The 120,688-nt window shown below is 43.2% G+C and overlaps 1 protein-coding gene across 5 annotated transcripts; it reads right to left on the reverse strand.

Moving 5' to 3' along the window:
- Positions 1 to 17,170: 17,170 nt before the first annotated feature.
- MUSK (muscle associated receptor tyrosine kinase) lies at positions 17,171 to 72,738 on the reverse strand. 5 transcript variants are annotated; one of them, XM_005441406.3, is made up of 17 exons: positions 72,660 to 72,738; positions 68,322 to 68,448; positions 65,039 to 65,190; positions 63,525 to 63,652; positions 62,845 to 62,986; positions 45,690 to 45,814; positions 41,604 to 41,763; positions 40,121 to 40,127; positions 37,076 to 37,342; positions 32,275 to 32,450; positions 31,840 to 31,863; positions 29,354 to 29,442; positions 28,857 to 29,016; positions 27,418 to 27,607; positions 26,888 to 27,079; positions 21,351 to 21,499; positions 17,171 to 19,274 (listed from the first exon to the last, which is right to left on the reverse strand). In XM_005441406.3, the coding sequence occupies exons 1-17, from the start codon at positions 72,736 to 72,738 to the stop codon at positions 18,598 to 18,600; spliced, it is 2,844 nt and encodes a 947-aa protein (XP_005441463.3). In that variant the 3' UTR covers positions 17,171 to 18,597. The 5 variants fall into 5 exon arrangements, with proteins under 5 accessions (XP_005441463.3, XP_027664288.2, XP_055555223.1 ...); XM_027808487.2 differs by lacking the exons at positions 28,857 to 29,016; positions 29,354 to 29,442; XM_055699248.1 differs by lacking the exons at positions 28,857 to 29,016; positions 29,354 to 29,442; positions 31,840 to 31,863 and adding an exon at positions 54,837 to 54,841 and having other exon boundaries at positions 45,690 to 45,835; positions 62,841 to 62,986.
- Positions 72,739 to 120,688: the final 47,950 nt, after the last annotated feature.

The following is a 120,688-nucleotide window of genomic DNA, read 5'->3' on the forward strand; positions in this document are numbered from 1 at the left end:
TCTCCTCCCCTGTGGGGCATGCCCATAGCTTGCAGCAGTGTGTGGTCCGGAACACTGTGAGAGGTGAAGAGGTGTCTGTGACTTTTGAAGAGTCTTTTTTGACCTCTGGTTTCTGAGAAAATGCTTTCTTCAAGACCTGGACACCAAAGCAGTAACAATACAGAAGTGGATAAACTGAGAGGAAACCCTTGTTTAACATGGAGGCTGCTGACTTGTTGTTACTCCTTGGGATTTGTTTTGGCTCAGCTGAGGTTCAATCCTCCTCCAATGTCCTGAACATCTCCTGCCAGGGATCGGGCCTTGTTTTGTTTTCAGCTGACCACAATCTTTTACAGAACTCCTGGAAAAATTCCCCCTGACAATATTGTTTAATTGTTTATTTGCAAGCCTCCCTTGGCCAGCGGGTAGGGAGCTGAGGAATGGAGGGTGTCCAGGACTGCAAACACAAGCAACTCAGCAGCCAAAGCTTTGTAACAGCTTCCATCTTCTGTTGCATGAAACACAATACATGTTCCCCTCCGGGAGATGTACTTCCTCTGCACAAAAGACATTGTCCCCATTGTTTGAGGCATGTCATGTCTCAAGGCTGTGACCCTCCTCTTACATCACGGCCACCACTTGGCCATATGTGGGACCTGCCAAGCAAGGACTGCAAGGCCTTGTGCTTCTCGGAGCAGTGCATGCAGAAGCTCCAGTGTTTTACACGCTGGGCAGGGAGAGGCACTTCTTTTTTGCACTGAATAATGCAGGAAGATCTTGTCTTTGGTTTTAGGAAAGAGTTTCCCTTCCACCTGTAGCAGGAGCTGAGCTGGAAATTTTTATGGCATCTTTAATGAAAAAAAGGAGTTGGAACTTGACCAGGTACATGTGAACGAAAGGGTAGGCTGGGGGTGTATGACTTCCCAAGGTTTTGCTGGGTAAGTTACATACACACAGATGATGATGACCTGTAATGGAAATGTGTTTCAGAAACACGGGGCAGACCTGAGGACACTATGTTTCTTAAACAAATCGTACAGTGCCTCTATGCCCTACAGATATAATCTAACTCGGGGAAGAGCATTGACTGAAGACCAGTTATTTTCTGGTTTTCATTCTGGTTTGGGAAGTCAGTGATGCAGAAAGAAGGAGTAAGGCTTGAGTTATACCAGGTTGTCCTCTAAGAACTCCTACCTCTACCCTGTCTTTCTTAAGTCCTTTAATAAAACTAACCTGGTACAAATACGGCCTTAAATAGAACATATATTGACATTCCTGACACTTGCTGTGTCCTGTGAAAGGTTTAAGTTCACCCTACAGCAGGCATTCCACCTCCAGAGAGCAGGCACAGAAGCATTTGGTAAGTCTAAGGACATAATATTGCCAACAGGTTCACAGTCCTACTGCTCCACTGTAGAAAACAGAGGACATCTGGTCAAAGGCTGCACAAAAGCTCCCTGGGAGTGCTAGGGAGCCAAATGGGCAGAGTGCCACATTTCAGCTCCCATTTTCTGTTAAAGAGAAGAGCTTGATCCTTCACACACTGAGCAATTCCCATGGGGTGCTGGAGCAAATTCCTGGCTTTGCAAAAGCCCATGAGGAAAGCCCTGCTGGCTTCCCTGGTGCCAGGGTGTCACAGCAGTCTCTGTGAAGGTCAGCTTCAACAAGCAGTTAAGGCTCTGCACTGCTCCAACAGAGCATTGAAGCACATGGCTGAAATTAAAGATGCGTTTCTGTGTTTTGCTGGGTAGGGAATGGCAGTAAAATTGGGGCCAAGAATTGATAAGGAAAAGGTGGTATTTTGAAGTATAATATAAAGGTCAGTTTAAGTCATTGAGTTACACAGCTTTTTCTTCCTTTCAGAAAAGCACTTGTATTTACATGTGATAGAGACAAACATGAGCATGCATTTGAAAAGCCTCTAGCCCCAGAGCCCTTCAATAAATGCAGTTTTGCCCTGCTCATTTTGTTGTAGTTCCTGACACAGTAGTGAAATTAATCTGTGTCTCTTCAAGAAAGTGCATATCTTGCTTACAGATATGTCTTAGTTTTGCAAAATATCTGTTGTGTTCACCATGGCTCTTCAGAATTTTTGTCAGACATCTAGTTTTATCATTCATACATACCATTTTATCTTTCTCTGCCTCTGCAAGAACACTGGAAAAGAAGAATACACTGGAAAGAGACCTGTTCTTCTACACTTCAAAAGACTGAGTCCCCACCAAAAACAGTGGTATTTTTTCCTCTGTCCCTCAGCGAAGAAAAAGTAACATTGTAGTGAGTCCTTGCATATTGTGGCATTGATTTTTGTAAAACATCTTCAGCATTTTAAATATAACTTAATTATTTTCCATTATTTTTTCCACTTTAACATTTGTCTCCAAAATCAGTTATGAAATTAGTAGTTCATTAGCCCCACAGCATTCGCATTTTATAGTATAAGGCAAATCAAGAGCTTCGAAAGGAACATGTTGGAGTCTGCCTCAACATTCAGCATTCTCTCCTTCCCTCCTGGAGACTCCTGACCTCCCACAGAAGAGTCATCAGCAGTCTCTATAATTTACTGCCAGATCAGAGCAAGCAGAGTGGGCACACAGATTTTGACAGGAAGATACGGGTGGAGAAGTGAGGGGCTGACACACCCTCAGGACTCATGTCCAGGATGAAGGAATTGATGCCATGCGAGACAGGGAAGTGTGAGCGGTCACTCCATCTGTATAGATTTGGCCGTACAGGTGCTCACCTCTGCAGCATGCGGTAGGACGGCACAGCTGCTGGTGCCAGGCTTTTTATGCATCGCCTCAGGTGTGGAGAGCATGAGCAGGATCAGGTACATTATTGGCATGTGAAAAAATCTCATGTACCTGCTGCCTCCATTCTTGTTGCATCAGACATCGTAGAGACACTGGGCATCACTCATCTCATCTTGCTGGACATCAGAGTCTCATGTGATCCCTAGTGCAACGAGTGTGTGCATCGCTCTTCGCTCACAACAGGCTGGGGAGAGAAAGCGTAGTGAAGCTTCACAAATTCCCCAGGGTGGATGTGGCAGTATAAATTAAGCAGAACTCAGGATTTTCAGTGTCTGATGGCAGGGTCCCTTTGTTCCTAAACACGTTAAAAGGTCTCCAACACCTTGAGTTTCTGTTCCTTGCAAGAGTCACAAGGAAACTTAACAAAGCTGCTTCTATTCCCATATTATTTTTTTTTTTTTAATGTAGCTGAGAGCTGAGAGCCAAAACAACCAGCTAAAAAAGTAGGACTAAAGAGTCTTTCCACATAGACCTGAAAATGTGCAGAAGCAGCACTGACCAAAATACTTCCTGAACATGAGCCATGGCTTAAGACACGTAGTTACTCCGCAAAGAGTGCCTAGTGGATAACGCACAGCAAGAGGCTGCTGCTCTCGTGCCGTGGCTGTGTGACTCCCAAGCCCAGGCTTGACTGGGATCACAGCTCCATTAAGCTGAGTGCTGGAAAAACACAGAGTAAGAGTCAGCCTCTCTCCAAGAAATCTTGTCTTCAAGACCTGATCCCACAATTAAATCTGTGTGGATAGAGGCTTGTGTGCCCCCAGATTATAGCTGGAGCATTGCATAAGGGAAGGTGACCCAAAATAGGTCAGTCAGAACAAGACCTAAGCCAATGCCACACGCTGGGCCAAAAGGCATGTTAAGGAAGTAGCAAGAGAAGAGCAACAACTGGAAAGGGAGCAACAGATCTTAGCTCCTGCATTATCCACAGGCATCAGGTTTTTCCAAGTCTGACAAAGCTGTGGACATCTGACCAAACCAGGAACTCTATGCCCCTCTTGATCCCTGCCACTGAGCTTCCTGCAGACCAGTGCAGACCATAGGCTCAGACTTTCGGGCTCTGCTGGTGTCTCATGTGGATTGGATCAGGGAAAATGAGGTGATCTGTATCAAGCTTCTAACTTCCTCATGTGCTGGAGTCTTTCACCTAGTCACTGTAGCTCATCTTTTCCTTTCTATCCCTTGGATTACTGGTGTGGAGTACCCATGTTCAAAACCAGTGTGCCAAGCCTTGAGTTCTTTTACCACTTGGTCATTAAAAAAAATAAAAAACAACTTCCTAATTTTTAAGACTAAACTTGTACTAAAAAATCCATGACCTCTTAGAAAAAACCCATCCATTTAAATTTTGAGGAAGGCGTTACTTTTTCCAAGGACCTGTCCTCCAGGTATGCAAAGTTGGCTCTTTCAGACAAGGACGGCATCCAGCTTGCAGCAGCAAATTTCTGGTTCTGCAAAGGCCAGCGTAGCCTCCAGAGGCTTGATTTAGTGCCTGCAGATGTGACCCAGACACAGATTGCTCCAAGGGAGATAAGGAGCAAGCCCTTCCCAGAGACAGTAAGCACCTTGCTGTTAAGTCCCTGGACTGCCCTACCAAGAGGGGGAGAGCAGCATTTGTCCCTGCAGGAGATGTTAGACGTGGCTACGTCTCCTCGTGAGGAAGCATGGAAGGTAGTCGAAACACTGGAGTGACCTTTGGGCCTCTACCATTGGCACAGGTCTCATTGAGGCTGGGGCTGTGTGACCTGGGGCTCTGGGTGTATTCAGGCTTGATTTCCTACAACACGTAAGGGTGTGGGAAGAAGTTCTTTAGCCCCTCTGAAACAGAGGTGTGCTTAAATATAGATCAAAAAATGCAGTCTCAAGGGTCATGTTTTGAGCAGTGCTGGATTTTGCAGCTCTCCTCCAAAGTACGCTGTTGCTTTATTTGTGAAGCAGAGAGCAGGACACTGCTTTCCTTGGGCTCATAAATGATTTTGCTGGGCAATTGCTAGACTATAATTAGTCAGGCATGCTGAAGCCCCACCTCCCATATTTTGATCAGAACTGTCTTGCTAACGGCTCTGCATCCCAGTAACTGACAGTCTTGTAAATATTTATAAGCTAATTCGTTGCCCCGAAAAGCAACGGCTGTTACTTCTAAGAGCCCCACAGATGCTGCATGTGGCCTGAGCCTGCTTGAGTTGGCAGACGTTGCTTCCAACTTGCGAGCACACACACAGACACATGAAATGTGCTGGCAAAGCAAACTGTGGTGCAGAAACAAAGCATGAAATGAAAGCTGTAAACCTTTACAGATCCCCTCCTGGAAGCAGTGTTGGCTAGCCAAGAGTGAGTTTTGTCTCCCTTACAAGATGTACAAGTAGAACTGAACTGTAGGAGCTGGTAAATGACCTTCAGTCAGCTTCTACCTCACGACTTTTGCTTTTCTGGCTCCTCTGATTTCATTCTTCTCCCAGAAAAATATGCTGTGCTGTCTTTTCCCTTGTGGCAGCATAGTCAGTGGCTGTGATTTGAGTGTGCAGCATATTTTGGCAGACCATCATCCCCTAAAGGATAGACACACACCCCTGCCAAGAAATCCGACCTCCACAAACCTGTTGTTGCTTTCCCAGCCCTGCACTCTTTACACCTGCGCAGCTTGCTCTTGTGTGAAACTGCTCACTCCGTTGCAAAAGCCATGGACCTCAGCAGTTACAGCTCCTCTTGTTTGGATTTTTTTGGGGGGGTTTGATGGAGAAACTTATTTCTTCCTGGCATTTCTTAATCCCATATGGAGGGCCACAGATGATTTCTGTTTATATTATTTTTTTTCCCTTTGTGAGTTTCTAACTTTCTGTGCTTCCAGCTGATAAAGATGCAGCTTGTAGCTTTATATGCAACCAAGAGCTAGTGACTACTTGCGTGTCAGCCTCAACAAACCTTGATGCTACCGAGTGCAATGCTTAACCTTATCTTGTCCTCAAGCTGCTGTTGCAATAAGAGGAGGGAGGAGAGCAAAGCAGCCTGACCCAAAGAGGTATTGAGTCATGAGAGTTATTGTTTTGTTTTCTCAGGATCTGAAGGGAGGAGAGGCGAGAAGGTCTCTGTTAGTAAGGACTGAAAATTTTGGGCAAGCAGTGTGAGAGCTGATGAGTTGATTCCCCCCACCCCTGTTCTCTTTCCTTCAAACAAATAACTCTAAATGAGAGATAGCACAGAAGTGCCCAGCCAGAAGCACTGTCTGTTAGTGAGGATGCAACCTGTGTGGTCCAAGGCCCTTCCAAGTCTGCAGCACTATTAATTTTGACCACTATTCATCAAACAGCAATGCTTTGTGCCCCAGGACACCTGCAGAAATTTGTCACTGCTTTGTCAGAGAAAGCCAGGGAACAGTCAGTCCCAACAGCCTGTAAAGTGATATACCTAAGAATGAAAGAAAGCAACAGAGATCCTAACCCTCTGCCTCCAAGACAGTTTCCCAAATACTATTTTATCACAGGTTCAGTCTAACCGATTTAGTATAGTACCTCTGTGGAATAAGTTGGTTCATTCCTAGATGAAGGAGCCCATGAAAGGGCCTGTTTCTTTGTGAAATAACTTCTCCCAGAAAGGTTCAGGCACACCTATCACCTTGCATCCCCAAGGATTCTAACACCAGGGGAAAACATCTATCATGGCACTTCTCATTGCTTTCTCAGTGGTTGGGTTTGTGTTTAACTTAACTACAGTTCACTGTGTACTGTAGCTGTCTCCCAAGTAAGTGTAATGGGACTTTTCAACTGACAAATGAAAGCTGGATCAGACCCCATTACGCTACATATAATAGATTGAAATGTACCCTATTTTTTTTTTTTTTGGCATTTTACCCAGGATTGTGAGAAGACAAAAAAAAAAAAAAACACAACAAAAAAAACCCCAAAACAAACAAAACCAGGAGCAGGGTGGAGAACATGGCTGAGCATGTTTCAGAAAGCTATCCTGTTTGTTTGGTAATAGGTTTTTGATTCCTTGTCAGATATTTATGGGCAAGTCTCTGTGTCAAAACACCGAACTTTTGTGCTCAGAAAGGTATAAACTGCACACACCCCTATGGCAAGCTCTGTTAAGTATTCTCACCTACTGGCTCCACAGGAGTACTCTCAGCAGCTTATACAAAATACACTAGCTTGATCCAGACCCATTCATGATAGCAGTAGAGAGTTTCACTTTGCTCACCCACAGACAGGCTATCCCATTTTGTATGAGCCTCATTTTATAATGAGTTGGCTCTGGTGGGTCTTGCAAAATTTCCATTATGCTACTGTGGGTGTAGGTTTGAAGCCTCTGTTTAGACAGAAATAGGAAAATGTTTTTTAAACAAGTCCATGCTTCACTGAACATTGCTGGGCAACTCACCATGGCCCTAAGGCCACCCATTTGCTTGTTCAGGCTAGAGCTATGCTAGGTAAAACTAAGAGTAATGTATCTTAGTGTCCCACACACCCTTCATCCACTGGGTCTCCCATGGGGCCAGCACTATACTCCAGCTGTCCTGGGACTGGCCTTCAGTTAATCTTGGGGCTGATGTTTTGCCTGATCAGAGCTGTGGGTTACAGCTCCGCCTTCCCACCACAGGTTTAGGTGACAACTACCAGACCTAGCAAGGTAGTTCTTGTCTCCTTGTTTTTCACACTTGCTCTCCTGCTGCAGTGATGAGCGCTGTGTCACAAGCACTAAAGAGGCAGCAGACATCCAGTACCCTCCTGTCATTTTGACTTGGGAGCCTCACAGCACGGATTTGCTCTGGTGTAGGTGGCAGGCGGCAGTGTTTTGACTGTATCAAGACATACATTTGATTTTAAAGAAGACAAACCTTATAGAAAAGGCACTTCACCGGAGCTCGATGTAACCTATTAATTCAGCCAGGCAGCAGGCACCAGGAGGCTATTCCTTATGAAAGTACCTCCAAGGCAAGGGGAAAGGGGAAAGAGGAAAGAGGGAGAGAGGAAATTTTCTTTGTCCATCTGCTACCAAAAGTGTGTGTCCCTGGGAAGATGCTCCAGGGGCAGCATTGGGCTATTTGGATTCCCAGCTTGCCAGAAATTTCTGTATCTGGAATTTGCCAAACTGTTTGGATCCAAGCATAAATTTGTCACCAAGAGATCTCTAATTACATGCAGGAAGCTGCCAGGGGAGGTCAGGTGCGGGTCACTTGTATTATATAACTCCAGCATGAATATGCAGCAACTCAAAAAGCTGCATTACGTGGTCAAAACTGTTTGGATTCACATCAGCATAGATGTTATAAATCTTTGCCTTGCATAACCATTGGCACTATGAAAACCCTGCTGTCAACAGTGAGTGTGGCATTTTCAAGCATGCTCTGAGCAAGCCAAATTCTCCTGCTGGCACCAGAATTAAAAGAAGTTTGACTTCAAGGGCCAGTAAGCAGCACTAACTATGCTAGGGAAGGGTGAAGGACGAGTCTCATACTTCTGCCTCACTTTTCCTTCCCCAGGAAATTGAGCGGATAAGGAAATGATCCCTGCTGTACACCACCATGCCTGTTACTTGGTAATAGCATCAACACACTTGCTGCTGCTTTGCCAGGACAAATTGCATTCCTCAGGATGACAGAAAAGCCATCTCAGACCATCTCAGAAGCAGTCACATCCATCCTGGGGTGCCTTGCAGGTGTCATCCTGCAGTATCACAGTGTTGCTGGAAGGCATATTTGCAGCAGGATGGTGTGCCTGCAAGCCATTTTCTTTCCTACCGTTCAGCCAAGTGTTGAGCCCAAAAGAAATGGGAAGAAGCTTCTGGAAATGCAGGTACACCTGTGCCAGCAGCGGGGCTCACATCCTTGCTGGGGCAGCTAGCGCTGGGATTGCCCGTTTTCTTGGCTGTGGGTGGAGCTGCCTGCCGAACCAGGGAGCCATCTGCAGATGAATCACGGATTCCCTTGGAAAAAGGCCTGCCCAGGGGAGAAGAGGCAGCCAGCTGCTTAGATCAACAGTTCCAGTGTTTGGAACTGAAAGAATCACATTTGGCCGCCATCATTTGAAGCCAGAGGACTGATAGCTGGTAGTGACTGAATGGAAAGAGCACCTGCTAAGAAATGCCGCTGATGATGCTGTGTCAATGTTTACAAGTAATGGCGTTGCCAAGTCTGCAGGAAGAAAATTACTTGGCCCTGAAATGTTGGTGCACCAAATGAGTGCAGTGCAGGGGTAGCCTTAGAGACATGACCAGACTCTGGAAACCAGTGGTGTGTGCATTCAGCTTTCAGCAAGTTTCCCTATGGCTGGCTCAGAGACAGAGGTTCCTAACGCATGTTTTCTTGATTTTAACTTGGAAAGCGACTGTGTGCAATCCCAGTCAGCACAGTGGGACCACAGGGCTGGACTCCCTTTGCAGTGCAGGTACTAGCATGGGCAGCTGTACAGCTTCAGTGCTGGCCTCTAGCAGCTGACTGTGCAGATGAGCTTGGCTCCTTGCTCTGTATCCTCTGGTCAGTTTTTCATTATACCTCCCAGTTATTTCCCTTCAATTTTTAATACTGGTGCATCTTTGTCAGCTGGAAACATGGTGAAGGCTTCAAAAGCTGTTGACACAAGTCAGTGGGTAGCAAGACTTTGAGTTACACCAAGAAGAGTTTTTCTGATCCCCTTGACCCTGCAGAAGCACACAAGGCATTGACCCATTGAAGGGTGCACAGATATTTGTTCAGCAAGTATTATAACATTATCCAAGAGACAATAAAGCACTACAAAGGGAAACAGAAAGTTAATTTCTTTTTGTCCAGTTACATGCTTTATGTCAAGCTCAGACCAACCAAATGTCCTTCAGGTAGTAGAGATCCGTGATCTGAGCCCAGATTTTACAATCCGGGCCCTTTAGCAAATGAGTCTCACAATAGAAGTAGTAAATCAGGCATCAGAAGGTCAGACATTTGGTATCCTGGCTCCAACCGTCATCAGCAGATATTTTAAGAAAAGTACCAGATCAGGTCACACCTACATCCATAAAGTAAGTCTTTTGTCCAGTGTTCCTCTAAAAGCTTTGAGAAAACAGAACTGTAAGGCACTGAAACCATAAAATGTAATGAAAGTAGGTGGGCCTCCCCTGTGTGAATTTGTGGGATCCTTTTTTCTTTTTCTTTAAATTTTTTCGTGCTTTTGACATCTGTAGCCTCCTGCACATGTAGTGGTGCCTTGTGTAAGATTTTTTGCTTCCTTGTTGTTAAGTTCATTGGGGGCCCCTTCATTCCTGTGTTGGCAGAAGCAGTGAATAATTATCAGCCCCACTAAACTCTGAGTAAAGTTAGAAGGGTTGCCAGTGAAGCCAAAGAGGATCTCACAGTCCCAAAAGTATGAACTATGCATATTTTTTATCATAGAGAGAGATACTTTTATCTCATGTGTAAGATTCTAATCTAACATTTTATCTCAAGTTATTTTAAAAATCTTCTTGCTAACAGATAATCCTTTGTCTGGAGTGGCACAAAAGGGCAAAAGTGTAGTAGCAGCTACTTGACTGTATGGTAGCTGTCCAAGGAAAATATTTGTGCAAGTCTTGCTGAGTCAGGATATGTTTCCAAATAGGCAGTGTGTCCCTTTCATTGACAGGATTTATCTCATGCAAGCCAAATCCAGTACTCTGCTGCCCTGAACACCCAGGGAAATAATGCACCTTGTTTGCAAAAGAGACAACAGTGCTGTTCAGCACAGCGTACAAGTGTCAGTGCCATGTCTGCATGCAGTGTGTTACACATAAAATAGATTGGCCAAAAACTTTATTGTTTTGTCTAGACAGGTGCCACCTGGTTCCCAGACAGTATTTCAAAATTTTTCACATCCCAGATTAATGAGAGGACAGATCATTAGCATGCTTTGCTGTTGACTTGAAGATCTCACATGCAAGACATACAGATACCAAGTCATCTTGTCCGTTCCCCTGCCAGTCCACGACTGTCGGACTGCAATGTGCTACCGACACCAGGCAATAAATCAGGCCAGTTTCTCTTGAAATGGAGCCGAGCAGCAGCCTAGCAGCTTGCGGATCCTCTTAGCAAACCTCATCAGGACAAGTAATGACACCCAGAAGCAAGTGGCTTTGCATTGCTGGAGGTTTTGATCTGAACATTTTGTACAGTCCTCGCCAGGAGCTCTTTCTAAACAAGGCAGAGCCTCCCAGCCCCATGGAGACTTGCAGCCGTATCACACGTCTAGCTCCCACCTGGGGCAGAGTAGCGCTGGTCTGAGCAGAGGCAGCCAACATCCCACCAAAGGAGTAGTGGAGACATGCACCTTGTTTGTCAGTGCTGCCCACCCCATGGACATGCACCTGCCTGGACCCTGCAGTCCGATGAAAGCAGTGCAGCATGGGGAGGTGTGAGGTTCAGGCTGTTGGTTGGAAAAAACAACAAAGAAGTGTGCTGAAGAAGGGAAACTGCCATTGAAGCTGTAAGAAAAGAGCAGGACCAGGCACAGGGCGAGTAGTTTCTACTTTCTGAGGCCCTTGATCCCTACTGTGGGTGTGTGATGCCTCGCTCACACTATCCAACTCAAACGGAACAAAACCCAAAAGACAAAACCACCTATCAACTAAGGAGGAGCACATATCCAGTGTTGTAACACCTTCGTGTTGTGCATAAACTGATAAAAAAGGCTTGCTTATCTAAGTTCTCCATACAAAAAACCTATGTGACTTCTAGGGTATAAAATCTTGGCTTCAGAGACCACTCGATGAAGCTGCCTCTCAGCCAGCCTGAGATTCCCTACCACTGTCACGCTGTGCTTTCCCTCTGAGCAGGTCATATGTGTATTTACTTTCTTTCGCTTGTAGCTTACTATAATGTTTTGGTCAAAGCTGTAGTCTATTTCTTTACCTTCCTGTGTGTTGTTTATTTTAATACTATCCAGGGTGATCAACATATGATCACTGCCTCCATTATATTACTAGGGATAGTGATTTGCCTGTGGGCATTTATTTATAGCATTCAAGAAAGCAATCATATTAATCACACTGTGAGTCCTAGTGTTTGTTTGCACTGCCCAGACCCATAACCAGTGAAGCGGATTCCCTGCTCTGAGCAGCAGGTGGGGAGTCTGCCAGGTCACGACAGGAGGAAGGGAGTGGAGAGGGGAGCAGGGCTGTCCTGCTGCTTCCATTGAAAGGAGCTCAAGGTGTGGGGAGTTCAGGGTCTTGGACCACCAAGACAGCTCACTGTGCTCCAGAACAAGAGGAACGATAGCAACGGCACTGGGAGCAAATCCCAACCAAATTTAAGTGAATTCAGCACAGAAATGAGCATGCCTGGGGTATCGCATCTCTCAGGAAAATGGCATGTTCCTCCGGTGAGGAACACGCCGTTCCCTGCTGCCCTTTACATGCACAGGTCCTATGTCATCCTGCCTGCTCCCAGCCACCCACGGGAAGTTCCCCATTTTCACCATAACCAAAGCCCTCCTGTTCTCCAGTGTCACCGCTGTGAAGTTAGCACCGCTTTAAATAAGTAGTTAAATATAGCACAGCATGAGCTCACCATTCAGAGGGTGAATTACCCCCATTCATTCATATGGCACTTCTCATTTCTGCACAGGTCCCCTCTTCCATTAAGTTGTTTGTTTACATAAAATTTTGCTAGCCTATATAAACTCCCAAGCTGTAATATCTCTTTTACATAACAGCCATGGGGGAGGGCAGGTAAACATACAAGTGCCTCAACGTGTTCACTCATGCCCAGTATAGCGTGGTTATCTCAAAGTAAACACATTGGCCTATAAATGGCATGAGATTTAAAGCATCACAGCAAACAGAAAAAAAAAATATCTTTAATAATCAATTATTTAATTGATGCGTGTTAGTCCAAATTCATCATAAAACATCCTGTCGATCAGCTGCTAATGAAACCCTTACTTAATCTTAAATTTGCAGGACACTAGAAGATGCTGTGCTAGCACAGAAATATGTCAGTGGTATAGAGCGCAACCTTCACTCCAGGCTACCACCTCCTGCACTGAGAAAATTGTAGGTACTGGCTTTAAGGGCAGCTTTGAGCTCCTCAGATACTACCCATTTTAAGTTTACAGCTGGCCACTGTGCCACCAGTATGGAGCGCTACCTCTAGGGAAGGTTCTTGGCTAAATACAGCAAGACTATATAAAAAAGTGATTTTCTAAATATTTTCCAGTGAATGAGTGCATATTTTCTCTCCTAAGGTTGAGAAACTTGAAAAACATCCATTATGTTATTATAGCAGGTTCTATGTCTTTGTTGGAGGTGGTAAATTGGCAGGACTTCTCTTTTTTCCCCTTTTTTTCCCTTCTTGCTGATACGTAAAAGATCCTAATTCTGCATTTGACAACCAGTGTTGGACTCTGATTTCTTTATGAAATACGAAAGGCAGTTTCATATTTACTTCAGAGCTCCACACTGGCAGCAGAGGGGGTAGCAGCTCCCACATCGCTGTAATGTCGGGGACTTGGCAAAGGCCTGTTAAGACCTCAAGATTCCTTTGATGACAGCAAGATGTCATTACATCCAGCTGAAGATTAGAAGTTTTAAACAGAGTGGAAATGGGTGAAGTGAATGTTTTGAAAGACACAATGAGAAATTTGCACGGAAGGCTGACTGAAACCTCTTTCTCCCTCCATACAAAGCGTGCTTCCTCACCCTGTCCGTTCCTATACACACACAAACACAAGCATATGCATTCATGAGAACACAAATAAAAGCCAAGGAAAATTAAATAATCCATTACATTCCCAACCACATGTTACTCTCATTGCTTCATTCAGGAGGGCCAACGTTACTGCTGTACTATCCAAAATACTCAGGGTGACTCATGACATTGGGGACATCTGCTTGTGCTGACCAGTTCAGGTGATCTCAGAGAGATTTGGAGGGAGGAGAGCCTGGAAGTGATCACACTGCTGGAGATGACAGATTCTGTCATAAGGTTAACCTTTTAGCCCAGGCTACAAAAATGTGTTTCTAAAGATTCAAAGACCACTTGGTTTTGTGATGGGAAATGAAGATCCCGCTTCTCCTCACACCTTGAAAAAAGTTGGTGTGTAAGAGCCAACTTTTTCATTAGGATTCACCCCAACGGAAAGGACTAAATAGTAGCTTTTCCTAGTTCATTATTGACTTTCTCAGTGAGGACTGCATTTACAAAACACTTTTTTTTTTCCCTAAGATTTCAAGCTAGACTATTAGCAGAAAACATTTCACATCATATTTGGACCAAAAAAAAACAGAGAGAGAAAGAATATACTATATACTTCATGCTTTGCCTAGCTAATAGTAGTCAGGAAGTTCAGTTTTACTTTCCAGTTCTGATTGTCAAATATTTGCAATTAATTTTAAAATAGTTAAAATTCTCATAGACTTACTGAATGAGTTCATGTTCAAGAATCATGTGCAGAAAAAGGAGTTCTGACTTTTTAGGTAAACCCATCAGTGACAAACTTTTCCGTGTGGGGTTCTACAGACACCAGACTCAATTCCCTTTTGACTTTATACTGCACTTCATTCACAGGCACAATCCAGGCACAAACACCAGCAGAAATCAGGAGTGAGACAGATGTCATTCCAATCTTGAGTTGTCTCATTCAGTCTATAGTCTCTCAGTGTGTTCCTATAGCACACAGTTTAACCCATCAAAACCACATGCCTTTGAGCACACATAATAGGCTACCTTACAAGGGCAATTGCATATGGTATAACCACTGTGATATTAAAGCTGTAATAAAGCTGTTTCAATATAATGAAATGCATCCGTTTTCAGAAACAAATCCAGTGCTGGAGCAAGAAGAGAACAGAGAGATAAGACTTAGTATTACCCCTTTCTGATATCCCTTTATTTTATAAAATATTGCATGCATGAATTACACAGTTTGGGATAATAAGAAATGTACATCTCTGGGTTGTCTTTCAAAGCCATCATTCATGAAATGCATAACAAAAAATCACAGAATAATAATTATGAGATACCCTTGGAGAAATGAGACCAGACAGTTAAATTTTTTCCACAGTGTGTTTGAGAGGCAATCCCTCTAAACCAAATCTGATCACATTGCAGGCAATGTCTAATCGAATACGAATCGAATTTAACACGTATGTTAAATGCAACTGTTAAATAGTCATGGGAAACTGAGAGGATTTCTGCACTGTTTAGTTGATCAAATTTCACATTATGTCATCCAGGACAAAGCTGTATACATGCTGCAAATGATCTAGTCAGGGCACTTGCAGAGGGAATGGGTACATCAAATGTGCTACAAATCTCTTCTTCTCCTCAGGGTTCTCATGCAGTGCCACTGACTGCAAGGCTTCCTCTGCCATCTGTGGGAATGGGAACCGAAGCACCAAAAATATTCATTTCTGGTTCATGGTCTTTCTCTATATGAATTTTAAAGCCAAATTAGAGACTGCAAAATAGTTTTTGTTTCCAAACAAATTTGTGAGTAACAAATTTTCCTTTCTCTTCTACTGTCTCACAATCCCTGGCTTTATTCCAATCCAAAATTTGAATTATGCTGTAGTTAAACAGAAAGTGTGTAAGTTTCTGGAGTAGCACACCATATAACATACACTGAAGAAAGCAGAAGTCTCAAACAAAAGGATGAGAAAAGAAAGCTGTGAAAGAAGGCAAATTATGAAAGCAATTCAACCTCCAGCTTTTAACAGGCTGAGAAGTGTGTAACAGGAAGAAACTGAGGCTAAAATCCAGCTAATACACCAAGGCAGCAGCAGGTCTGTCTACCATTCAATACTCAAAGAACATCATGATTTAGGGACCTGGATTATGATGCAGGAGCGATTATCATCCTTGGAGAACATGCTGCAGAGAGCTTCTCCGTGAGTTGATCTTGAAATTATGTCTTTCCTCTTACAATGCAGGAAGCATTTTCCAACCCAACCTGCAGTCACTTACTACCACACATTGCGGTGCATGTTTATAGTGCAAAGGCTGCAATACTGGACAAGAAAAACTGAATTTTCCACTCGTAACTGCAGGCCCGCGTTGACCTGAACATGGGGTCACTGAGATAAGAATTTGGGCTAGGAAAGTGCAATGAAAAGGGCTACCCTTCTGAGTTAGTGGAAGTCCTTCTTCCACAAAGTGAGGGAAACTTCACAGCATGTGACATTACAGGCACATAACTTCATCCCACATGAAAACAAGAAGAAAACCATGATTGTGGTTTCAAAGCAGTCTAGCTGGGGGAAATGGAGAGCAAGCAACTGAGGAAAGCACTGGGATCCTAGAAGGAAGAAAAGCAGACTGTTCTTCAGACTGTAAATGAGTATGTTCACATTAGCATATGCTGCAGGTTTTGCCACCTGTTCTTGCGCCCTTTTCTTGGTTTAAGAGACCTGGCTGATTCAGAGGAGGTGCCGAGTACCTGGACTCACACCACTACCCACATACAAGGTCTGGCCATGCCCTCTCTAAAAGAGTGGCAAAACCCCTGCTTCCACAAGCACTGCAAGGCTCTTGAATTTACACCTTCCATTACGGAGATGGAGCAGCTGCTGGACTGTGCAGTGGGGCTCAGCTTGGCAGAGGCTGCAGGCACCTCTGCTCAGCTGGGGATACAGCTCACCCCGCATCCATTCAGACTTGCCTCCTCAACCCTGCTGCTGCAGCACAGGGAGGACAGCCAGGTAACTGACAAAACCTAACAGAATTCAACACTGAGGACTGTGAGGCGGTCATAATGTGGTAACAGGAGCTATGTAAGGATCTCCGGTCACTATTTTATTTAAACAGAGGGCTTTGGGGTTCTCAGGGGGATATTTTTTTAGTATCTAAACCTCAGTAAGCTCTTCTGTCATAGTGGCATGATGGTAGAACTGCTAAATGAGAAAGATAGCACAGGTCATTTTGTGCTCACTGTGCAGATATCCAAGCATTTTTAGCGTTTCAACATTTTGCAGGCCAAACAGAGCTTCCTCTTTCTTCCCACAGTCTTGGGTAGTTGTGAGTTCTTTGCTTCAAGTGAAATTGACACCAGTGGTTTGAAAACACTGAACTATGCTCTTGTGGCCACAACCAGAATGAACTATGCTTATTTAAAAAGAAAAAAGAAGAAAATAACCTTATGATGTAGCAGACAACTAGCTCACATTACAGTAAAACAGCAGAGGAAGGTGCATGCTTTCCAGTTTTGTTCTTCACGTTTGGCAGAGCTTTTCAAGCCTACCTTCCAGAAAACAAGGATACTCCTTGTATCCTACAGAAGCCCTACAGAAGGCTGCTCTTAACTGCTGTTTCTTGAATAGACTTAACCAGTGTGTCCCAGTTATGGAAGCCACACTCACCGCTCACTCACTAGCACTCCTGTTCTGCCAGGATAATGCACATCCCTGCCTCTGGCTATATTTCGTATCAGTGATGAGGCTCTGGGACAACTGCTTCTCACAGCCAAAGGAACTAACCAGCACAACCTGTCCTCAGAGGAATATAATTTTCTCTGGTACTGAAGCATCCATCATATTAGGAGAACTTTTAGCAGAGAAACAACATTTGGTGTTTGGGGATGGGCTGCGGACCATGTGTAATGAAGGCAGTCTCATCTTTGCCCCACAGATGAACAGTCTACAACATTTCTCGTGTAGAGTGTGAACACACCCTTTTCCACCTTCTCCTAACTGGCAGGTTGTCTCTGAAGGCAGCTGATGGCAGGCTTCCACCTTCTTTACTTCTGCACCTGTAAACTGCAGCACAAGGAAAGGTGGCCAGCAAACGTTGTAGTAGGAGCTCACAGGGGTTAGGAGCTACTGTCAGGAAAGGAAAACCAGAAACAGGAGGCAAAGACTGGAAAGGAAAAGGAAAGAAGTAAGTAGCATAACCTGCCACATTTCTGCAAGAGGGGCTGCATTTCTTCCTGCTTTGGATGCAGTGAGGACCATACTGCAGGCAGGCAAAGGCAAACAGATACAACTCAGAGATCTACCAGGTGCGGGACCAGGCCTTTGGCCTGAATTTCTCCCTTAACACCAATTGGCTTTGTTGCAGGGGAAGGCAGTGAATTGTAGCCTCGTGGCTGCAATTCACTGAGGCAAGTTTTTGGATGAGATCTTAACAAACATTAAATGAACCTCGCTGCGGATTTTCCACTTTTGAAAACGTTAAGGCTCCATGCTTGACAGGAGTTTGCCTGTCCATGTAACATGAGATGCAGGCAGCTGCCAGTGGTCCTGCAGGCTCCTCTTTTTACTCTGTCAATGTTATGTTCATGAGTGTCAAAGAGGAAATGGAAGTTAAAAGGAAAAAGAAAGTGCCCTATGGCTTCAGAAACATCCTTTTTCTACAAAAGGAAGTAAGTACGAAAAATAAAATAATAACAATATCCCCAAAAAGACTGATTTCTGCAATCATTTGTTTGGTTTTTTTTCAAATAATACTTGAAAACATTTAAGGAAGGGAGGGAAAAGGTGAACGCCAGGACCATAAATGCAGAAGGATATGGAGGGACCTGTGAGGAAGGGAAGTGACACCAGCAAAATGTTGGTTTGCTTTCCCTGGGGAACTCTGCTCCTGGAAATGCCTAACGTAGGTAATGAGTTGGCACAGCCACCACCCTCACCAAACCCAGCTGTCTGGGTTTGGTGGCCAGGGGACAGCACTGTCATTTTGGAGGTACAGTTCCACTCAGGGAGGTATAGCCCACTGTAGTGGGGTGCAGTCCACACTTCTTGCTTGGCAAAGAAGAAGTTGTTTCTCCTCCCCCTAAAGCAGGGCTTTGCGTAGAGCTGCTGCTCAGGACCCCACAGGCTGGTCCGAGTCAGCCTGGATGGGTGAACCCAGGGACGTCCCCAGGTGCACCCCTCAGACTGACGGGGTGGCCACAGCCCTCTCGTACATGCGCTCCAAGATGCGGTGGATGCTGGCAAAGCCTGGCCGGTCAGCAGGCAGCTTGCTCCAGCAGAGGCGCATCAGGTTGTAGAGCTCCAGAGGACAATTGTCTGGGCAGGAGAGTACGTTCCCATCCCTCACGTAGTAGATGACCTCTTCATGAGCCATCCCATAGTAGGGCTGCATGCCATAGGAGAAGATCTCCCACAGCACCACCCCATAGGCCCATACATCAGACTCTGTGGTGTAGCGGTTGTAGAAAATGGACTCAGGGGGCATCCAGCGGATGGGGATGGCATCGTTCTCATTTGCTTTGTAATAGTCAGCCGAATACATGTTCCTTGAGAGACCAAAGTCGGCTATTTTGACTACCATGTTCTCCCCCACCAGGCAGTTCCTGGTAGCCAAATCCCGGTGGACAAACTTGCGCTCAGAGAGGTACGCCATGCCTGCAGCCACCTGCTTGGCAATGCAGAGCTGGCTGGTGCAGCACAGCGCCAGGGGGTTGGAGAGGCTGATCCGTGCATCCAGGCTACCATGCACCAGGCTGCAGAGGTTGCGGGGTGAGCGGTCACGCAAGTACTCATTTAGATCCCCATATGCCATGTATTCAAAGAGCAGGCACATTGGTTTCCCAACAGCACACACACCTGGAAGAAGATAGACACAACACACCGGTCATTTGGGTAGCAAAGTGGGCTCTGCTGTGCAAAACCAAAAAAAATCCAAAAACACTTACACAAAGGGGAGACTTTCAACAATGCATGATGGGACGGAAAGAAAGGTGAAGCATGCAAGTGCCACCAAGTTTGCATGCATCCCTTTGTGTCTTTGAAGCTCCTTCACCAGGGATCTAATGCTGAGCTCTGTGGGAGATGCCAATAAATCATGCAGTTGCCTGATTTGTCTGGACATCCCAGGAAAAAGATATACATTTGGACCTAGGATTAGTTAAGACCCCAATCCTGCTTAAGCTGGCATTAATGTAAGTATTACCTCTCCCCGGGTGCAACTGGAAGGACAAACTTTAAGAAAGTAACCTTTATCATTCTGATCCCTGCACTTCTTAATTCTTTTGTTTGTTGCAATTATACTTATAATGATATGGATGTAGGGACTACACATATGCAGGAAGACTTCAGGAGTAATCACAAGGGGCATGTTCAAGGCTTCAGTGGGTTATCTGAAACGCAAAGACATTCCCACTACAACTTCTTCTGGATTTTTCTTTTTTTTTTTAACATATCATGCAAAAAAATGTTTGTTGCAGAAATTACTTTTGGCATGACAGATACTAAAAAATTAAAGAAAGACAAATTAAAAACAGACATCAGGAAGGAGACATTTACCACATCTAATAGATGCAGAACCTAGTCCCAGTGAAGGACACATGCCTGACCCTACATCAGCTTTACCTGGGGCCAGAATCAGTACAGGACCCCGCTCCCATCAGTTTTACAGAGCATACAGTGATATGGCAAAAAATATTTGTCTGCTTATTATTAAATTGCCAACGATCAAAAGCCAGCATTTAAAATGTATGTGTTTTGCTTTCTTAGGGCCATCATTTAGCAATGGTTCATCCAACTTATTGTGAAATCTGAAATTCTTGTCAATGACCTAATACTTGAATCTTTGAGGAAAAACAGATAACTGTTCCCAGTGTGATAAAATCAGGATCTGACAAGCATGAGGAGTGTATGTGAAAGTTTTATCATCTAAGCTGTCTTCAACAACATGGCTGTTTTCTCCACACTCCCACAATATGAAACCAGTTTGTTCCTGTACCTTTGCCCTTTCCGGACCTAAAATGTGTTGACAATAAACACAATGTTTATTTGAGTTTGGGGCATTTCCTGCTTTTCTTTTCTGTAGCCAAAGTACTTGTAGCAACCCAGCTTTCCCAAAAATGGGATTTATCTATTTCCAAATTTTGTGGAACCTCCTATTGCAATGAATGATGATCTCAGCTGCCTGTTCACAGGGTTCCAATCTGCACACAACAACTTAAATCAGAATTGCTATGTGAAGGTGGCTAGCAACATCCACTTCAGTCAAAAACTGAAAACTGACTGAATTAAAATTTGGTTAGCAGCTTTCTTCACAGAAGAACACCCTATTAGCCAAGCTACATCATTAAGACTTTCTGAAATACCCAATAAACTGGGGTTTCCTTTCCCTGGGAAAGGAAGGAAGGGATAATTTTTGCAGTTGCCTTTTTCTGTTTGTTTCATTTTGGTTTTTTAATGCTAGTGCGTGTTCAGACATCACAGTTTTAAGTGGGGACCCATAAAAGTAACAAGACTTGTTCCTCGTCTTTTTTTAAGTATCTGAAAAATAAATCACAGCTCCAGGAAGCTCGTGCCTTCCCTGAAGATATCTGTGCCAATGTTATTAAACTGGAAGCAGAGCTAGGCAGCAAGATGGTCAACAACGTACTCAGTGCAGGACAAGGAGACTCCATTACAATGCAAGATCCTTTTCATTCACACAACAGTATCAGACCTACATTTTGACACTTGTGACAGACATTTCAGCAGAGCATGCACTAGCACATCGAAAAGCTCACCTCTTTTGCAAGAGGCATCTTCTCTCACAAAAGAGACCAGCACTGCCATTTGCATTAAGCGCCAAGCCAGTCAAGCATGTGCGTTTGCACCTGCACCCCCAACAACCCCACAGCGGATTTGCAGAAGGTGGTACCCTGTACGTGGGCATTCAGATACCTAAAAGTTTGACGATATTCGGATTGTCAAACTCTGCCATGAGGGCTGCCTCCCTCTGAAAGTCAGCCTGCATGTCTGCAGATGCTTCTTCCTTCAGCATTTTCACTGCCACCATTGTAAAAGGCTCATATGGCAGCAGCCCTGGGGCCCTGCAGGAAGAGAGGAGAAAGGGAAGCATCAGTGATGGATGCATATGCACACTAAATGTAGGCTCTGTTTCTGGTGCAAATGGACAGGCTGACAGAAAAAAAAGAAAACAAAAATGAAAAAGTGGAAGGCCCCAGCATCGAATGAAGGAACATGAAAGACCATCTTCACCTCTTGGGCATGTCTGCATTGCAAAGTACAGAGACATTTAATTTAATTGAAGGAGGCTAAACCCAATATAGCTTTTTTTTTGGCCACTGCTCTTTCTGCATACAGACTGTTCACCATGATTGGTAAAGAGATAAACAAATAACAGGGTGGTGAGCAATAGCATCTACCTGGGTTGGTGTCACATCAGAAACTTCATGGAGGTCAGGATGGACTCTTCAGTCCAAACAAATTGCTTTTGAGGTGTCATGGCTGAGCTTACCAGACTTAAAAACAAACCTATTATATATTAGAATGTTGAAAGAACCTCTTTTCACTGTGTTTTGTCCCATGCCTGGCACAATGATGGTATTGGTACATGTGGCTACTATTAGAGTGAAAGTAACCATTATAGTAAGCATGTTTCCATGGTTTTGTAAGGAAAATACCCTTTTGCCACTGTTGGCATATGTGTGTGCCTGTAATTCAACAAGTTATTATAAACCCGTGAGCTAATTCCAGCTGAATTTAATGTGCTGGAGCTGAGGTCTAGGAAACAGCTATGCTCCTGCAAGTGGAAGCAGATGACAGGACAGAGGGGACAAAGTATACGTGTGTCCTGTCTGAAGAGCAATGTAACGTGTGAATACACCCATGTTAAGACACTGGTGAATCTTCATCTGGAGCTTAGGGACACAAATCTATCAGAAACAAAGCCTCCTGACTTAAAGCGATTACAGGCTCACTTTGTTCTCTTATCCACAGGTCACTGTGCCCTCAACAAGTTTAATTACATGGGCTTGCCAAAGATTTAGAGGTAGCTATTGCCAAAGAAGAGTAACTTTCCACTCTTCAAAGATGTGTCAAACCTCAGATGTCCATTTTGTTGCCCACGCAAATTCTTCCCAGGGGTCCTGCAGTTAAAACGCACTCCTTACAGGTAGCCAGCCAGAGCCCATGGAGAGTGACGTGCATTTACGTGTCATGTTACTACGCTAGCCCAACTGCCCACCATTGCTCAAATACCAGGTTATTTTACTGCTCTGTAGCTCCAAGAGGAGGTTCCGATTTCCAAAGCAAACTTCCAGTTTCCTTGTCATCTACTCCAGACATATGGCTGTCACAACAGTTGCACTTGGATGCTGTAAATGTCAAATGTCAGAAGATGGCAGGGTGCCCATCAAGAAAGGAATCTCACAGGTGGCCAGATCACAGCTGAGACACTTGGGTGAGGCGGTCTGGCAAGCCAGAACAGAGAAGCAGACTCCACACTTGTCTACTACTGCCTTCATTTACAGCAAAATGTCTTCCTTTTTTTCCCCCTGTGCTGGCAATGAGGTTCCAATCTAGTAGGAGGGGAGAAATAGTGGCATCTACCAGCTTCTGCCTAATCTCAGTCCATGAGCAAGTCAGCAGCAACTGTCTGCAGAAACCGGTAGAGCATTTAAAAGTAAAATGAGGAGAGTCTTTATCTCTTCCAAACAGCCTCATCGTAGATTACCACTCATCACTGGCTAGCAAACCTAGTGCAGACCTAGTGCAGTGCCAAAGCAGGGGCAGGCACAGCCCTGTTTCACATTCTTGGAAGAAAGAAACTCACCCCAGGCTAACGCCTGAAGTACATCCATCCCTCTACTCACCATCCATCTAGTCGTCACTGAAATTCTGTAATGTAAATTAACCTAAATGTAATTTAGGTGAGATTAAGATGCACAAAGCCTTATAATGGGCCTTCAGGCAACAGCAAATAATTTCATCCTTGGTAACTCATATGTTAATTCAGCCCAGTTCTTAGCAGACCTGGGAAAACCACACTGACCCACAACAGAGGCAGACTCTGCAGTCTTGGCAGAGAGCTGTTGAAGTTGAACCCTTTGGTGTCTAGAAGACAGTCTTTGCACAAAGGGCTAGGGGGCACATCTACGCAGGAGCAGTGGGAAGCTGCTGCTTTTGAAATTAACCAGGAAAATTCAGGCAGCAGATCAGCACGTGGCGTCCTTTCTAGAAAACAGGTAAATGTCTTCTAGAACTGGGATGCATCAACAGAAATTACCTTGGGTATTCTCTCTCATTATTATCTAAATGCTTACGAGAAATGTCCACGGTGCACAGGATGGACAGCAGCTGTCCTTGCCTTCTTCACCACCAATGGATTTGTACAACACTGGCAGCATTTGGCTTTTAGGTACCTGCCGTTCAGAGAACTAACCAGCGGTGCAGTTAGGGATTTCACCCCAAGCCTACCAACAGAGAGTCTGTGTCCTGTCCCACATTTTCCTTAGCATCACATAGCTTCCATATTAGACATTAAATGATGCAATTAATACCTACTGAGGCTGGTGGAGACCAACCTTTACCCTGTCCTTCGAAAAAAAATCGTATGTGGGCAGGAGAGTGCTCTGAATTGCTAGCGGCTTGTTGTGTTGTGGTTTGGAGAAACATGCTTTGCATTTGGAAACAATATGAGACTTCTGTCTGAGAAATTCTGACCTTAGGAACAGCTTGTCACACGCAGAGATGATGAGGTGTGCCTTTGCAGTGGGGACCTAGCAGACTGCTAAAAAAGACCCCCATACCCAGGATTTTAGGCAGTCCGGGGCCTCGGGCTTAGCCTGGACCATACAGCTCCAGCTCTGAGAAAAAACTTGCATGCTGGTCTGTGTTGAACTGTACAGGGCTGGTGCTCCACTGGTGGCACGTGGGGCCAGCATGGTCTTCCCACAGGCAGAAGACCCTAAGTCAGCTGGCACAACCCAGTTGGGACAGACCCGAACAAGGTCTTGAGTCTTGCTTTAAGAACATCTTAGGATAACTGGTTACTTCCTCATCCTTTCCACTGTGAAGCTGCCCCCAGTGAAGATGGCAGCCTCTCAGGAGAAGCTAGTAAATGATAGCCAGACACTTCCTGTCCTAACATGTTGCTTGACCCAGGAGTGAGTAAACACTGAATCAGGACTCACAGCAAGCCAATTGGCAAAGGCATCACTGGCACCATGTGCATAGCTGTGTTTACAGGAGAGGGAGAAACATGAGACCAGTAGAAGTAAGAAGGTTGCTAAACTTAGCTTGAGATGTCCATTTAACACATGTAGACAAGTACATATTATCCATCTGAGATGGGAAGGCAACAATAGTTGTGATTGTTGCAAACTGGAGGGATACACAGCTGGCACTACTGGATCAGCAGTCTGCGCTGATCTGCCAGCGGTGCACAGAAATGCCGTGCCTTAAATGTTTCCTGGAAATATAAGGCCTTGAAGGGACTTTGACAGAGATATTAATAAAAATAAGGAAGCCCTTTAGAAGCAATATTTCTGGGGCTCCTTCCCTGAGCCACAGACAGCGGACATTTCTCAGGGTATGGTACTCTTCACTTTGCAAATGCTGGCTAAGAAGATGTGTTGCTTCTCCCCCCTGTCCTTTTTCTCCTGGTTTCCACTAAAAATAGCAAAAAGGTTTAATTAAAAGAAATTGCAGCACTGGGAGGGATGAAATCCACATGAAAGGTCTTTACACCACTTTAGCACTTGCTTAACCCAGTGCTTTTAGTAACACTTGAATGCCCTTTGAGAGTTCCTGCTTGATGTGGGTGAGAGTCATTTCCAGCCCAGAAGGGTCTGTGCAGCACTTAAATTATAATGAAGATCGCAGTACAGAGTCAAAGACTGCCTGCCCTGCTTGTGCACCCACGGTGTGGTGAAGACGCCTGCTGTGCAAGCAGGAAGGTGACACTCTGCAGGGTGGCATCCCAAGAGTTGTGCTGAGGTTGGGATGAGGGCTGCACTGTGTTCCTGCATTGGTTAGTGTGCAGCGCCCCGAGCGCAGCTGCGGCACAGTTCCTGCAGCTTTGTTCTCGTTTCAAGCTCGGATGCATTCGACTTTGCCATCCAGGCTAACAATCAATCACAGGCTAAGTGTCTGCAATTTTCCCACTGCGTGCCCTTCAAACTTTGTTATTTTTAGCCCTCTCTGTATTAATGAAAAGTATGCCTTCATTTCTTCCATTAGAAAAAATGCATCCCTTCATTAGAAAAAAAATCCATCAGAGCTATTGAAACTGTTTCCCTGCTCTAACACATTTAACCTGTGCATAACTCATTTCTTAGCAGATACATCAACAGCATAACTATAAACATTAAAAGTATCTGAAATTATGACTGCATTTTGCAGGACAGTCCTTAGGGTCCTTTGTCTTTGAAGTCCATGGGACTGGTTCCACCAGGCAGGTCTTGGCCCAGTGGGACTTTGATACTCCCCTGGGTTTTCTGAGGTCATCATACACTACTCCAGATAGAGCTACAAAATCACCCACATCCAAGACTTGTTAACTGTAAAGGACAAAGAAAACTATCTTGAGTAAACATGAAACTGGACAGTCTGTCCACTTTCCTTCAAGAACTTGGGGGTGAGACTTTCTGAGGAGTAAAGTACTGGCCAAAGACTGTCCTGAAGAAATTACATGCTCTGTCAAGGCTAACTAGACACTCTCCATCCACTTCAGTCTAGGCAGCACTGGGTTCATCTCTGGGATTTTCAACGAAACATTTTTCACATATGAAGAAGTGTATGGTCTCACATCCCATGAGATTTAACAGAACTGGGATCTCATCTAATATCTTAAATTTAAAACAGGCAACGATGGCTGCAAACTCTAAGAATAAAAAATGAGTAACTAAAGGGGGGACACACAAAAAAATAATGTTGGCCTAAGTAGGTTGGGTATTTAGGAGATTTTTGGTTTGGTTTGGTTTTGCCACTGAATCAAATGGAAACCGGGTCAGAACCTAACTGTAGCATGACATTTATAACGTAACATTGCCCTCTGTGGTAATTACTGACCAGTGTTGTCATTATAATGGAGGATACCACACACAGACAATTTGCAAGTACTGGGAAATGCAGGAATTTCACAATAGGTCACATGTCACAGGCAATACTCTTGGCAAAACCAGTGATGATAAATTTAGGTAAGCTTTTACACCAGACTTCGGTATGTCAGTAAGACATTACATATACTAGAGAGAAGAACAGGAAGGCCATTTGTGACAAAAGTTTAATATCAACAGGAAGCAGTGGACAACAGGAACAATTATTCAAGCTTGAGTGTACTGTTTGGTACACATGCATTTGATCTTGATCTGAGTAAATGAATAAATGATTTCCAGTGCCCAGATAAGTTGTTGTCCAACTGCCAATTTTTCCCAGGTACCTCCAGTTAAAAAGGACTCATACAGGCTGCTTACCTTGCTTGGAAGACTCTCCCAAATGCTCCTTCCCCAATATCTCTCACATATTCAATGTTGTTCCTGGGATACTCCAAGCTGAGCAATTTTGGATTGAGGAGAAGGGGCATCCGCTGGTACATCGGGTTGGGATGCAGCCGGTCCAGCAGGAGTTCGGAGGGCAGAGTGGTGAGCGTTGGTGTCTCTGAATCTCTGAAATGACAGAGCAGTTTTCAGTCAGTGTGTGCACAGCCTTTAACTGGGAGATAACGATCTGCATTTCCTCCAAGGCTAGTTTCTTCAAGGATGGAAAAGGGAGGTGCAGCCGAGCTGTTGAAAGAGCCTTGCAACAAGGTGTCATGCCATGTCCCCAAAACAGTCACCAGACCAGCATCTAGTCTGCCACAAGGACTTGCCAGAGCTTGCACTGAGCTGCCACAGGCAAAGGGAGGGCTGCTCACACCCTACCAGGCATTTGCAGGACTGTGCTCTCAGAAACAGGCAAGTCCTCTTTCAAAGCAGAATTTGCTGCCTTAAGGCCCAAGCCTTACCTTTTTTTGGTTTTCCACTGCTTTCTCCGACGGCAGCAAACCAGGGTGACAATGCCGAAAATCACAACCAGGGCAAAGCTGGAGATGATTGAGATGACAACAGTCATGGAGTATGTAGGGGAAAAGGTAGGAAGAGGGGGAAGATTTGGAGTCTTTCCATTTGGTTTTCTTGTTCCTAGTGATAATGAAGCTGTAATGCAAAACAAATCAGAATGTTATGCCTCTGCTAGTTTATAGGGCTTTCTCTAACAAGTATTTACAGAGTCAGACTGATGTCCTGGAAATTACTGACATTACAGATACAGCCGTATGACTGCATGAGAGGACTATAGTAGGGAAGCCTGGTTTGTAGGAAGCAAAACCCATTCTGGTGCCAAATGCAAAAACCCAGGATCTGGTGAAGACCAAGACAGAGTCCCCAATGTGCTGCAAACACAGTTCTGGTAAGGAATGTTTGCAAGAGTTACAGATGAGAGTTCACATCTGATGATCTCAACAGTATTCAAATATAGTAATGTCTGCAGAGAGAAAGATCAATGGTCTACAATATAGAGCACAGTGTGTTATCATGTGTCCTAAAAGGAATCTGCAGGAAGGAGAGTAAGACCAAGTAAGTACACAGTGATACTTTCCTGAAATATCCCCTTGCCTCAACAATTTGCATCTGTGTCTTTATGGGGCAAATATGGTAAACTAGTGTAAAATACATTTGGCTGTATCATTAGAAAAAAATATAATATTCAGGTACCTACCTGCTGAGTACTTTCTGTGACATTCTAGAAAATACTAATCTGTACATGCAATGATCAAGAACAAAAAGAAATTTAAACTGTTCTTTTTAAGGCCAGCTAAACTAGTACTGACTTGTGTTCCCTTAAGTTCACGGTACCCCTGTGTTCTGTGCAAGCATTCTTATTTCCAAACACTGAGATTCAGAAACTGTTCATCTTGAATGAAAAATGTTTCAAAAATTGTTCTGTTTTTTGAACAAGAAATAACAGAAAGACTTAGTTTCAGCATCACAGAGCAAAGATGTTTCCATCTTTTTCAGATTTGTTTTTAGTTAGAATAGTTTTTTATTATTGAAAAAAACCTGCCAGAAGCAAAACAGCTTTGGAAAATAGCCCAAAACCCTACTTTCCCCTCAAAACGCAGTGTGGCAAATCCATTATTCATAATAAAACAGGAAATTTTATTTCATCCTTTGGCCTTATAATCTGGGGCAAGGTGCTCAATTTGCCTGTCTTCATTTTTCCATCTTTAAGGCACATGTTATACCTTCTGATAAAAGATGCTGAGTGAACCCGTGAGAAGAACCAGGACTGGCTGAATCCAGAAGACAGAACAGATTGGTGAGGCCTTGAGCACTCAGGATGCAAACACCTTGCACGGCCCCAGAACAACCACTGTGTCAGTAACCATAAATTGCAATTGCCTACCATCTCCACAAGGAGACACGCTGCAGTATTCCCAGATCACAGATGGGTCTCTTGTGTAGCACCAGGGACGTTCGTTCTCACCTCCTGGGTTGCGGCAGTAGTTCTCAGCATCAGACAGCTCAGGGAAAACCTGAGGAGTCCTCCTGTGCAAGTGGGGAGCCTTGGGAGAGGAAGCAAACTGGATTAGCGTTTTGGTGTAATTTTTTCCTGCGGGTGTCAATAAAACAAAACAAAACCAAGCAGCAAAGAAAGGCAGAGGTAAAACAGCCTTTCAGTAGTCTGTCAGAATGACAGAGAACATGTCTTGCTACAGGAAGGGAAACTTGCAGATTGAAACAGGAACAGAGTGTGAAACACCAGTGAACTCAAGAATGATGGTAACCTGTCCCCTGCTTAGCCCTTCCACTGGGAGTGGGCTGCTCAGCTCTGGGAAACTCTTTGGAAAAGCAGACCTCAAGCATGGCTCTCCATTTGGCGGGACTCACACTGATTCGTACCTGATCACTCCACTTCTGGCAGGGAATACCAGAGGCTGTGACGTTGGCCCAGCCCTGGTAAAACTGGCCATTGCCTCTGTAGCAAGTTCCTGGAGGAAAAAAAACACCAGCATGGGGGTCAAGGCATCTACAGACCATGCCCTGCAGCAAGAACTCACAATAAACTTCATGTCATTACATGAGATCATGAGGCAATTAGCAACAGATCTGAAATGCATAGAAGAACCAGACAACGGCAGGCAAGGAACTGCTTAGCCTCCTGCACATACTTAATGGATTTTGACCTCAATACATAAGATCAAATCCGGTAAAATGATCACATCCGTTCCAAAGAGGGAACTAGAGCTCTTTCAGACTGAGAAAACAGGCCGTGCACCTGCAATGGTTGTGTTGCACTTACCCAGTCCACAACACTTCCACACAGAAAGTGCAGAATAGAACCACAGTGAAGCCACCCATGCCAAACCAAGGCAGAAAGCAAACTGCAGCACTGGTTCCATGATTCTCAGCCTGCACTGTTACAGAGGTGCTAACAGGAAGACACCCACATTCCTGGGGTAGGTAGCAGAGGGCTGGGATTCATAAAGTCCTATGGTGGTATCTCTCCTCCCTGCCTCTGTGCAGTGCTTGTCCTCTTAGACTGAATGTTTGGAACCAGCTTATGTTTTCCAGCATGCATGCATGCTACGTGTTTTAACTTATGTTCACAGATTGTCCTGTTTCTCCGGTAGGAGGAACATAGTAAATGCATCGTGATGGCTATCTGCTCTTATTTTCTTGCATCACCCTCTGTGCTCAGGATGGCAGTTATGAGTCTTTAAAAGAGCTTAGCTTTCTGAACTTTCACCAGGCACCAGGAAGTACACATGGGTGACTAGAAACCCATAACAACATTTGCTCCAGGTGAGTGAACTCAAACATAAGAACAAGTTCTTGTAGTCCAAGGTACCCAAACACCTCAGTATAGGAATGGCCATGGATGTCACAAGCCATTTAATCCACCACAAATGCAAAGTAAAATGCTCTAACTTGTACTTCTTTGATTGATATGTAAAGCTACCATGTTATGTCTCACATCCACAACAAGCTAGCAGCCCCCACATGACAAGAACTTGTAGTTCTGTAGAGGTGAAAACTTGTTAAGCTGCCCTGGAACTTAGTTGTGTGTCTGAGCTCAGCATTTTAAATGTCTCACAATCAGAGGCAAGGAAAGCAATGATTGAGTACTAACCAACATGAACAAAATTTTGCACACATCTGAAATAAACATTAGTGTGAAATCTTAGAGGAACCATGTTGAGAACTTTAGGGGCAACAGCAACACTGAGGAAGCAACCTGATTCCATAGTGGCCTGGGAAATGTAGATGCTCTCATACATGATCTTACTACAATGAGGACAGAGGGAATAAAAAAGGTGGCCAAGTGGTCTTTAATGACTAATTTTGATGGGCAAGCTAGAAAACATTTTGGTTCGTGCTTCCCAAACCTTTGTGCACATAACAGTGGGAAAAAAGAGGGGCAACACTGCTAAAATGTTACGGTTATGTCTCCCTGATTCATGACTGAATAGTGCACATCTGTGCAACGCCACCCTGGGAAAATACTATGAAAGCTGAACAAAAAGGTCACACATTTACACAGCAGATACGGGCCATGTCCTGAACTTGCAAACACCCAAGAGGTGGCTGAAACCATTCTGTGAATACACCACTCATTTGCTGGCATTCCTCTCTTGTGCTTCTTTCCCTAGGGAGAAGATAGCTGCAGCTGTGGTCTGTAAGCATTGGGCAGCAATGCTGGAGTGCCCATGGATTGCTGAAGTGCCTGTCTTCCAGGTGTGTAGCACCAAGCACCTGGGGCTTGGGTGGCCTGGAGGAGCCAAGGCCTTCCCATAAAAGAAAATTCCCCAAAATTCTTGTTTACACTTTCTTCGCTTTCTCTCTCCGTGCAGCACTGCCAGATCTGGAGACTTAACCTGCTCAGAAGCATGGCAGGAGGGAGGTTCTGCCTTTTTCCAATGGGCCAAGTTCAGTGGCTGAGCTTTAAACTTTTTGTATGTCAGCTGGAAGACCTGCGTGTGTATGTTTCAGCCATGACCAGCAGCAGGGCACGAGGCTGACACACATCAAAGCAGCACTGTGAGGGACAGCTAGGTCTCACCATTTGTCATGGTGGGGACATGTGAGAAACAGCCAGGCTTCAGAGATGATTGGGAGAAGAGTGTTGTGGCATTTTGGGTATTAAGGTCTTTCAAGACCAACCTGACATAGGTAAGCACATCATTAACAGCATATAGGGCTGGAATTACCTTGATAGCAGTTTCCCCATGCCTTGGATGTGAAAGGTCAGGCATTCCCTGGTAATATAACATTAATCCAGCCAGCCAGGACCAGAGCAAACCACAAAAATACTGTGCAAGATGCATTCTCAAAAAAGAATATCATGCCCACCTCTAGAAACACAGAGTCTGGAGCAGTCTACTTACTGGTTATATTCTCCTTCTTAAAATCTGTAAAAAGACAAGACACAATGTAAGGAGGGGTTTTCCAGGATGTAATATATCTGGATGCTTGTTTATGAGTGTGCTATGGGAAAAAGTTCCCTCCCAGTGGTGCTTAAGCAGCTTGTTCCTTTGCAATGGCACCTGAATGGCAATTTTGACATCATTAAGACTGATTTTGGCAATGAGATTGTTATGACCCTCTCAATAAGGAGTCAGGCCTTATTTACATAGGGGATTTTTCCTGCAGCTCAGCTGAACAAGACAGGCTGATGCGGCTGTCATAGTTCTGTGCACAGGCACTGACAGGATGGTACCCACCACCAGACTTTAGTTGTAAATTATGGATTACATCCTTCCTCCCACTTCCCTTACTAAGAACACAGCTCTCCAGACAACAGGCATCGTGTGCCACCTTACCAAAGAAAGGGATGTGGGTGCAGGTGCTGGGGTCCTGGTGCAGGCTGGGCAGCCTATTGCATTCAGGAAGATTGAGAAGCATCAGTCCTGGCTTGTAAATCCCCTTCTGAGAGTTTTCCTCCATTGAGAGCCATTCCTTAAAGCAGTAGAGATCCTTTACAGCAAGGCAATTCTCTCTACATTATTTCGCAAAAAACAGTGAAATACAGCAGTCAATGGCTTGTTAACAATGGCTGCACTTCGCAATGGTGTGCAGGGGTTACGCAGGCTGACAGAAATCCATTACCAGGCTACACTTCTTTGAGTCAGACTGTCTGGCTCATGTACCATAAAGGAAACTCTGTATAAAATGTAACAGGTTCCTTTAGGAAACCCACAAAGCTGCACTTTTAATGAAGCAGGGTTATGCTCAAAACATAACACACACCACAGTCTGTGAGGAGTTCATTCGTATCTTTTCCTACAGATTTATTGCCATCTTCTATTAATAAACATTATGTCTTGGAGTTATCTTAGCTTTTTTCCAGTACATTCTAAAAATCTCACCCGTCTTCTGCAAATTGCACATTAACATGTCATCTACAAAAGACAGGAGGTGAGCTGCAATTCTTAACCTTTTAAAACTAAATATTTGCCTGTATTTTTAACCTCACAGAATCACCCATCCAATTCTATTCTTTTATCCACAAAAAGTATTCAGTTCCTTTTTATCTCTCAGCTGTGTGCAGCAAAATTCTTACAGTGCCTGGTAAAACAAGATACCTAACTATCTCCTACCTAGTGTATTACCTCCATTTACCTCCATAACAATGTGAAACATTCACTGACAAGAAGTGCTTCGGATGTTTGAATGTTACTTAGGTCAGAAACTGTTCATGAAGAAGGACAGAGCAGAAATACCTGCTCTGGGGGAGGAAGACACTGTACCATACCGGAAAGTTTGAGAAAAGTTTGAGAATGAAGATTTGTTGCATGAGTGAGTCAATTTATCAGTGATTTGCTTATTTATGTACTCGTTCGTGAGAGGATGAGTCGCAAAACCATCTTTGAGGTCATGTGCAGAGATTACTTTTGCTGAGCTCAGCTGAAGTCCTTTGCAGATCCACATCCTTCCCAAGTGTCAGTGATGCAGAAAGGTACTGCTGGGGTCTATGGTGAAGGTTTCAGCCAAATTCAACACCTCCTGTGTTGATGAAGTCTCTACTTATACAACAGCTTTGGCAAGAGCATATGGCCATGAGTTTTGGTAATGACTACCAACACCGCAAACCCTCCAGCGTGCCTGAAGGATGGAAGCCATTGGGAATTCTACCAAGGCAGCAGCTTTTCTGCAACTGCAATGGATGCCCTTCAAGTCTGCAGGCTGAAGCCATTAAAGCCCAGCTGCCCCATGCTTGGTTTTAGCCACTGCTGCTTTATTCCTTCCTCACTTCCATAAAAGCCAGGATGCAGCCAGATGGTGTAATTTATCTTTTTTATGTTAAACAACATGTGGAATAGGAATGACCTTCTGAAGTAAAGAAATGTTTAGCTAGAAAAATGAGAAAATCTTGCATTTGAAACACTGATTGACACTTGGGAGATCTGGATTACATTAGCTGCCTTCAGTCCTGAAGCCTGAGCACCCTTAAACAAGCTCCTTATTCAGTGTGCAATTGCAAAATGGAGATTGTTCCTCTGCAATCCTGTCCGCTCCAGCATTAAAGGCAGGTTATCTTCACCTACGAACCCATCCCAGGAGTGTGGCAAGGCAGCCAGAGGGAGGGATGATTAGTCTCCTTGAGCTGGGTTCATACCATCATTATAACACTTAATCCTGACCAGCAAGAGCTTGATGAGATCATATGCAAAGATTGCTTCAGATTATTATTAGAAATCTTATGTCATGTAAATGACAGATGGACAAAGAATAGTAGTAGCAAAAGAGAACAAGTGGGCCAGTAGCATTTTAGGCACCACAAAGAATTGTTTAAGAGGAAATGGAGACACACAGACCTGACCAAAGTGAGAAATTTCCCAACACGAGTGCCCACTGCAGCCTGGTCACTTCATATCAGCAGTGGTTGAAACAGAAATTGAGGGGATTTCTTTTGCCATCACAGAAGCAGCCAGTGGTAAAAGGCAGATGTCATCAAGAATTCTGGGATGAGATATCACTTTCCCATTAAAATCAGAAAAACTCTAATTTTAATCAAATTGCATCCTAATTCACTTTAAGTGGATTTTTTCCCCATGTTGCTTTCTTCTGTTTCACTTCATCTTGTTTAACCTCCTAATTATTTTTATAAAAGCTTTATTCAGTCTGCTTGTCAGTTGTTATTCTTGCTAGCTAGCTTCCAATCCAAAATTAACATAAAAAATGACATGGGGAGAGAAAAAGTGGTGCAGAGAATAAATAACAAGACAAAACCACATGGAAATATGTCAAGGGAAATACGTCCCTCAAAAACTGGGAGAATTCTCTGGCCTCTGAGATAGATTAAGTATTTCAGCTGAAAACTGGCGTAGTCTAGCCAGTTTCTGCAGAGAGGTATGAAGTTGTCAGTTAAAAACAGATAAGATAAATAGAAAGTAACCAAGGCCATGTGAAATGTGTTCAAGAACCCCAAAAGGTCTCAGCTGTTCAGAAGTACATATTAAATGTCTGACTTATCACAAGGAGTATTGGGTTAGGGCTTTGCAAGAACTCTTGTCCAGCTGAAGTCTTCTGGGAACAGGAAACGGGAAGGATGCCATGCCAGGGCTCTTGTCATGAAGAAAGCTGAATTTAAATCTGCATTAAAACTACAGGGGAAAATCATTACAGGGAAAAAAACATAATGCTGGCTTGTGGATTTGAAGAAAGATGATGCCAGGCAAGTCCATTAAGATTTAGACATATTTGCAAATGATATGCCTGTTAGCTCCAGATCAAGTGCAGATTTATGCTGATTTATGTCACTCTGACTTCAGAAGTGCCCATGAAGTGCAGGCCTTCAGACAAATCACCATGAGCTCTGGTCCTGCAGAGTCACTCATGAGCAGAGGTAAATGAAGCAAGACCCAGATCCCCCTAAAATGCCTCATGGAGTGCTGTGCAAAATCCTTAGCTGACAAATGTGCTGTGCATGTGTGGCTCAGATATAAATACTGTCACACATCTTGAGAAAAGGCAGAGAGATCATGTACTGAAGGGTGCAATGACAAAGAGCAGAACAACAAGGCAGCAGGGAGGAGTTTGCCAGCAAAAAGCAAGTTTCAGTACTTGGCCGCACAATTATCTGTGGATACTTGCACATAATACTTCTTTCATACGATATATGCAGCTACTATGCTAGCATAGACACCAAACAGAGAACATAATGTATTGTCAAGCTTCATACTGGGATTTTCCTCTGTCCCTTCATTTTAGAGATACTGAAGGAGGACCAATGAGAAAGGTCCAGATTGTGAAGACAACATGTTTCTGATTGTCCTAAAAAAGTCCCTACATAACTGGAAAAATAATTGCCAGTAAACTACATCTGGCCCAAGTCCAGCTGGAAGCATGCTTGCCATGTCTGCAGAGAAGACTTGTATTTTAGTTGAGACACTAGACTTGGGACTGCTCTCCTGATAAACACAAATCTGAATAATCTGTTTTAAGATGTGGTTCAAGGAGGACAAGAGCAAAGTCCTGCACTTAGGCAGGGATGTCAGCTGCCTAAACGTGAGATGGGTAGTGACCAGACAACAGTCCCTCCAGGGCTGAAAAGGGATATGAATCAGTTGTGGCCAGCAGTTGTGTTAGGAAAAAAGAAAGCTTCACCCTGAGACATCTATGTGGGGCTGTCTTCTGCAAGGCACACCAAGCAATCATCATTCCATTATAGTTAACATTAACAGAACATGGGCTGGAGGCTGTACATACATACTTAGTGCTTAAGGAAAGATGAAGAGCAGAGGCTTCAGAGGCCAGAAAAGCAAGAGCTATGATCAGAGCTCAGAAAAAAACGTCTTTATTCTAGTCTGGGAAGTTGGGGAAGATGTAAAATCTCACTGCAAAAAGGAAGGGAAGAAATACATCTCCATGGCCACAGTGGAAGGACAGAGAGCAATGAGGGAAGGGCTGCTCAGAAGATTGCACAGGGAGGGAACAGTGTCCCTGTCACTGGGATGTGTTGCACAGACACCTGTCAGCAGTGGATTAGCTGTAGTGGGAGATGCTTTGGACTTCTCAGGGTCCCTGCCAGCCCTGTTTCTATGCACATTTCTCTTCATACAGGAGGACACAAGAGCCAGATGGGAGGGAGGTTTGTTTTGCTAGGTATAATTACACTGGCAGTGTCTTTGGTGTCACCTTTTTTTGTTTCATCTCTGTCATGACAGGAAGAGCTGAATGTTTAGTGTATTGCCTTGGTCAGATCTTTTGCACACACTGTAACCATATTTAGTCAAAATTCCAAAGAAGCAATTACATTTGACAGTAATAAGGAGTACATACTGACCTAGTAAGATTTAACTGATAACAATATGTTAATTATTTAAATCTATTATGTCATTCAAATGGATATTTCTTTTCAACACTGACTGCTAAAAGTCCAACATAACACAGATGCCTGGGTCTGAAAGTCAGTCTATGCAATGAGCACAGAGGGAGCTGGATCATGTCATCTTTGTGCATACAGAGGAGAGAGCAAAGAGAAAACCCATGCAAACCCAGAGGGCCCATTTTCGCTCTGCGTTACTGCAAGTCTGGGCAGACCCTCACCACTTCCCTGCTGCCTACACATTCCCATTAAATTAAAGTGAAAGATGAGCATTTTTTTTTTTTTTCATTTACCTGCACACTGGTTTTGGAGCTGGCCCAGCTCCTGAGGGATTGCACTCCTGGAAGATGTAGTTACACAGCAGAGACTCAGCAGCCGGTTGGCAGAATGAACTCACCATTTTCAGTTCAGTCCAGACAGTGTGCACAAGCAGCTCTTGGGTCTCCTCTGGGTCAGCATAGGAGGAGTTGAAGAAAACAAGAGCATTCTTCGCCAAGATAGCATTACAGACCTCACCTCTGTACGTGCTGCAGTAGCCTGCATCACCCTTGTACAGCTTGCTGTCAAGGACAATAGCATATACACACGGTAAGTTCCCAACCCTAAACAGTTGCAGGAGCAGGATGTCTAGGCTCTGTTTCTGAATAAAATGGCATCTGTAAAGCTAACAGAGGGCAGAGGAGAGGGTAGATAGTTATGACTACTAAAAATACCTAATACCATCCATGAATGAAACTTCTGCAAGGAACCCCAGTGTGATCTCAGCACCCTTCTGGAAAGCTCCAGAGCTAAGGCTCTGGCCAAGAGTTGCTAGCATTATAAGTGGGCAAAAAGACTGAATGATCATGCACAACTGTGACCTAGCATGGCCGCTCACCCTGCCCCTAGGTCCTAATGGGAAAACGTTTTGTTTTCATGCTTCCCTGCAGTAGAGATCAGTGGTGCTGCCTGCTGCAGACCTGTGATAACTCAGGATATTTTGCTGTGCTAACTAGCAACAGTTTGATTTTGGATGGATTCAATAAGCAGGAGCCAGGAGAGTTCCACCCGACATGTGCCAGGAAATTCTTCCCAAGATCAGACCAGCCAAGATCCTACCTGCCCCTCCTCAGCTCCTACACCCCTCCCAACCCTGCTTCTCTTCTACATGCATTTGGGTGGGAGAACAGAGAGGTAGAGGCACAAGACTGCAGTTTTCCTTTTGATGCTTCCCTGCAAGGTCCAGCTTCTCCTCTGTTTGCCATATCTCCCACTTCGAAAACTCCTGCCGCAAAGCATGGGGCCAGAGCTATGCTGGAGCAATAAAAAGCACAGCAGGGTCAGCTCCTTTCTGGGCTGTTTATTTATCTTGCCTGCATTTTTTGCCTCTAGCAGGAGACAGATGTCATCCCTCCCTCGCCTTCTTCCCCACAGCCATCAGAAGAGAGCAGTAGGGCGAGGGCATGCACAGGTCAGCTCCCATGGCCACCCCACGGCAGCAAGGTCTGCGGGTGAGGATGCGTCCTCTGCTCAGGCAGCCTGTGGGATGCAGTGCCCTCAGTGCAGGGGGAAACTTGGGAAAACCTCCTCCCCTGTGTGCAGGAGACAGCTGAATCGAGGAAGGAGGAGGGCTGGGTGCAGCTGTCCCCACTGCTCATTCGGTCAGTGTAGCTGGGGTCAGGGAGTTCAATTCACAACACGCCAACCATTTGGAGCAGCCAGCAGAGTTATTTGTATCTTTGACTTTTGTTTTTTTCCCTTGTCCAAATAGTCACCCATTGTCAACCCTGGGGGTGCTTGCTGTTTTTCTATAGAAAGCTGGAGGTACATGGACAAAAGATTATATAGGATGCTCAAATGTCTGCTTCTCAGATCCTGCTCACTCCAGATGACATTCTGTGGTCCTGGTTTATCTGCACTACTTTGGGCTCCGTGTCAAATTTTTTTCAATTATTTTTTCATATATGTCACATTGGCTAAAATATACAGGAAGGCACCAATTCCTTGAGGTAGTACCAAAACAGCAGCGATGCTGTGACACCCTGCATCACCCAAGGCTTCATGGACACCCCTTCATGTGACACAGGCACCCTCCAGCATCCTGCACCAGTCCTACAGCCCACAGCCCGTGGCATCTCCCTGGCACAGAGCAGGTTTCCCCACAGCACTGAGCTGCTCCCAGCACACTGCTAGAGCTGTCCTTGGCATGGCAGAGGTCACATTATTCACATTTTCCTGATGATGCTCGTTGTGCTTAATCTGAAAAGTATGTCCTTCCTGAGCCCCAAGGGGCAAAAGAGGGCACAAGTGTGCGTGGGGCACCTGTGCTGCTGACTTCAATGGGCTGCAGAAGCAGTCTGATGAGCCATCAGTGCTAATATTTGTTTCCTTGCTTTTTTAAAACCTGCAGGGAAACATGGACCAGGCTGCAATGGAGTAGCAGACATGATTCTCACAACACCTTGTCACAGAAAGGGAATTCCGTGCAGCAGATGTTGAGAACAACTGTAGGACAAAAGGGCTGAGCATTTGATCACTGTTCCCACGCCTGTCACACCTACAAGTGCAGGTGTAAGGCATAAGTCTACCATTGTTATCGGCTAGTCACTAAATCACTTACAGACTTCCTGAATCAATCTTGCAATCCCCTGTGAGGGAGGCAAGGGCCTTTGCAGGGAACCTGTGTCAGCAGAGTGGCAAAGTCATTTGCTCAGACTTTCTCAGGCTCTGCTCTTTGAAGGCCAGTAGCTCGCAGCCCTCCTTCCAGGTTAATCCTCTCATTTTCCTTCCAGACTCAGCTGCTAGTGCAGCATGTAGAAATACGCTAGAACTCTAAAAGAAAAAGCCAACCAAACTGTTCAGTATTCCAAAAAATACCAAGCAAGACTGCATGTATGATTACATCACATCACAACTGCATGTGTGGCTTTAGCCATCCATAACTCTGCTTGGAACCGATATCTAAACTTCTCTTGCCCAAACCTGGTGATCACCTAACCAAAATATATTTATTATTATTTAACTTGCAGTTAAACTTTTACCTGTAAATTTATAAGGTCAGTGCAGTTGCAGATGTGTAACTGTGAACAGAATTTATTCCAGAACATTCTGCTGACTACCATGTTTTAAACACCCTTACTCCTGTGCAATCCACTGCTTGCTTTATACAGAGGCATCCTTATCTATCTGGGCCCAGTCTCCAATCACACCTGTATAAAGTTGAACGTCATCTGCATGCCTAGCACCCAGAAACCCACTCCCTTCATATAAGCCCAGTTAACCAAATCTCCTTTGTTCATCATTCTTCTTCTCCCTGGCCCAGAGAAAACTCTAAGGCAGCCACAGAAAGTCATTCTTACCTCCACTCTGCTGACAGGCACCAGAAACAGGAATTGTGATGAACCAGGAGAAAAAAGAAATGAAAAAGACATTAGTAACACTTCACTGCCCCCTCTGAGATATGGGGTGTTAAGATTGTCATGCTAGGAAATCTGTGTGAGACCTGTAAGCTGTCTGAAAAGGATGCAGCTAAATTCTGTCCTTAATTTTGCACCTTCTTGTGGGGAAGAAGAGTTGAGCAGCACAGGATGATGTATGGGGAAATGAAATGAGGAGGAGGAAGTGGACTGTTGGATGCAGTTCTTGCTGAGGTGGACCATTGCACCCCAAACACTTTTACCCATATCCTTTGGATCCTACATAACTAGCAAATAGCATCCTCTATTTAAGTTACCCATGCACCAATTACTGCAGGCAGCAGATGGGAGAAACCAGGGGTGGAGGATCAGCACAGGCAGATGGCCATGCCCCCCACTTGCAGTGCTGTGGGGAGTTGGGCTGTGCTGGCATGGGGAGGAAGTGCTGAACATTAGCCAGGGACGAGGACACCTCTGCCCTGGGACCCTTGGGAGCTGGGATGAGGCCAAGGCAGGCTCCTGCTCAGGTCTGGGGAGCTGCTGCCCTCTTGCTGAGCACACACAGCCTAGAAGGGAGCAATGCACCTTTTCCCACCAGCCTAAAGCATCTGCCCTCCCTACTGCACCTGTACCTCTGTTTCATGGGGCAGAGCCTTGCCTGGGCTAAAAGCAGAAGTGAGGATGTAAAATACAGTACCAGGTGCTGAGTCTTTTAGAGGGCAGAGCTTGCTGCTAGGTTTCAATGCCCAGTGTAAGAAAGGGCATGGTTATTTTCCCAACAGAAGCTGAGGCACAGAGAGAGGGGCAGGTGGGTGCCTGCTTAATAGCAGTATCACCTTATGTCTGGAGTCCCAGATGATTCCTCTTTCCTCTAACTAAGCACCCACACCTTTCTCTTGGTGTGACAAATGCTGTCAGCTAGCTTAGGCCATTGGTATTTCTCCTCTTTTGGACCATCCTTTCCCCATTTGGAGATGTCCCTGGGAGCAGAGGTTACCCCAGGCACGGCGGGCTACTGCTCTTACAACAACCTCTCTGCTTTCTGGATGAACACCCTGAGAAGCCAAACTGCTCACAAAAGCTATTTTCACCTTGCTGTTAGGTGATACCAGCACTGGGTCATGGCCACAACTTCCTCTGTATGGATGAACTTACCAAGTGTGCTTCTGGGACACAAAGTACAAGATGGCATCAAACATTCAGGAAGTGACAGTTGTGCCAGTCTCCGAATTGCAAGAATATATGAGGAAATAGCCTGGTGGAGGGTACACTTCTACTCAAATTTAGCCCCCTGCACAATGTCAGGTCTCCAAGGTTTTCCCTCCTCCTGTAGAGTACTTAATACCCCTTCCCTCTCCCACCACAGGGAAGCTAGAACTGCAATTGCAAGGGTAAAAAATTAATGACCCCTTCTTTCCCAGCATACCTGAAATGCTGATGGTTGCTGCGGCTTTTGCAGCTCCAAAAGTTTTGCTGTGTTTGTTCATGGCAAGACAAGTGAATAGGCCAGGTCGGGTGACATACACCTGCAGTCTGGAGTCAACCACTCTGTCCTTGACACTTTCGACTATAGACCCTGCAGAAACCTAAGACAGCAAAAAGTCCAATGGAGTGCTATTTCCAAAAAAGGCAAACAAACCGACAAACAAAAGGAAAAATCTAAAAGCATCAGCCTCAAACATTTAAACTGGCAGAGGAAGATGTAGCAAGTAGGTAGAAGTGGCAGAGAACTAAAGGTGCTGGTGTTATTTTGGTGCTTTCATAGCAGCTGACTTTGCAGACAAAAACAAATGTTAAAGACCTCTCGTATTTCACATTTCAGCAATACTTTTGCAATTAATTTTCTGTTCCAGAGGGCTTCAGTCTCAGCTTTGCTCATGTCATTGAGTTGGCTAATTACTCCAGGACCTCTACTAGTAGACTTTTTGCCTGTTCATGCCTTAGCAAGGAAACGCATCAGGTGGCTTTGTAGATCCTGGAGTTACAGACGGAGAAAATAAATAGTTGGGAAGTTGTTGATTCTGGATTAATATAACCACTGCCACACTTCCAAAGCAGTCATGAGCAAAGCAAGTGCTGTGACTCCAACACTTTGGCAGAAATCTCATAGATTTTCTTATCTCACACCTGGAAATACGGAAAGGGCTGTAGCTGTGGTGATTTTGGCCAGCTCTTTTCCCAGATCAGAAATTTCCAGGTAAATGAGCTTGGAGCCTGCTAATTTTGGCCAATTGGTCTTGATTTTATCCTCAAATCTTTCCTGCTTATATGGAATTCATTAAAGTAAGAGGTCCAGCAAGAATCTACCTTGGCAAAGGCAGTGGGAAGGAGCAGCATTGTCTGCTCTATGCTTCATACTAGTAGGAATCATCAAGTGTAATCCAAGCAAGATGTGGTTGCCAGTGGGTCCCACCAGTGTGGCCCTAAGGACAGTGAGAGTTGTCTCCCTGGATCAGTCCCAGCAAAACATTTTACCTATGCATCTATCTGAGAGGTTGGAGGGATCTATCTGACTTCCCTGGAGATTAGTAGAAACGTTATTTCAATGGGTTCTGTGTCTGTTCCCAAAGTATTAACAGTAATCATTGAATCAAGAAGGGAAGCATCAGTGCTGTATCATGACTTTATTAAGCAGATTGGTTTTTCTCTGAAAAGAAAATGCTGAAAATAATATACTTGTTTTGCCTCACTCAAGCTCAACTTAGAGTTGTGGTGAGGGAACATGCATGGGACGAAATCACTGAATAACTAGACCAACACAGTTTGTAAATATTGTATCAGGGATGGGTGGTATGCCAGTCACTTTGCAAATGCAGGGACCAGAGATATTTTTTGGCCTTATGCTGTGAAGTCAGTTCAGGTGGATGGGAGCTCAGGAGGCTTTTTTCACAACTTTCTCTTTTAATACAGTGTTGGTCAGATTGATTTTTAGAATGTTTTTCTCCTCAGAAACTAAGCTCCTCAGCACAAAGACATTTCTGGGATCTTCCTAGTGGAAAGGAGGAATTTCTTTACAGGCTGCCCCTGCCTCTCAGTAACCACCCAGGAGAAGTGGCTGCTGACCTCAAGCCACTTGCACTGATCCAATCTTCTCTCACTCCCTAGTCTCAGGCCTGGGGCATATCCCATCCTCCTAGCTCCACTCCCAGCAGAACTAGACTTGTGTCTGACGAGCACAGAGAGCTAGGATTGCTCATCCTGGCCTTTGCCATGGGAGGAAAAGGGTGCTCAGGTAACTGCAAGCAGTACAAGCAGTATGTGTGCTCACATGCACTGTGGGCAATCTCAGGTGAGTGTCACGTAGTTGTGCCTCGAAGTTCCACACTGGCCAGCTGTTGTTTTCTCTATTAGGAACCTCAGGCTGTTTTCGTCTGTTAATTGATTCCCTTCCCTTTTCAAATATGTTCCCTGAGATTTTGTTTCCAACCGGTCTTTTTTTTTAGCCTTTAAAACATTGCCTCAGCCATCACTGAAGCAGAGATCTTTTCATATCTTCACACCTGGATCAATTACTCTTTGTGGTGTGGAAAACTACAGTTTAAGGTCCATGATACCCAGTGGTGCATAGCAGGAGGAAAAGGAATTGTGTTTCTGTTTAGGTAGGCAAGGCAGCTGCTGAGCAGAGGAGTTTCCATCCTCCTCTTCAAAGGCAGCTCAACAACCTTCAGTAGGTTCCTACTCTTTAGACCTCAGGACAACTACAAGCTGGTGTTCAGAGACTGTATGGCCACAGTCATATTGCATCTTCTAATGACTCACCATTGCTTGCTTGTGAGCCAGCCCTCAAATGCACGTGCTCCAGTCCACCCACTTCTTGGCCTGACTTTCCCAGAGACAGGCTTTCTTTAAGATCTCCTTGCCATATTTAAAATGAGGCAGTCTAAAGCACCTCTCCTGGGACTGGGCTTTGCCTTGCAGACAAGAGTGGGCAGAGCAGATGGCCCTGAGGGGGCTAAGCATTGTCTCACAGACAGCTCTGTGTGGGAGTGACACACCAGAGTGTCTTGGCAGAGTAGAGGTCTGTGCTCCAGAAATACTCTGCCATTGCCAGGGATCCCAGACCAGAACATTCCTCAATGGGGAAGAAGTCTTCAATAAGCACCTGCAATTGTCTCAGAATAATTATCACCAGAAACTACCAAGGACTCACAGGGCTCTGCAGAGGCAGATCTGATCCATTTGCTGTTCTGCCTGGCAACCTTGAGGGAATATAGAAAATCAGCCCTAATGAGACTGGAGGACACAATCAGATTTAGAGGAGATAAGGAAGGCAAGACAGCCTGCAGAGTAGTCCAGGCTCCTTAATAACGTATCTTAATACATGGGAAGAGGGGATACAGACCAGGACAGAGGTAGCCTCCTGAAGCTTGAGCAAGAGCATTTGTTGGTCCTGTTGGACAAGCAAGTCCACAGGAATGGCTATGGTCAGCCAGTAACCAGAAGGATTTGACGGTGACAGGTTCAGCGAGAAAGAGCAGAGGCAGATTGCTGGCCTGCAAACAGCAGCTGCTCCACCTGTCTCCACAGCATCACTCCCTGGGGCTCATATCCTTAAAAAAGCTTTTGAAAGACCACAGAGACTATATATATGTCCATATATATGCCCCATATATGAGGTATATATATGGAGTATATAGATGCCCATATATATCCATGCAGAGAGTATATATGTCCACCATAACTGAATGAATGCTAGAGGAAACCCTTGCAGAGCTGCTATGACTGTGGTGCACAGCTTGCTCCCAGGGAGGCAATATCAGATGTCAAGCTCAGTTCAGCTGAAAATAAGGTATTGCTATTGCCTATACTGAGACATGAAAACCAGATGAATTTAAAGCAGGCACCTATTTTAAATGGTGGAGATAATTAGACCATGGAACAATTTCCTGTGAGAAGCAGTTTACTTGCATCTCTTGGTGCCTGCCACTGGAGAGGGTATGCCTTTCCTGAGGACATGCTTCTAGCCAGAAATAAATTGGTGACATACTTCAGTGCATCACTTAGGTCAGTCTAGAAAAATTCAGATCTATTCATCTGCAAATATACTGTGTATATATGCTGTCCCACAGGTATTTTGCCTCAAGACAGTATGCTCTACCTAACTACCTCAGTTTGGTTTATTTTGTCAAATAAGCAATTTTGCCATGTTATTGCTAACACATTAGGAAAAGGTAGAGGAAAAGTGGTTGCAGAAATACCTAAACCTGTGATGAAGCCCTAGAAATCCTGGCTCAGAGGAAAGTTGTAAACATCTAAAGCACCCTTCATCTCAGGCTTTCCAGACCCTAACAAATGAACCCATGCAACACCTGGGAGAAGGGGGAGAGTGTTTTGCAGAGGACAATACTGCAGCAGGGAGGTGGGGCAGAAGGAACCTGATCACACAGCAGAGCACTAAGACAGGAATAGAAACCATGGGTACTGGTTGGCAGCCCATATTTTAATCCCTGGGCTGAGCTTCCAGATGCTAACAGCCCTCTGGGGCCAAAAGAATGAAAAAAGAGGTACTTACAGCTTTCCCGTTTTCCAGCCAGGTGATGGTGGGAACTGGAAGACCGGTCGCTGTGCACCGCAATGTCACCACAGACCCAAAGGTGATATTTTGGGATTCGGGAGCATTCAGGATTCTGGCAAAAACTGCAGGAGAAGACAAAGGTGCTAGCTGAACATCAATGTAATGCTGAGGCTGGGGAGGCATGGGGATGCTCCCTCCCTAACAGGTCTTGAAATAAGCCATAGCCCTATGAATAAGAACAGAGTGTAGCACAGGCTTCCCAGGGAGCAACAGTCTTGGGAGAGGGACAAGGAAAAGAAAGGTGATCAGTGTGATTATGTTCCGCACCTTACAGACCAAAATTTTACCTCTGGAAATTTCTACATCACCTGAGTTTGATGTCTCAGAGGAGGTAATGTGCAAAGAACCAAGGGCAAATTCGTTGGTAGTGTGCAAATGGGATAGCTTACAGCAAATACACAGCAAGTTACCATGCTGCCCTGCCAAAGGTGTCTTCATGCAAAGCTTGTTCAAAACCATCAAGAAGGACCATCAGCACAGTCACATACCATGAAGGTTAAGGGTCAGATCACATCCTCTAGTGTGATCACAGTGATTAGAACTTACCATGGAGCGTCTCAAACCCCAGTATTTTCCATATCATGACAGCCTGCCCTAAGAGGTGAGAGTCTAACATATGGGGGAATGCCTGGCAAAGATTTCAGGAAGATGAGGTTGTGGGGGAAAGCAGGTTTTAAAGGGACTTTTCATCTCTACTGCACTTGCTTCTTTTGTGGTAATACAGTTACTGGGCAGTTTGAAGATAAGCAAGTGCCTCCCTGCCCCAAGACTTTTTTTTATTTATTTTGTGTGTGTGTGTGAAAAGAAGAACTGAAATTTTTTTCTGAAAACTTATTTCTATCCAGAAACACAACTCTGATGGCCTTCACAAGCTGTATTTCATCTGCTGTACTTGGACCACATAGGGGAAAGCAGAGAAGAAAGACATTTCCCATATGGAACATTGTAGTTTGGACCAAAAATTTTTAATTGAGATGCCTGAATCTCTGTGCAGAAGCAGGCTGAATAGTTCTGTGCCATTTCTTATTCCAGTTTCTTATGCTTAGTGAGTAAGGCTTGCCCTCTCCTTCTGGGCTGCGCAACAATGATGAAAAGTCTCCATCAGAAATTTTAGTAAGCAGGGGAGTTTCTCTTGGAGTTCTCAGACAAGCCTGATGCCTTGTTTGCCACTTTTCCTATCTGTATGGCTACTCTTACCAACATATCTGACCATGTCACAGTCTTCTGTGTCTCTGCCCAATGCACCTCTTGGCACTGGCCACTGGTTGCTTCCAGATGGAGACCTCCAACGCAAAACAATTAGAAGATCAACACAGTGACCCTTCAGAAACTGAACATCTGTCCCTGCCATTTGGATGGGAAGGCTTCATCTGCAACAGTTCAGTTGGAATAAAAAAATAAAAAAGTACATGCTTTCCACATAGTCCTTCCACCCAGTCCTGGCCTGAGAAGGTGTTGAGCCTAAATCCAGCTTCTGCTCATGGACAGGTGACACTAAGACTACATTTCAGTGTAAAAACGTTTTTCTCTTAGAAGCACAGCTATTCAATAGACTTTTGGGCAGGGGTTTTTAGGAAGATTAAATTTCATGATAGCTAAGTGAAAAGGGCAGGAGCATATATATTACATTCAGCTTCTTAGTTCCTCTACAGTCTCCAAGCAGTCCCTCATTGTCAATGTTTGGTGCCACTTGCTTAAAGTCAAAGCAGAGCAGTGTCAGGGCTGCTGCATCCCCCCTACCCCTCAGCAAGGCAGCAGGTATGAAGATACACCACTAATGAGGAAAGTTGCAGTTGCTAGCCAGGGACTTTTCTGATGAATAATAACCAAAATGAAACTTCAGGCCACTAACACCAGATGGTTATGAATTCAGCCCCGAATGCCTCGGGCCAAGCTCATAATTACTTTTATACTTAATTCAGGGAAATCCCAAACCTCTGGGCCAGTCCTGTGGCAGCAGTTACATGCCCATGTCTCCTGCTGAAGGCAGCACGTTAGCTCCCAGAACTGGAATTCAGCTCTTAGTGCTTTTCTCATGCTGCTGTTGGTTTCTCAGTGTGCTGTGAGGGCACTGCCCACCTGATGATTCTGCTGCTGAGATCCTGCCCAACTTAATTAATATAAAAGTGATGAATTAACAGCACCCCGTTAGCCAGTGCTAGACTCAGGCATGTATGTCTTCCTCTGTACTGCCTGCTCTCCCAAAATCTGCAACAATCATTCAGCTAGGAGGGAAAAAAGGACACTTTGAAAATTATGGCAGTTGCCCAAGCAGGGAGCAAAGCCACATTGAGAGCAGCAGCTGGTCCAGCTCATGTGCAGTGCCTGTGGGAAGGCCAGAAAAATACATCCCACTCCCCAAGCTCCTCCTACCATTGTTGATCACTTGCTTTGGTACCCCAGCACACTGGTGGTGTGAGTGCTTGCCTGCCAGCATAGGGAAGGCAAAGGGTCAGGCCATTCAAGCATAAAACACCAAATACAAGGATAAAAAAATCTATTGATGGCTGCTAAGCATTCACATGTTTCTTGTGGAAAGTATTGCAGGTGTATTATCTAGCACAAGGAGGGACAGCTAAATAAAAGCGGGCCTACAAAGAAATAAGCTGATTTCCTAAGTGTGGAAGAATGGAAGATCCTACCACCCCCAGTGCCACGACATACATTTCCAGGAGTTTCAAAACTGAAGTTACAGATTTAATACTTGTTAATAAATGTTAATTTCAAGTACTCACATTTGCATGCTTTTTAAAAGTGTTTTACTGAAAGTTTAGCTATTTAACTTAAGTACTTAGCTTAGATGCTGTGAATTGAATAACCTGGGGGGGCGGGGGTGGTGGTGTTACATTCTTTTATTTTTGAGTAAGAAATTCCCTGGGACTTCTCAGATCCCAACAGGCTTTGTAGTGCCACTTAATGGCACACCCAGGGACACATTTTCCAAAGGGCTTTTCATCACTTTGGGAAACAGCATCAAATAAAATAACGTAAGCTATTTCTCATCCCCATCATCTACATCATCTATAAGTGGATGATCAACACACTGCCGTTGCCAGCAAACTTGGGTGCTGTAGGAAAGCCAAGACAGGTTGTGTGAGAGTAGCCAGTGTCATCTTCCACCTGTGCAAAGTGGGGCAAGACCAGCAGGATGAGCTCAAGTTCCATTTTGGCAACTGGATCAGCAAGGAAGTCAGTCCTGTAGCTAAATGGAGGAACCCAACGCACAAAACTGTGACATTTCCCCACCCCCCCACCCCACCCCACCCGTATCTGGTAGCTTTCTAGGATGGGGTTGCATCTTTGGCAGATGAGGGAAGAGCAACTGATGCCATCTACCTTGAATCATGCAAAGCTTTTGACACAGTCCTGCATGACATTCTTGTCTTTAAACCAGAGAGACATGGATTTGAGGGATGAACCACTCAGTGGATAAGGAATTGGCTGGATGGTCACACTCAGGGAGTTGCAGTCAACAGCTCAATGTTCAAGTGGAGACAGGTGGTGAGTGGTGTTCCTAAGGGGTCCGAACTGGGACTGGTGCTGTTCAATTTCTTTGTCGGCAACATGGACAGTGGGATTGAATGCCTCCTCAGCCAAGTTTGCCAGTGACACCAAGCTGAGTGGTACAGTGAACACACGGGAAAGAAGGGATGCTATCCAGAAGGACTTTGACAGGCTTGACAAGTGGACCCATGATAACCTCCTGAAGTTTAACAATGCCAAGTGCAAAGTCCTCCACCTGGGTTGGGGCAACCCTCAGTATCAATACAGGCTGGGCAGAGAATGGATTGAGAGCAGCCCTGAGGAGAAGGACCTGGCGGTGCTGACGGACAAGCTCAACATGACCTGACAATGTGTGCTTGCAGCCCAGAAAGCCAACCAAATCCTGGGCTGCATCACAAGCAGCATGGCCAGCAGGTCAAGGGAGGTGATTCTCCCCTTCTACTCTGCTCTCGTGAGACCCCATCTAGAGTTCTGTGTCCAGCTCTGGGGACGCCAGCATAAGAAGGGCATGGACCTGTTGGAGGGAGTCCAGAGGAGGGCCATGAAGATGATCAGGGAGCTGGACCTCTCCTACGAACACAGGCTGAGAGTTGGGGTTTTTCGACATGAAGAAGAGAAGGCTCCAAGAAAATCCTATAGCAGCCTTCCAGCGCGTAAAGGGGGCCTACAAGAAAGCTGGAGAGGGACCTTTTACAAGGTCTTGTAGTGATAGGAGAGAGCGGGATGGTTTTAAGATGAAAGAGGGTAGATTTGGATTAGGTGTTAGGAAAACATTCTTTCCTGTGAGTGGTGAGGCACTGGCACAGGCTGCCCAGAGCAGCTGTGGATGCCCCATCCCTGGCAGTGTTCAAGGCCAGACTGGATGGGGCTCTGAGCAACCTGGTCTAGTGGAACGTGTCCCTGCCCATGGCAAGGGGTTGGAACTAGGTGATCTTTCAGGTCCCTTCCAACTCAAACCGTTCTGTGATTCTGTGATAATTCTATGAAAATACACAAAGGAAGAAGAGAGGCAAAGGTGAGGAAGAAATGGCAACCCTGATTGCACCGACCTAAGCAACTGGCAGGGAGAAGCAGGTGAGAATGCAGGGAAAGGCAGGAAGAAGGAAATGGCAATAAATACTTGCAAAATCCACATTGTTTGGTGGGCTCAGGACATCATTTTGTTTTCATTTTGCCTCAGAGTGAAAATTCCCAATAATCAGGTGATTTTTTGCACCTATCTTACTTGCCCTCCTTTTCCAGAGCCTCCTGAAAGTGGATTTTGCCAGGACCTTTGCCTGTTTACCTATATAGCCACAAGATTAACAACATTTACATCAGGACCCCCAGGCTGCCAGCACAGAATTTACCCAAATGCATGCCAAAAAGCATTTAAGAAGGGTGGGCAAAGAGGGCTTCATTTATCTTAAGTGGAAAACAGAGGAGCTGGAAATGAAATTCAGCCAGCTGAAAGCCAAGCCAGCACGTTGTTTCACTCCTAAGCCCCATAATAAATGTCATTTCTTTTACAGCCCTGCTAAATGATGTGATGTGCACTGCAGGGCTTGCTAGGAGGTATCTGCACTGTGGCCAGCTGCTCTCGTTTCTGAGAATTAGGTAATATCATCCAGTCCAAACAGTAGGGCTTTAATACAGTCACAAAATTTTTATACTATAAAAAGATTAAAGCATCCCTCACCCCCCCTCCCCCTAGCTTTGAATGGTTAACTCTTTCCAGATGACTATTTTTCCTGTCGCCTTTGACTGAGCTATGTTTCATTTCCAGGGCTTGGGGCCTGATCCTGCAGTTCTGGTAGATGCCTGCCCTTTGACTGGGTAAGGCCTGGTTTTTTTGTTAAAGCAAGCTGAACTGGGCCTGTCACATCCAGGCAGCAGCTTGGGTGGCCTGGGACAAAGTGGAAAGCAAAAAGTGATACCCAGACATCACAGGAAACCATCATGCAGCCCCAGTGCAGGAAGATGCCCCTTTTAGCCAGGGTTTCATGAGCCCTAACACTAGCTTTGACACGCTGGGCCCAGTCAAGCACTGGTTTTCGGGTGTGGGGTGGGTTTTTTTTATCCAGAGCCTCCACTACCTTTGGTGAACCCTGACTTTCGAGCACATGAGCAACACTTGCCAATGTACTTGAATTAAACCAGCCTGTCAACATCTGTGTGTATGCACATCCCAGACTTTCTTGCTAGCCCTGGCATACCATAAAGCATACCTAAGAGTCCGGACTGAGAAAAGGCTAATCTTGTGTTAGCAACCGCCCGGCAAGGATGAGTTCACACTCTCTTCCCACAGCAGTCTGAGCCTGGCCTAACACATGAACTAGACCTGGCCTGTCCACACTGCCAGATCTGATACCCCAGCCTGCTCCACTTTCCTAAATTGTTTTGATTTTATTATGAAAAATGGCCTTTTGGGTGATTACAGCCAGGTCTTACACCAAAAGTTTTTCCAGTTAAGCTACAAAACACGGTTGGTAAAGACAAAACCTTTCTGCAAAAGACGTTTTCCTCTGGTACAGCTGGTGACATGTGGAGAACCAATGTGTCTACATTGCTGGGGGAATTGATAAGTTACATGTTGCCTTTTTTTTGTTTATGTTCACCAGTGTTCCCGTAGCTCTTTCATATCTGAAGCACAACAGATTGAAATGACTCCTTCTCTAGAGAGGAGTTCTCTGGACTTGGACTTTGCTAACTAATCCGTAAAAAATCACTTACACTTGCCACCTATATGCTCTGAAGAACCACAAACTTCTGCCAACGTGTTCGCAGTCCTTTGCCAGTGAGAAGTCCAGTCGTTTAAATCCCCATTCAGATTCATTCATCTCATATCCATTCACTCTTCCTTGCCAGTCTAAACCAGGCAGACAGGAGAGGTAAGAAGCAGAGGGGCTATATTTCCTTCCCACTGGTGAGAGATAAGGGGAGGTCTGACAAATACATTTATGAACACACAGAAAGCCACAGCATTTGTGTTTTCTGACATTTCAAATTAATCCGTGTAAAATCCCAACAATTTTTGAAATACCAGAGCTAAGACCAGGCCACACATCTTGCTCTTGGATCAGCAGTCACAGAGACAGCCACGCCAAGCTGTGTGCAGCAGCTAATTGCATGCCAAGAGCCAGGGCTGAGCAAAGGAGGAATAGTCTCCACAGCTGACACAACGGGACTGAATCCCAGCTCAGAGAACAAACGAATTATTCCATAAGCATGGACAGTAACTCCTCTCACAGTGACAGCAACCAGCACTGTGCATGGCTCACCTCACGCCTCCACATGGGAATGGCTCACATTGTACCTTTGCCACTGCTCAAGGCATGCTGCCACCCTCCCACACACTTCCAAAACCACTGGGTTAATAATTAAATCCCATGATAACTGCAAGGTCAGTTTCACTTTGATCTTTAAGTATTTCTTACCAAAACTGCAATATTTATCTTTTTGCAAGCCTGCCAAGTAATCACAAAGAAGAGCAAAATGCCACAGGAAAAGCTGATACGAGACACTTCCACTTATCTCTATGAAATTGCTTATCCGTTTTTATTTAATCGCTATGCAAAGATGCTTATTGCCAGAGAACCATGTGTATATAGATTATCAAAAGAAAAAATGGTAAAAATGCAGTAGGAAATGCATACAACCACTGTATTATTAAGGAACAGCACTGTTAGGTGTGGGCCCTGGAAAAGCAAGCTGCAGGGGCACTGTAAGTAAGCAGTACTTCATCATCCCCTTGCCCCTCACCTGGTTATCATGGTAATCCTCAGGGACAACCTCCCCAGTGCATTTGAAACATGAGTATTTTGTACAAAATCTCAAAAATCTCAAAGCTCTTCTGTCTCCTGATATGCGATTTGTGAGATCTGGGGCTTCAGTAGTCCTAACACCTCATCCAGCACAGGCCAGACAGCATAGCAATACATTGACACTCAACCTAGAGCCTGAGGCTGTGAGATAGATGGCAGGAACAACTAAAGATGTGTGTGGAAGGGTGCTGGAGGAAACCACATCATCTCCATCCTGAACCATATGCCTTCAGATTCTATGCTCTGGTATCAATATCAAAGCCAGTTTTTCTTAGCAAGGCAATAGCTTTTCAAGGTAACCTTATTCTAGGGTGAGCTCCAAGGTTTATGGATGGTAGGACAATTTGCATCAGCAGAAGGACTTATATAATGTTAAATGCACCAGCCAGCACAGTAACTTCTCAGCTGTGAAAGAATTTGCATCACATATACATGTCTCTGGAATCCTAAAAGCAGACCTTGCAAATATGCAAAGCTATAATAACCAGGACTAAAATGTAAATAGATAGCTTATATCCTGTGTAACTATATAAAACCTGTTCTGTACAAGTGTTCATTTCTATATACAGAGCAAACACCAGATTCAAGGACAAGTGAGGATAACATGTTCAAATTACTTCCCAAGGAAATTCTTTTCATGTCAGTACTGGTCTTACATATGTGTTTGGTTTCTTTGAAGGAAAGACCCTTCTAAACCTCCCCATGCTATGGCTTTTCTGCAGTATGGAGACACATCGCTTAACTCTGCCATTACCCGTTATCACATGTGAAACTGAATAAGAACTTCCATCTCCTGAGTCAAAAAGCAACTCTTTCTTGTTCCAGTTATGATCACTACCCATTATGACCACTGCCGAGGCTACCAGTGTGCCTGCATGTACTGAAACCTCCACAGCTGCACCAAGTCTTGCCCTCCCACTCTCAGGAATGGAGCAGGCAAGTACATGAGGCACTGGGATACCCAAAACTGAGATAAGCCCTGCAGCATCCTGACATCTGGTCTCCACCAATGGGTAACAGCAGTGCCATAAATTTAATTACATGCCATGTGAAAAGTACTTCCTTTCATCTCTTTTAAAGCGGTGCTAGCAGTAGCTGCTAGGATGTTTCTTGTTCTGGGGTGATAACAAGTAGCCTGTTCCTTGCTCACCTCACCATGTGTCCTTGGTCTTCAGCACTGAAAACTCTGCTAGTCCCTCCTAACAAAGAGATTCACCCTCATTCCCTGTTCTCAACTCACAGTTTGAGGTTCCCTTTTTGTGACAGTCTGCCTGGGGCTACATTCAATTTCAGAGGTGTGAGGGGACCATTCCTCCACACAGCAGCACAACAACAGTAGACACTTTCTGTTCCATAGTATAGGCACACACACCCTAGAAATATTGTGTGACACTAAAACGGGCATTAGTGCTAGAAGTAAAATCTTGAGATGTACAGTTTGGAAGAGTCAGTTACAGTGGAAAGAGAGGGCTTTCACCTCCACTGAGGCTAACCTGACTGAGAAAGTTGGAAGAGGTCCATGGAAGACAGAAGGCATCAGCCTTAGAAAAATGGTATTGATCCACAACTTACCAAAACTGGACTGATAAAGAGACTCTATTAGATTTCCAGGTTGCCTTCAAAATCGTGTCTTTCTGTGTCTTCAGCCCCAGCTCCATATTGGTTTTTCGATGTGAAAAGGCCGTTATTTCAGGATGGTTGTCTCAGTTTGCTCTGCCCCCCTGTATCCGATAGCTATGGATATTATCTATCCTCTACTCTGCTGTTGACAGGAAACACCTGCTTCCTAGCTACCCAACACAGTTTACAAGCCAGAGGGATTTTTGTCTGCAATATCTGTTTTTTTCCTTAAAACCACAATTCATGCAATGATGTAAGAAATTCATATATAAGTGTCTTTCCAAACTCTTTGTTAGGGGAAAGAGGTTTTTGCAAGAGAAAATAGAAGGACTCAAATTCTCATTAAAGAACAATTTCAGGTACATGTCTTGTCAGAAGCCTCATGCTCCAAGGAGACATGCTTTGCAGCTCTTCGGTGCAAGAGGCCACCCTATGCAAATTACTCAAAGGCAGCACACACTTCATGCCTATGTCACAGCAGAGCAAGCCTCAGGAATAAATTTATAGTTCACACTTTTTTTGTTCATTTGCTGAAGGTCTGGGACTGTTTTCTTTCTCCTGCAGCTTGCCCTCTTATGCTGTAATTAGAGCTATGGTCATATCTGCAGCATCTAAGAACCTCAGGGTGATGATGGTAGATGTTAACATTGGGTAGGAGGAGATTTAATGAGTTATTCTGGGCTTTCAGTTATGCCCATGCCACCCTGCTGAGTCCAGTAAACTACTTTGGTGTAATTACAGACAAGCTCAGTACTATTTTCTTTCCCTGTAATGCTCCCTCCCCACAAAGCCTTTGCAATTTTTAACAGCAAATTGCAGTAATCACCATTTACTGCCATAGGACACTATCTGCAGGTACATACACCACCATCACTGTGTGTAGGGAAGGCAATCCTTTCCCAAGGTTTCTGCCTCTGCTCATGGCAAAGCCAAAAACTCAGAATTAATATCAGAATTTCCCTGAGCAACTTTCACCCAGCTCTTAAATGCAAAACTGCAGACTTCTTTGTCAGTCTGCTGTTTATCGATCCATCTCACCCAAAACATCCTACCTCTGAGGATGGCACAGATTAAAATTCAGATTTCATATCCATAGCTGATCTATGGGAAAGGCAGCAAGAATCAGCATAACAGTGCTGACTGACTGCTTTGGTGGTCTCTTGGTATGTCCCTTTCCTCTTTTGTCTACACTAAGTACAGATGTGTTGACAAAAAAATGTAGAAAAATTTTTGGATGGCAATCTGGAGTCAGTTTTCATTTGAAATAGGACCCATCTCTGGAATACGGTCCATCTAAATTGATAGATCAGCTGGACTAAATACATACTTTCATTCTTGTTATGTGAATTGTGGTGTGGCTGTCTTGTCTTTTGATTTATCTGTGATGCAGATTTGTCCCAAGGTTACTTAAGAGGTTAGTCCACAAAACAGCTGAAAGAAGCTAGTGCTTTACACTTTGTGGGCTTTCTATTATCATCTAGTCTAGTGTCCCTCACTGCCTCTAAGAGTTAGACAGAATGATTAAAAAATTAAAAAAAAAAAAAAAAATTAAAAATCCAGACCAAATCTACCCATGTCGTGGCAGATCCTTCCCTCTGAAGGGATGATACTCCAAGGAAAACCTTCCTATTTTTAAGGCTAAGATAGTTCTCACAAGAGACTTATAGGGAAGTATTTTTGTGGCCTGTGGCAGGGTATTATTTTAGTAGCTAGTAATAAGCAATAAACTGTGGGCAGGAAAAGACTTCTATCTACCCGGGCTGCAAAAGCAAACAATGTCTAAGTCAGGGGAGCCTGAGGAGCATTGCTCCTACCCTTGTTTTGCTTTGTTTGCTTTGTGTGCTCTCACACAGTAGCACAGGAGAAAGTGGAGCAGCAACACTTTGACAAATGAAACTGCCTGGATAAAGAAAGGATTAGTAGCCCTCAACAATTACCCCATTCAGCCAACTGGAAACTACAGAGATTTGATCCAAAAAGTTTATTAAACCCATGGAGAATCCCACTAGTTTCTTGATGAGCACACTGGATCTTTCGACACTTGTCCTAGCTAATTTGTTTGTATGTTTGTTTACTGATAGATATATGATTTCTGATTTCTAGACCTGCATTTGTACATCAATGACTTCAAAACTAACTCTTATCTCACAGTATACGCCAAAACTCCTGAATTCCTGAATTCCACAACCCTCTGGTGCCACAGGCTGGAGACTGAGCTCTGCTTCATGTAAATCACAAGATGGAGGTGCATCTAACTCAGTACACAACAAACAGTACTGTCTGAATACTCTTTTCTTTCATATTAGAGTCCATGTATTTAGTTGCCTTTTTCTTTCTTCTTCAACATTAAAAATGTATGATTGGGGAACATCAGAGATTTCACTGGCTGGGTGCAACACCTAGAAAGACACAACACGAAGGTTGTTCTTCATCCTCATGGGAAGAAAAATCTTTTTTTCAGGACAAAGTCCTGCACACAAAGTCTCAGTATGCAAGGGTAAAAAGCACAACAGACAATTCAGACTGTCTTTCTGCAGCAGATGACTTCCATGCATGTGCTGCTATTGGAATGGAAGGATACCTCTCAGAAGAACAGTCTACCTCCAGTTGTGTCAGTGCCTAATCCACCACAACCCTTTGTACATTTTAATAACTCTTTTCATTTCTAGAAAACATTCTTTCCATAGTTGAAGCTAAAAATTAAGTTGATAAAGAAACATACAGTTTATAGCTTTATGTCTCATGTATAAACAGCTGTTACTTCTAACCTGTAAGCAATTCACAGTCAGCTTTTCAATTTCTTTTGTAACCTTTTTGTTTTGAAGAATGAAGAACATAAGAGAACAGGAGCCCATTCTATCAGTTTACCAAGTGGCACTTTCCTTCCCCCAGGGAGAGAAAGAAACATTCTCCAAAACAGAGAAAAGGAGTCTGCCAGAATACAGAGCCCAAGTCAGGCAATTAAGTCTGAAAGTCATCACAAAACATACTTTTACTGCTGTTTTGCAACAGACACTTCTTATTTGGTGCAGGAATTGTATATACTTTGACTATTGGTTATTAGCACCACATCTGAAAAAGACAGTGAGAGTTTAAGCAAACCCATCCAGCAGAATTTATTGCACACATCAAAAAAACCTACCAAGCAGCTTCCCTCTGTGTCTGAGTGACAAGCACTCATAACAGGAATATTCCCATGCCTCTTACCAGGCAAGAGCTTGGGGCTATAAAATTATTCTTTGAATGTTATACAATGTATACATAATGGGTATGGAGAAGATCATTGTTACACATACCAAGCCATGGAGACCACAGGGGATATACAGTTTTAGGCAGCAGGCCAAGAAGTTGAACCTGATGAGCTCTTGCATAGCTTTTGCTAAACTGGTCCTACTAATGGACTAGATCAATGTCACTGCAAATAGTAATGAAAACCAAAATTCCTCCTGTTCTACAGCCTACATTACATAAACAGCTGTCCAGTGCATGAAGGAAGAACCAGGTTAATGTCTCACTAATGCTATTTATCATGCCCTACAGATTTCAAATGCTTAGAAGGGCCAAGAAATACAATCTTGACACAGCCTAAAATTCTATACCCTGCCCTCAATTTTCACTGACATCAATGGGAATTTCTGGACTTGAGGACAACTCTCAACATTGCTGAAGGCAATAGATGCTCTATTTATTTCCAAAGGAATGATCTTCAGGTAAAATTAGAGGGAACATCTTAGCCATCTCAGCCAACATCTTGTCAACAATCTTCAGCCTTCAGACATCTGTGTGAACTATAGAGACCAGGTAAAGCAAACAAATTCTTCTATTCTAACGTAGTCCCGAATCTTGCAACCTTTCAGCCCCAGATTCACTTTGGGTATCAGTACAGCAATTAACAGGAAAATTGTATAAATCCTTTGGCAAGGTATTGCTTCACTGAGTGTATAAATGTTCTTCTAGGACTAGCAGAAGTGTTCATTATCAAAACTGATCATGTAGCAATTAAACAGCTAGTTAGCAATACTTTTAAGATCATAGAAAAAGAATACAAAACTGTAGGTCAGAAATGTTGCCTCCAGGAAATTAAAAACACGTTTCTTGGCAAACAGCCAAGATTATAGTATTGTTCCTTTATCTCAATGCAATTATTAATTCCTGTAGCCATCTCTGGACATACATGAGCAACAGGAAGTCATTCCCACATGCTAAATTTAACAGAACCAACAAGCTGATTATTGCTGATCATTTGTTTTGCTTTGCAGAGCAGCGTGATGAAGACTTGTTTCTGCTTATTGCAATCTGTCTCACACCAGTAGTTCTACTAGTCCTTTTTTCCATAAGTTGTGTGGGCTGTAACCGATTTTACAAAGGAGCTGAACAGGGGAAAGCTGACTCAATACACCCCTGCAGCTTCCACACAGCTGGAAACCAGAGCACTGGTGGAGGACCACTTCACAGTGACCCCAGCACATGTTGGAAAGAACCAATCCTGCTCCTCCAATGTGTCCCTGTGTGTCATTTTATTGCTACAGGATACCCTAAGATCGTAAAAATAGTGTACAACCCTCCTCCATCAGGAAGCCTGCCCTACCTTGCATGGTTGCTCGCTTGGCTTTCTTAGCCAATGCTTGCCTCTTGTGTCCCTTCCCCGTCCCTTGCCTCTGGTGCTCAATCCCTGGTCATGCTTCTGCCATGCTCTGCTTCTCCTTCTAATGCCCTCCAGGCACACCAAGCAGGCCTTCAGTGATGTCAATGCTGTCTGTGAGCTCAGCACAGCTCCCAGTGAAGATCCTGGCTCTTCCCACAGACCCAGCAGTCAGGTCTGTTATGATTATGTTTCCACCCTTCCTGCCTTTTAAGGAAAGGAAAGTGATGGTTTCACCAATCACTTGTTGAAATTCATGTGGGTTCACCCCAAACTTGGAGAAAAACACAGTCCAAAAGGACAGGGTTTTTTCAGCCCTTTTAATTAAATTCCTGATCCAGCTCATGAACAGATTAGAGTTCATCATCCAAACTCTGGTGCCTGAAACAAGCCCTGGGAGAAGAAGAAGGCTTCTCTGCCTAGGGACTGGTTTGTGCAGGGGACAGCACGCAGATGATCCTTATCTCCTTGCCTCCATTCACTGACAAAAATCAGGAACAACTGAAAAACCCGTTCCACTAAGAGAACTGATCAGTTCCTCCATTGTTTTCTTTTTCCTGACAAGAACGGCACCTGAATTTTCATCTAAAATCTTTTCTCAAATTATTTTCACTTGGCTTTAAAAATAATAAACTTTTAAAATACTAACGCTGTGCTTTAAAAGTAATAAATAGAAACCAGTATTATAAAGGTTCAGTAAAGCCAACAAGGAATGTAGAAAAAATATTTGGAAAAACAAAATAGCAGCATTTTTTAAACTTATTTACCCTGAACTTCTGAAACCAGACAAGATGTAGGACTATAAGGCACCTCAGTGGTGCAAATTCTTGAGTCAAGATTATCATCAGTTTAAACAAGTGGAACCAACATACATAACTTTATGTATTTGAGATGCTGTAGTTTCTAGGCCCAGGTTCAACAAGTCATTTAACCATGTGCCTGACCATACATGCATTAAGGAGCCTGACTGCATGCATGAGTCAGAGGTTCAATCTTTCAAGAAGTTAGACACCTCTGCACTTTGAGCAATGCCTGAAACTAATGGCAACACTAGCACTGAACTTGTCAAAATGGAAGCTCACAACAGAAAATTAGAAACCTCTTTCAGAAACCAGGACCTGCACGGTCTAGATTTAGCTAGGCATAAATATTTGCACTGCTCTTTGAATGGGCATTTGCTTCAGGGTTAAATATTCATAGTTAACCAGCCACGGTTACTCATTTTATTTTAATATTAAGCCACACTATGTAGGGTGGTAACTCCAGTGAATGGTAGCACCAAGGTTTAAGGAAAAACATTGTAGTGTTATTACAGGGAAGCAATAAAGAGTATATTTTCATAAGTTTTCTGAACATAGTGAATGCTCAAAGAAGGCTGACTGAAGTGTGATTTTTCCTTCATTGAGTAATTTTAGATTATTATTTACTTGGAGTTACTTTAAAAAGCTGCTGCTAAGGGTGTAGGAGAGGTAAGAGAGGAAGGATACTAAAAATAACAGTAAAAGAAGTGCATGGCGGGGATGCATGTGTGTGTGCATACCTGCATGCATACCTGCATGAATATGCAGGTATGTGCGTATGTATGTATGCTAAATATCCATGAGAACTAATCTAAAATACTGGAGGAAAAGGAACCTGTATACACAGCAAGCTGTAGTCAGGATTGTTACCTTTGGATTTTGGAAGCCAAAAAAGTAAAACAAACATGCACCAGTTTAGTTTGGGTGGCAGCATGAAATGAGGTATATTATATGGGTGTCCTACCAGAGAAACCAATGCAAGCCTGGAGAACAGCATTGCTTTGTTCACCCAGCACATGAATGGAACATGAGGGGACAGTTTGTGTGGGAGCACTGAGCTCCCATTGATTAATTAAGACCTAATCTCCCTCATTTCAACATGCGCACACACAAGCTTTCCTTTGCAAGTAGGATATTTGTGGATTATTTTGCCATTCCTTGAATTAACAGGCAACAGCATAATTCTGGAGACAGGGACAAAACCTGTTATGAATGTTAGCAGCCCAGATTTTGGTGCAGTTCCAGCCTGCTTTTAGATTCCCTAAATGGCTCTGGTAGATCTGGAGCAGTAAAATCCCAGTGTCTGAGGCCCTTCAGCATGGAGTAGGGGTTTGTATGCATGGCACCAGGTGTTTGTCATTCATAGTTAATTCTGGATGAGTCTTTGTCCACTGTCTCAATGAAGGGGCCAAGCCAAAACCCAGGACCCAAGCTGCCCACAATCAGATGCAAGTGTCTTCAGTCTGCCCCACTGCTTTTAGCTCAGGAGGAGTACGGCTCTGGATCTACATTAGGAATAGCTGTGTTCCTGTGTTAAAGGTATTTGAGGAATTTCTAACATACTTGAAGTCTGTACATGTAAATATTAAAAAAAAAACCAAAAAAACAAAAAACAAAAAACAAAAAAAACCCCACAGAAACACCACCAAACACCTAAAAAATTAATGCATTTTTTAGGGAAACAGCAGACCTACAGTAATTGGTAGTTGGATCTAATATACCTGATTTTGCTCCCATGAGAAAGTCAATGGTCCTCTTAGAAATAGGATTGCACCTTAAGTAACTTCTGATAGTCCCGAGCCAAATGTAACCTACAACAATCTTGTGAAGCTTACTAGGCAAATGGAGACTGTTCTCCACTTTCTATAGCACAGTCATTTTGAATAAGAAATAAAAATTTATCTACCGAGTCAGTCATCCCTCCTACCACTCCGCAAAACCTTGCATAACCTTATTTCTCTTATAGGTTTCAGGAACATTGAATGTCTCATTGCCTACATTTAGTTTCCCCTGCAGTCCACTGGTCTCAGCACTCTGAAACTGGTTATGATTTATACCCCAAAGCAAACACCTCTGCAAACAGGAGGAAAACACTGAGCATATAAGGAGCAGAGACTGAAAAATCAATCCAGTGTTCGGTTTAGTGGGCAGAAAATGTTTAAGTCCTCAAAGAGAAAAGCTCTATTTACCAATCTGAATCAACCAATTCAGTTGGAAAATCAGAGGAAATGGGGAGGGACATACACATAATGCTGCAAAATGCTTCACTGTTTGCAGCTGCAGCTCTCTCTGAGCTGGCTCTTTACAGCAAGTTTACAGGGCCATCAGCTTTCTAGTCCATCTCCACAAGCCATAATGAAATCCACTGGTCTGGTGGAACTTTTCAAACAAGAAACAAGCTGGCATCTTGGAAAACATCATTCAGAAGGAAAAACATATTTGGGAGTCCTTACTCAGACAATATCCCACCAAAGCCATAGCAGCCATGAACAAGGACCCTCCACAGATAGTCCCCTTCACCATCAGCCAGCAATGGGAGCACCTGTGGACAAACTTTCTGTTTATCGTTCTGCTTTCCTTTCCTTTACCTTATTGTGCCTTTTGGGTCACCCTCTAGGATGTTTTTGTTGACATCAAAGTGATACTTCCATTTAATTCAAGTTAACCAGGTATGCACAAGAAGCTGGCACATGAAGCTGAAGCCCAGTGCAAGGGTTACTCACCTTCCACTACCACCGTTGCAGGTTTTGAATAGGCTGTGCCCAAGCTGTTCTTGGCTACACATCGATACTGTCCTGCATCCTCTCTCTGAACGTTGTGGATCCTTAAATTCCCTGAATCAAGGATAGCAATGCGAGCATTCTCCTGCCGGAGGAAGGAGCAACAAAGATGAGGGTTTTACATGCAGGGGGCACACAAGGAGCATCAAATATCCACTTGAAAAGACTGGGCTTACATGCATCAACATTATTTGTGTTGTCCTACAGCTGAAGGATTTGGGGCCAACTATTCCTGCTCAGCATCGTTATGACACACTCACCCATCCCTCCTTTTGTAGATCAGTGAATATAAGTTCAAAAGAGCTCTGGATCTTAGTTCAGAAGCTCTTATTTATAAGAATACTCACACATGCATTCAGCAGCATTTGACCATGCTTCATAATTATATATATGTGTGTATATATATATATATATATATATAAAATGTAACATCTAGATACACAGAGAATGTCTGGTTTATAGGCAGAATTATTGCAGATGCAGACATTTATGAGATGAGCCCTGGATTTTCCAGATGCTTACTTCCTAGAAATTAGAACTTGCAAATGCTGTAATTATTGCTAGCATTTTAACATATTACCTTTAGCGAAGTTAGAATTACTTAGATTTCGTTCTCAGCTCACCTTTAAGACTGTTTCTCCTTTGATCCATGAAACAGAAGGTTTTGGATTCCCCATTGTAGTGCATGGAAGAACAGCCTTTAACCCTTCTATTATTTCCACATTTATAGGCGGTCGGGTTATTTTGGGTCCTAAAATTTTAGAAGTCAAAAATTAAAGTTGAACTGAAGATAAGAACAAGTTCAGAAATGACAACAAAATCTTTGCTGCTTTTTCTGTATATTGCTGAAAGATAGAAGGGTCTTAGTAGCTCATGGGCTGCCTTGGAAAGAAAAAAAAATTAAGCACAGCATTCAGAGTTTCAGTTTATGAACACAAAATCAGCTAGCTTGCATGGGTTATTTGTTTTCAAGAGTGGAGTTTGACAGTCATTTGAATTAGGGCCTGGGCTAAAATCCAAATCCAGATAAGAGTATTTCCAATATTGAAGAATGTTTGCATTCCAGGTTTTGACATTCCTCACTGCATAAACAGTGTCTTGTGTGAAAGCTCAGAGCAGGAGTGAATCAGTTTTGAAATAGTTTTAACACAGGCCTGACTCTAGCTCATTAAAAAGGGCATGTAAATTCAATTAATGTCCCTAATTGAAGGATTTATCACTGTTACAAAAAGGAGAAAGGGTCCTTAAAGAAAAAACAAGCAAAATCCTGCAAAGTTAATATGTGACAAATTTAAGTTAATTTTAAGCAAAGAAAAATATGGCTTAGCTTACTGTGAGCTGGGAGTAAAAATACCTTCATCTCAGTGTTGTGAGAGATAGGGAGCTTTGCCTCCCTTGTACAATGCCAAAGCAGCAAAAAATCGATATTCAGAAAGCAGGCCCCCACCTGCAGGCAACTGGAGGGCTGGAGAGCCCTAGAATTACCAGACCTGGAAGGTCATGCTCATTAGTGCAAACAAAGCCTTTCCTACAAACAGATGCTTTAGCCAGGATATATCTCAGCTGCCCTTTAAGTGTTTGTGAAGTAACTGCAGCCATGTGAGCTCGTCTTCACAGAGCTCAGCACGCATATAGCCCTTTGCAAGAACCAGTCCTCTGCCCTCCATGCGGGATGATGAGATTTACACTGTGGTGGTCCAGACCTTTCAAGATTGCTATTTAAAAACATCTGAACAGCATTTACTTGCTTTTGCCATCCTCAGGCATAAACCTGATTAGTGAAATCTTATGTTTAAAATTCACTAGGGATTTATGCAGTATTGCTACAGAGGTCTAATCTATCAAATTGTGCTGCTTTTACCAAGTTTTGTACAAAGCATCATTTTTTATCCTCTGCTATGCAAACAGTTCCTCTGATCCTAGCACAACTGTGCATTATTCAAAGTGAATAATCACAACTGCTTATAATTAAGATATGATCTGATATTCCATGTCTCTGTCTCAAGGGTCTGTACCCAGCCCCACAGGAATATGGGTCTGCCCAAACACAGACCCCCAGGGGCCATACCTGGGGGTCTGCTCAGGCTCTCAATGACACGCTTACACCATGTCAGGAAGAAATTACATTCCCACTTACGCATTTTCACTTGGAGAGCCCCACAGCTCTGCGCAGCTGCTCCAACCCCGTTATCCGCTGTGCAGCAGTACACCCCATCATCACTGTCCTCCACGCTCAAAATGGTCAGGAGCTGCCCGTTCCTCTGTATGCTGTACCGGGTATCAAACAGCCTGCAGGGCACAGCACAGATTGTCAGGGGCAGGGGGATAGCTGGGGACAGAGAGCGGGAATTGCATTTGTATCTGCAGACTGCTGATGGCACTACAAATGGTAATGTGTTTTATTTTTTTTATTTTCAACCTGCAAAGAGAAAGGAAGGTACTGAAAATGTTGAGATGGGCCTTAAAATTCAGGTTGGTCCTCACTAGACCATGCAGCTCCTGACTGGCAGCAGTGTAGTGGCAATTCTTCTTCCAGTCAGGTGTTGGTAAAGTAGGTATCATGGTTAGATTTCTGTCTGGCCAAGGACAGGCAGGAGCACAAGTAATCTTATTCAGCTTGGTCGCCTTCTTCAGATTCAGAAAAACAACAATAATGCTGTTTTCAATAAACACATGATGTTATGGGAAGATTTTTACTGTTGTGAACAATAAGACACAAACCAAAATTCAAGTATTTTTGTGTCTGCATCCTGGAATGGTTTTGTCTGTTTTTTAGAAGAAAAAAAAAAAACCAAACCAATAAACAAACAAAGAAACGTGCTGAAGGAAAGAAGCCATCTAAAGATTAGAGGATGCAAAGATAGCTATAGTCTAATGACAGCAGGTTTAGATCTGGAGACTTCAGAGAACTTAAGAAAAGCCCTGAAACTGGAGCAAACAGAAGTGTGGGATATTGGAAGAAAGTCTGCAGAGAGAAGAGCAATTCTATATGTGAGCATGGGGTATGCATGCATGTGTGTGTGTGTGTGTGTGTCTGTACATGTGCAAGAGCAAGGGAGAGACAGAAAGAAAGGTGGTGAGAAAACTGAGGGCTGATCTCTGATTTTTATTGCAAAACTGGAAAAGTATAGTAAAACTTCAGTGGAACAAGATTTGCAAAATGTTTCACAAATTATGTTTTATTTTTGCACATTCATTGATGTCTTTTGGAAGAACTTTCATGCAATTGGCCTTTGATTCTGATGAACAGTAACAAAAGGATCTGACTTGAGGATTGTCTCCCAAGCTATCACAAATACCTAACAACTAAGTATGTTCTATTTTGTCTTTTATGTTAAAAATCTCACAGCAGTCACCAAGTAATTTGAATGTGCCATTTATGGTGTTACAGACTTTCAACAGACTTTCACCTTTTATTCTTGTATCTCCCTCCTCTTTTTACCCTGGGAAGAAAAAGCACAATGAACTCATCCATTGTGTAAAAGGCATTCCTTTCTTTCCCTGAGGAAGGCTCACCACGGGCAGCCCTGTCCTAGGAGATGGGGCAGGTAACCATTTCACCTGGCACAGGGCACCTGCCAGAGTACTTGCACAAGTTTTGACACCAGGAGAGGAAACTCCAAAAGACTAGCGCTAACAAAAGCCTCTGTCCTGGCACTGTTCCCATTGAAGCTGAATGTTTACATATGGGTATGTTTTGAAGGGTAGCTTAGTCGTCTGTTCAGGCTGTTGGGACTTTGGCAAGAGAAGAAACTTTTGTAAACAAAATAACTGATATTTATTGTTTTCAGTAACTTGCCCCTTTGATGTTTGATACAGACACACAAATATATTTATGATTTTTTAAGAAGAAAAAGTCCACTGGTCTAATCCTTTCCAATTGTACAAATACTCTCGTCCATGTTCTTGGAAAGTAACAGAAATAATTTCAGCTTATCAATATCCCTGTCTTTGGTCTGAGCTTTTGTATCCAGCAGCACTGACTATTAATGCTAAAACAGCTTTGGGGAAGTTAAATAGTTGCTGCTATTAATGTTGCTCCAGAAGCCCCAGTAAAGGAACAAAGCACCTGAGCTCTCTGGCCTCACCAGCAGAGCTTTTTTGACTGGTATTCTCCTTTTTGGTCAACGTTGTGAAAAAGGCACTGTGTCTCAGAAAGAGTGGGATGGCTTTTAGAAAGGTGTACTGGGCTTCTGAAAGTGGGGATTGAGGCAAGAAACAATCTGGTTTTCCTATGATCTTAGGACATAGAAAAAGTGAAATTTTAAAGACCATGGGAAGAAAAAGGCATTTAATCTCTGTGGTCCTGCATAAATGTCTCCTCTACCAACCTTGATTTTCAGGCACAGTAATTTCATCACTGATAGAGACGGAATTAAAAGAAAGGTGACCTGATTTGAAAATAACATCTGTGGAAGTTCAGACCTCCACCCTATGACAAAGCTGGGGTCAGAGGGTTAGGACCAGGGTTTTTCTGAGGTTCTGTTGCAGGTAATGAAAAAAGATTTCTGAAGGCCGGTATGCACATTCAACATTCTGCTTTTCTCCTTTTCAAAAACGGTGTTCTTAGCAGTAAGACCTTCTTCTGCTGCTTACTTAATTGGAGTCTCCTGAGCCAACGGTTCAAGGGCTTTTTTTATGCTTGACCCCGACAGCAGGAACCATGTTTCAGGTGACTGTCTGCCTAACAGGGAAAACTTTTGTGGAGAATGGGCCTTAACTGTGTTACACAGAGTTGTTCTGTGATTTTCCCTTACAGAAGAAGTCACTAACAGTGATCTAGCTTAAGAAACTAATGTGAAGCCATGTGCTCTCAGAGTTGGAAGATCACATACAGTTTACTTTGCAAGATCCTGTCTACAGCAACAGAGCTAAAGCAATGGTAGCAACTTCCGTAGTGTGCTTCCAAGGCTGCCTTCTTCAGCAGCACTATGATTCCTGGTGGTTAATGTCTGATGGTACATTACAAGAAGCCAGTTTCCTACAGTCAGATCCAGAACTAGAAGCAAACAAGAATGGTGCACAACCCCTTCCACACAAAGTTTCCAATCACAATGCAGACACTTGAGCAACAAGTCTGGCAATGATCCTTTTAAATATTACACAGCATCTTCCTCCTCCATAAATGCATAAACTGAGGAACAGAGCAGATTGCATCATCTGAAGGTGGAGAGCAAACTCCTTGCATTGCTTGCAGCAGAAACCAACTGTCTCCATGCTCAAGCACATGAAGTTGCAAGAGAACCCCCCTGGTGATTCTATCACTCCCTAGGGAACAGAGATTCCTGTATAATTACAGCCACCCACCCTCTTCCCTGCCACAGACTAATTCTGATGTTTCCAGATACCTCTTTCATCATGAAGGAAAGCACTGACAGTTTTGGCAGGAGGTGCTAGAAAGGGTTGGGGCTGATCCCTACCTGATGGGAATGCTGTTGCGCGTCCATGTAATCTCTGGCTCAGGGTACGACTCCACTACACAGACAAACTTGGCAACATCTTCTACCAGTGCATCCACAGTTTCCAGAGGAGTGCTGATCAAGGGAGCTGTGTGAAGGAAAAGAAAATGAGAAAACTTCCCAGCGCCTCCTGGAAAGAGGCACAAAGCCTGCCAGATCCCTTTGAAGGATGCAGCCATGTTCCTGCAGTGTCACTCCATGGCTTCTTCCCCAGCACAGAGGTGCTTTGCACGCCCTCCACACCTTCACTGTAACACAGATGCCTCTGCATTCATAGTTGCAGCCTTCTGTGTTTTGCTGCAGGTTATGCATTTTCCCTTGTTCTCTCTCTGTAGGGTGCAAAACAGAGGGACCCAGCATAGAGCAGCTCCAACAAGCCCAGTGTGTCCCTTGTTTCAAACCCTCCACTCCCCCAGGGTGCACAACACTGGGTGGCAAACTGTGAGGACACAGTTGAGGCTGCTCCCTGCTACTGGGGTGGCATTGCATCAGCTGGAAGAGCAAGGAACAGTACACACATTGAAGCCAAACTGACCTCCCCCAGGAGTGGGTACAGGGCCTCCTTATTAATGCACAATGCATGAGATTTGGGCTTCTTCATCATTAATAAGCAAATTGTTCCACTCAACTACTTCTATTAAAAAAGACAAAAACAAAACAACTGCTACATAGCACTGTATTTTTCAAAGCCAGGCTCACAAAGGCCCTTCAGGTCCTCCAGATTTGTGGCATTCTAGAACACATTCTCTTTTTCTCACCATTTCTAACCAAGCAGCCCCAGGGTTAGAAGTCTAATAACTCTGCTTGATGCTTATTATTGCAGACCTGTCATCATACATTATTTGAATGTATCTTTAGAAACATTTTCCGTCTCCCTTGTAGAAGACTTGAAGCATGGCTGGAAGGGATCAAAGGATATGCCTAGTAAATTGCTTTCCCTGTGCATGCTATGCATTGCAGCCATTGCCTCCAAAGATGCTTGAGTGAGTTTTAATCTATGGCTGTGAGGGACACACATCCAGTATTTGTTGGACTGGATTTCATGAACAGCTGTGCTGAGATGAACTAGTTTCATACCATGTTCCTGAAACACCACCTTGAAAATGTACAGTGGATGCAGGAATCTTCCTGTTCCCTGATGACTGCAGCACTATCCAGCACACTGTGTCTTATCACAGGAGAATCCTGCCGACACTGTATCTGCTGGCCGTCCTCAGTACAATAAGATTTAAATACAGGCAAAAAATAAACTACACCAATTTTACCCCTCCCTCCTAAAAAAAAAGGCAAAATACAAGATGCTCCAATTCCCGTAACTGAGAATAATAGGAAGCTTTAACTTAATGCTTTTTTTATTTGGGAGTAAAAATTAATGTCATCAGAGTTCAGCTGGAATGAAGCTAGAGGAATAAAGGATTTGCTTCCACTGTCAGGTTTACGTAGAAGTCTTAAAGCTTTTTGAATGTCATTAGAAAGAGTCTGCCTCAATAATATTTATGAATTATATGACTTTAGATTGCATAATTGGTAACGACTATACGTACCTAAAAAGATCTTAAAACTACAGCTAAGGCAGCACTAAAAATTATATTAACTGAACATTAATTAAAACACACCTATGTCAGACTTGTCGTTTAAGATCACTGCTTCAAATTGTATCAAGCCTCAATTTACTGGGTCATTTTGAGTCACACTAGATAGAATTAATCATCCAAATTGCACCCAAGGTGAATCCCCTGCCAGTGAAACCAAATGGAAGATTTTCATATAGCCTAAATTTCCCTGCTACTGAAGGTTGTCTTAGGAGAATAACCTCCACTGATGGCTATCCTGTCTACTTCAAAGGGGACATTGCTATTTCGTGACAGAGTTCAGTATATTTTTGTGGCATTAAGCCTGGCTGAAATGGAGTTTTACAATCTAATTTTCTATAGTATGTTTTTATTGCTGTTGTCTGCATGGCTTGATCTCTAGAAGGTTGGTTTTTTAACCCTGAGAAATATAGATTAATTTCCAGTAAGCAAAATTCAAAGCAACCAATTTTATAACTGAGCTGTTACGATCTGTGGCCATTCTCACGAAGAGTAGAGTTAGATTTGTACCAGGAGCCAGTATACAGAACAACAGTATTTTATTCTTTGGGAAGACAAGGGCTGCCAGTTTCATATATTAAATACATTCTCTAGCAACAGTTATGTGCTTTTATAGCATCTCTTAGATTCAACAGATGACAGAATTATCTTTAGCAGTATTGCCTACACTGGGTCTGATCTGGCACCTCCTGAAAGCCAACACACAGCTCTTAGGGCAGAATCAAGCCCTATACTCACAGAAAATACCATCCAAACCAACCGCACTTCACCTGTGGTAAAAGCAGAAAGGGAACTTTGTTTTTTACAGCTGCTTCCCTAAGTTCTATATCCTCGAAAAGCAACCGTGACAACAACAGCGATGTGTCATTTTCTGGAGTGCTCTTTTTTACCTTTCTAATATTAAAAGTGAGCACTGGGCCAGTGGGGAGGTGAAGGCAGTGTGAGGCCAGGGTGAGGGAGCAGAGGGCAGAAGGCCGGAGAACACACTGCGTGTCTGCAGGGGGCAGCGAGCAGGCGAGCATGCCGCCATTTTGTCATAAGGCAGTGAGGGAGACCCAAAATGGCTGAGATGGTGCTTGCTTCTAAAAGCTGTCTGAAAGGCTCAGATGTTGGTGTCAGTCCACGTTTTCTCAGGAAAGCAATCGAAACTTATGAGGCCTTCATTACCAGATTTTAACATGAGGAAATAAAATCCAAACAACGTACTGACATACATATACCAGCATATAGAAATGGCCCCGAGCCTTTCTGTGCACATTACTGGGGCTCTCTGACATTTTTTTAGGTAGCCCTGTGGCTTTAAATAAATTGAAAATCAATTAATTTGTATATCTCTAAAGCCACATAGGTGCCATTTTACTGGATGTCAGCTGTAGTTTCCCGAGATAGCAAAATGACCCAAGGCCAGTCACGGGGCCCATGCGAAAGCCAAATCCCCTTCAATCCCCGGCCCACCAGAAAGTCCAAAATTGCTTGGCTTTGGTTTTAGATCCACACTTTTCAAACAAGACAAGCCAGGCAAACAAATCAAAGCTGAAAACAGAGGCGTTGTCCTCTGCAGCGTTGCAGATGCCCGGAGACAGTGCAGCTCCTCTGGTCAAAAGCTGCTCAATCTTGTTTCCAGCTGATGCTGCAAAACCCCTATAGGGCACCACTGGCTAGTAGTCACGTTTCAGCTTCTCTCAGGGAGCAAGGCAATTCAGCCACCTGTGACGTTTTAGGAAAGGATGCGTATCTCTTCATTGCACTGTGCCATCCCAAAAAATCCATCCCCTTCCTCTTTCTTTCCCTTGTTTCTCCAATCCTGTCTTACTACAGCTTTCAAAAAGACTGGAGTTCGCTTTAGTAAAAATTAACATTTTTATTTCAAAAGGTTTCTATAAAGACCTTTCTTTTTCCATTTTGAGGCCAACCTGACTAACAATCGTAAGAGCACAGCCCTGAAAAAACAGCAATGTTGGCCTAACAGGAGAATACTGGCATCCTCCTTGTTTTTTTTTTTATATTTTCCTGAAGCTGCAAAGTTTCTGGTATACTTTGAATGACTCCTGACAATCACCACACAGAAAAACCTTTTGTCCTCAGGCTTACCAGACAGTATGCCCAGAAGACCACTGTTGCACTTTGTACCTCAAAGACTTTCCTAGACGCATTTTTTTCAGTTCTTGCATTGGCTAGAAGTATGTGTGCGTGTAAGCATACAAGAGAGGAAGAAAGTATAATAACTTTTGTTATATGCAATACAAAACATGCATATTTGTATTTATATACACATGCTCTGTAATGACTTTCTAGCTGTTCTTCTTTGAGCTTTACATATTTTTAAGCATACATAGACATGCAGAACACCATAAATCTTGGACTCTGCAGCAGTGGGTGCTAACAGCCATTGAAACCTCCAGGCCCCCTTTGACATAAGAAATGTCCATCCTACCTAGGCTGAACCCAAAGGTCTCCCCTGCCCTTTACCACAGGACTAGGTGCTTTTCCTAGGCAATGAACTTTCAAGCCCAGACACAAGCATGAGATTATTTTCACTTTTATCCTTCTAAAAGCAGTGAAGCGATGACTGCAAGCAGCGTATTTTTGTCCTTTTCGGCAACACCACCAGACCACCCACCCCATTACTAGAGATGCCTTCCACTTTGCAAAACCTCCTTCAGCAAGTGGCAGAAGCAGAGCAGGGCAAAACCCCCTCCAAACAAACCTTTCAGAAGTGTCTCGGCCAAGCTCAGGGCTGCCAGGGTGAGGACATGCACCAGGGGCACCTTCAGCAGGTCATTCATGTTTGATCCGGAAGGCATCCGGCTCCTTCAGGTGAAGTGTTCAGAGCTCCCGGCTGGCTGCATTTTGGCTGGTGGTGTGCAAGCAGAGCTTCTCCGCTAATGACAGAGCAGAGTCTGCAGGATCTAAGTATAATCAGGAATTCTACCACCCGGCTGTGGTGATGGACATGGCCAGCTGGTGCGTATCCACTTTGGTCACTGTGAAAGCGTGGGGCTCATGAAACAAGAGAAAGCAAATCCCTTCTGAATTCCTTCTAAGCAAACAGAGAGGAGTACAATGGGAAAATATATTTCCAAGGCAGTACCCTACCCCAGTACTCCAAAGTCACCAGGTCTTTATTTCAGCACTGTGTAAGTGCAGTAGTGGGAAAAGTGCTTGCCATTGAATTTTCTGACAGCTTAATCCCCCTCTTTTTAATTTTTTCTCCTCTCTCTCTCTCTCACATGCATTCCCTCTGTCTTATTATAACCTTTCATGATTGGCTGCAATATGCCACCTGTTACCCTGCTGATAGCATTTCTTTTCTTAACAGATGTATTTGCTGGAGCAAGAACGGTTGGCATTGGTGGCTGGAAGTGCCCTTCTTTGCCAAGGAGGTTGTCAGTGTTTGAGAACTGCTGCAGCACAATGAAAAAGCAGAGTCTTGTCCTGGAAACAGACCCCCAGAAAAATTATTATCCACAGTGGGACCAACATTTATACCTTGGGAGAAAGGGAGAATTTAATTTCAACATCAGCAGAGCCCGGGGTATTTGGGCATAGATAGAGGCATTGCTGTAGGGAAATATGACTGTTGGGTACTGACATTATTGAATGCTCAGAAATATATTTTCCACTAGGTTTCAACCTAAAGTGAAAGACTGAAAGTCAGAGCTCATTTCCTAGGAAGATTTAGAGGACCATCAGACTTGAGGCGATCTCCTGACTAACTGTGTCTTGCCCCATCCTAGCACAGCAGTCTACATGACATCATCTTTTTCAAAAATTTCATTTGTACTCCCTTTTTTTCAAAGTAAATATTTATACGAAAAGTGTTTGCAATCAGTCCTACCACCATGGAAACACCAATGTGGGGGCAACACGTGCATGAGCAGAAAAGCAAAAGATGAAGAATCATGCTGAGGAGGATTAAACTGATGTTGAAGCCCTGGGATCATGACTCCAGATACTTTTCATCATGTTATCAGAAGAATGGATATGAGCTTTGCGCTAAAAGGCATGGTTTGAGGAAAGGGAGTGTGCAGTCATAACATGTCACGGTAAAAGATATTTTGAGATCTCTGGAATTTCCTTTATTTGCTGAACCTCTCAGTTCCAACTACTTCTTAACAGTCATTTCTGCAGTGAACATACATAGTTCGGCAGTGCTTTGTCTGAGGAGCACATGGAGTAAAGCTGGGCAGAATTGGGTGAATCTCAATGGTTTGGCATGGTGTGATAATTGCAACGGGGACATGCAATGGCTGATTAGGAGCAAAGAACCCTAGACAAGTTCTCATCTGAAGATGAATAAAGACAGAAGCACTCACTGAACATATGTTAAAGATCTTCCAGGAATTCTGGAGCTAGCAACAACAACAAAGCAAAACAACAACACAGCAATTGAAACAATAACCTTACCAGGGAACAGAGAAATCCTGACTTACAGCTGAACTCACAAATATTTTTTTTGTTTTGTTTAAGTCCAATCACATCCAATTAATCTGTTCCATAGAAATGCAACTTTGTCTTTTAGGGTAAATTTCTCTCCGTGGAGGGACTTGACCAAAGATCTCTGCATCACTGTATTCCTGCCTGGGCTGTGTTACAAGGACGTTGAAAATGTACCATCCCATTCAAGTAAGAAAATTAATCTTTCCCTTTTATTTTCCAACTACAGCATTTAGAAATTACACTGACAGTGATGACTGTTAAATGTTAATAATTCCTTTGCATTTGTAGGATTAACAAACTACTCCTAACCTGTAATTTCCTCTGCTTTGTGATTTTTTTTATTAAGGACCACAGTGAGTTCACTTGCTCTAAGCTGGAAGAATGTAAATTATATTATAAATCGGAGTACACAGGATACACATGCACAAGGTGGTTATTTTGTTCTCCAACCATACAGCTAATAAACAATATATATGGGAAGCTGGTGGTGATCATCTGTGTCCATCATGGAAACATGTTTCTGTATAGAGTAGAATCAGTGGAAATGAAATGACACCAAATTTTCAATGAATCCAAGCATTCTCCAGATTTACCTTATAAAAATAAAATACTCCTTTAATTTTTACTTCAAGTAGTTATGAGTTTGCTGTTTGTTGGTTGTTGGGGTCTGTTTTTTCCAACAAAGCTGAGATGCATGCGGTTTACAGCTAATTGTTATTTAAAGCTGTTGTTACTTGTAGTCATGCCCCAAGGCCTCTGCCAAAATGAGGTCCCAGCAGCCTACACAACTGGTAAGAGGAAGCAGTCTCTGGCTTCCAGGCAGGCAAAGTTTTGTTCTTACAAAGTCTGTGCATCAGCAAACATCTCCACAGAGGCTGGTTCATGAAGTTCAGTGCACAAAGACAAGGTGTGCTGGAGCATTCTCATTTTTACCCTTTGCAAATTATTTGCAGAGTGAGTTTTAAAAAAGAACATACTTTTTAATAAATGCATAAATACAAAGAAGAGAAAGTTAGATTATATTTATGACATTTTCCTGAATAATTTATATAACTGTCTTCCAGTTAATTCATTGCTTGGCATCTCCCCACCACGATGAGGGAAATGTTGCTCCTCACTGCAGGACAGGAGCATGTGGGACCTTTTCTCTATACACCTCTTCTCTTCCTCCTTCTTCCAAATGTTCTACCTGAGGCTGACAGTTTTACACACTAAATGCAACATGGTTTCACCACTGGAAACTTTGAAAACTGCCTTTTGCCCCTCATCACCATCTAAGATGTCTTCTCCCTATGTACTCCCAGATGTTCACCCATGTAGACAACCCAGGGCAGGTATTTCCAGCAGAAAGCATCCAGACAGGGAAAAACTCCTTCAGGGGAGGTACCCAATGAAGTTGCTTTAGCAATGACTCCGGTCACCCAGCATGTGCTGATTCACACAGAAATATCCAAGTCACGACTAACCCAGCCCGACCAGTGTCTTTTTTAATGCAATGTTGTGAATGTTGGTGCAGGTAACCTATGTAAGCAAATACAGGGGTCACCACTTTTCAACTTTGGTGCTACTGGTACTGCAGTTACCCTTTTGAATGCAACACAGACATAGTCTCTGAAGCATGAGACCAGATCTGCAGCCTTATACAACAGGCTATTTTATTTGCTTCTCAGAAGCAACAAGAATCCCTAAAAATGACTACTCTATAGTATTCAGGTCAATTTGTATATGGAACAATCAAGCCAGAAAAAGAAAAAGCCCTAACCTGCAGAGGTAACAGAGGAGTACAGACACAAAAGACAAGTGGTCTTCAAACCTCAAGATCCCACGTCAGAGCTCCAAGCTTCTTCCAGTCAGCACAGAGCCCAGAAGGACATATACTGTGCGGTCTTTCCCTGAGATGTATGTATGCACATGCCCTTGCATGCACTAACCTTGTGTCTAGTGTGTCCTTGCTGCTCCCCTCCTCAAAGCTGCTTACCCTCAGATACAGGTGTCCTCACAAAACATTTGACAGTGAAACCCATCTGACCACCTGGGCCTGCATGTGTGCCTTCCTACACAGAAATATATCAAGGTCACATTACTGTAGGGTTATGGGCTCATCAGTTCTCACAGTCCACCCTGCCCACATTGCCAACAGTGCCTAAATGCGACACACACCTCTGGGTGTATGCCATGGAAAAAGCATCTCTGACAATGCATGCCAGCATTTGGGGAGGAGGTAAACATCATTTTAGCTCTTTGTTACACATTGCAACTTGCTTCTTTGCAATGATCCTGAGTGGAAGCAGCTGTTGCAGCCACCAGCTCCAAGGGATTTAACCAAACCTGCAACACACATATGGCCAGTAAGGTATAATTGCTTCTGTCAGTAACAGCAAATGCTGCATTCAGTGTAAAGTGTGAGGGAATAAGCTATGCTGCTGCTGTTCTTTACCCTGCATTTATGGTTTTTTTTGGGGGGGTTGGGATTTTTTTTGTCAAAATGAAGGGAAGACTTCTCTTTGAAGTCCTTTAAGAAACACAGACCCATCCCAAAGCCCCACTCATCACATTTAAGTTGCAGGGTTTCAGGCACACTTAGTTTGACCTCTGCCCACAGCCATCTGGACTAGTCTCTGATCTTCTACTAATATTTCAATACTCACCCAGCTCTGATGCCTGAATCTAAAATGGTTCCCTTTTCTTCTCTTGAGATCTTGTGGGTATTGAGAAGCCTATGATTGGCATTAATTTCTTGCTATCATCTTGCTGTAAAGTTTCCTGTAAGTTTTCAGCTCACAGGATCTGCCTGTACTGACTAAGGCCAATCTAATCTGCTCTCCTGTGAGGCGGGGCAAAATTACGTGGTATTATGAGTTGTAATTACTGTAGTGAAATAGTGTAAATACTGTAGTGAAAGAGCAAGATCCCTTGTAATGTGGCTAGCTAACTGTGCACTGGTGTCTATAGCACAGAGTGTGAGCTGAATGCAGGTTTTTCATAATATATAAAATTAATTGCTCTACAGAGAGATCAGGCCTCTATTTCACCTCACTGCCCACAGCAGCCAGCCCCATCCCGTAATGTGGGAAAAGCTCCCACCCTCCATAGCCCTCTCCTCTCTGCAACAATAATGCTGTTGCTATGCTGAGCTGGGGGGAGTCTGAGATGCCCATGTTCAGCCAAACAGGGATGACAAAGGCAAGCACACCCTTTGCTCCCCAGCCTCTGACTTCAGACCTTTATCCTCCAGCTGCCATCAGAAGAGTGCAGTCTGTGGGGCCAGGGTGGCTGCCGACACATGAGACCTGCTCTCCATCACATGGTATCACAACCTGGGCAAGCAAGAAACAAGACCCGTATTTGGAAATTGTTATAGCAGAGCCCTGAGTGAAACCTCCAAGAAAGGTGTGGACTTCCAGGCCATAGGGACTGTGCAAAGGAGAACATCTCCCTACAGAATCCATTTCTGCAGAAATGAGGAGGTGCTTCAGGACAGGAATGTGTTAGGGATATAACATACCCTGTTCGTTTCGACCTCAGAATACTATACCTTGTTAAATCTCACTCTCACCAAGAAGTAAATTCAACTTCAGATTGATCCAATATAATGTTAGCAGTTACTACATGAATACAGGCACTACAAAATTGAATCTATTTCACACCAGAACTCCTGTGAGTAATATTTCGATTCTTGTCAACAAATCTTTAAAACAACCAGAACTAAAACCAAGGGAAATCACAATGAAATAAATCTATGTACTGTGATGCCTCATCTGTCAGGTGACTGAAAAATAACCGATTTTCAAGTTTTGATCATCATTATTTGTTGTTCCTGACTGCTGTTTTAGAGTTTGTAGGAGCAAAAGCCAAGAAGAAAGAGTTTATAGGTGTGCCACAAGCAAACAACTAGTTAGGTTTCAAACACACAGCCTCTAGCACAACTGGCTTCAAGTGGAAGATTGTGGCCCTGTACACAGCGTACAAATTAGCTTTGCTAAGTGATTTGTATTCATAGGCTTGTAAATACCTTTCCCACCCATCACTATGGCATCTCTGAAATGCCACAGCATCTGTCTGGAGCCAAATGGGATCTGGGAGGTGTTACAACATATGGGCGTGATATGAGGAAACGCTCAAGTTTCAAAAGTACCTGCACCCATGCAATAGAGTGTCTGCCAGTGGAACAGGACACCTGAAACGGAGCTGCCATGTCCTGCCAGCTGATGGCGGGTTGCCATGACCGGCTGCAGGAGGTGGGCAACACACAAGTCCCAGGGGCATCCTATTCCCTTTCATTTTACTGAACCATGCACAGCGTGCTGCAACATGTGAAACAGCTCCACAAGCTTTTTCTGGATGAGATAGTCTTTTTCTGTTGCTGTGATAGGAAGACGAACTTTGCAACATGTGTAGCGCAGGAGTAACTGGTGACGTTTTTAGACACTGTACCATATGCTGAAAAACATTTTGGGGGGCTTCAGCCATATTTATTAAAAACAAGGAACTAAATTCTGCTCTGAGTTAACCCCAGGCAACCCCGCTGACGTCAATGGAGTGTAACTGAGAGCAGAATGTTGCCTGTGATCTTTATTTCTTAGAGTTCACCTGCTGCTCATTTGAAGCCATAATCCTTGGTGACATCCCAGTCATTCCTATGAAAGAGAGGCTTGCATTGCAGAGATCAGGTCCCAGTGTGAACTTCACTCAATGCAGCATTCTTGGCTATAGCGTTTTGGACCATCCCAATACCTACCTGCTACGGTAGTCTCATTGGCTGCTATTTAAACACTGCTGCCTATTATTTGGAAGCACCACAGTTAGCATGGCAATACGTGTGGATATGTCTCCTTAGTCAAATGGCAGGTCTTTAGTCAAAAGGTGCATGGAACACGCTCAGCACATATAACAGCAAACACTGCAATAGTAACATGATGACTGACATGAGGCAAGAAATGAGAGCAGAACCAAAGATCCAAGCCTCAGGAAAATGTCCCTAGTGATGCACAGCCCTCCGTGGACAATTGGTCCTGCACCAGCTGAGGAGGGAGTGCAGCCGTGGCACTACTTTCTGCAGGAACCACAGTGCAGGGTTTCCTTAGGAACTGGTTTGGTTCTGAAAAAGAGCTACAACATAGAAAATCTGATCCTAAACACTGGCATATCCACAGGATTAGTCCTTTTAACTTCAGTGAACTTGGCCTGAGGCTCCTGTCTTTGCCTGTTGTTGATGTAGCATCATTAAACCTGTTTGAAACAAGGGCAATGTCTGCAGTTTTGGTGTCTGGCCCTACAGCCTAAGTGTTTGGCCAGCACTATGTGCTTTTGACACTTTAGATATTGTGAATAATTAATGAATGGTGGTGTTGTGGTTTAACCTCAGCCCACAAGCTGGCTAAGCACCATACAACCTCTTGCTTACCCTCTGCCCTGCCGGTGGAATTAGGAGGAGAATCAGAAAAAGGTAAAGCCTGTAGGATGAGATAAGAACAGTATAATAGTTGAATTAAGTATAAAAGAAATAATAATAATAATAATAATAATAATAATAATAATAATAATAATAATAATAATAATATAATGAAGAGGAGAGGAAGAGAGAGGAATAAAATCCAAAGGAAAAAAAAACCCATAAGTGATGCATAATACAATTTCTCACCACCTGCTGACTGATGCCCAGACAGTCCCAGAGCAGCAATCGGCCCCCTTTGGCCAACGACCCCCACTTTACATACTGACTATGACATTCTATGGTATGGAATATCCTTGTGGCTAGTTTGGGTCAGCTGTCCTGGCTCTGCTCTCTCCTGGCTTCTTCTGTACCTCCTCACTGGTAAAGTATGGGAAACTGAAAAATCCTTGATTAGTAAGCACTACTTAGCAACAAATGAAACGTCAGTGTGTTATCAACATTGTTCTCATGCTAAATCCAAAACACAGCATTGTACCAGCTATTAAGAAGAAAATTAACTCTATCCCAGCCAAAATCAAGACAGGTAGATCAGCAGTACAGCTGGTCAGGAGATGAGGGTCAAGGGGTTGCACCACAACCTAAACTGAAATTGCCTTGTGGCTAACTGCTTCACCATTCGATACCCACCTGTTGGGGAGGGAGTGGCAAAGGACAGAATTCATGTTATGCTCTGAAAAGATGGTCATAAAGCAAAATACCTTGACTCAAAAACCATACAGGTATGTAGCAGAAACCACCCTGGGTAATTCTGTGAGAGGTTGATACTCCAAAGATGGGCTAAGAGCCCTTCCCAAGAGCCACAGCTGCTGCTGCCAAGGGTTGAGTGACTTCTACATACACCTGCCCTGATGAGCTGTCCCCAAAGGGCAGATAGAGGGGGATGTTTTTCCAGGTGAAGATCCTTTTTCCCCTTCACCTCCTCCATCCCACCCTGGATGGAGAGGGGGCTTTGGTTGCTGCTTCAGCACTTTTCCACCTTGGACTTTCTTCCCCACCAACAGATTTGCTGCAGGTGGGTGGTCTCTGGGAGAGGAGGTCATGCTAGGGAAACCCACATGGGTTTAAGCAATGCAGATGTTCCCCAGGAGTGGTAAGATACCTGAGCATCTTTGCAGTGGTGGCCAAGACTGCCTGTCCCAGATTTCACAGCTGGCAAGGGAAACCAGACTCCAGGCCTCAAAATAGCTTACAATCAGTCAGCTGTGAGTGTCAGTGCTTCCATTTTTTCTGGGACATTTTCATAGTATTTGCTTTTTTTCCATAAGTATCAGTGGCAGCTCTGGAGAATCTGGATGAAAACATGCATCAGGCCAAATTAATCTCTGAGGTGTCTCCTCTGAACGCCACAGCAGGTGGGCAGCAGGGCTGGATTGCTGAATTTTTCCCTCCCCAGAGCTGCACTTATTGCACCACAGCAGCCAAGCCGTGCCTGCTGGCATGTCGGGAGCAAGCAGGAGTTTTGCCACAGTGGGCTCCTCATCTCACTGCAGACCAGGTCCACCAAACTGCAATATTATTCATGCACACTTGGACAGGCCACACAGGTCCACAGGGTGCCATCAGCTGTGTCTTGGGGCCCCCCCTGCCCTACATAAAGGGATGGATCATCACATACCAAATCCATGATTCTTCCCCAGCTGTTCAGGGACACAGAAGATGGTCCACAAGGGGTGAGCAAAGACCTGGTCCTCCCTCAGCAGGGCTGGAAATCCCGCTTCCACTGACACCAGAGGCACAATTCTTACTGTTGTCGATAAGACAGTTGATGTTGCAAGACAGAAAAAGCAGGATGGACTTGAATTTCCACAAAACATCTGCAGACTTCCAGCTGATGTAAATTGTTATCATTCCCTTGGCAATAGTGGAGCTATGCCAGTTTGCCCTTGCTGCAGAACTGGGTCTGTAATTCATATTTGATTAGTATCACTGAGACTTCAGCTGTTTGTCTTATCTGCACATCAGAGGTTCCCTGTGCAGCTGCTGTGCTCTTTAAACTGCTCTGCTCTCCCGAGCCATATCTCCAGCCGCAAAAAGAAGTATTTTAGCCTATGGAGACATTTTAAATTAAGCCGCTGTGAAGATTGGTGCCACAGAGGCTGTGTATAGCATCTAAGTTACAACTTCAGTGGATGTATCTTCCTACTTCAACCAAATCATAACAGTCAGATTCTGCATTTTGAATGTGAAGTTTCTGTTAAAACTCTGAATCTTTTATAACATGTTAAACCCATGTGTGAGTGTGGTGGGTTGACCTTGGCTGGATGCCAGCTGCCCACCAAGCTGCTCTACCACCCCATCTTCAGCAGAACATCGGGAGTAAAAAATAAGATGAAAAAATCTTGTGGGTCAACATAAAGGCAGTTTAATTAAGCAACAGCAAAAGTTGTGTGCTTGGAAGCAAAGGAAGACAAAAGAAGTTGCTCTCTACTTCCCATCAGCAGGTGATGTTCTGCCAGAACCCTGGAAGCAGGGCTGCAGTACACATAGCAGTTGCTCTAGAAGACAAATGTCATAAATAACGAATGCCTGCCACTCCCCGCCCCCCCCCCCCCCCCCCCTTTCTCTTAGCTTTTATACCTGAGCAGATGTTATATGGTGTGGAATATCCCTTTGGTCAGTTTGGGTCAGCTGTCCTGGCTGTGTCCCCTCCGAGATCTCACCCACCCCCAGCCTAATGGGGGCGGGGGGAAGGCTGAAGGGGCAGCCTTGGTGCTGTGCGAGCGCTGCTCAGCAGCAGCCAAAACACCAGTGTGTTACCACCCGCCTTTCCAGCTACCAGTGCAGGCACAGCACCGTGAGGGATGCTGTGGGGCTCAGCCAGGCCCAATACAGTGAGGCAAAATGCAATTTCTCTTCACCAGGTCAAGAAGTGAGAAGTCTCTGTCTTATAACAGCAACCGCCACCCACCAGTTTATATCCATGCTGTTGAAACACGAGGTGGACAAATGAATGACTGACTGCTGGTTAGGGTCTATCCTAAAACCCAGGCCACCCCCGAGGACTGTTTTAACAAGGCCCGAAACTGTGCCAGAGTTCGTAAAGCATCAGATAGTATGGACCTGAAGCTTCGAGTGCTGGGCATTTCCTGTTGATGTGCAATCTAAGGTGTACACAGGGCTACAACATCCAACCAAAGACAGAGACCCCATTTTAGTGCAGCAAGTAAAGCCTAGTACTTCAGTCCAGGCAAAAAAAAATATCTTTGGAGTATCTGTTTTTTTGGCACTTCCCCAGCCTATATGGACCCTAGAGCTGCTCTCCCACTCATGCCAGCGTGCTTTCCACAGCAGCAGGAGCAAATCTAGACAGCCTTTCACAAACACAGTCACTTTCCTTTCTACTCCCAGCTGAGTTGGGCAGTTATTAAGCAACTGTCTACAGCTCTCTGTAGAGAGCCTAGCCCTAGCTCTGGGGGCTGTTGTCACCAGTGCCATCTGGCAATGCTTGTCCATGCCACGCACTCATCCCAGTAAACCCCTCCCAAACACTGCTGCCTAACCCCTTTAGCCTGGAGCTCTAGCACAATAATTCATGGTGTCACATTTTGATCGAAGCACTTCTTCCCACCCAGTTCTCTCCTTTGCCTCCTACAAAGGAGAAGCATTGCACAGTCCATCACTGATTGCAAGTGGCAACACCACCCATCAGCACTGTCAGGCGTCAGACATCAGGGGATGCTTTTTATTCCAGGAGCCACCTCAGGGTAAGGAGGACATGCTTTTGGGGCAATAGACAATACAAACTCCCCAGATACTGGCCAGCAAAAGAAGGAATCAATTGCAACTGTAAAGTCACAAAAGCATGTGGGATGGCTGCACATAAAGTCAATGTACCCATACATGGTACTTCACAGCTGTTGTGTCTGTGCTTTCGGACACTGGAAAAAGAAAGATCACTATCAAGGATGATAGAATTTGCATCATGAAGAAAGTTTCATCATGGAAATTGTGCCAAAAGTGACATATCTAGCAACCACATTTTTGCAGACAAGCATGATTTTGAAACAATAAACGTGTAGTAGGACATTTGTTAAGGCACCTCCAACAACAGACTCGTGTCAGAGGCTCCTGGGGGCTTGCTTCTGGAATGTCAGAAATGCATTACAGAGCTACAGCATTCAAAACATTCAGAGAAACAAAAATCCTTGAATTAGGTAATGTTGCCAGGCTGAAGAAATAAGAAATCTAGCCGAAAAGCTGAACAATAGTTGTACTTCTGAAAATGCACTAGGGTCCCTCAGGCATTCAAAAATTATGAGTCAGGTCTTAAAAAAATCCTAGTTGGTTTAAACCGGGGGGAGACGGGGGGGACGGGGTCACGGGGACACGGGGTGTGTAGTAACCTTGCATTGTCTGCACTATTGAGGGTTACATTTCTAAGTTCTCCTGGAAAAGCTAGAAAATTAACTTTATTTTGCAATAAAAGCAGAGATTCATACATAATCTTATAGCCCTAGAGGCTAAGGCATTAAGCAGAACATCAGATAATGTGATAAAATCCCAATGGTTGGAAATGCTGGAGCAAAACTAGCTTGTGTAGCCCTGGCAATAGGTTTGGGACCTGGTTCAAGAACCCACATCCACACGAGTAGTGTGCTCTGGTAGAGTGATTCACAACCATAATTTTTCCAGGGTGCAGTTTTTGGATGGTGGCTGTCAGAAAGTACATGACAGCCCTGTTCCAGTCAATGGAAAAAGTCTATCTGAATAAAAGAAAAGAAAAGCCCACAAGGGACAGACTTCTGCAGTGACAAATTAAGTAGCACAACAAAGTGTCGAGTTTCAAAGGACTTTCTGAGGTTTTAGGGGCTTTACAGGGAGAATGTGTCCCATTGTATTTCAATAGATGCACTGGGCTCCTCTAAAACTTGTCTCCTGTGTTTCACATTATGGTGCCATTTGTGTGTAGCATAAGGTTTGGCTCAAACACATTTACTTATTTGCTAACAATTTGGCTTTTAAGGGGACCTAAAGTTTTGTTCAAAAGCAAGAAAAATTCTCAGGTTCTGACCGTTCAACAAACCCTTACAGAAGCCCAGCCTGTCCTAGCACATATCAGAACTCTTTCCATTAACCAGCCCCTCATGCTGAAAGATGGCCTGGGAACCCTGAGTCTCTACCATCACACTGAAGATGGACCTGGAATGAGGTCCCAGTCCTTAAGGATGTCACCATGCCCTTTGCATGGGGAGGAACAGTTCCCATATTTGACTGGGAACAACTCCGTATTTAGAAACAATTGCAGCATGGACTTAGGCTGAGAATCACATCCTCCACATTTATTTATTTTACTAGAATATAGGTAACTATAACCCTCTGCCAAACCTTTCATTCACCCCCTCAAATCCACCCACCTTCAGTTGGCTAACATATGTCACACAGTGACCAAACATACAGCATGTTTTTTTTTTTTCAGAAAGTGTGTATCAACATTTCCAGCAAGTGCACTTCATTACAATTTTTTTGCCAAGTGGTGCTGCATCTGGCCATGGCTCTGTTATAAAAGACAGAGTACTATATTTGTTTCCTAAGAAAAGGGATGCGGCTCTTCCTTATCAGACTTTGCCTTTAAAAGCAAAGGTGCTGCCAGTAGAGCACTTGCAATGAAGCCATCCCCATCTGCTGCTCCCTGCCTGTCAAAAGCACAAAATTACACAATTCTTTTCTGTGCAGCTGGTATTTGAGCAACTGTGGTAACGTCTAGACTCTCTTCTGTCTTACATGGTCTCAGAGGCATCACAGACACAGGCTTTGCCCCAGTTCAAGTTCTTGCAAAGCTTGATAAAAAGGTTTGTGGCCCTTCTTGTGTGCCAGCCAAGAACTTACACCCATCAATCCTATCCTCTGGCATAGGAGTCTTTAGACTGTCACATACAGTACCTCATATTCAGTTAGGTAAGAGAAGTTGGTGGAGGTCTAAAGAAGACCTCTCTGAGGCTGTAGTACCTGTCTGTGGCAGTGCACAGCCTTCACTGATGAGAAGGTGGAATGGGAAACACTCCTTTTGTCTCCATCCTGCAACTACTTGACCTCAACATCAGTGTTGGGGGAAAGGAACAGGGACACGTAACCAGAGATGAAGCTAGATATAAAAGTGCAAAGACTGAAGTAACTCTAGCTACTGCTACTGCCAGTGGCATACACAAGCTACAAACAGCAAGAAAGGAGTTAGTACAGGCAGCAGTAAAAAAAGCAAGAGAGAAACAATCCCAGCCACAGCAGACAGAAAGGGAATTTATGGATCCTAAAAGATATGGAGTTGGCCTGGGGTGTGGGGTGAAGCAGAGGTTGGCCTTGCAAGATGGAGACACTTGGTGGGCTGGAAGTAGGTCTTACAGACCAAGGAGGATTGTGCTAGTGGAGAGGATCAGTACTTGGTGATGTCTGGCAGAATGAGACTTGGTGTGGTTACCCTTACCTCACCACTGCATGGAACCTGCCCGCTGTTTGGAAATTGCATCCCTAGAATGCAAGCAGGCTCATATAGACTTTCCCACCAAGTGGCTGCACATTGCACATTTCCAATTCTATCTGCATTAGGAAGTCAGAAACCCATGCTGAACACCACTGTAAAAAGAGCAACTTAATTTCTTCTTATCAAAAGTTCAGAAGGTGATGAAGAGAATTCCCTTGTTTGTTGCACACAAACTAAAAAGTATAACCTAGGGATCTCAAATAGAGAAACTAAGGACAAATCAAGGGTGCAAAGACAGTAAAAAGTCCATTACAGAACGAACTACAATACACCTTGTCCCTTTCTCACCATCTTTGTGCTGGCAGTCTAAGCCTGCTGCCAGCCTGCTGGCTTAGCAATAGTCTTTTAAACCCTTGCTCCTGTATGGAGGCATTAATCTGTAAGTATCCACACCAAACACTGGGCACCAGCAACAACCAAGTGACTGTACAACCAGTCAAAGAGGCAATGATTAAATCTTGCCAGAATAATAGCTTCTCCATTTGTTAGCAGCTGTCCTGTAATTCACCTTGTGAGAAGCCATTTTAGTACTAGACAAAGAGCATGGAATAAGAAATCTAGCCAGAAAATCCCTGCCTGCTGTGGCCCGATGCATTTCCCTAGCGGTACCCAGCAACATGAGACAGCAGAACCAGAGGGCGCAGAGAGTATGCATCACACAAGGGTCACACAACACTAGGTGGGAGGACAGAGCAGCAATGAACAGGACCAGCAGATTTTAGCCCTGTTGGAGTTAACTGGTGACCTGGGAGCCAGTGTAAGTGGCTTGTACCTCTTGCAAGATTTTCCAGGGGACACCCTTCCCCCTCGCAGTATGGCCACAATGGTATGAAGCCTTGCAGTGCTACCCAGCATGGGAGGAGCTATATCACATAAAAAGCACACATAGTGAGCAAACCCTGAACCTGGACAAAGGGATAGTCCTAAAATGATTGCCAAGGTGCAAAGAATTTTGTTCTAGTGATGCAACTTAATTCTAATATCTTTATTCATTGTGAGTATATTGGAGAAGTTTAACCTGTAATAAAAAAAGGATAAGTTTTTGCTCAGAAATGGATTACAAAGATCTGTTCCACTTCTTTTGCAGAGATACGCATTAATTTCAAAAGGTTTTGAATTACAACTAGAAGTCATCTAGAAAAACTTTTCCTACATAAGTTTTTCTGCGCATTGAATATTGGTCCTATAGATCCTCATATAAAGAATTGGTAATGAATGAAAATGTAAAGAAAGTCTCCAGATTTTTGGTTGGATTCTTAGCCAATCTTCAGATAATCATTCTTTAATACTGTGTGAAGTGTCTGATTTTATCTAGATGCTATTACTTTTTTCAAGTCAGTTAATAGGGATCATTGAACATGGACAAGTTAAACTCTCCCAAGCACTAGGAAAAATAAGTGAGGACTTAAAAAGAAAAATGCAGTCTGGGACTAATTCCCAGGATATTTTTGGTATACAAAGCCTCTATTACCATCAAAGTACTGGTAATTCACAGGAATAAGCAATGTATAATCTTCCTTTGAAAGAATTATGGTCTGATTCATGGTAGGTCAAATCTGAGCTTGGGCTACTAAGCATCTGCAGAAGGGTTTCACGTTTGAGGAAAAGCAACACAAATGGGATTCCGTGGTGCAGTGTCCACTTGCTAATATGAATAATACCCTTACTTAGCACAAAATGCAACATCCCTTGTGGTATGGTTTTAAAACTTAGTCCCTGGCAATTGCAAGTGCAAAGGCTGAAGTAACTAACTCTGTGCACCACAATAAGGCAGCACCACAGGAACGTGCAAGCTTGCTGTTTCAGCAAGAAACTTCCGTGGTCAAGGCATCTGAATTTCCAGGGACAGAGGTTTGTAAGAGCAGTAAATTGGAGATATGCAAGTTACTGAACTAAAGACCATTTTAATAAGCATTGAGTTGGAGCTTTTGAGCACCAACTCAAAAGCAGGTGAGAAGTTCAATTGTGCAATAAGGTCATTTTGAAAGGAAAATTCTGTCTATAGCCACAAAGAGTCATTGCTGTGTGAGTTCCCTCACGTGTGCCTGTGTTGGCTAGACACGGACACGGAATAATCTGCTTCCTTTGCACATGCCATCCACTACAAGGACAGGAATAGGGCTTGGATGTCATTAAATATTCATTAAACACCCAGAGAGCAATAAATTCATCTCCAAAAATGGATCAAACTTGGTTGAAGACATTTAACAGGGAGCGCTCAGACTCGGTCATGGTTTTGCCCTGTTAGGCATCATAGTCCTTAAGAAATACTGTTCTGTGATGCGAAATTACATATAGTCTGATGGGTGTTATAAATGTCTCTTTTGAACATGCAGTCTTAAGACCCTCCAGTAGTTCTAGAAACCAGCACCTGGCGACTGGATACTATTGAACATCCACAATAAAAGGATTAAATTTAAACTATTAAGATAATTGTTCTGGGGCCCTTTTGTCTCAGAATTGGTCATTATTACGAATTTTCATTAAGAAAGACTGTTTTCCTATGACAATTTCTTTGTCAGGGCATGTTCTGTTTAATTTCTTACTGGATGATCCTGAATACTCTGGTATGAAACCACAAGGAAACCCATCCACAGGCTCCAGCAGATAATTCTACTCCTCACGGCTGAAAAGACAGGGCACCAATGGCACACAAAATTGTGAAAAATTAACACAATTCAATAGGTCTAACAGGAAATAGAAAATCTTGGCTGTCGGGGCACCAGTTTTCCCCAATTTGCCATTGTAACAACATACAGGAAAAAACAGAGAGTTGACTTGGACTGCATGGGACTTTTTTGGGGACCTACTCTTGCAGTTTCCATCTGCGGTGGGCCTGGCAAAACAAGACCATGGCCTTTCTGACACTGAATTAAATGCTGCTGAAAACCTGGTGCAACTCCTTACTGGGATTTTTCATGAGCTGATTTCATGTCTCCATCTCGTGATTTCCTTCACATTCACAAGGCATGATTCTGGCATGGGCACAGACGGGGAAGAAGTCCATTCTTTCAAAAGTAGAGAATCTGGTGTGTTTCTATATTGCTGTTTATTTTATAACAGTGGAACAAAGCCTGTAAATGCTGTTAAGCCAGAGACAGTATTAGCAATGGAAATAATTACTACCACTTTAACTGACGTTTTGTTAATGTTACTGTAGTGCTGTCTCATGAGTCATAACAGGATGGAAATTAATCTGTCACTGCTGTAGGTCTCTCTACTATAGACAGTTTCTCCTCTTACATTCATCTGCTTGAGTGTCTGTAATAGAACTAATAAACCAAAAACATGCTTGAACATCCCTGTACGCGCTGCCTTCTTTGTGGCCAAGGCATTTTAAATGTCATTTTGCTTAGGTAATGGAACAGTGAAAACTGAGGCCCTGGAGAAGGCACCTCTGAAATTCATGGAAAGGCTCTGGACCCCTTCAGGCTTTGAAAAGATATATCTTTACAGTCTTCACGAAGAAAATTTGCTTCTGAAGACTTTGTGGAAAAAAGTTGTTCCTCCACAAAATGGAACTCATACTCTATCAGTTTACAGCAAAGCCAGCTGTCCTCTGCCCAAACTCACCTGCCAGCATGACAGCACATGAAGCCCATGTGGTCGCCTTGGCAGCTGGCAGCAGTTCTACATTCCTTCACATTCTTTCCAAGATGCTTCCTTCTTGTGATTCAAAGCCTTCTTGAAAGTCCAGTGAAACTGTATATAAAGAATAAGCAAAAAGCAAGGTGTGTATTCTACCTGGCGACCACAGGAAGTTCTGCAGTGGTTGGGGCTGGAGCGTAGGGCATATGAAGGAAGGTAGAGGGTGCTGGGCTGGTTCAGCCTGGAGAAGAGGAGGGCAAGGACAGACCTTATGTCAGCCATTCCATGGTACACAACAGGCAAGAGGACACAATTTGCAAGGGTTATTTTGATTTAGTTATTAAGGAAAGGTTTTCATCATCAAGGTGGTCAGTCACTAGTAAAGGAACTTGGAGATATTGCGGGATCTCCAGCCTTGGAAATACTCAGATTTTGGCTGTACAAGGCACAGAGCAACCTGCTTTAACAGTGCCTGTTTTATGCAGGTGGTTGCACAGCCAGAAGTCTCTTCCTACCTCAGATATTCCATGAGTTAATGAAGTCTTTGGAAGGCTTGCTGGTTTGTTTTTTATTTGAAGAACTGGCTTCTAATCCCTGTTTGGTTTCTCTGCCTTGAATTTAGCAAATTCACAATGTTTCAAACAAAGTCTTTGACCAGCTTTTCATTCCATATAAGGGGTTTTTATTCTAAAACATCCAGTAAGAGAAAATAGGTAGATTCCTAGACAAAAAATATTTCAAGCAAAAATTCCTCTTCACTTTTATTTTGCCTGTTGAAACAGGAACTTGTTCTATGTGTGCATCCATTTTGGCATTACCTGTGGATATGTTCAGTCCTTTCTGCAACACACCCAGACTTCAGCAGCCTGTTCAGTCTTTAGCTGACGGCATAACTTGCATTTCCCAGTGTGGATTATGACTGAGCCAGCTGCAAATGTAGCCGACTTCATTTGGCACCCTCCAGATCTGTTTCCAAACTCTCTTTCTGAAGAGTGAATAAGTAGGAGTGCTAATGTTAAACTGTTTCTACTGAGGAGCTTTTTCTTGGGTTTGGAGCCCAAAGAAGCCTTTCTCTGTTCTTAAGTGATTTTATTTCATATATTAAATTTAGCCCTAACTGAAACTTGAATTTGTTGTAAGTTGGAGGAGCATACTTGTGGGGGGAGGGGTGGGTACGCATGGCATTTTAATGTCTGAAGTGATGCAGTCAGAAAAGCTGGAAGAAATTAGACTTACGATGAAAAACAACTTTCTTGAAAAGAAACTCCAGCAGTGAGGTCGGAGGAAGCCTGAGGCTCTCGTCCCCACGTGCAGGAATCCAGCTTTGTCCCTGGAAAAGTATGTCTACTTTCTGTGACCAATAGCTTTCCTGCTTTACACTTAAAGGGTAAGACCCAAGTCCACAGCACACCTCCATCTGCTACCTTCACCCAGGCTGGTGCACTGCTCCATGGCCCAAGCATCTTTGGGAAAATGATAGTTTATTTTCAGCACCATGCTATACTCCCCTAGCAGCTTGCACACAGCACGTACACATCCGCCTGTGAAAGGACCTGTGGACATAGGAAATGTCAGACTTCTTTTCATTGCTTCAAACATGTAGTTTAACACTTAAATGTTTCATTAGCCCAGGATGTGCTTTGACAATACACAGAGGAAATAACAGTGGGCTTTCTGTCTGCAAATTCCATTTTTCAGGTGAAATTTCAGCTCTTGAAACCAGATCCTATTGTGAAATTCCTTCCAAAGGGCTTTCTGCAAGACTGATGCATATTCCTTAAGTTCTGAAACAATACAATACCTGCCTCATGACACAGATAAACTACACCATTTTCCTCATTTTACCATGGCTGTCTGGTTTTTAACACTGCAACAATACAGATGCATATTTAAGACTTGAGAAAAAACAGAACCTTGATAGTCAGCACAGTATATTGGCCAACAACAAGGCTCTCTCTTGCATCAGGCAGAGCAGTCTGATCAGAGAAGGGCCTGAGGAGGGGAACACACACTAAAACGTGCCAAACACAGCTGCTCACCTTGGGGGTTAGGAGAAGCTGGCATGACTTCTTTCTATCCCAGCGGCAGCTTCATTTAATTCAGTTCTACTGGAAGATGTTTGGGGTTTGTTCCCCAAATTGCACCGTTTCTCTAACCACAGCCTGAGAAAAGCATGACCACACACAATGCCAGTATGTTATCCACAGCTTTCACAGCACCCACAAATTAAGACTCGAAAGGCATTTTCTCAGATTCGCTGAACAAGATCCCAAACAGCTGGTAGCAAACTTGAAAAGGCATCATATCTAGGCTGTTTCCTATCTCCCCCTCCATCTCTCAGACCTTCAGTCTCTTGACCCATAACTTTCACAGCATATACCCACATATCTTTTCCTAAATGAATGGATCTCATCATTTGGCAAAACAACACGTAGCAGAAAGTGGAGGAAAGCTGCAAATGTCTTTCAGTAGATGGTGCATTTTAGCATCTGGACTCATCACAGGTCAAATGTTATGCTGCAGTGCCAATGGAAGCCAACAGTGTGCCCCCATGAACACATGAATATTTGCTTAACTAAGTAAAATGAGGAAAGCTGAATTCTTCCTGTAGATCATAGGTGATTTCTGTTGACTTGGCACGAACTGCAACAAAGAGCTTTAAAACAAACAGGATTTGGCTCCTGACAGATTATTCAGGAATATATTATCTTGCCTCCATTAAATACAGGGGGGCTTAGCCACTCACGTATCTAAGCAGTATAGCTGAGCACATTCAGTCTGAGATCATTCCAAAAGCTCTTGAGATATCTGTTTTTCAGAGGTGCTTTACTTTTTCATGGGTGTATAGATGCTATAGGTGAATGACATATGGAAATCCGTCCAGTCAAGGAAAGCTCTCTTGCAAGTTTGACTAGACAAAATAAATAAGTCCTATTTGTCATCCTCAATTTTATCAACTTGGAAAATGTTCTCCTGGGTGAGAGAGAATAGGAGGACTGCCTAAGACATGAACAAGGTCTGCAATTGTCCCTATCGCTTCCTCAAGCTGCCTGTAAGCAAGCAGCTTGTTTTTAGTGACTGTCACTTCTTGGTTTCTTTGACACACTTGCTTTGGCTGTTTTTAGCAGCATTGATTTATGAGATCGGGGATTTCTGTTCACAAGGAATTACATGGACGTCTTTAAATCAAAGGCACAAAACACTTGTCAAATGTTAACAGTATCCAATCAATAAAATCTGATACAGGAGTGAGCCAGCAACCTGGAGGTCACAAGCATTTTCAGTGAAGACCAGATCTGATTTTCAGCTCTTCTTCTGGTTTCTCTTTACTTTCAGCCTTTTCATGGAGTATGAGCTATGGAGGGGAAGCAAACTCTTGTATTTTGGAAATAGCATAGCCACTGGTTGACCTTGTCCCTGGGTGAAAACACAGGTGCAGTTGTGCTAGTAGCTTTCCCATGCGAATACTGAACAATTTTAATTCTCGAGAAAGAGTACGTTCTCTAAGACATGTCATATATAAAAGATATCATGCTAATACTAAACTTCTCAAAGGAAACTAAGCATCTGTTTCTTAGGGGTTTCTGCACTGCTGTTTGTTCCTTGTGAGCATACTGACATCTCCTGGTTGCATCTGAAACTGTGACCAGCTCATTTACAAAAGACTAGTTTCTGCATGGATACTCTTTTTACATAAATTCCATTGTTTTGGCTGATTTCAGGAAGACAGACCATTGAGAGGGAAAAAATTAGATGTGAAACTTGAAAAGGAGAAGGATGAGTTTTTTAAAGACAATTGTTTCCAAAGTGCCTGAACAGATTCTGAAGCCTGGAGTACTGCAGTCCAGGGATTCACAGTTCCTGGCAAAGCCACCAGTGGCAAGACTCAAATCTGTTACCACCCTTCACTGTCTTCAGATAGAGATAGGTGAAGTGATTGTCTGGGGGTTGCTGACTCAGTGTGATCTGGCTTTGTCCTTCTCTCCAGACCCTTGCAAAGGCACTTACGCGTGCTCTGACCCAGACCACTGGCGTGATCATGCATGCCTAGAAGATCAGTTCTGTTCATGCCAGAGAGCATTTCCAAAAAGTTGGCTAAATTGAGACAAAGGACAGCTGAGTAACATGCAAATTTCAACCCACAAATTATTCCTTTTGTCACTAAAACCTGAACTTCTCCAGACAAGGAGCTTTAACAAAGTCTGTGTTTGGTATGTAGATGCAATTTTTATTGTGGTTTTGGTTTCAGGAAGTTCCAAGCAAAACCAAAATCCCTTAGTGTGAACACCTGAAATATTTCATCAAAAAAATACTGAAAGAAGATAGTCTGAGTTTTCATCCTTCTTCTCTCTGTGTTCCTCATAGCAGAGCTCATACTGATCTTTAACTGCTTTTCTGGTAAGTAAAATGTCCAGACTTTTCAGCTGCTTTGTTATATTACTTTATTCGATCAGTAAATATACTCAGCTTCTCCATAAAGCATTGCTTAGGTCTAAACCTTCTAACTATGCCTGTCTTGGTTGAATTTTCTGCAGTTCTAGTTAATGAAATCCTATTATGCAACAATTACACTGGAAGTGAGAAGAAAGCAAGAAATGTAATTTAAAACCCCCCACAACTCTCTGCATATAGGGGTAAGTCACATTCATGTAGCTAGTTCCCAGCCATTCTGTGTAAGATAAAAAAAGCTTAGCAAGCAGGCTGACTCTGAGCTCACCAAGGCATATTCACCACCTGCCCGGTGAAGGGCACTGTGGAAAACCTTCTTGAGTCTGACTTTAGTTACTTAATCTGTTTCAAGCAAATGTAACCATGGGAGCTGGTCCCTGATCATCTCCCATATGTCTGAGGGGTGGCTCTTGTCCTTCTTGGGGTCCCAGTGATGCTGGAGGCTTGTAGAGAGTGAGAGAAGACTGAGATGGCCATATCTCCTCCCTCCGCAAATCCAGAAATAAGCAGAGCTGGAACACTGCGGGGAGATGAGGAGAGCACTGGCACTGATTTTGAGGCTGCAGACAGCTCAGTGAGGGATTTTTCACCAAAGACCTGAAGAGGAAGGCCTGGTTAAAAGGCTCTGCAAGAAGCAAGCCTGGGAGCTGATACGCTATGTGTTAGTGCTGACCCTCCTCTAGACCTAGTGCTGAGAGGGGCATTCCCACCAAGCAGCGACCCCAAGGGTGAGTCCCACAGGGATGGCCAGGCTTCCCTTTCCTCCCCCCTTGGCAGGAGATGGACTCCACAGCAATAACAAAAGCCAACACAGGACTGGCATCAGTGGAATCTGTCATGAAAGGGAATAGACAGGGATATAAGGAGGAAGCCCAGCAGATAGGACGCTTGGCTGTGAAAGTTGTTCACACGCTATTCATTTGTCATGGAGCTATTCCAACTCAGCCATGCAAGGTGTCTCTTGTGGACTTCATGGAAAAAGACCTTTTTCCCCATGAGAGTGGTACTCACAGGGAGTGGAGGAAATAAGAAATAGGGATGCTCTTAACACAAGCAAAGATGACCAATTTCCAAGACTGTTAAGCAGTAAAAAGTGGATTAAGTGTTCACAAAACAGTCATACAATATGCATGCAGACATCGTATAACAACAGCTGCTGTGTCCATGTGTGGAGCTTGTGGCTGAACAGCGGCACTTGGTAAAGACTAAGCCTGCGGAGGCTATAGCCACCCACCATGGGGCACAGCACCTCCCTTGTGGAGGAATGCCAAGCAATCAATGAATGGTTAGTTACATCTTTCATTAGCTAAAGGATATTGCCTGCCTCCCCAGAAAAGTGTATTCCAGCTGCACACAGTTAAAATTAACTATTCATGGCTGGAAAGGTCAAAGTATTTATCCCAGAGGAAAAGGCTGGATATTGTACCTCTGGTCATTCCTATTAGTGCTGAGGGTGTGTTGCTCTCAAGTCCAGCCTTTCAGAAGTTGTGAGGTGTATTGTACTCCAAGGAAGAGGGTTGCTGCAATCCCCAGCAAGATCTGCGCAGTGCCTCAGATCACACCATGTCTGTTGCATCTTAGTTACTTTGTGATGAGTTCTCCTCACTTGCAGACTTGGAGAGATGTGAGCAGCCTTTAGAGGATGGGCAGGTTTCCCTCAGAAACATGTATCTTCTCTGTTTAAAATCCATGTTTATAACGTGTCACAAAATCCACCCCAGCCCCTCTTCCCAGTTTTCCTTCCCAGCTTGGCTGAACCTTAAAGATGCCCACACAGGAGAGGCTCTGGCAGGGTGCATGGCCACCCACAGCAAAGATTGCCATGTGTGGGCTGCTTTGATCTGGATGGTGGGCAGACTTTGTGACAGAGGGAGCGACAAGCAAATGTCAAGCTGTCAGCTCTGGCCAGAAATAAGCCTTGTGGGGAGTGGAGTGCGTAGCTGGGTGGAGAGGCTGCCCTGCAGGTTTGGCCTCTCTCGGGTCTCTGAGGTGCTCTCCCCAGCTCTGTAATGTAGTTTCTCATCCTTCCCTAGGCAATCTTACAGGCCTGGGGGGTAAGGAATCAAAGTAAATTTACTATGAAATGTTTCAACTCATAGTCCCTGAGAAGGTGAAAGTAAGAGCAGAAAACAGAAGTGTTACCAAATTGGGACTGGGAAATGATCTTATCTGTTTCAATGGATTTTGAATCAGCTCTTTAAAGCCCTTCATAACTAGACTTTGTCCTCATCGCTTTCAACATAATTACACCTAAAACATTGTGACACTACCATTTCTAATGGATATATCTGCTTGTTCATCTACCAGGGCCTCAACTGCAAGGCCACCTCCTGTGGCTCAGTTGTCATGCAGTTGATCATGGATGCTGCAACTGGACAGACAGAAGAGGGGATGAGAAAAGATAGGTATAATGTATTACTTTCTACCATCCTGAAATGGAGAGGAAAAGATCTCAAACTTACCATAGAATCACAGAATGGTTTGGGATAGAACAGACCTTAAAGATCACCTAGTTCCAACCCCCTGCCATGGGGGATTGCTCAGGTTGCTCAGAGCCCCATCCAGCCTGGCCTTGAACACTGCCAGGGATGGGGCATCCACAGCTGCTCTGGGCAGCCTGTGTCTTCCTAACACCTAATCCAAATCTACCCTCTTTCATCTTAAAACCATCCCGCTCTCTCCTATCACTACAAGACCTTGTAAAAAGTCCCTCTCCAGCTGTCTTGTAGGCCCCCTTTATGCGCTGGAAGGCTGCTATAGGATTTTCTTGGAGCCTTCTCTTCTTCATGTTGAAAAACCCCAACTCTCAGCCTGTGTTCGTAGGAGAGGTCCAGCTCCCTGATCATCTTCAAGGCCCTCCTCTGGACTCCCTCCAACAGGTCCATGCCCTTCTTATGCTGGCGTCCCCAGAGCTGGACACAGAACTCTAGATGGGGTCTCACGAGAGCAGAGTAGAAGGGGAGAATCACCTCCCTTGACCTGCTGGCCATGCTGCTTGTGATGCAGCCCAGGATTTGGTTGGCTTTCTGGGCTGCAAGCACACATTGTCAGGTCATGTTGAGCTTGTCCGTCAGCACCGCCAGGTCCTTCTCCTCAGGGCTGCTCTCAATCCATTCTCTGCCCAGCCTGTATCGATACTGAGGGTTGCCCCAACCCAGGTGGAGGACTTTGCACTTGGCCTTGTTGAACTTCATGATGAGTTTCTGAAATTTCTGAAAAACAGCAATATTGAGCTGAAACAGAAACAAAACCTTACTGATCTTTGAATGGAACTTAGCATTTGCGGAGTCAGATTCCCTTTGCATAAACATAATTTATAAAGTGCTAAAGTGTCACAGTCTGGCATTTCAAACAACAAGCTTTTCTGGGGAAGTTGCTTTAAACCATCTATTTTCTTGCTGTCTCAAAACAGGCTAATCTTTCTGGAAAAGGCTTCGTTGTCAAACTGCCACTTATTGTTGTCTATTGGTCAGTGCAGGGCTCTTTCCTGCCTCTCAAACAATGAGGAGACATAAGATTATGCCTGCAGGCAGAAATGACTGGCTGCTTGGTTTATTGACTTCCTTTTCCTCATTTGTGCCACTTATTTCAAATCATTGGTGGGTGGAATAAAAATGCTTGAAAATCTCAGTAACTGGTGGGTACTCAGATTGTGCTCAGAGCTCCTGAGCCCTAGAGCAGTTTCAAATGTCATTATGTCTATAGTATGCAAATATTTGTAGCCTGCATAATTTTAAGCCTTTCTTGTATCCATCTCCACACCTTGAGTCCTGGATATGCAAAAAGACCATACAGAATGCAGCAATATCTTTAAAATGCCTTTTGAATTTATTTAAGTATATTGCAAAGCACAGCTTTGAATTACTCCTTAATCAGTCTTCACCAGTAGATTCAAGCACACTCTGTTGCACAGAACCAGATGGGCAATCACATAAATTGGTCTTTTTCAGGTCTGGATCACGTTTTAAGTGAGCAATTGTGTTTGTGACCGCCCGAGAAACGGCCGTTGTTTGTAAATTGTCTGCAGTTTCAGCAGAGCATCACCAGAGGGTAGCACGACACTTCGCCGAGGTCGGCGTTCCTGGGGTTTGATACAGCCTTTGCAGCGCTGAGCTTGTACGGACCTCCCTTGCCCTGCATTTGTTCTCTTCATCCACGAGAGATATTAATTTCCTGAAACAGTAAACGTTATTTACTGTCTTTATTCTTTTGAAAGACAGCAAGGAAAATCGGGACAGAAATCCCCACCAGGAAAGTCTTAGTTGTCACTTCTGCATGGTAATTGTGCAACACCACTCAGCTTTAGTGGGTAGACTCAGTCTTCTCACCCACTAGCAACAGCAGTTACTGTTTTGCGAACTTCTAACTTCAAGAGCAAAATCACTGAAATAGGACTCTGTCTTCTGCACATTTCAGAGTTGCCTCTATGGAAAGTAGTTGCTAAAATGCTGGTTTCCAGGATGCAGTTTGCTACAGCTTTGTACAATTGCTGCTTAGTTGTGAGTTCTTGCAGGACCCAAGGTGCATGCATCTACACAACAGTGCAGATTTGTTTTCTTCTTGGCATTGACGGTCATTGAGGGCTTTCCAGCTAGGACCAAAGTGGTTCTTTCAAGAGTAAGAAAGCGAGCAAAAAAAGAAAGTCATGTATGTCCCTCAAGAACCTCAATGCACTTAAAACACTTTCCTCCCATTGGAAATAAAGAACCAAGGTATTCACAACTGCACTGGCATGTTTTTCTACACTGCTGCCTTTTCAGGCTTAATTTGGGAGTGTCTTAGGAACAGCTCTGCAGAAGGAGAGGACCACCCTGGGTGGAGATACTCACTTGATGTAGCAGCTACTATACCAGGCTGTGTGTGGCTTGGCTGGACCAAGTTCTTGGTCCTGCTGTTCTTTATAGGTAACCTTTTCTTCCTGGAGGAAAGGGGACAGTATTTTCTGCCCCATGTCAAAAATGCTATGTGCATGAGTTGATGTTTGACAGCTGGATCATACAACCATGACCTGAATAGTTTTGGTCTGGTTTCTATTAGATGCTACTGTAGCCACTCTAGGAAACAGAGGCCGTTCCTGTTACAAGGAGGAAAAATACATTTTTAATTTAACTACAAATATAGCTGAAGCAACTGTTTCTGCTCATCAATTCACATCCAAACCCTACTGTTCAATTTTATCCTTAGGGTACTCTAAAGTGAGGTAAACAACAGAGGTTTCAGCCCAGATGACCACCCAGCTACTTTACACTGAGGATAACCAAGCTTGTGTGGCAACAGACTTCCAGTGCTAGCCTGCAGTTCCAGCTGTCTTTCATCTTTTTACTTCCTTCTGTATGGGACATTATCTAGGGTATCCTAACATCAGAGCTTGGTGGTCTATTTCCATCTTATGTCTGCAGCAGCAAAGCAAGGCAGATGTAAAAAAATCCCGCCTCATTTAGCTGGAAGCTGAAATTACTATTCTGGTAAATATGTGATGTAGTAGCAATGGTATATAATAAATAAAAAGTAATTTTAGGAAAACAAACCCAAATTGTCATCTTTCATGTTGTAGTGGTTGGGGAAAAAATGAGAGGGAGGGGAGTTGTGCACACATCCTGTGTGGAGTCACTTTCTTAATTACATTCTCATTAAGAGTGACTTCTGCCAAATGCTGTTTACTTTTTGCTGTCATATCTGTCTGAATTAACCACAAGAAACTCGACTTGAAAGTGAGACTTGTTCTCCACTGCTTGCTGAGTGACACACAGACCTAGTGTGAGAAACTGCCTGCCAATGGCTCCATCAGGCAGCCTGCTTCAGTACAACATCTAAAAAATAAAAGATACCTTGTCAAGTCTCCACCTTAGCTCATGATCTCTCCTACTGCCCTCCCATGGATGCTGTTACATGACAGTGGTGTGGAGAAGGCTTTGGTCTACAGAATTCTCATCTGTGGAGCTGGTATTGCACTGATGACAGGTTCAGAAAATAAATAATGCAAGAATATTATGCCAGCACAGACTGGTCACACACATCTTAGGAATGAGAGAAATCAAGACTAGATGGCAATAGGGCACGTGAAGTCACACTGATGGACTAGGAAAGTATGAGGGAGTAGTACACCAGATTACATTAATTGTGTGTGTTATGAGCATCACGAAAACAGTTACAGGCTTTAATGCAGTGTATTCATGGGGTAGCTGGACTCTTAGAGAAGCAGACCTCAGGTCTCTCATCTTGTGACCACTACCCTTTTTCTACAGTATCTGGTCAGTATGTATTGGTGGTATTTACTCTGCCTTTACATATTAATTAAGGAATTATTTCTACCACACTTACTTACACTTACATCACAAAATACAACTGCCCTCTGAAACACAGGCTGTGGCTTTAGTTTCCCCTTCTTTTCTCAAGACATCTGAGATTAAGCCAAATGTGCTTACACCAAAGTTGACATGTCTGATTTGTCCTTGGCCTTCCAGGTACTTCACGGGAAGTAGTCAGATCCAGAGTTGGCCAGGTCACATGGTCAGTACTGTAACTTTCAGGGTCTGGTTACAGTGGTGAAGATCTTAGCTGATAATCCTCGATGATGTACAAACTCTCTGCTCTTGACAAAATAGATGACTTCTTGGTGCTCCAATTCACACAGCTGCAAAAAGTGAAGAACTCAAGTGAAAGCAAACCACCTTCTTTGAGCTAGTGGTCCCTGGATAAACTGTTGACAAATGGGAAGGAGATACAGTATTTTAAAACTGTGAACACAACAGGAGAAAATTATCATGGTCAAGTGACGTCAGATGTTTCCACATGAACAGCCAAAGCAGTGCTCAGAAAGCACTTGGTTTCCCCTGTGGTTACATATGTCCTAGTCAACCACCATTGCTTTTTTATACCCACCCACCCCCATGCACCTACAGCATAGAGTTCTGTGGATGGATGAATAATAGGAGAGAAAAGCTTTGGGCCAACTTCTCTCCACTTGATGCCCATGGGGAGGACATTACTATCTGCGTGCTGTCCCTTCCCTACCTGCCTGACTCCTTTCTTTAAAAGAAAGGAACAAAGAAACTTCATGAACTGACATGTTAATCCAGAAACATTGTCTCTCCATCAGGTATGTTACAGTCAGCAAGAAAATGCACACCTGTAAAAAAGGCTCGGGAGTATGTGGTCAAAAAAGAATTCCTAGCAGACAGAGCAAACAGAAGGGAAATATCAGCATGTGTCTGCCTGCAATTAATTGAATCACACCCTTTATGCTATTGCTTTTACATAACAGTGATATGGTGGTAGTAGTACTGCAAAAGTGCGTATAATACTTTGCTCTCTGAGCTGAAAAACAACTGTCCTCGTGCTCTGTGTCCTCTGGAGAGAATCGCCAGCCCCTAAGAAATGCCCACTGTGAACACCATGTGTTTTGTTTTGCTGGGGGTTCCCTCTGTGCAATTTGGCTTCCCTGATGTCTAATAGAGGTTAAACTTGTACAGCTGTCTTCCCTTCTTCAGGTGTCTCATTGTTCCCATGAAGCTTACAGTAATTTAGTATCTGTTAGTGTCTTTGAGACTCTGTAGTACTCTATCATGAAGAGCTGTCCTCAGCTTCAGAGACTATGTGTGATGCACGCATGTTGTATTCACCTCCACTTAGTTTCCTTATGCTGAAAAGGTGATAAACAACATGTTAGAAGTAGTTATTGACTTCTTTATAATCAGAATGCGTGCAGTTCAGTTCCCAAGGCTGTAAGATGCATGCATGTGAAAACAAAAACCTGATCTTCAAAGCTGCTCATGATACAAGAAGTTAGTCAGAAGAGCTGATTATTGCTGTTGTGGCCCAGGGTGGAACATGCGATCTACATGTGTGCATGCTGGGAAGGCAAATGGACTAACCGCTAGTGAGGTATCTTAACATATGGCCCTGATTCTAGGCTGCAACCACACCACACCTGAAGTTTCACTGTCTAAAGTTGATAGAAATGGGTGTAATTCAAGGGGAAGTTTGCAATAGATGATGGATCATTTTTACAGCCAAACAAAGCAACTGTCCCACAAGCTCCTTTGCTTAGGTTGCAAATGAAGGGGGCTGAATAGATTGCAGTTGGTAGTCCTTGGTTCTCATCATGGGGATTAACTGTATCACAGTCTTAGAGATCTAGGGGATTTTGCACAGCCATCCTCTGCCTTAGTGCTGCTAATGCTTTGTCTAAAAAATCCTTCTCAGTCTGACAGAAAGAGCTAATTCTATGCAAAGTTACTTTATGATTTAACTGACGCTAGTATGGTGAAAATCTGTTCTCTGGCACCTCAAAATCTCTAAGCCAAGTATCATGGCTGTGATCCAGCAAAGTCTTTAGCATGAATGCTCTCTCTAAGCACATGCATTGTCTTATCAGATGCAAGCACTAGCAACAGAGCCATCATAACATAAATTGATTGCCTGTATAATAATTCACCTCTTCAAAATGGATGTTTAATATCCTCTTCACATGTGCTTTTCATTTTTCCTCATCTTGAATAGAAAGCTTCTTCAAGATTTTTTTGCAATCAAGGAAGTGGGAGCAAAGCTAAACAGATTAAGAAATGTTCCTGCAAACACGAACAATGACAATTTCAAGTTACCATGAACTTGTACACAGTCTGTACAAACCTTCCATAAGTTTGCATATTGAGGCTTGTTCAGTATTATTTTTGGAAGCTGGGTGGGGTTCCTCCTCTGTCAGGTATTTCCAAATCTCTTCTGCTCTCTGTACAGGGTTCTCAGGCTATCTCATCTCTTGGGTGGTATCTCTAGGTCTGTCTTCTGTCCCAAGGCTCTGGCCTAACAATTGTTATGTTTAAACAATGCCTCTGGGAGTGAGCTTTCCCCCTCTGCCTGTCTTTAAGATGGGTGGGAAACAGACTTTGAGCTCTCAGATATGCACTGTGCTCTGTCCTTGCTGACTCTGTCCAGGTTAGCAAGATGCACAAACACACTCAAGAACACAACTCCTGCAGCAGCAGCTAGATATGGCTTACAGCAGAACATGTCCTGCTGCATTAGTAAGTGACTTGCTCTCTGATAAATTGTAAAGCTGCTTTGTCATGTTTGTTGTACTTTGAGGTACCTGAAGGAAACAAGATTTTCCATCTTGGCACTGTTGAAAAGCCATGATAAAAGTATTGACCTGCTTACAAGTGAGGAAACATTCCAGTTATGCAAACAGCAGAGAAATTTTTTTTTTTTTCTCTGCATTCCTAGAGTAAGCTGGCTTTAGCTTAGTCCATAACTTCTGTGTGCTGTTCTCTTTGCTGCCTCCACACACATAAACTGATTTCTTTAGAACCACAGGCTGTTGGCTCCTGAAACACGGGGTTTCATTGCATTCTTGTAAATGCCAGCAGAAGATCTTGAAAAGATCTCAAGTGTCCAGCCCTGAAATGCATTTCCAAAAGATGTAAAAACTACCATGCTGGGTGAGGCCAAATGCTGCTTTGAGGAGCATTCGTTTCCAACAGTGGCTGCTAATGACAGGTTAAGAAAACCATACAAGAGGGAAAGTTAAAACCTCTTCTTTTTCTTCTTCTTGTAAAAAGCCTCAGCTTCCAGTGTCTAACATTGTAAGAACTTTCTGGAATGGCAGCTACGGAGTTTAGACTTGAAGTACTGAGTTCAATAGAGTTTAATATCCATATATAATTATCTTCCTTGGATCTATTGAACCTATTTTAACCCATTCATATCACTGTCCTCTACAATATTCCATGCTACATGAATTTCAGAGTCTAACTTGTGTAGTGTATATAGCAGAGAAGAGGTCGAAACCCAGGGAAGGAACTTATGTTTGTTGGTTTAAATTGACTGCCTCACATTTCAAGTCTGTTGCCTTTAGCCCTTGAATTATTAACAGTAGTAATTCTCAATCCTCTGCACTTAATGCTTCATATAGTTGCATTCTCAATCATCGCATTCCCCGGAGCAAAGAGTTATTTCACACATTTGACATTTTTTCTGCTCTTTTGTTTAGTTTGACGTTGAGATGAGGCAAGAGAACAGGCATATAATAATATTGGTGTGGCTACAGGACAGGTCTATACAGGGCTGCAGTGCTTTTTATTCTGTTCTCTCTATATATCTACAAGAGGAAGCTGAATGGATTCCTTGCCACACACACCCCAACACATATAGGGACTTGAAATTAACGAAGCGCAAGAATATTGTCACAGCATAATGCATAGTGGGCTCTTTTTTCCGCTTTTCTTTCATTTGGACTGGACCTCCGTCTGGACCACAACAGCAGAAGGCAGGTGGAAATAACGCTTGAAGTAAAAATACAAATCTGAGAGTCATCTAGATTTCCATTTCTTCTGCAGCTCAGGCTCATTTCTTTACTCATCCATTCAGGAATGCTTTCTGTAATGGACGCTGCAGCCAGTCCAATTCTACCTCCATCCAACTAAACTGACTGCACCCTGTTAACAAAGATGTCAGAAATTTTATGGTTCGTTTCCTTTTGAAAATCAGCTTTAATGAACAACTGCTGGACTCCTGTCCTGCAGTGCAGCTACTTCATCTTGTCTTCATTCTTTCAGATATATTTCAGGCAAAAGACAGAAAGCACAACAGACAGCTTAATTCACCTATTTGCTAACTAGCATCAGCACAGTCCTCAAACTAAGACTGCTCTGGAATGCCAGAGATAGTGAAAGCCACACATAACTAAACAAACAGCTCAGAATAATAAACTGATACACGCAATTTCCTGCATTGTCTCTTTGGAGTCAGCAGGATCATGCGGCTCCTAAGTGAGCAGCAAAAGGACAACCAGCTCAGCCAATAAAAGAGGTACTGACATAAAGCAAACACTCTGCAAGAGCTGTGTTAGCTGCGGTGGGTGTTACTTCACCTTTTCAACCTTCAAACAAAATTGAGACTACCAGGAAAAAGCAGCAGTTCAGGAAGTTTGGTGGATGTGGGTGTCAGGTCATGCTCAGAAGTAGCAGTTCTACTTTAGCCCCAGCATTAGCATTTCTTCTGTAAATAAATGTGGACAATACATTATGAAAACCTACTTTTCAGGTGCAGACCAGAGGTTCATTTGGCATAAATATATGAAGTGGGGGACATGTTCTCAAAGGTTAAATATTGCCCTCTTTCTACTGAGGGCAGGGAAAGCTGCAGTGGTGGGTGCATTACTTCGCGTGATGGAGCTTAGCTGAGTAGCGTGTAGCATTATATATGCACCTATTTGCACTGATCATTGCAAAATTCCTGGATTTGTGGAATCGTAGTGAGATGCTTCCTCCCTATGTCTCTTCTATTCCTGTTGGATTTTCTATTTAAAATAATTACATGACAAAAAAACCTGATCCCTTTTCCAATTTGGAGCTGAAGTCTGACACTTTTTAAAATTAGTAGTAAATGCTCACTTTCTACAATGCATTCAGCATTTGGGTGTAAGACAGTAAACCTCATCTTCGGCTTAAGCTGGACATCCAGATAAGGCTGAATCTTCATTAAGAGTAACTTTCTAAACAAAGTCAGAAGAACAGCACGAAACCAATAGACCTGCAAGCCCCATGATCCTGTTTCTATCCACAGGCATGTTTGTTAATTGTTTGGTAAGCTACTAAGAATATTTCTTGGTTCATTTGAAGAATCCAGCAATATTTGTAAGGAGTAGCTGGCCATGTGAGAGGCACAGACTTCATTCAGGCTCATCTGGGTGTGTGCATGTGTGGAACAAAACTAATTATGTCAGCACTCCCTACTTATGCTGCTGCTGCTGCCTTGCTCAGTGCAAGCAGTTGTGTCCAAAGGGTCAAAAAGACAACATAGTTGTGTTATTTCCCAGCCTCAGAGTAACCACTTTTGCAACCTGAATGTATCCCTCAAACTTTTCAAGTGGTCTTAAATATAGGATTAAGGTAACAGACAGAGATTGCATGTTTCCCATGACTCTCTGGCAAAGTGGTGTGCTAGGCACAATATAAATTTTAAAATATTTGGAAAGCAAAAGTAGCAGCACCTGCCAGTGGATGACTGTTTCACAACAGCTCTCAAGGTTTCAAAACTTGTTTTCAATGTTTATTAGAGGAAAAACAAAGCTCTTCCAATGCTTTCAGGAAGTGGAGTCATGACAAAATGGCTCTGCCCAGACACAGAAGTCCAGGACACACAATTTCCACCTCTCAGCAGCAGATCTGTCACTTACAGTTCAAGAATCCTCTCAAATTTTATGTAAGACTTTATAAAAAATTATGTTTTGTTAAACGAGGACAGTATTTTCCTTATTTTGAAAGCCTTTGGGTAAACCTAGTGGATCTATCAGCATTAAAGCAAGTGTCACCTTGTGGATCTGACAGAAACTGAATGTTCCAGCACACAATCCCTGACCTAAAGGCCAAAGTGACAATAGAAACACAGTAACTTTTCCAGGTTGTGAATTTTTCTTGTTATATTACTTTAAGTCTTAGTCACACATTCTGTTTCTTTTGCTGAATAAACCCCAAATCCTGTGATGAGGAGAGCATATAGAAAAATCATGTCAGAAGAGCAGAGCCGTAAGTTTTCCAGAAAGACACATGCTCTTCATGCTGCTTTATTAGTACTTGAAGTGTAGGAGCACAGCAACACATACATTTTCTGTGTTTGTACATTCATCCATTCTATGCCAGAACCTTTACTGGTGAACCAAGCATCTTGCCATTCAACCTTTTGCAACAATCATGCAGACTAACAATCCAGGCCAAGTAAGTTAATGGTTCTAGGCATACTTGTACAGTGATCTTAGCATTTTAATGTGTAAGTGGTCAACTCCTTCTATATTCAAAACCCAGAAAAATAAATGAGCTTTCCCATTTTGCTTCATCTGACCATTTAAGATTGTTTTATGAAACAATAACCAAAGTGACTTTCCAAGGTCATTTGCATGTTAGTGACAGAATTCAAATATAAAATGTCAATGCACTCTTAATTAGGTCAAGATGTCTGAGCAATATCCCTTCTGTCCAAAGCATCCTTTTTTTCCATGTGTAGGATAATTAAAATAAATTATGTTCATGAGAAAAGCTATGCTCTAACATCAAAATCCCATTTATCTAGATAACCTTCAAATCCCTCCTTGTTTTGTTCCGTTAAAGTTCATCTGTCTTTATTTTTAATTGATCTGACTTTCCTTAAGATTAACGCAATGATTTGGGGGTTTTTGCCTCTGTAGCCTCTATGATTGGGTTTACATCATTGAAAAAAGGTATCCTTAGTCCCTTCTGTTTTCCAGCTGCCCTCACACTCTTCATCTTAACTCTGTTAGTGACCATATAGGCCTCTCTATTGGGCTATCCTTAAGAAGCAATAATACAAAGTGCCATCATCAAGTCCTTCTTCACCCTGATGTTATAAGGTGAGGCAATAGTTGATGGCAGGGAAACACCACAGTTTTCTCAAAGGTATAGCAGTGGACAGCCCACCTCACTCCAGCTGCACACTGAGGAGAAGGCTTGAGACAGGCAGCTGTGCCAGAGACAAAGGAAGAGGATTAAATGCTCCAGTATTTATTTTTGCAATAGATCCTTCAGTTCATGTTCTTCCTTTCCAATATTTACATTAGAAAGCCCTATTGCTTTCTATGGGATAGCTCATGAGTAGTAATCATATCCACACATAATGGTACATTCAACACCAAAAAGGATGGTTGGCCCTAGCCTTTAAAACTAGAAAATCATCGTCCCCTTCTTCACTATCACCTGGAGCAAGAAAACTAGCCTCCACACCTAAGGGAAACTGTTTCCTTTACCCTTCACAGCTTTCCAAGAATTCATCATCCTTCTACTCTGGATCTTTCTGAGCTGTTCTCTGTGGTGACTTTTTCCCCTGAGTTTTAACACCCTAGAAAAATGTTCCCTTACTGTAAACTTTTATATGTGCTTGCAGGAGAGAGAAGTAGAAGTAAATAGAGAAGTGAAAGGGATGAAACAAAGAAGAAAAGATATTTTCTTCCCTCTGTGTCAGGGGTCCTCAAACTACGGCCTGCGGGCTGGATATGACCCCCCAGGGTCCTCAATCCAGCCCCCGGTATTAACAGATCCCCCCGCCGGGGGCTGGGGGGAAACCAAGCAGCCGCAGATGGCTGCCTGCCACTGCATCCGCGCCGGCCCCTGGTTAAACAGTTTGAGGACCCCTGCTCAATGTAATGGAAGGGGGAAAAATTCTAATGCTCAACTAGGTCCTAGCTACATTTGTTATTTTAAAAGGTTCTTGCTTGCTGATCTGCAACATAGGCAGCTGGTAATAATAAAATTTAGAACATCAAATTAGCAAGTTTCAAACCTCAGACGATTATTTTATGGAAAGGAACATTTTTGTGTTCTGTTACCCTTTCATTAAGGATAAAAAGCGATTTCCACTATTACCTCCCTCTCAGTTCTGCAGACTTTATTTTGGGAGTTGAAACTTTCCATTCTTTTTCTAAATCCAACTATTTAATGACTTCAGTGTGAATCTGAGCTGTCACAGAACTTGACTTAAACTTTGAGCTTTTTATCATATATGTCTTTCTTGACCAGGGTTACATACCTGAACTAGAGAATCAAATGCATGTCAATTTCTTCATGACCTTCTGTAGGCATGCTTGCAACTCCTGCAGCTGTGAGCTACAGATTGTACAGGACAGAACAAAGGAAAGAAGAGAAATTTATAATTTTGGTCTTCATCAAGCTACGACAGTTTAAGAAACATGTGCAGTACCATAAAAAATTATTTTTTTAAGGACACCACAGTAGTAAAACTCACTTTTAGACCTAATGCAGCATTAGGTTTCCTCTTCCTTCTTGTCTATATAGCCTTTTTTTCAATATTTGACAAAAATCAGGAAACTTTAAAAAAATGTATGTGAATGTACTTTATGCTTCATTTTTTAACATTAACATTAACATTTCCCAAACTGTAATAAACAATGTAGATTTGTGATATACTGTATTCCTTTTTCTTACATTTATTTAAACACAATAATGGTACACTGCTAGTCAGTTTATTTCTGCAAGTGGAACACAAAAGCCTGCAAAAGTTCCTGGTCATGGTAACTGCAAAATTCTTAGAAGGAACAAAGTACTTTGACTTTTCATAGTTCCTGAGGGGCTTATCACCTAATGAGAAGAAATTTCCAGGAAAAGGAAGAATTTTTTTCCACTGATTATGGTAAGAGGTCTGGAAATATATTTGGCACTAAACTGCCATTTTTTTGTTCCTCTAATCTTAAGTAAATAGGATATGTTCTGAATTTTTTTAGCTAAATCACCATGTCTCCTTGGAAGTTAAAATTCTTATCAACACTGATGAGAAAGGGAAAGAGAGAGAAAGTAAACTTCTGCTAGCATGGCTCTAACACACAGAAGCTGAGGGGAAAAAGTGAACTTATCTTTCACAAAAAGCAACATTTTATGGTGGTGTCCTAGTGAAGCTGTTGTGCTTTAAGGTGATTAATTTACTTAAATGACCAGCTGCTACAAATGCCAACTCAGTCAATTATCTTTGAAGAGTTTACATATACTGTGCTAATTTGGAAAGGTGGTGACAGTCACTGCTGGGAGTCTGCCCATTCTTAAAGACATTGAAGATTCTGTGTGGACCCATTATTTTTATTAATAAAATAATCGTTTTTTAAAACGTCACTCTTTCCTTTTGAAATTTTTTGATGTGATACAACTTTTCAACACCTCAACCAGCTGTACCAAACAGGAGTGACCCTGACCCTATGGGCTGGCACTTGCACATGCACAAACAAAACAATGTAGCAATGAAAAGAGAAGCGATTCTTGTACTTCCAGACAAAAAACTCTTCTTTCTGGAATAATTTTAAAAGTATGTGCAAGTAATTGTAAATAAATAGGCAAAATCAGTGTTCATAAACAAGCAGCTTTGAGTGTAAAAGATACTTCAGTTTGGGGTGAAACAAGCCATTGCTTCTATTCACTAATAGAGGATTCAAACCAATGGCATTCTCTTATGACACTTCTGGTGGTGTCAAGACCAGAAGTGTCATAGAAGTGTCAAGAAGACATTTTAAGGACTGTATCTAACAAGGAATTCTGTCATTTCATTGGCTCCTTCTGTGAATAATGGTGTCTTAAAGGTATGAACAGAAATTGTCACCATCTGCTTAGTGTATAAACGAGAATATTCTGGGTCTACTCCATGTAGAAGCCTGTACAGATGCCATCTGGTATTTGGAGACCTGAAGGAGTTCTTCAAAAGATCAGAATACAATCTGGTTATTATATACTGATATCAGGGTATTACACTAATATGTGTAAAGGAAGAAGTAAAGTCTAGAGTGTGTGTTTTGTGTGTACATACAAATGATGAGGAGGGAAAATACAAACATTAAATTTGGAAGGAGAACTGAAACCATCAACAGGCAGGAAAGAAAATAATGAAAGAGGGCCAAAGTGCCTCTTTACACACAGCGGATGATCCAGGACTTTCAGTTCCTACCTAATGGCTACTAACAAGTCCTGGTGTTTCCCTCCCAACGTGTCAGTAGGTATTTATAAAAGCTATTTATATCCTGTTGGATATAAACAACTTCTCCATACTGCCCTAAGTGATTCCATCCCATGTTTCTGGTAAAAACATGTGCTTAAAGCTTCACTCCTATGATTTTAAGAGGCTTGATCTAAGCCAACTTTAAGTTGATTGACTCTTAGAAGTCCAGGAGCCATGGTACTTTTATCAGGATCCACCAGGATATTATAACTCACCTAAAAAATAGGGCTGTGACATCCCTGATGATGAAGACTGCAAAGTTGCAAACAGCAGTAGATTCTAGTTGAAACTGAGCTTGGTCATGCAGTGGTATTTAGTGCATGGCCCTGACAACAGCTCAGTAACCTCAGCTGTCTGAGAATGAGACACTACTGAAGTGTGAATGAAGGTTCACTCTACTGGCTATCCTCAGCCAAAGCTTTTCTGAGGAGATCGAGGCACGGACTTCTGAATCTGACCAGAAGACCCTTTATTAGTCCAAAACCCATGCTTATATATACTTGTTTGATGTTCACGCGCAACACTAAAATATCATTGGTTAATCAATACTGTTCACACACGTCTTGACTACATATAACTGGTTAATTAATAAGATACAAACACACTGAACTTGTATTTTTTTTTCTCTCTTCTTTCTTCCCTCTGTGAGTTTCATGTTCTCAGCCAGCTGCCGACGTGGCATCGCGCATCCACTCCAGCCTCGCTTCATATCCCATTTTTCTTCCAGGCGTTCAGCCAACCTTATCTTACTTTCTTTCTTCTTTAGCTTTCAACATCCTTCACAGGCATTGTGGCCTCCAGCACCTGCCACAAAGATCTCTACACTCTTCCCTCCCTAAGCATCTCTTTCCTTCCCCACAGCACTTGGTAAAGAGAAGGTCTTTGCCTTCAATGGTGACAGAGACTATACCACAGCAAGAGAATGGAGATCCTTGGACAAAATCTATTCAAAAACCTGGTGTCTAATGCAAAGTAAATCATTGGATGAAGTCACATAAGCTTCAGTGAACAAAGGACTGAAGGCCAAAATGGAATCATAATTTCTTTAAAGCATAGTTTCAGTTAACTGTGCCTAAAACAAGAACAGAGCACCAAGGTACAGGTAAGTAGAACAGCCTTATAAAATGGAAGAGTACTAGCACTAAGTTGACTAGACATGACTCTCCAACATGACTTAATTCTTGCACAGCTCTAGTAATTGCGGCGGAGGGTGGGGGTGGGGAATTCATTTATTCTTGGTTAGGACAAAAATAAGCTTGTACAAGATACAGTAAAATATAAATAAATTTATTGTATGTCTTTTTCCCAAGATTTGTCTATGAGTGGTGATAGTGCCAAATTTTTTTCAGATTTTTTCAGAAATTTTTTCAAAGTAGTATGCGAGCTTTTAGTACAAGTTGTCTACGGACAAAAACTTCACAACAACCTTCATCTTCTACCATACACTCTGTAAAGAGGTAGTAATTAACTTCATTGTTTGCTTTTCTGGTTATAATTATCCTTGCTTCATCCCCTGTTACAAGAAAGGATGAAGTCTACTTCTTGGATTAGGAAAAGTTGGGATCATGAAGAAAAAGAAAGATCTGAATGTCCTTTAATGGAAATTACAAGAAGCAGAGGTAGGCAGGTTTACCAGTCACAATATTCATTAACATACTTCTCTGAAGGTTGGAAATACAGGCAATATGTGAGAAACTCACTGTGTAACCCTTTAGAAGACATTTTCCCTTTATGTTTTTATTAAACTGTAAAAGTAATCAAATCTTACAAACTAATTCCCAAGTTTATAATAGTTCATGAAAAAGGAGTTGGTAATAAAATGTAAGAAACCAGGTATTTGTAATAGAATATAAAACCATGGGAAGCAAATTTTTAAATGGTCAGATTCTTCTTTTATTTCAGTTAAGGATCATGCTTTACTTCTTGAGAAAGTTCATTTAATGGCAAACATCAAAAGTGATAGAAGTGAGAGCATATGTAACTGAACTAGGTTCATCTAACTCCCTCTTCCTTTATAGCATGCAATACTGGTCTGCTGACACAAAGCAAATCTTTGTGACAATTAGACAAAATACAAGACTATGGAAAAGGTAAATAGCAAGATACATGATTGCCGTACAGAGTCCAGACAATGAGAGAGGGACGCACACAAAGCATCATGGTTCATCATGGTGCTGATGTGTCTTCATGTACCAGGCAAAGAGCCTTAGGGCCATCACTTACATGGACATACGCATGTCAAGACAGAAAGACAGCTTTTCCACTACACATCAGAATGAAGGTATAACATTAAGATGATATGCTTCAGACTCCCATTTGGGATTCTGAAATAGTGTCAACTATCATGGCTCCGCTGATTTCACTGATTTCCAGAGTTAGTCCAGATTTTGGGGTCTTTCTTAGCCCTTTCTCTGTCAAAATTTCCATTGGTAAAAATAAATGGGAATTATGCTTGAATATGCATGGAAGGATTAGGTCCAGGACACTCAGTCTCAGTTTGAATTCCCTGATGTTTATTTTTGGTTTGCTGAAAGTTCAGTATTATCTAGCTTTTGTTAAACAGACAGAGAAGGAGACGCTTTGGACTGTTAACAATAAAAGGATATAACCTGGATGTCACTTCAACCGGAAACAAAGTCTCATGAACCAAATGGGTCAGACTGCTAAAAGAAGCACTAAGTTTAACCTAAACACTTTTTTGATATAACTGCTGCAAATATATACCATTAGTGTGATTTCAAGTGGGCAAAGGAGCCAAATCCAAAACACAGCACATCTTCCTTTCTGTTTGCCTTCTGGACACGGCAGGGTTGTATGTGTGACTTCAAACAAGTGTTTGTAAGCCCTTGAGGTGCTGAGTGTACCTGCTTTTAGGACCAAAAAGATGCAGCAGATGTCTGGAAAAGGAGACGATGGAGACTGATGCTCTTCCAGCTGTCCCAGTATCGTGACATGACTGTTGGCTGGGATGTCCCAATGCTGTCCTAGTTAATGTGCAAAGGAAGAGGTAACTGGACCTTCCTGCTGTTCTAGCTCTCATTTCAGGTTTTTCATGCTCCCATGTTAACATACTGAGCTCAGTATTAATTATTTCTGCTGTCCCTGAAGCTACTGACAGAATTAATACTTTTTTCTGCGGGAGAAAAGAGAGCACATTCTCTTCCCAATCTTGTATATTTTCTTTCTCTCAGCACTGTGTTTTTAAGAGCTCTTTGTCCTAGATGTGCATCACAGCAATTTTGAAAGCATTTCTACTTCTCATGTCTTCAGTCCTGGGTTGGCTTGATTTCAAAATAATATTTTGAGTAGCGTGTATGAACTCTCATACAGAGAGTGAGATTATATGAATATAGTATGAGCAACACCAGACTAGACTAAGGATCTGTCTATGTTTAAATCTTTTTAACTTCTGCATGTTAGGAAACATTTTAAAGCTAGGCAAATGTAGATAATACTCTCTTAAAATCTGGGATATGCAACTCCAAGTTGTCAGAGGTGGAAGAGATACCTTTGTACTGTGTTAAAACATTGGATGGACTTTTTTATCCACAGTTTTTCTGCATACTAACTTTTAGTAACCACTTTATTATTATTATATGGCTTGGAGTTCAATTGCTTATGTACACACCATTGTGTGAAGTATCTCCTTTTAAAAGGGGTCCCTGTCATTTTCACTTAATGGCATGTAATCTTTGTGTTGGAAACAATAGGGAAGTCACTCCGTACTCATCACCTCTTGTTTTTCTTCATGACTTACTAACATATTCTTTTCCGTATCACATTTCTTTTCAGTTATCTCTTTTCCAGGCTGAAGATAATTTCCTGTCTGAGAGTAGTATTTTCATCGTAATATCCTAAAGTAAAATATTTTCTACTCATAGGTGATACTAAAACTTGTGTGAATTTTAATGAGGAACCTAAATCCCTGGAGACTGGAGTCCTTTCTTATCCACAGGCAAAAGTCACATTTCTCCTACTTGCAAGTTTCAGTTGCAATTGGGAAGAACTGTTCCACGCGCCCCAAACCTTCTCTCCTTGACTCCTTAAACTTTGGTACCTCTGGAAATGACAGAATTGAAATCCTCATTCAGAAAAGGACTTTCCAAACATGCTTTTCAAGACTGGTTCTTAGGTTCTTTGAGAGCTTTTTCATATAGGGAAGAGAGTTTAGAAATTTAATCTTATTATTCCAGAGCACCGTTCTACTTTGCTGGGTTAGAGCAGAACACCCTGTGAAGCAGATACTCACAACTGTGAAGCAGTACCTGTGCATTGTAAGCAAGCACAATCAAAAACTGCCAGTGCTTTTGTGTTTCAAGGTTACAATACACAGTAAGTTTTGAAAAAGCAACCTGGAATGGCCTGTCTACCAAACCCGGTTTTTAATTGCACCAGATTATTCAGGAGCCAAAAACACCCTAAACAGACTTCACCCTATAGACTTTGCCTGTATCCTCTGACCTACCACACCAGAGCTTTCAGTCTCCAGTTTCCCTGCATTTTTTGATCCCTGACTTTTATGATCAAAGAAGCCTTCCACAGTTTTCTCACATTCAATGTTTGCCTAGATCTTTACAGAAAATCGTATAGCACATACTTTGGGGTGTAGAATATGGCAAAATATACTCACTTTATCATTAATATACTAGCCCAACGACAGACTGACTTTGTGCTTATGGACAAAGTATGTTTCATGAACTCACATGAGCTTAACTTTAAAGTATATTCAACATCTGCTGTGCAGACAGTGACCAGCAGATGTTTTGATTTTGCCTACCCTTTTTTTTCATCTTGGAAGCTAGCCATATGATACTCTTAGTGTGCACTGGGCTTGTCCACAAGTGAAGATGAAATTCCTATGGCTAAACTTTGTCATTGTCTAAATACTGCAGAGCAATATGAATCTTGTTTTTCTTTTTTATAGCTTGAACTAATAACCCATAGCTTGGATCATTCAAATACTCGTTTGCTCTGCTGAAGACTAAAACACCCAGACCTCTGCCTGGAAGAGGAAACTTTTGGCAGAGTGACTATTCTCCTCCTACGTAATAATCTTTTTCCAAAGTCATGTGGACAGACATTTTGCTCTCATTTAAGAGCCATGTACTCTCTTCAGTCTGTGTCAGAACTCCCAGAGGTGTCAATGGGATTTGTATGTATAAATCAAAACTGACTGGTCTCAATTTGTGTGTGTTTAAACAATTTATGTGGGAAGTCTGAACTTCAAGTTTCTAGCCCTGAACAATTTCTCTTAAAATAATTAAAGCCAATGAATTATTGCTATTTGAAAGGATTGCAAACTACCTATCCTAGCTTTTAATGATGAAACAAGTGATAATTTCAGAGATTAATCTCCTTTTTTTTCTCATTTTTGAGAGTACTCTTTTTTACAGAAAATTCTTCATTTCCTCCATGCATGTTGCTTCATGTTCTGTTTAAGCCAAGAGCTGAGACCTAAAAGGGCCAAAAAAACCCACTCGTTTTTTATGACTAAAACCTTGACTGCCTAGCTTTGGTACCTCAATACCAAACGTAAAATACATCCTGATCTCTCCTCCATGCTCCTTTCGCTATTGCCACTAGAAAAATATTAATTAGTCGGAAACTGCTGAGGCTGCCTGTTCCAGCAACACATCCTACTATAGGAAGCTTTCAGGGGCAGACTGCTCTGCAGCAAGACTGCAGTCCTGCCTGGTCCTGGTCATGGTTTGGTGGCAGTGAATGAAAAGCGAGGCTAGAGCTGCAGGCAGGTAAGGCACTGGCAGCGCTGGGAGGTGAAGGTTCTCAGGGGTTAGGAGATTAACTCCCATGCCAGGACTCAGGAGCTGGACCAGTTCTCTCTGCCCTTCCTTCCAAAACATACAGGACGAAAGAGGAAGAAGCAACTTCCCAAAGCCCCTTCTTTTTTCTGAGGGCTGGCATTTTCTGAGAATGGAAGTATTTCTCCTCCCACTCTAGAAATACTATTCCTGCTAGCTTTGCTCCTAATAAAGACTCTTAAACACCCCAAGCTGAAATACTGCCCGATGTCTGCAAAGCGCAGTGGACAGCACAGAGCAATCCTGTACCCTGCCAATAGCTGAAATGGAAGAAAGAACTCTGGCTTTGCTAGCTCCGTGTTTTAGCTCTCTGAGGTTTCCCCAGATGGATGCTCTGTGCTTGAGCACAAAGAGAGGCTTAGAACAACCTTAAGTAACATCAGGTTCTGATTTCTGTTCTTAAGCTGTCGATTTATCTCTAGTTTAGATAAAATTTAGAATGCTGCAAGATCCCTTCAGAAGACTTAACATTTCAGTTGCAGCTGTGTTTCCAGCGTGGCATGAAGTCGCTAACAGAATATCTTTACTGTAAAAATAAAAATGACCTGCATTCCTTCAAAAATTGTAGGGTATGTGATACTGCGGCATTGTCTCTGCAGGCACAAATACTGTGTGGGTTGAGTACAAGGATGTATTCTGTCCAGCTGTATTTGGGGGAACACGAAGGGGAAGGAATATAATGCTTTTCTTCTCCATATTTGGAAAGATGCTTGGCCGTGTTTCATTGAGTAATTCAACCAAAAAGCTATTTGGCTAAAGGACAACAATCTTCAGACTGTTTGTTTGCAGAAGGGTTTTTAACCAGGGGTAAAGATTTCCCTTTTGTTTAGTAAGCAGGGTGGTGTTAGATGACCATATGATCTTGCAGGGAGACAGTAAAGAATTACTGGAATTTGTGAAGTCTGTGGATTTTAATAAGACAATTAAAGAGATACAGCAGCGCGATTGTAAAAGCAGTTGAAGTACTGCTCTTAAGCTTTCCTTTTCAGGACCAGTCAGCCCTTTTCTGTCACATGCCAAAGGCAATTTATTCACAAAATCTAGTGAGTTTTGTTACCCGCCGTTTTGTAATGGAATAGAGTCACAGTCCAGCACCACCTTCTGGTGCACACTGTCATCAGAAGCCACAAGAAACCTGCATTTTCTGTTCAAGTAGCAAAACCCAGGGCAGATATTTTCACCTTCAGGGATGCCTGAAGTGGGAAACACTCCTTCTGCTCTCCACTTCCCCATCTGCTACAGATCACTATGAACCAAAGCACAAATAACATGCACGAATACAACAGGGAAAAGACCATCAAAAGCAGAGGGCTTAAGCGCATCAACATGGAAAGGATTTGTAAAGAGCTGGCAGGCAGGTTTGGAGAAGGCAATTTCATTACAACAGAGATTTACCCTGGAAATGCTGCTTTCAGAAAAGCTTAGCAAACATACAGCAAGCAAAATATTTGCTGCTTACACACACACACACGACCTCCACCATCTGAGAGATGACTGTTTCTCTTGCAAGCACAACCCCATGAATAAAATACCTTCCTGAAGATTTCACAGGCTGAATCAAAGCTTTTTAAGTTTCAGTTTATTCCAGAAATTATTCCATATGTTTTTCAGATCACATTGGGAACACACTGGAATAGTTTGGATGCTCTCACTCTTTCTCTCATACCATTAGATAATGTTTATTACGGGTGCTGACACATATTTCTCATAGTATCTTGCTTATTTACTGTCCCCTCTCTGCACAACTAGGTTGAATGCCAACGATGTTAAAGAGGGCTACCTGTGTTGTACACAAAGGAGAATATATGAGAAGAGTTAGACACTATTTACAGGTCACTGATTCTGTTTTAAGTCTTTTGCACACTAATAATTTATGGACTGAAAGGGAAGTTCCCATCACTACTTCAATTTTCCTGGATTTTGCTTCACATCAGTACCACACTAGGGTCTCAGTCTTGCATCCACAGTCTGCACTTAGCTGTTCACCTATTTTCTCCTTTTCTACTGTGAAGTCCCTGTGTGACAGATGTATTTACATCTTGGTGACTTCATGCTGCTGCCCTGACACATACAAATACAGCTTTCTGTTGAACCAGGAAGAGCTTCTGTGCATCATGACTGCAGGGCCCGCGTGACCTAGAAGAATATGCATTTTCACAAATTGTGTTAGTATCAAGGACTAGTTTATAACTGCCCTGTTATTTTTTGCATTCACAATTGTGATAAGATCACTAAGACTGAAATTGACTGCTGTATTCTCACAGTTAGTCATACCAGATTGCGGCCTCCCACACTGGCAGTACAGGAGGCACATAAGAAAATTGGCCATTGGCACGAATTGTTCTTCTTTTGCTAAAAATGTTTCAAATTCATCCTGCTTTCCTTTGCTTCTGAGTTCTCAAATGTGTGGCATTTACAAGTCTAGGTCTGGTGTTATGAAAACATGGGGAAAACAAGGGAACTGACAGCTTTCCAACAAACTAAACCAGCCTAGAGAAAATGACTTTTTATGACCTGGACATTCAGGAATAACAGCAGCACATCGTAACCGCAATGATCCACTTCAGTTAGGAGCACCTTGCAGAAACCAAGCATTTCCTCCATTTCCACCTTCTCTTCTTGGCTATACTTTTCCATTCTTTCACTCTGGTCTGTGCAGAGACTGACATGACCTCTAGCCCAGCACAATGTAGATGAAGAGCATTATTAGTATACTACTGGCATCACTCAGACCCCAGTGAATGCAATTATGGCATCATTTCTTTAATCCTCCAAAGACGAACAGTACAGATCAAGACTGAGGACCGTGGTGGTTGTAGCAACTTTAGTCTACCGCTTTCAAGACAAAAAGGTTACAGAGTAGCCCAAGTATGATGTTGTAGCCTTTATTTCACTGTCACACGCATGAGCAGAAACAGGTTAACTGATCCAGCCCATCAGCTGCCCATCCTCCAATACCAAAACTCTTCAACATATGCCTCTGAAAGTGTCTGATCGCTATCTTCTCTTCAAACACCAAGTGGCAAAGGTATACCCAAGAAACAGATTTTTGTGAAGCACTTAGACTACTACATAAATATAAAAGCATGCTGAAACTGTTTATTAAATACATAATTTCCCTAACTAAATAATATCTTCTATTACTTAGTCTCTTGGTATTTATCATGGAATTTGAGTATTCCTGAGAAGTCAAAGGGACAGTATTGGATCAGTTTTCCACCAGCTGACACCTCAGTGAAGAAAGAGTAAATAATTCAATTAGATGTAAATGTGGGGTTTGACTTGCAAATACATCAATGTACTCTGTATTCCATGGCACTGTGGAATGTCGCCAAAAGTAAACTAAAGCAGAGATGAGGACTAGAAATTCAATAAAGGAAGGAAAAATACCCGTGAAAGGCAAAAGTTGCAATCAACAGGTTTACACAGCTGATCTATCCCAAGAGAATTTTTCTGAGACATGAGTTATTCCTGGAAATGGAGTTGACCAGCTAAAGAACTGTTTAATACTAAACTAGTGGCTAAAATGAACCCGAGTTATTGCCTCACAACAGTCTAGAGAATTAAATCTGTACAGAGGTTGGCTGAAGGGGGAGCGGGTTCTGAATTTGGGCAGGAGGTGTCTTTGACACTGTTTCTCACTCCCGAAGTGATTCACAGCCAGCCAGCCAGCCAGCCAGCCAGCATGGGAACCCTTCCAAGCAATACCTTGTAACCTCACGCTTGGCTACCCTGAATTTTTCACAAGGACAAAAGATATTGTCACTGTTGATACATTCATGCATACATGTGTTTACATATACATGTAGATGTACGTATGCAGGTGCTGTCACTGCCTTTCATGCACCGACCCTTGTGCACACTCTTCCTATATATCCAGACACCTCGCCATTGCTTCAGTGAGATGCACATCAGTAAGGTATTGCTACATCGTCAAAGCTGGAAAACTGAGTTCACAGGCGGATGAAGTGGCCCCTTGAACAAGACAGGGAGACGGTCACAGAGCC

The sequence above is a fragment of the Falco cherrug genome, chromosome Z (genome assembly GCF_023634085.1).
Source record: "Falco cherrug isolate bFalChe1 chromosome Z, bFalChe1.pri, whole genome shotgun sequence".
NCBI classification, from domain to species: domain Eukaryota; kingdom Metazoa; phylum Chordata; class Aves; order Falconiformes; family Falconidae; genus Falco; species Falco cherrug.

Bases quoted from the DNA above. Each gene is read 5' to 3' on its own strand.
- MUSK (XM_005441406.3), bottom strand. From the start codon at position 72,738: ATGAATGACCTGCTGAAGGTGCCCCTGGTGCATGTCCTCACCCTGGCA. The intron at 62,987-63,524 runs GTGAGCTGAGAA...TTCCTCCGGCAG, and splicing joins AAGGAGAAACAGTCTTAAAG to GAGAATGCTCGCATTGCTAT. The intron at 21,500-26,887 runs GTAAGCAGCCTG...CTCTTCCTGCAG, and splicing joins GGGAGAGTCTTCCAAGCAAG to GGCCCCAGGGCTGCTGCCAT.